The 141,751-nt window shown below is 53.0% G+C and overlaps 1 protein-coding gene and 3 gene segments (V, D, J or C); 1 reads left to right on the top strand and 3 right to left on the bottom strand.

The window, feature by feature from the left end:
* Nucleotides 1–30,033: 30,033 nt before the first annotated feature.
* LOC129514713 (immunoglobulin heavy constant gamma 2-like) lies at nucleotides 30,034–31,814 on the bottom strand. The segment is given in 5 exon segments: nucleotides 30,034–30,499; nucleotides 30,606–30,935; nucleotides 31,063–31,113; nucleotides 31,417–31,722; nucleotides 31,784–31,814. Coding segments are annotated over 5 exon segments (1,047 nt in total).
* A 17,604-nt stretch (nucleotides 31,815–49,418) lies between these two features.
* LOC129514724 (chromobox protein homolog 3-like) lies at nucleotides 49,419–50,099 on the top strand. The gene has a single exon (XM_055333455.1). The coding sequence runs from the start codon at nucleotides 49,497–49,499 to the stop codon at nucleotides 50,079–50,081; it is 585 nt and encodes a 194-aa protein (XP_055189430.1). The 5' UTR covers nucleotides 49,419–49,496; the 3' UTR covers nucleotides 50,082–50,099.
* A 15,289-nt stretch (nucleotides 50,100–65,388) lies between these two features.
* Nucleotides 65,389–99,637, bottom strand: LOC129514712 (immunoglobulin heavy constant gamma 1-like). The segment is given in 4 exon segments: nucleotides 65,389–65,717; nucleotides 65,824–66,153; nucleotides 66,639–66,889; nucleotides 99,615–99,637. Coding segments are annotated over 4 exon segments (933 nt in total).
* Nucleotides 99,638–123,057: 23,420 nt separating this feature from the next.
* Nucleotides 123,058–134,890, bottom strand: LOC129514722 (Ig mu chain C region-like). The segment is given in 7 exon segments: nucleotides 123,058–123,312; nucleotides 123,416–123,531; nucleotides 126,600–126,932; nucleotides 127,036–127,353; nucleotides 127,611–127,949; nucleotides 128,029–128,346; nucleotides 134,840–134,890. Coding segments are annotated over 7 exon segments (1,476 nt in total).
* Between the last annotated feature and the right edge of the window lie 6,861 nt (nucleotides 134,891–141,751).

The following is a 141,751-nucleotide window of genomic DNA, read 5'->3' as shown; positions in this document are numbered from 1 at the left end:
CCCTGTGTGCCGAGGGAGGGGGCAGCTGGAGAAGGCTCCGTGCTGTCCCATTCCAGCTCACGACTTCAGGAAGGCAGGGCGACTACGACAGTGGGAGGGTTGGTGGCCTGGGTGTTAGGGCCGAGCGAGGGAGGAGCAGGTGAGCAGAGGGGCTCTTGTGTGGAAGGAAGGAATTGTGCAGGGACTGCGGTGGGGGAGCCCGGGGACGGCAGCCGGCAGAGCAGGGCTGACCAGGGCAGCACCTTGGACAGGGCCTGCGTGGGGGACGCGGGGCCGGGCTGCCTGGGCCAGGGCTCCGGGACGGGCCTGCAGGGGCGGTGAGCACCACGTCCGCCCTGCCCTTGACCTCAGCGGGAAGTACTAGCACTGGCTCCTCGTGCCTACCCACCGGAGCACCCCGTGCTTGCTGTCAATCACAGCGAACCTGGGCACCTGGTCGGGCTCTGGGCCGTGTGGAAACTCCTTTCTGCTCTCTCACCTATGGCCCTGAACCTGTTCTGAAAGAGCACGGTCTTCTGGTTATAGGGTTACAGAAGCAGGCACGGGGAGGAGAAAGCAAGCTCGGCAGGGAAGTCGCTGGCGCTGGATGGCGTCGTGGGTGACACGGGCTGACGGCCCTCCATGTGGGCAGTGAGTGATGTGTAGACCTTCAAGTCCTGTCCTTTCTGACATTTCCCACATACCCACGATTTGCTTCGATGTGGATGGAACTGGAGGGTATTATGCTGAGTGAAGTAAGTCAATCGGAGAAGGACAAACATTATATGTTCTCATTCATTTGGGGAATATGAAAAATAGTGAAAGGGAATAGAAGGGAAGGGAGAGGAAATGAGTGGGAAATATCAGAAAGGGAGACAGAACATGAAGACTCCTAACTCTGGGAAACGAACTAGGGGTGGTGGAGGGGGAGGAGGGCGAGGCGTGGGGGTGAATGGGTGACGGGCACTGAGGGGGACACTTGACGGGATGAGCACTGGGTGTTATTCTGTATGTTGGTAAATTGAACACCAATAAAAAATAAATTTATCATTAAAAAAATCTGCTTTGAATCTCTCTAGTGAGTTTTTCATTTCAGCTATTGTATTTTTCATCTCCCAAATTTTTCTTAGATTTTCTTACTTTTTAAAAATGTTTTCTTAACCATGTACTTTTTAAAAAAAAATTTTTATTGGAGTTTAATTTGCCAACATATAGCATAATACCCAGTGCTCATCTCATCAAGTGCCTTCCTCAGTGCCCGTCACCCGGTCACCCCAACCCCCGCCCACCTCCCCTTCCACTACCCCTTGTTCATTTCCCAGAGTTAGGTGTCTCTCATGTTTTGTCACCCTCACTGATATTTTCACTCCTTTCCCTTTATTCCTTTTCACTAATTTTTATACTCCCCAAATGAATGAGACCATATAATGTTTGTTCTTCTCCGACTGACTTACTTCACTCAGCATAATACCCTCCAGGTCCCTCCACGTAGAAGCAAATGGTGGGGATTTGTCGTTTCTAATGGCTGAGGAATATTCCATTGTATACATAGACCACATCTTCTTTATCCATCATCTTTCGATGGGCACCGAGGCTCCTTCCACAGTTTGGCCATTGTGGACATGGCTGCTAGAAACATCGGGGGGCAGGTGTCCCGGCATTTCACTGCATCTTCTCTGATTTTCTATTTCTGTATTGTTATTTGCATTTTGTTCATACATCGTTTTCTCAAATTTCTCTGCATCTGCCTATAGTTCTCTGAGCATCTTTAAGGTGGTTGTTTTAAATCTTCAGTAGATTTGCCATCAGTTCTTTTTTGGGAACGGCCCTTCGTGTGGGCAGCATGAGTAATGTGTTGAGTTGTCAAATACCGGGAACACAGGAAACACTTCTGAAGTGCACTGGGCTAAGTTTGACCCAATTCTCTCCGGGGGTCAGAGGCTGTGCCAGTGTGACCCAGCACCTTCCAGAAGTCAGGGGTTATGCCCAGTGTGACTGACACCTCCAGGGGTCAGGGCCTGTGCTCAGCATGACACAATACCTCCAGGGGTCAGAGACTGTGCACTGTGTGACCAGCACCCTACAGGGTTAGGGGCTATACCTGATGTGACCCAACACCTCCAGGAGTCAGGGGTTTGCTCAACATGACACAATACCTCCAGGGATCAGGGACTGCCCAGCATGACCCAGCACCTTCCAGAATTCAGGGGCTATGCCCAGTGTGACCCAACACCTCCAGGAGTCAGGGCGTGTGCTCAGCACGACACAATACCCCAGAGGTCAGAGACTGTGCCCTGTGTGACCAGCACCCCACAGGGTCAGGGGCTCTCGACAGCATTGGGCCCATGTGGCTTGAAAAGACCCAGGAGTCTCCTGAACCTCCTCTTGGCCAAGCCCTTCTGGCTGCGTGTGCAAGCGTCCTGGGGCTGCTGTGACAAGGGCCACAGATGGACTTGAGCAGTGGAAATTTCCCTTCCCAGCTCTGGAGGCCAGATGTCTGAGGTCTGGGGCAGGGCAGGACCGCCCTCCCCCCACAGGCTCCCTGGAGGGTCCTTCCTGCCTCTTCCAGCCTCTGTGGGCCCCACATGCCTCCGGGTTGTGGCCCTGTCCCTCCGGTCTCTGCCTCTGTCTTCATGAGGCTTCTCTTCTGCATCTGTGTCTCTCCTTGTATGTCTCTTGTAGGACACCTACCAATGGGTGTAAGCCTGGAGCTTCTCATCTTAAGCTCGTTGACTTGAATCAGATGTGCAAGACCCTTTTTCCAAACAAGGTCACATCCACAGGTGCCACGGCATTGGGGGTGGACATAGCCTCTGGGCGCCAGCGTTCAGCCCACTCTGCTGGGTCCATAAGAGAAGGAGAGAGAGAGGGACAGAGGGACCTGACATGGTGGCCTCTTGGTGCCCGAGGGCATGTGAAGGTAGCATCCCTGGTACTGTCCCCCACGCCCTGCTCCCAGGCTGTGCTCCCCGCGTGACAGGCCGCTGCTGGCCCCGCCTGACCGGTGACCGGCACACCTCCTCCCAGGCTCGGGCCAGATGCCTTCTTCCCCTGTGCAGGGGTCTCTGGTGCTCAGGGTCCTGTGTGAGCCGAGCCCTGGTTGTCCTCGAGCTGGGGGCCACAAGGCAGGTCTCCTGAACTGGGGCACCAGTCAGACAAGGGAGACGCTCAGCGCTGCCCTGAGGGACCCCCAGTCCAGGGGATGGGAGGAAGGCCCCCAGGCCTGGGCCTCTGAGAACCTGCCAGGTGGGGGTGGGTCTTGTGGCAGGAAATGAGTCATGTCTCTTGTAACATTATCTATCATCTATCTATCTATCTATCACCTTTCTTTTCTATCTTTCTATCTTTCTTTCTTTCTTTCTTCTTTCTTTCTTTCTTTCTTTCTTTCTTTCTTTCTCTTTCTTTCTTTCTTTCTTTCTTTCTTTCTTTCTTTCTTTCTTTCTTTCTCTTTCTTTCTTCTTCTTTCCACACATCTATCATCTATCTATCTATCTATCTATCTATCTATCTATCTATCATCTAACTATTATCCCTTTCATATATCTTTCCATCTCATATCTACCAATCTATCCAACCATACGTCATCTGTTTGTCTTCTAGTTATCTATCTAATCTTTTATTTACACGTTGACTTATGTATCATGCATCCATTTATAAAACCCTCTAACATATATATTTCTTTTCCCCCTTTTAAAAATTTTTTAAATTTTTATTTTCACCACCACAATTTATTTATTTAATATATAACTATTACCAGTTTGTGTATTATATCAGAGGTAGTGTATACTAATGGGAATATTTGGCTGATTATGTGTTTATCTCTCTCTATGTATATTTAATCTGCTCCATGCCCACCACTGTGGGGCTTGAACTCATGATGCCAAGATAAAAAATTGTGTCCTTCTGACAAGACGGTCAGGGGGTCGTATTGCATATTTCTTATACCAGTGGCATGATGGTATACCCAGTATTTTATAGTTTACTTTTTTCACTTAACAATGTGTCGTGGAGATTTTTCATTTTTTGGTAAATATATAATTAATTAATGAATATTATGTTAATTAGTGAATTATTTAACAATTAATTAATTAATTATATATTATTTATTGGAATTTGGTTTACCAATATATAACACCCAGTGCTCAACCCGTCATGTGTCCCCCTCAGTGCCTGTCACCCATTTACCCTATTCTTTTTTCACCCATCTATTTTTCTTTTTTTATAATAAATTTATTTTTTATTGGTGTTCAATTTGCCAACATACAGAATAACACCCAGTGCTCATCCCGTCAAGTGCCCCCCTCAGTGCCCGTCACCCTGTCACCCCCAACCCCCGCCTGCCTCCCCTACCACCACCCCTAGTTCGTTTCCCAGAGTTAGGAGTCTTTATGTTCTGTCTCCCTTTCTGATATTTCCCACACATTTCTTCTCCCTTCCCTTCTATTCCCTTTCACTATTATTTATATTCCCCAAATGAATGGGACCATATAATGTTTGTCCTTCTCCGATTGACTTATTTCACTCAGCATAATACCCTCCAGTTCCATCCACATCGAAGCAAATGGTGGGTATTTGTCATTTCTAATGGATGAGGAATATTCCATTGTGTACACAGACCACAGCTTCTTTATCCATTCATCTTTCGATGGACACTGAGGCTCCTTCCACAGTTTGGCTATTGTGGACATTGCTGCTATTTTTCATTCTAGTATCTATCCATCCAACCATCTTTCTATCGTCTATCTTTCCATTCATCTCTTTCATTCTTTCTGCTGTCTCTCCTTCCATTCATCCCATCCTTTATTTATTTATTTATTTATTTATTTATTTATTTATTTATTTAGCCTACTGAGAGTTTAATATAAAAGACCAATAGGGGATTGCTGTAATGACATATTTCTCAGTAAAAGTCAAAAGAGCCCTGAGACATATTGAGGAGCACATATTATAAGCCCTTGGGCTGAGATTATGTGTCCAAGTAAGATATCCTCCTACCCCACCAAAGAGACTTTCAAAGATCTTGTTGGAAAGGGCAGATGGTGATTTTTGGAATGATAGAGTTGCTTTGATGCTTCACCAGCAGGACTCCTGGGAACTGTCTTCTAGAAGTTCATCCCATCCTTCTATCTATCATCTATCATCTATCTATCTATCTATCTATCTATCTATCTATCTATCATCTATCTATCTATCTATCTATCTATCTATCTATCTATCATCTATCATTTTGGATGATACTCAGGTCCCAGGGCTGCCATATACTCCGCCTCCTAGCTATGCCTCTACAGGGCCTAGGCCCATGTAGGGAGAATACAGTTCCACCCTGCACCCTCTGCAAAATTTTTTATTTATTTAAAGTTTACTCAGTTCACATGCAGTGCAATATTGTTTTCTGGAGTAGAATTCAGTGAATCATCACGTACATGTGACTCTCGGTGCTCATCACAAGAAGCCTGCACCCTTTGTGAAAATTGTAACAAAAAAGGAGAAGGCAGTGAGGACGGTGGCCGGGACCCTGCCTGCCCCGGGAGCGGTATTTCCTACAGGGTCTGTCTCCCATCAGGAGTTACAGATCATCGCGACCAAGGTCATTTCAGAAAGCGACAGATCACCTCCTGGTTTTGGTACATGCAAGGCTGCGTGATGCAACCCAGCGGGGACTTGGGGCGGCCTTCCTCTTATCTTGGCGTCTGCCCTGTTTCCCGCAGGTCACCCACAGCTGAAGCAGATGGACAGCATGTGCTGGGGGCGGCGATAGAGCCCCTGCTCTGAGGTGTGGTTGCATCCCTGTGACCTTGGTCACAGTCGAAGTAGAGCCTTCCTGGGAGCTCAGAAATAGCTTTAAAGCTGAAAATATCCTTTAATTTATCAGCGTGGGGCCCGGGTTCCTGAGAGCGTGTGTGCCTGTGTGTGAGCGCCGTGTGGGGCTGCAGCGTGGCCTCCTCCAGTTCTTATGACCCCGCCCCGGCTTCCTTCTGTTTAGGCCAAATCCTCCGAGGCTGGAAGGAGCCCCCGAGCCACCCGATCCTGGGTGTTCTCCCCGCCCCCCAGGGGAGGCCAGTAGCCCAGGTGTGACCCCCACAGGCTGCAGGCAAGCTGTCACTCACTTCGATTCAGATCTGTGTGACATGAGCCAGGGATGGGGCCTGTCTCAGAGGGCCATTGGCATGTGTGCCGTCTCCCGTGGAGAGCCTCCTGGGCATTTGTATGCTAGCTCGTGTCTTCAGAAGGTGGGCTGTGTCTGTGTGTGTGTGGCATGACTGGACTGGGGGGTCTAGGCTGGAAGAGACCTGTACGCAGCCTTGGTGCTTGGGTGGGGATGGGCTCAGACCCTGGCTCTCATGACCTCAGCTTTTCCCCTGGGATGGTACCAGGAACCTAATCTGTGGTGGGTATGCCTGGGGGAGGGGAGCTCTGCCTCAGTGCCCAGCTAAAAATGGGCTGGGAACCCCCAGGGCCTCAGCAGAGGAAATTCCCTTATTTATGTTCTTGGGAAGTCTGCAGCAATGGTGGGGTTGCATGTGAGGCTCCTGTGCCATGGGTGAAGTGGGCTCCTCTCTGAGGCCCCTGCTGCCCAGCTCATGTCCTCTCCCTCAATACCATGGCTGACTCTGTGCACTGCAACACTGTGGTGGCCACCGGGATGCCCCCAGAAGGGAGAGGCCCCGGGCACCACCACCACTGCCTTGAGGCAGCCCTGTGAGGAAGGGGGTGCTGTTGTGTGCATGAGAAGCCAAAGCCCGCATGGCCACGTGTCTGAGACATGGATGCAGGGCTTCCCGGTGGCATGCCACCCTTGTTCCTGTGTCCCACTGCCTAGAGGAGCAGGTTGGCGGCTGGCCCCATGGGAGGGGCTGTGCGTGTGAGTGTGCAGGGCCAGAGTCCCCAGTGGCCTTTGGGGACCAGGGACCTCACCCATTACCCACACACTTGTTCCCATACTAGCATCTCAGAGCTGGGCCTCTTACTGGGGCTGCAGCTGGGTGGTGTGGCCAGTGAGGGCTGGCAGGGACCTTGGGGGGTCTGGGCCTGGCTGTGAAGTTGGCCTGTGTGTCTGCAAGTCCTCTGTAGCTGCTGGAGGCTGGGGTGGACTGTGCCGTGGATCTGTTTTCTGGTTGCCCAGCACGGGGTGAAGACCGCGGAGTGGCTTTCTGGAGGTGCCCTGGCATCGGATTCTGGGCTGTCGGGGCAGCTGTCCAGTGATGACACGCCACCGATGTGTATGGAGCTGTGATGGGCTGGGTCTAGGCCTCACCTTCACCCAGTGCAGACCTGGGTGCCCCCCAGAAAGCCCCGTAGGCCTGAGAGCACATGCCACCCCAGCTCATCCATGTGAGTGCTGGGAGATGTTGTGCAGAGTTTTGGAGAGGGGGGCATCAGGATCCCATCATCTGGACCCAGGACACCAGGGCCAGCATTCCCATGCTGGGAGGTTGTGTGGAGGTGGTCTCTGGCAGGTCTGGTGCCCTTGGGGGGACATTTGGGCTCACCTAGGAGACCCAGAGAAGCTATTGCCCACTGGGCTGTGTGGCATGGGATGGAGCCAGGCCCTGAAAGGCCTGGATGTGATGCCTGGGGAAGGCAGTGCCCAGCCCAGCCCCTCTGCCCTTCAGAGCTGTCTGTCACAGTCTGTCCTGCTTGCCCTTGTCCCTGGGGACAGGTGCTGTGTGGGAGGCAGAGGGGGAGCACCCAGTTCCTTGGAAGGACGCGTGATTCTGAGAGAAACCGCAGGGCTGAGAGCCCCACCTGGGAGCCTGTTGCCCCTGAGGGCCCAGGTCAGGTGGTGCCAGGCCCGGCAGGTGCACATAGGTGAGCATGCTGGGCTAAGGCTCCCCTGGCAGCCCTGGCTCACCCTGGTGTCCCCCTACTCATTCTGCCCAGGCTGTGGGGCAGGGTCTTCAGCGCCCAGCTGGGCTCCGGGCTCTATGCTGACATCCCAGGATGTGCCGTGCTGCTGGTGGGCCCCGCCTCCAGCCTGGGCCGCCCGTGGGGAAGAGAATGGCTCTCCTCTCCTGTCCTCTTTTTCCTGTTCCCAGTAGGTGGCTGAGCTCTGAGCTACCAAGTCTGTGCTGTCCCGCTCCACTCCTCTCTGGGGCTGTTGGCCCTGCCTTGGTTCCAGGCACCACCCTTGCCCCTGCCCCCTCCTGTCCAGAGACAGTCCTGGCAGCTACAGGCAGCAGGCATGGGGCGCTCAGGTCCAGGCTGCTCTGCTCTGGCCTTCACAGCTGTCCTGCCTGCAGAGTCCCCTGCCTCCCCACAATGTTGCTCCTGGACAATAGTGACATGGGACAGACGACAGTAAACGGGCTGCTTCTCAGCTGTGCATGTGTGTGTGTGTGTGTGTGTGTGTGTGTGTGTGGCCAATGCCCCTGTGGGTGTGTATGGGTGTCTCCCTGTGCCTGTGTGTGGGTGGAAGCCCTTATCTTCATGTGTCTACGTGTGTGTGTGTGTGTGTGCGTGCGCGTATGGCCCTAATCTGGCTGTATGTGCATATGTGTCTCCCTGTACATGTGTGTTTGTGTGGGCCCGTGTCTGCATGTGTGTGCATGTGTATCTCCATGTGCATGTGTGTGCATGGGGCCCATGTTTGCATGCGTGTTTCCATGTTCTTGTATGTGGGCTCATGACTATGCGTGTGTATGTGTGTCTTCATGTGCATGTGTTTTGGGGGTGTGTGCCTCTGTGTGTGTCCTGGTGTGTCTCCATGTGTGTGTGCATGGAGGCCTGTGTGTGTGTGTATGTGTGCATATGGTTTCTATGTGTGTGTGTGTGCATGGGGGCCGGTTTCTGCATGTGTTTCATGTGTCTCTCCCTGTATAGGTGTTCCTGCGTGTTTGTGTGTGTGTTTGGGGGAGCAGGGAATGGTGATCCCTACCTAGTCCCAAAGGCCCTGCTGATGGTGGAGGGCTGGGGGAGGGTGGTGTAGGCAAGGACCTAGTGGCCAGACCCATTATGCTAGAGAATGTGGTGAAGCCTGGTGGTGGGCACTTGGACAGGGCAAGCTGAATCTTCCCCCGCCCCTCTTTGGTGACCTAGGTCAGGTGGGCCCCACCCAGTGTCTCATGGGTTCAGATATTCTCTAGGAGCTGGGGGGCCTAAGGCCCCCCTCTGAGGCTCAGCTCTGGAGTTAGGGCCTGTGGGACAATGGAGGACAAATGATGAGCTCTGGCTAAGGGGCTGCTTGGAGGGAGGGCTGGGCTGCAAGTGCTTCTCAGATGCTTCTAGAACTAGATGTCTACAAAGAGCAGCTGCAGATAGCCTTTAGATATGCCAGACTCAGCTGGGTCTCAGCTCCCGTGCTCCCCATGCCCTTGGTTGTGGCTCCAGATGCAGGCCTTTGGAACATCCCCCAAGGTTACTTCCCCCAGGGCACGCCTGGATGCACCTCTGCCTGTGCTTCATTGGGCTCCCTGCCCCATGAAGTGCCCCTCCTGGGGTCATCCCTGCTCCATCTTGGTGCCTGTCCACACAGTCAAGATGTTGTCACCATGTCTTGGAAAGTAGGCTCCCATTGTCAAGTGTATGGCGTCTCCTCCTTGTCATTTAAATGCCCCCATTATTAGCAAGCTGGAGCATCTTTTCAGAGACAGCAGCAATTTGGACATCTGTCTTTGCTCTTACCATGTTTTCTAAATGTTTCCTTGGCAAATTTGTGGAAATTTGTAAGGCAGTCATTTCTAGATGCCAGCCCCTTGCTGGCTTTAAACATGAGATGACCTTGTCTTATGTAGCTATTAATGCTGCTCATGGTGTCCTTCAATTAGCAGAAATTCCTGGTTTCCTTGTGGCTAAATTTATTGGTTATTGGCCCAAAGGCTTCACGTATGGAGGCTGCTGTATGAGCTTCCTGGGATCACAAGCTTAAAGCCACATAAAGGGACCCCCACATTCTGGAAGCCAGGAATCTGAAATCAAGGTTTTACCAGGGCTGAGCTGCCCTTTCAGGCCTGGGTGGCTGTGGACATCATGCACCTCTCTGCCTCAGTCTTCACATAGCCCTATGTATCATTTCTTCTCCTTACAAGGATGCCAGTCATTGGACTCAGGACCCACCTGAAATCTAGTACGACCTCATTGCAAAACCCTTAACTTAGTTACCTTGGCAAAGACCCTATAGCCAAACAAAGTCGTGTTCTGAAGTTATGAGTGGGCATACCTGCACCCAGGCAGATGCTAATCCCTGTGCTACACCAGCCTGGCCAGTCCTTTCCCTTTTTGCTTTGGAGCTGGCCCTTCAGATGTAATCATGCAACCCTAACAGGCTGCACCACTGCCCATCTTGCTTATGCTGTGAGGTAGAGACCCAGGTTGTCTACCAACCTCCCAGAGGTCCTGGGGCCTGGAGGGGACTCCCTTGCTGCACACCCAGTCCTCCGCATTGCTTGGAGCCTTGAGTTTATAGATTAGTGACATCCTTTTCCAATGAAAATTTCATGTTACCATTTGGGGGACAGTCTCACTGAAACCCCTCATCCTTTGCTGGTATTTCTCAACACTGTCGAAGCTGCAACTGGATCTCAAACATACATAAACTAACAAAACCAGCTCATCCAGAATTTTGATTGAGAAGACATTGTATCTCTCAGCTGGGGAGACAAGTGGCACTCACCTGACGAGCCGTCCCACCCAAAATCCCATCTCTCCAGACACTCAGAGTTCTTTCATGTACTTTACTGGAGTTTGCACCTCTCCACAAAAGCCTTGGACATCTTTTCTCAGGTGACTCCCTAGATCATTGTGACTCATGCCTCGTTTTTTTTTTTTCCTTAGGAGGCTTTTGCTGACACAGACGAGTGTGACTGCTACTGGTAAGCTGGTCTTGCATTTGGAAACTCTGCTGGTGTTCTTGCTAGTTCTAATAGATATCTGTGGATACGATTGGATTTTCATTGCACATGATCATGTCATCTGCAAATAATGATAATTTTGCATCTTTCCTTTCAGCCTTAATGGTTACTGTTTTCTTCTTTGTCACATAGACTGGCTGGGACCTTCAATGTGTTGCATGAGCATTTTTCAGACTGTTTTGACCACACCACTTACCCGAAAAGCATTTGTATTGTGATCTAATGTCTATATATGTATTATTTATATATAGTACATTCATTGCCCTTACAGAGATACTGTTTGTTTATGTAACTGACACAAAATTTTCACAAAAAACACCTACCCCTTGTTATGTACAATGCATTAACTCTTCTGTCTGTAACTGATTTCACACTGTAAGTAGGTCAGGTCACATACAGTAGGGCAGCAGTGATGTGGTGTCCTCACCTTGTCCCTGGTCAATGCTGAAACAACACTGAAGTCCATCTGCCAAGTGTGTTTACCATAGATTTATTCCTTCAAATGAACTATTGGGACTTCATCAAGATAAGAAGCTTTTGCACAGCAAAGGATACAGTCAACAAAACTCAAAGACAACCTACAGAATGGGAGAAGATATTTGCAAATAACATATCAGATAAAGGGCTAGTTTCCAAAATCTATAAAGAACTTATTAAACTCAACAGCAAAGAAACAAACAATCCAATCATGAAATGGGCAAAAGACATGAAGAGAAATCTCACAGAGGAAGACATAGACATGGCCAACATGCACATGAGAAAATGCTCTGCATCACTTGCCATCAGGGAAATACAAATCAAAACCACAATGAGATACCACCTCACACCAGTGAGAATGGGGAAAATTAACAAGGCAGGAAACCACAAATGTTGGAGAGGATGCGGAGAAAAGGGAACCCTCTTACACTGTTGGTGGGAATGTGAACTGGTGCAGCCACTCTGGAAAAATGTGTGGAGGTTCCTCAAAGAATTAAAAATAGACCTGCCCTACGACCCAGCAATTGCACTGTTAGGGATTTACCCCAAAGATTCAGATGCAATGAAACGCCGGGACACCTGCACCCCGATGTTTCTAGCAGCCATGTCCACAATAGCCAAACTGTGGAAGGAGCCTCGGTGCCCATCGAAAGATGATGGATAAAGAAGATGTGGTTTATGTATACAATGGAATATTACTCAGCCATTAGAAACGACAAATACCCACCATTTGCTTCAACGTGGATGGAACTGGAGGGTATTATGCTGAGTGAAGAAAGTCAATCGGAGAAGGACAAACAGTGTATGTTCTCATTCATTTGGGGAATATGAATAATAGTGAAAGGGAATATAAGGGAAGGGAGAAGAAATGTGTGGGAAATATCAGAAAGGGACACAGAACATAAAGACTCCTAACTCTGGGAAATGAACTAGGGGTGGTGGAGGGGGAGGAGGGCGGGGGGTGGGGGTGAATGGGTGACGGGCACTGAGGGGGACACTTGTCGGGATGAGCACTGGGTGTTATTCTGTATGTTGGTAAATTGAACACCAATAAAAATTAATTTATTAAAAAAAAGATTTATTCCTTCTTTCCCACATTCTCATCAGCTAATGAGACACATTTTAGTATTCTCTCCTAATGTCTCTATCATCTTGTTAGATAAACTTCCTTGCATCGTCCTTAGTGAATATTTTTTAAAGATTTCTTCTTCTTTCTTTCTTTCTTTCTTTCTTTCTTTCTTTCTTTCTTAGAGAGAGAGAGAGAGAGAGAGAGAGAGAGAGAGAGAGAGAGGCAGAGACAGAGGAAGAAGAGGCTCCATGCCGGGAGCCCGATGCACGACTTGATCCTGGGGCTTCAGGATCGTGCCCTGGGCCAAAGGCAGGCACTAAACTGCTGAGCCACCCAGGGATCCCTCATCCTTAGTGAATATTATGTGCACCCTGACTTTGCCACAAGGAACTTAGATATAATATTTTACTACTTTACCTAAATTATAAGAACCTTGAATCAGTGTGGACTCATGTGCCACCCCTCCTGTGTGCTGCTATCATGCACTTTGCATCTGTAGATAGAGAGCCAGAGTCACAGAGCCAGCAGGAGAATGATGAGAGGTAAGACTTAGAAACCCAGAGCCACAGGACCATAAGAAGAATGAGAGGTAAGAGATAGAGACCCAAGTCACAGACCCAGGAGATGAATGTGAGAGATAAGAGATAGAGACCCTAAGTTACACAGCAAGGTGCACATTGATGAGAGGTAAGATATAGACAGAGAGTCACAGACTCAGTAGGAGAATGATGAGAGAAAGAGATGAGAGGCCAGAGTCACAACCAAATAGAGATTGATGGAAGGTGAGAGATAGGGACCCAGAGTCACAAAATAAGAGGGGGAGATGGATGAGAGGTAAAAGAGTGAGACTAGGTGGCAGAATGAGGAGGTGAATGATGAGAGATTGGAGAAACAACCCAGAATCACTGAACCAGGAGATGAATTATGAGATGGAAGAGAGAGAGTTCCAGAGTCAAGAATCCGGAGATTAATGAGGGGTAACAGAATGAGACCCAGAGTCACACAAAAAGGAGGAGAATGATGACAGGTAAGGGATAGTGACCCAGAACAGGAGGAGACAAATGGGAAGTTAGAGATACAGACACAGAGTCACAGATAACAGAGTAGTAAGAGATAGAGACCCAGGGTACAGAACTAGATGGTGATTGATGAGAGATAAGAGAGAGAGACCCAGTGTACAGAACAAGGTGGAGAAATGTAAGTGGTAAGAGATAGAGACCCAGGATCACAGAAAGAGGAGGAGAATGATGAGAGCTAAGAAATAGAGACCCAGAGTCACAAAACCAGGAAGGGAAGGATGAGAGGTTAGAGATACAGACCTAGAGTTACAGAACGAGTAGGAGAAGTATGAGAGGTAAGAGTTAAAGAACCAGAGTCACAGAGCCAGGAAGAGAATTATCAGAGGTAAGAGATACCCAGTGTCACAGAACCAGGCAGAGATTGACGAGAGGTAAGAGATAGAGAGGCAGAGTCACAGACCCAAGAGGAGAATGATGAGAGGTAAGAGATAGAGACCCAGAGTCACATAACATAACCATGAGGGGAAGGATGAGAGAGAGGATATAGAGATCCAGGTCACAGAACCAGGAGGTGGATGATGAGGTAAGAGATAGAGACCCAGAGTCTCAAAAGCAGGAAGTGAATTATGAGAGGTAAGTGATAGAGTTCCAGAGTCAGAGTCAGGAGGAAATTATTTAGAGGTAACAGATAGAGACCCAGAGTCACACAAAAAGAGGAAAAACGATGAGAGGTAAGAGATAGAGACCCAGAGTCACAGAAGCAGGAGGGGATTGATGAGAGGTAAGAGATAGAGACCCAGGGTGACAGAACCAGGATGAGAAATGTAAGAGGTAAGAGATAGAGATCCACAGTCATAGAACCAGGAGGAGAATGGTGAGAGGAAAGGGATAGAGCCATAGAGTCACAAAATGAGCATGAGAAAGTAGAGAAGTAAGAGATAAAGACCCAGAGTCACAGAACCAAGAGGAGTTTGAGGAGAATTAAGAGATAGAGATCCAGAGTCACACAAAAAGGAGGGGAATTATGAGAGGTAAGACATAGAGACCCAGGATCACAGAACCAGTGGAGATGGATGAGAGTTAAGGGATAGAGAGGCAGAGTCACAGAACCTGGATCAGAATTATGAGAGGGAAGAGATAGAGTTCCAGGGTCACAGAGCCAGGAGGCAATTATGTGAGATAACACATAGAGCCCCAGAATCACATAAGAAATTGGACAACTATGAGAGGTAAGAGATAGAGACCCAGAGTCACAAAACCAGGAGGGGAAGGATGAGAGATAGGAGATATCACTCAGCGTCACAGAACTAGGAGGTGAATAGTGAGAAGTAAGAGATCGAGATGCAGAGGCACAGAACCAGGAGAAGCATTAGAGGTAAGAGATAGGGATCCCTGGGTGGCGCAGCGGTTTAGCGCCTGCCTTTGGCCCAGGGCACAATCCTGGAGACCTGGGATCGAATGCCACGTCGGGCTCCTGGTGCATGGAGTCTGCTTCTCCCTCTGCCTATGTCTCTCGCTCTCTCTCTCTCTCTCTCTCTCTCTCTCTCTCTCTGTGTGTGTGTGTGTGTGACTATCATAAAAAAATTAGAGGTAAGAGATAGAGACCCAGGACTAGAAGAACTAGGAGGTGAATAATGAGAAGTAAGAGATCGAGATGCAGAGGCACAGAACCAGGAGGAGAAGCATTAGAGGTAAGAGATAGAGACCCAGAGTCACAGAGCCAAGAGGAGACTGATGAGAGGTAAGAGATGGAGACCCAGAGTCACCAAGCAGGAAGTGAATGATGAGAGATAAGAGATAGGGATGGAGAGTCACAACCAGGAGGGGAAATATGAGAAGTAAGGAACAGAGACCCAGATTCACAAAACAAGTAAGACCTCCAGAATAATGAGAAGTAGGGTATATAAAAACCCCAAGTCACAGAACCAGGAAGTGAATGATAAGAGGTTGGAGTAGAGACTGAGAGTCACAGAACCAGGAGAGAGGAGAGTGATGAGAGGTAAAAGATACAGACCCAGAATCATACAAGCTACAGGTGAATGATGAGATGCAAGAGAGAGAGATGCAGAGTCGCAGAACCAGGAGGAGAATTGTGAGAAGAAAGGGATAGAGACCCATAGTCACTGAAATGGGAGATGAATGTCAAGAGATAAGAGATAGAGACCCAGAGTCACAGAGCCAGGAGGAGAATGATTAGAGGTAAGGGATAGAGATCCAGAGTAACAGAACCAGTAGGAGATTGATGAGGAAAAAGATAGAGACCTAGATCACAAAACCTGGACACAAAAGATGAGCATAAGAGATACTCAGAGTCACACAACCAGTAGGTAAATGATCAGAGGAAAGAGATAGAGACCTAGAGTCACAGAACCAGGACATAACTCTTCAATAAATGGTGCTGGGAAAATTGGACAGCCACATGCTGAAGAATGAAACTAGACCACTCTCTTGCACCATACACAAAGATCAACTCAAAATGGATGAAAGATCTAAATGTGATACAAAAATCCATCAGAATCCTAGAAGAGAACACAGGCAACACCTTTTTTGAACTTGGCCACAGCAACTTCTTGCAAGATACATGCATAAAGGCAAGGGAAACAAAAGCAAAAATGAATTATTGGGACTTAATCAAGATAAAAAGCTTCTGCACAGCAAAGAAACAGTCAACAAAACTACAAGACAACCTACAGAATGGGAGAAGATATTTGCAAAAGACCTATCGGATAAATAGCTAGTATCCAAGATCTATAAAGAACTTATTAAACTCAACAGCAAAGAAACAAACAATCCAATCATGAAATGGGCAAAAGACATGAACAGAAATCTCACAGAGGAAGACGTAGACATGGCCAACAAGCACATGAGAAAATGCTCCACATCACTGGCCATCAGGGAAATACAAATCAAAACATCAATGAGATCCCACCTCACACCAGTGAGATTGGGGAAAATTAACAAGACTGGAAACACCAAGTGTTGGAGAGGATGTGGAGAAAAGGGAACCCTCTTGCACTGTTGGTGGGAATGTGGACTGGTGCAGCCACTCTGGAAAACTGTGTGGAGGTTTCTCAAAGAGTTAAAAATAGATCCACCCTATGACCCAGCAATTGCACTGCTGGGAATTCACCCCAAATATACAGATACAGTGACACTTGCACCTGGGACACCTGCACCCCGATGTTTATAGCAGCAATGTCTACAATAGCCAAACTGTGGAAGGAGACTCGGTGTCCATCGAAAGATGAATGGATAAAGCTGTGGTCTATGTATACAATGGAATATTACTCAGCCATTAGAAATGATGAATACCCACCATTTGCTTCGATGTGGATGGAACTGGAGGGTATGATGCTGAATGAAATAAGTCAATCGGAGAAGGACAAACATTATATGTTCTCATTCATTTGGGGAATATAAATAGTTAAAGGGAATATAAAGGAAGGGAGAAGAAATGTGTGGGAAATATCAGAAAGGGAGGCGGAACATAAAGACTCCTAACTCTGGGAAACAAACGGGGTGGGGGGGAGGAAAGCGGGGCATGGGGGTGAATGGGTGACGGGCACTGAGGGGGGCACTTGACGGGATGAGCACTGGGTGTTATTCTGTAAGGTGGCAAATTGAACACCAATAAAATTAAATTTATTATAAAAAAATAAAAATAATAAAAGAAAATATTCAAACAAAAAAGAGAGAGAAGGACAAATATTATATGGTCTCATTTTGGGGGAATATAAAAATAGTGAAAGGGAATAAAGGGGAAAGGAGAGAAAATGAGTGGGAAATATCAGTGAGGGAGACAGAACATGAGACACTCCTAACTCTGGGAAACTAACAAGGGGTAGTGGAAAGGGAGGTGGGCGGGGGTTGGGGTGACTGGGTGATGGGCACTGAGGGGGGCACTTGATGGGATGAGCACAGGGTGTTATGCTATATGTTGGCAAACGAACTCCAATTTAAAAAATATTTTAAAAAAAGAACCAGGACATGAATGATGAGAGATAGGAGATAGAGACCCAGAGTCACAGAACCAGGAGGAAACTGATGAGAAGTAAGAGATAGAGACCCAGAGTCACACAAGCTATATGTGAAAGATGAGAAGTAATAGGGAGAGATGCAGAGTCACAGAACTAGGAGGAGAATGATGAGAAGTGAGAGATAGAGACCCAGAGTCACAAAACCATGCAGTGCATGATGAAAGGTAGGTAATAGAGACCCAGAGTCATAGAGCAGGGGGAGTTTGACGTCAGGTAGGAGATAGAGACCCAGTGTCACAGAACCAGGAAGTGAATTATGAGACGTAAGAGAGTTCCAGTGTCACAGAGCTAGGAGGAGATTAATGAGAGGTAACAGATAGAGACCCAGAGTCACAAAAAAAGGAGGAGAATGAGGAGAGGCAAGACATAGGGACCTAGAGTCACAGAAACAGGAAGATACAGATGAGAAGTAAGAGTTAGAGACCCAGAGTCACAGAACCAGCAGAGGGTAGTTCAGAGGTAAGAGATAGAGACCCAGAGTTCAGAACCAGGAGGATAAAGATGAGAGGGCAGTGGTGCTGGAAGGTCTCTGAAGATGCCATCCCTAGGTACAGGATAAGGAGTTCCCAGAGGGCCCCTTGCCATTAGCACCAGCAGCAAGGACCCTGTGCTCAATGAGATAGGTGTGGTCTCTGGTCACAAGGAAGTGACCGTCCAGGGCAAAGGAGGCCATGTCTTACATGATTCCACAAACATTAAGGACTGTTGTGACTAGTGCTGTGAATGAAATCATGGGGGGGGGTGCCTCAGGCCCTGGAACAGAAGAGCGCAATCTGTGGGGTCACGGACACTCTGCCGGGGGAGCACCCTGTAACAGAACCCCTGCATAAGGCGGTGTGGCTGCCCTGGTCCTGCTCCTCTGCACCTGGTCTCCTACCCGCCCAGGCCACAGGACCTCCTGGACCCAGGAGAAGTGGGGCCCTCAGGGAAAAGACACATGTGCCATGTGTCAAGCTAGTTCCCGTGTGGACATATAACGGACACCTTTCAAACATTCTGTATAACGCGTCAATTCAGTAGAAGTCAAAGCATCTCCCTTCCATAGTTGAATCAAGAATGTGAAAAAGCATGTATATGTACGTGCATCTTCGAAGGCATCCGACTTTTTCCATGGGAGGCAGGGAAGAATCAATCATCCTTCCTAAGAAGAGAATGTGCATTGCCATCAACAGCCTACAGCTCAGGGAATTCTGAATGAGCCCAAAGAGGGCAAAAAGCTCATAGCCCCCACTGGATCAGACCACCCGGAAGGGTGTACCAGGCAATGCCTTTATTTCCCCTGAAGACGTAAGAAGTCACTGTTGGTCCATTTCCGAGAGTTGCACAATATTTCCTATAAGCTTGTGGAACTGATAGAGTATCCTGCAAACCCACGGGAACAATCACATGGCTCAAGAGAGAAATGCACAAAAAATTGAACGCATGTGTCACAACAGGTATCTAAATAGCCAGATGGGAAGGACGCTGGGCCATGCTCATGACTCGGGAAATGATCGTCTGAGAAACCACAGGAGAGAAAGTGGTTCTTGTTGCACCAGTGGGAGCGTGGCTTGTAGCAGACTGAACTTCACAGACACCGAGGACTCCGCAAACACTGCTCAAGAGTCAGAGATCTGACACTGCCAGAGAGAAAGCCCAGAAGCAGGCAGACGTTGCACAAGATTGCTCCCTACAAGGATCTGCCTGAAGACAAAGCCCAGTTCCTCTGGCAGGTTCATCTAGGAAGCAGGTAGAAACACCAGCTGTCTCAGGTCTGGGGAGGTCATGGGGCTGGGGCCTGCACCTCAGGAGCAGTGGGGAATTAAGGGTGGGAGCCACCGAGGGATAACCCAAAATTCTACATGTAAACAGCTCCCAAGCTCTTGGCAGTTCCCTAAATGGGGCGGGTGCAAGAAAACTCCAAAGGCCTCGGAAGTAATGCCAGCCAGGAGCTCAAGAGAACAGAGGCTCCTGCCACTGCCAACCACAAGGCAGACAAATTTTGGAATTTGATTCCAGTCAAAGTCCTAATCCTTATATAACAATCAATACTTTTCCAAGGAAGAGTGAAAATCAAGTCCGTGCTAATAACATCCACAACACCCAGTATAGACACGAGTTACTAAATATGCAAAGGAATAAGAAAATGTGAGCCACAGTCAAAATAGAAATCAGTCCATGGAGATCAACCCACAAGATGATCAGACACAGACCCAATTGTCAGACAGGGACTCCGAGGCAAGTACTTTTCAAATGTTCAAAGACATCCAGGAAAGGGACATTCTAGAACTAGTACGTACAATTCTGCATTGTTTTGAATCACTCGGTGAGCTTAACAGCATATTGGAGAAGGTGTAAGAAAGATCGGAAAACTTTAATATGTGTCAGTATATAGATAGAGAGTATCTGTGTGTCACACATGTCACGTGTGTCCAGAGGCATGACAGGCGCACACACAGAGAAATAATGATACACACAAGGAACAAATTATCTGGGGCCTCCCTCTTGAAAAAGTACTGGCCAGAAAACCACAGGAGGGCATCTTTAGAGTATTGGGGGGTTCCATTTGGAGTTCCATATCCACGGAAAGCAGCATTCAGTAGATCCACAAAAACTGAGAGAGACCGATTCCAGGACACCTGCCATGGAAGACTCCCCAAGAGTCTCCACACTGTAGGCAAAGAACCCCAAGCACTAACTCAGGTCTGCAGGAGGGACAGGGAACACCAGTCATGGCAAGTGCACAGAAACAGAAGTATCTTTCTCCCTCTTAATTTCTTAAAAGTATAATTGATTGTTTAAAGCAAAAAAATTGTTAGCAGCATACCATGAGGTCAATAGCAGGTACAGATGCAAAGTGCACGATAGCAGCACACAGGAGGGGTGGCACATGAGTCGACACTTACTCAAGGTTCTTATAATTTAGGAAAAGTAGTAAAATATTACATCCAAGTTCCTTGTGGCAAATTCAGGGTGCACATAATATTCACTAAGGATGAGGGATCCCGGGGTGGCTCAGCAAGTTTAGCGCCTGCCTTTGGCCCAGGGCGCAATCCTGGAGCCCCAGGATCAAGTCCTGCATCGGGCCTCCAGCGTGGAGCCTGCTTCTCCCTCTGTCTCTGCCTCTCTCTCTCTCTCTCTCTCTCTCTCATAAATAAATAAATAAATAAATAAATAAATAAATAAATAAATAATCTTTTTTATAATAAATTTCTTTTTTATTGGTGTTCAATTTACCAACATACAGACTATTCCCTTTCACTATTATTTATATTCCCCAAATGAATGGGACCATACACTGTTTGTCCTTCTCCGATTGACTCATTTCACTCAGCCTAATCCCCTCCAGTTCCATCCACGTCGAAGCAAATGGTGGGTATTTGTCGTTTCTAATGGCTGAGGAATATTCCATTGTATACATAAACCACATCTTCTTTATCCATCATCTTCAGTGCAGGTGTCCCGGCGTTTCATTGCATCTGCATCATTGGGGTAAATCCCCAGCAGCCCAGCACCATTGATTGAAGAGTCATATCCTGTGACTATCTCTATTCTGTGGCTCTAGGTCTCTATCTCTTTCCTCTGATCATTTACCTACTGGTTGTGTGACTCTGAGTATCTCTTATGCTCATCTTTTGTGTCCAGGATTTGTGATCTAGGTCTCTATCTTTTTCCTCATCAATCTCCTACTGGTTCTGTTACTCTGGATCTCTAACCCTTACCTCTAATCATTCTCCTCCTGGCTCTGTGACTCTGGGTCTCTATCTCTTATCTCTTGACATTCATCTCCCATTTCAGTGACTATGGGTCTCTATCCCTTTCTTCTCATAATTCTCCTCCTGGTTCTGCGACTCTGCATCTCTCTCTCTCTCTTGCATCTCATCATTCACCTGTAGCTTGTTGATTCTGGGTCTGTATCTTTTACCTCTCATCATTCTCTTCCTGGTTCTGTGACTCTCAGTCTCTACTCCAACCTCTTATCATTCACTTCCTGGTTCTGTGACTTGGGGTTTTTATACCCTACTTCTCATCATTCTCCTACTTGTTCTGTGAATCTGGGTCTCTATCTCCTACCTCTCATCATTCATGTCCTGGTTCTGTGAATCTGGGTCTCTGTCCCTTACTTCTCATATTTCCCCTCCTGGTTGTGACTCTCCATCCCTATCTCTTATCTCTCATCATTCCCTTCCTGCTTGGTGACTCTGGGTCTCCATCTCTTACCTCTCATCAGTCTCCTCTTGGCTCTGTGACTCTGGGTCTCTATCTCTTACCTCTAATGCTTCTCCTCCTGGTTCTGTGCCTCTGCATCTCGATCTCTTACTTCTCACTATTCACCTCCTAGTTCTGTGACGCTGAGTGATATCTCCTATCTCTCATCCTTCCCCTCCTGGTTTTGTGACTCTGGGTCTCTATCTCTTACCTCTCATAGTTGTCCAATTTCTTATGTGATTCTGGGGCTCTATGTGTTATCTCACATAATTGCCTCCTGGCTCTGTGACCCTGGAACTCTATCTCTTCCCTCTCATAATTCTGATCCAGGTTCTGTGACTCTGCCTCTCTATCCCTTAACTCTCATCCATCTCCACTGGTTCTGTGATCCTGGGTCTCTATGTCTTACCTCTCATAATTCCCCTCCTTTTTGTGTGACTCTGGATCTCTATCTCTTAATTCTCCTCAAACTCCTCTTGGTTCTGTGACTCTGGGTCTTTATCTCTTACTTCTCTACTTTCTCATGCTCATTTTGTGACTCTATGGCTCTATCCCTTTCCTCTCACCATTCTCCTCCTGGTTCTATGACTGTGGATCTCTATCTCTTACCTCTTACATTTCTCATCCTGGTTCTGTCACCCTGGGTCTCTATCTCTTACCTCTCATCAATCCCCTCCTGCTTCTGTGACTCTGGGTCTCTATCTCTTACCTCTCATCGTTTTTCCTCTTTTTGTGTGACTCTGGGTCTCTATCTGTTACCTCTAAATAATTTCCTCCTGACTCTGACTCTGGAACTCTATCACTTACCTCTCATAATTCACTTCCTGCTTTTGAGACTCTGGGTCTCTATCTCTTACCTCATCATCCACCTCCTGGTTCTGTGACCTGGATCTCTATATCCTCTCTCTCATCCTTCCCCTCATGGTTATGTTATGTGACTCTGGGTCTCTATCTCTTACCTCTCATCATTCTCCTCTTGGGTCTGTGACTCTGCCTCTCTATCTCTTACCTCTCGTCAATCTCTGCCTGGTTCTGTGACACTGGGTATCTCTTACCTCTGATAATTCTCTTCCTGGCTCTGTGACTCTGGTTCTTTAACTCTTACCTCTCATACTTCTCCTACTCGTTCTGTAACTCTAGGTCTGTATCTCTAACCTCTCATCCTTCCCTTCCTGGTTTTGTGACTCTGGGTCTCTATTTCTTAGCTCTCATCATTCTCCTCCTCTTTCTGTGATCCTGGGTCTCTATCTCTTACCACTTACATTTCTCCACCTTGTTCTGTACACTGGGTCTCTCTCTCTTATCTCTCATCAATCACCATCTAGTTCTGTACCCTGGGTCTCTATCTCTTACTACTCTGTATCTGTGACTCTGTGTCTGTATCTCTAACTTCCCATTTGTCTCCTCCTGTTCTGGGTCACTATCCCTTACCTGTCATCATTCTCCTCCTTTTTGTGTGACTCTGGGTCTCATTCTGTTACCCCTCATTAATCTCCGGATTCTTGACTCTGGAACTCTCTCTCTTCCATCTCATAATTCATCTCCTGGTTCAGTGACTCTGGGTTGTTTCTCCAATCTCTCATCATTCACCTCCTGATTCTGTGCCTCTGGGTCTCTCTCTCTTACCTCTCATCTTTCACCTCCTCATTCTGCCACCTGGTCTCACTCTTTTACCTCTCATCCATCTCCCCCTCTTGTTTTGTGACTCTCGGTCCCTGTCTTTTACCTTCCATCAATCTCTATTTGGTTGTGACTCTGGTCTCTTATCTCTTTCTCTCATCATTCTCCTACTGAGTCTGTGACTCTCTGTCTATATCTTACCTCTCATCAATGTGCACCTTGCTGTGTAACTTAGGGTCTCTATCTCTTATCTCTCACATTCATCTCCTGGGTCTGTGACTTGGGTCTCTATCTCTTACCTCTCATTCTTGTTATGGTCCTGTGGCTCTGGGTTTCTAAGTCTTACCTCTCATCATTCTCCTGCTGGTTCTGTGACTCTGGGTATCTATCCCTTACTTCTCATCATTCTCCTGGTGATGCAACACTGCATCTCTATCTCTTATGTCTCATCATTGACCTCTTGCTTAAGTGACTCTGGGTTTCTATCTCTTACCTTATTTCATTCTTCTCCTTGGTCTGTGACCTGGATGTTTACTTCTTACTTCTCATCATTCACCTCCTAGTTTTGTGATTGTGGGTCTTTTTATCTTACTCTCATCATTCTCCACCTTGTTCTGTGACACTGGGTCTCTATCTCCTACCTGTCATACTTATGCTGTAGTTCTTTCAGTTTGGGACTCTCTCTCTTACTTCTCATAATTCCCCTCTTGATTCTGTAACTCTGCATCTATATCTCTTACCCCTGATCATTCTACCCCTCCTTATGTGACTCTGGTTCTCCATCTCTTACTTCTCATCCTTCCTTTTCTGTTTCTGTGACTCTGCATCTCTTTCTCTTACGTCTCATTATTTTCCTCCTGTTGTGTGACTCTGGGTCTCTATCTCTTGCATCTCATTTTTCTGTGTCCAGGTTCTGTGACCTTGAGTCTCTATCCCTCACTTCTCCTCATTCCCCTCCTGGTTCTGTGACTCCTCGTCTCTTATCTCTTAATTCTCATTATTCACTTCCTGCTGGTGTGACTATTTGTCTCTATCTCTTACATCTCATCCTTCTCCTCCTGGGCCTGTAGCTCTGCATCTTTATCTCTTACCTCCCATCATTCTCCTCCTACTTGTGTGACTGTGGATCTCTTTCTCTTAATTCTAATTCTTTTCCTCCTAGGTCTGTGACTCTGGGTCTCTATCTCCTACTTCTAATGAATTTCCTCTGAATCTTTTACTACTGAGTTTTCTGATACATAATCTCTGCTTATGTAAATGTCAAATACTGTGTGTGTCACAGGGTTTATATGGGAGGTGAGGTTCATCCATGTCCTAGAAAGGTCACAGGTGGGAGCCCCGTAGCCTGGTGGGTGATAGTACTCACCGAAGAGGTGTTATAGTCCAAGGGTGAGGGTATAGCTCTGTCTGCTTTTGGTATCTGCAGGGAGGACACAGTGTGGTCCTGGCTCTGCCTCTGAGTTGTGTGTGTCTCCTACAACCTAAGGGTGTCTCTTGAGGAACTGAGACCTCCCAGTCACCACGAGGACAGAATCTCGACTTCAACATTGCTGGCCCAGGTACTGAGGCCTAAGGAGACCAGCATGAGAACAACATTTCCCTAGTCTTTATTGATGCCCCACCTGACCTCACTCCTTATTTACCTGGAAAACACGGTCACTCTATCCCCAAGTGGAGTTCACACAAGATTCCCTGCAGCGTCCCTCCCTTCTTTTAAAATTAAAAAAAATTTGTATATTTTTTATTGGAGTTTGATTTGCCAACATATAGTATATCACCCAGTGCTCATCCCATCAAGTGCCCCCATCAGTGCCCGTCACTCAGTCACCCCATCCCCCATCTACCACCCCTTCCTCTACCCCTTGTTTGTTTCCCAGAGTTAGGAGTCTCTCATGTTCTGTCTCCCTCTCTGATTTTCCCACTCATTTCTCTCCTTTCCCCTATAATCCCTTTCACTATTTTTTATATTCCCTGAATGAGTGAAATCATATGATGATTGTCCATCTCTGACTGACTTACTTCACTTAGGATAACACCTTCCAGTTCCATCCACGTTGAAGGAAATGGTGGGTATTCATCGTTTCTGATGGGTGAGGAATATTCCATTGTATGTATAGGCCACATCTTCTTTATCCATCATCTTTTGATGGACACTGAGGCTCCTTCCACAGTTTGGCTATTGTGTTTATTGCTGCTATAAACATTGGGGTGGAGGTGTCCCGGCATTTCACTGCATCTGTATCTTTGGGGTAAATCCCAGCAGTGCAATTGCTGGGTCGTAGGGCAGTTCTATTTTTTTTTAAATTGTAGTTCAATTTGCCAACATATAGCATAACACCCAGTGCTCATCCCACCAAGTGCCCCCAGGGCAGTTCTATCTTTAACTCTATGAGGACCCTCCACACAGTTTTCCAGAGTGGCTGCACTAGTTCACATTCCCACCAACAGTGCAAGAAGGTCCCCCTTTTTCCACATCCTCTCCAACATTTGTTGTTTCCTGTTTTGTTAATTTTCCCCAATCTCACTGGTGTGAGGTGGGATCTCATTGATGTTTTGATTTGTATTTCCCTGATGGTCAATGATGTGGAGCATTTTCTCATGTGCTTGTTGCCCATGTCTATGTATTACTCTGTGAAATTTCTGTTCAGGTCTTTTGCCCATTTCATGATTGGATTGTTTGTTTCTTTGCTGTGGAGTTTAATAAGTTTGCAACATCCCTCCTGATCGGTGCCCTGATCACCTGACTGGCATCCTGCTTTGCTTACCTTTGCCAATGCTCTCCCCATTGCCTCTCCTGGCCTGGTCTTCACTAGTGATCCCATCTGGTCCTTGTGCGTGGAACCAACAGGCCTGTGCTGGCCCAAATGTGTCCCCCAAGTCTTGTGCCCTGACACAGGACTTCAGAATGTGGCTGATTTGAGATGGGTTCTTTGAGAGGTAGCAAGGTGAAAGGAGGTCATTAGCCCCATCAGCATTCCTGGTCTTCCACATGGACTCCTGTCCTTGTAAGAGCAGGTGTCAGGATATGGGCAGTATAGGAGGTCGGCTGGAGGAGGACATGGGGAGGGGCCCTGTGAGGCCTGCATCTCCCACTGCCGGCTACTAGGACTGTGAAAGCATAAATGCATGTGGTTTAAGATGCCAGAATGGGGGGGGTCTTTGTCTGGCAGCCTTCACTGACTAATACACATCGAGCACATGCCCGTTGCTCTGTCCACAGCCAGGGCAGCAGTCATTGTGCCTCCAGCCCCAGGCTGGGTCTGCTCCCCACCCAACTCCAACATCTGGAGAGAGCCAATGCATGGTGTGGCATGGCTGTGGATTTCACTCGCCCATCGACAGAGGAAGCCTTTCCCCAGTGATTTCTGGAATTTTTAAAGATTTTATTGTCTTTACAAAAAGAAAGAATCTGTAAGGAATTTAATAAGCTCCAGAAATGTAAAGAGATTAAAACAAGCTAGCCAAGCTACAAGAGTGGCTTTCATTTGCATGATCCCTGCACATTCTCTCCCAGGGAGCACAGGGGCTCTGCTTCTTCTCCCCGGCACGGCCGTCTCAGGCCATATAGGGGCTCCCACCTGGCACTAGTTCCAGGACAGTCAGAGATCCAGGCGTAGGGGCCTCCCGGCCCTTACCCATGGCTGCAGGCTCTCTCTCTGCCCCCTATTCTCCTCCCCCAGAACTGCATGCTAGAAGAAGTTCTTGCCCCATGGGACTCAGGTCCAGGCCACAGGACAGAGTGGGCTGGGTCTGCTGCCTTGGCCTCCCGGGACCCTCCAGCTCTGTCCATGGAGCCTGTGTCCGCCTGCCTGCCACCAGGTCAGCAGGCCCCTCTCCAGGAGGCCTGTCTGGGTGACAAAACTTCTTCCTCAAGTGTTGTCGTCCAGCAGCTATGGGGCTCCTGCAGCAGCCTCAGGCCAGGGCCCTCTCACTGTGGTCTCCTCTGGTGGAGAAGACCTGACTGACTATTAGCGACATGTCAGGGGTTTCCCCGTTGGGTGACAGGAGCCCAAGGCTTCCTCTTGATGCGCCAGAACGTGCCTGTCTGGGAACATCCTGCATTCTGGAGCCTGGTCTGGACAGGGTGTGCACAGAGGACATACCCTGACCAGATAGACCCTGAGCTCGCCAGCCCTCTGCCTCCTGTGGGAACAAATGAGCTGCTTTACCCAGGGGCCATCCCCTGAGGGCCATACTGCCCAATGCCTTAGTGTCCACATAGCCCCAGGCATATCTTGGTGGCTGCTAGGAGGGGCCAGCAGGTGTCTTTCAGCTCAGGTTGGGGGCATTCTTGGTGTTCCCTTGATTCTCCAGACAGTGGGTCAGGGGGCAAGGCAGCTCATGGTGGCCACGAGGCCAGATGGTGGAGGTGCAGGCCCAGGATGACCGTGAGGTCAGAGCTTGGTGAGGTCAGAGAGTAGAGGAGCAGGCCTGGAAGCAGGCAAGCGGCACAAACCGAGGCACCCATTTCCTACATGGGGTCTAGGGCAATGCTGGACATCCATCCCAGAGGGCTTGCCCTAGGCCCCTTGCCTGATCATGTTCCTGTAGTCGGGGACAATCGTGCGCTTCAGCTCCACCACTGACGAGAAGATCCACTTCACCTGCAGCAGGGAGGGGAGGGTGTGAGCTTGGCCTGGACCCCCACAGACCACCTCCCTCCATGACCAAGCTCCTGCCCCAAGGCTAGGTAGTGTGAGGGGATCCTGGAAGGGACAGTGTGGGGGAGAGGGAGCAGACAGTGAGAGGACAAGGGTGGGACAGAGAAGGGACAGTGTGGGGGTAGTGAGGAGACAGTGAGGGGACAGTGAGGAGAGAGTGAGGGGTCTGTGTGGGGACAGTGAGGCTTCAGTGAGAGTATAGTGAGAGGACAGTGAGCAGACCTTTTGGGGACGCTGAGGGCATAGAAAGCTGACATTTTCATGACAGTGTGGGGAGAGTGAGCAGACAGTATTTGGACATTATGTATATGGTGAGGGGATACCATATGTGGGGACAGTGTGGGGACATTGAGAGGACTCTGAGAGGACTTTGAGGAGACAGTGAGGGAACAGTGAGGGGATAATTGGGAACAGTGTGGGGACAGTAGGGGACAGAGAGGAGCCAGTGAGGAGCCAGCGGAGGCACAGTGTAGGGACATGAGGGGACTGTGAGGAGACTGCGAGAGGACAGTCTGTGGAATGTGTGGGGATTGTGAGAGGATGGTGAGGGGACAGTGAGGGGATACCGTGGGGACATTATACAGGTAAGTAGAGGACAGTGAAGGGACAGCGAAGAGACATCATGCAAAATTGTAGGATCACCACATGGGCATTGTGGGGTCTGTGTGGACACATGGTGAGGACAGCGACGGGACAGTGGGCCATAGTCCAGGGACAGTACGGGTGTGCCCACCTTGAAGAGGGTGACAGTGGCGCTGTAGCACACGCTGAGCAGGAAGAGGGTGATGAAGATGGAGATGGTGGTCCACAGCCCATCCAGCTCCCCGTCCTGGTCCTCAGCACAGCTGTCATCCAGGATCAGTTCTGGAAAGGAAGGGGGTGGTCAGTACTGGGCCGGCGGAGGGGCAGATTCCCTGAGGGACAGTCACAGCCCTCTGCAACCCTGGGTGCCAGCCTCAGCACCCCAGCCCTACCGCTTGGGCCAGGCCAGTGGGGACCCACACCCTCTGTGCTCTGCCCTGTGCTGGGACCCTGTGGGGAGAAGGGTGCCCACCTCCTCTTGCCCTGGGGGTACAGGCCCTTTTGGGAGGGTCAGCGGAGAATAAGGAAGGGCCCAGAGTGACAGGGAGTGTCCCTAGTGAACAAGTGGGTGGGAGCATCAGGATAAGCTGGTTTGTGGGGGTTTTGTGCACGTCAAGAGGGGGTGTAGGCTCCCTGGGGCAGAGGAGGGCGGGTCGGTGTGGTCAGTGTGTGGATGAGCTGCTGAGCAGATGACGGGCAGTGGAGGGGGTGGGGACCAGGGTGTTGTCCATGGTGAGGGTTCCCAAGACTGGCTCTGCTCTGGGCACTGCAGCTGGTCCTGTGTGAGGACCAGGGTATAAGGTCTGAGTGTGTGTGTGTGTGTGTGTGTGTGTGTGTGTGTGTGTGTGTGAGAAGGTGGCGGTGCTCAGCACGATGGGCTTGTTTTCAGTGGATCTGGACTCAGCGTCCATGTGGAGGTCTCCAGTGGTCCCTCCCCTGGGCACTCAGGGCCACCTGCCTCTGCCCCACTGGGGCACGGGGTGAGGTCCCCATGAGTGGACAGGCCTGGTCCCAGGGGGGATGAACTCAGGGGGGACCTCGTCACTGGAGGCAGGGTGGGGGACTGTACATGGATGGAGTGTCGTGTCTGAGGGCAAACAGGGCCTGTCCCCTCCTGACAGGACAAGCATGGCTACTGCGTTGACACAGAGCTACCAAGCAGAGCTCTCCGCAGGCCCAGGGGACAGGGAGCCCAGGGCATGAGGACAGGCCAGTGTCCCACAACTCGGTACAGAGGTGGGAAGGTCTGTGTGCTCATTTCCCTGAGGGGCCCTGGAGGGGACAACTCCTGCCGTCCCCGTCCACACACCCCAGCCCTGGCTAGCTTCTGGCTGGATTGAGGGCGCACAGGGGCTGCACCTCTGCCAAAGTGCGCTCCCCAGGCTCAGGCGGCTCCCGGCCCCACGTTGTGGCAGCCTGTGCCGCCCTCCCCACTCGAGGTGCAGAGCTCACCCACCAGTGGTGACACCTTAGACTCAGAGCTGGCCTGCCCGTACCACCCAGGGCCCGGGTGTCCCGAGCTCTACCTCGGAAAGAACCATGACAGCGTGCAGGGTCCCAGGGCAGTGCTGGGTGCTTTATTTCATGATGGGTGCCTACCCGGGGTTATGTACACAGGGGCGGGGGCTCAGGCGTCCTCAGGGGATCCTGAGAGCCAAGGTGGGGGGCTTGCTGGGTGCCGGGCGTGTTGCTCATTTACCCGGAGAATGGGAGAGGGATTTCTGTGTGTAGTGGTTGTGTAGAGCTTCGTGCATCACCGCACATACGAAGGCGTCTCCCCGCTGCCAGCGGCTCTTGTCCACAGAGAGCTTGCTGTACAGGAAGTAGGACCCGTCCTCGTCCAGCTGGGGCGGGGTCATGCGGTGCTTCCTCTCGGGCTCCTGCTGTCCATTGCTCTGCCACTCCACATCAATCTCAGGTGGGAAGAAGTCTTTGACCAGGCAGGTCAGGGTGACCGTGTTCTTGCTCATCTCGTCCCGCGATGGTGGCAGGACATATACATTAGGCTGATGGGCCTGCCCTGTGGGGTAAAGGGTCAGCACAGATGGTCAACACCAGGGTGGAGGACTGGTTTTAGTTTATAGGGCAACTCTCCCTCCTTGCAGCCCCTTTGCCCTGCTGCCTACCTGGGGTCTTGGAGATGAACTTCTCACTGGGGGACGGGAGGGCTTTGTTGTTGACTTTGCACTTGAACTGCTTCCCTGAAAGCCAGTCCTGGTGCACGATGGGGAGGACGCTGACCACACGGAAGGTGCCGTTGAACTGCTCCTCACGAGGCTGCGTGTTGGCTGTGTGCACCTGCTTACTATCCACGAACCAGCTGATCTGCACCTCAGGGTTTTCTGGGTCCAGATCCACCACCACACAAGTGACCGTGGGTGTTCGGGCAGTCACGAGGATGTCCTTGGGTTTCGGGGGAAAGATGAAGACCGAAGGCCCTCCCAGCAGGCCACAACCTGAAGGGGAAACAGCGTACAGAGGTCAGGTTTGGGCGACTTCCTCTTGAGCACCCATTAACCCATAAGGCTGTGCCTGGTTGTGCACCATCTGCTTGGGGTGCAGAGCGGGGCCCTGCTGACTCACCTGGGCATGGGCAGTTGTTACAGTTACACTTGCACTCGCATTGTTTGACCACTGCAGAGAGAGCAGACTGGGGGTTACTGGGGGCCTGGGGTGGGCACAGGTCATGGGGTGAACTTAGGTCAGGCCAGCTCATGAGGGGATCCCTGTCCAGTGGCACCCAATGGGCCCCGAGAATGCAGTGGGGAATGCAGCCTGTGGTCATCTGGACCAGGCAGCCACGCCCAGAGGACACCTTCCCAGAAAGGGGAGGCCTTGAGGGCGGGGACACTGAGGTGACTCCCCGGTGACGTGGGTCCAGGACAGCTGACCTGGCCTGTCCCCGAGTGGACCCCTCTCTGAGGTCCGACGTCTCACCTGGCTTGTCTACTTTAGTGTTGCTGGCCGGGTGGGCCACGTTGCAGGTGAAGGTCTCGCTGGGCCACCTGCTGGAGGGCACTGTCACCATGCTGCTGAGGGAGTAGAGCCCTGAGGACTGCAGGACGGACGGGAAGGTGTGCACACCGCTGGTCAAGGAGCCGGAATTCCAGGACACGGTTACAGGCTCGGGGAAGTAGCCTGACACCAGGCAGGCCAGGGCCACCGTGGAGCCGGATTGGGACCCGCAGCTGGGGGCCAGTGGGAAGACCGAGGGGGCCGTGGTGGAGGCTGCAAGAGAGGAGGCTGTGTGACCCCCAGGGTCTCAGGGGTCCAGGCCTGGGGTGGCTCTGAGCACCACGCCCACGTGCTTCAGGGAGTCTGCACACCAGGCGCATGGCCCGGCTCGCTGTGGCCACAGAACCTGGACTCCTCGGCCTGGTCAGTGCTGGGTGACCACCTGGATCACGTCCCCAGGGCCTCGGCCCCTGGGTCCCCGCTCAGGTTTTCCCTGGCTGCCCCACCTGACCACGGCCTCTGTGGCAGCCCCGACCTGGGAGCCCTGTGCCCAGTGGGCTCCTGCGGGCCCCTGAGCCCAGGCCTGCTGTCCCCGTCCGACCGCGTCTTGTCCCAGCAGGGATTTGCACCCATTGCCCAGGCCCCTCAGCACGGAGCTCTCGTCCTGGGCTGCCATGTGCCCTCCAGGTGCCACGACGTCAGGGTCAGCTCTGCAGCCAAGCACCCGGGGCCGGATCCCGTCCCTGCCCGAGCCGTCGGGACTGCCCCAGGCCTTCCAGGCATGGCTTCCTGACGTCCCTCAGGGCTGCTCCCGCCTTGGCCCCGGCCTTTGCCCCCCGTGCTCTGGGGCCCGGGCAGCTCCCACAGGCCTCCCGCACCCAGGGCTGCCCTGAGCCTGTGCGCCCCTCGGGGTGGGAGGGAGCGCGGCCCTGCCCTGGCTGTCCCGTCCTGCGTGGTGACAGCAAGTAGGCTGCAGCTCAGACGCCGCCACCCGCCGGCCTGTCCCCTTGGACCCTGGGCCCCGCTGCTCAGCTCAGGGCCCTGAAGCTGCCCCTCGCACGCCCACCACGGCTGGCAGCCCTGCCTGGGGCTCCCCACGGGCCCCTTGTTCTCCTGCCTCTGGCTCCTCGGCCCTGCACCCCGGGACCCGGCTGGCCATGACCCCCCTCCCGGGCGGGTCTCAGGGCCTGCAGGACCGCGCTGCTGCCCTGACTGGAAACCCGTGGCTCCCTCCTTCCTAGAGTGGCCCCCCTTCCCCTGGGCCCCAAGGCCTTCCCGGGGAGGCTCTGCTCCCCACCCGGCCTCACCGCCTCACACTCCCCGGGTCCAGGAGGCTCAGCTGCCCGGACCCTCAGCCCCTGAGCGGGTGGCGCCGGCTCAGCCGCTGCGCAGTGCAGCCCCGCTTGGCGCTCAGGCCTCGGCGCTGAGATTCTGGAACAAGGTGGCACCTCCTTGCCCCCCCTGGGCCTCCGAGACGGGGCATGTTCTGGGGCCTCGCTGAGCTGAGATCTGAGTGCACCTTTGCCCCTCCTGCTCTCCATCTGCCCTGCTCCCCTGCACCCGCTCCCTTCTCCCTGGGCTACTGGGGTGACCCCTGCCTCTCCTGCTCCCGCACCTGCCCCTGGTCCCCTGCACCTGCTCCCCTGCTCCCTGAGATCCTGGGGTGACCCCTGCACCTCCTGCTCCCCCACCTGCCCTGGGCACCTGCAACAACTCCCTGCTGCCTGAGCTCTTGCGGTGTCCCCCGCACCCCCTGCTCTACCATCTGCCCTGTGCTCCTTAACCAGCTCCCCTGCTCCCTGGGCTTCCGGGTGACTCCTGCCCCTCCTGCTCCTTCAGGGGCCCCTGCTCTCCTGCACCAGCTCCCCTGTTCCTGAGCTCCTGGCATAACCCTTGCTCCTCCTGCTCCCCACCTACCCTGCTCACTTACACCATCTCTCCTGCTCCTTGGGCTCCTGGGGTTACTACTGCCCCTCCTGCTCCCCACCTGCCCTTGCTCACCTGCACAAGCTCTCCTGACCCCTGGGGTCCGGGGGGAGACCCCTGCCCCTCCTGTCCCCATCTGACCCTGCTCACCTGCAGCAGCTCCTTGCTTCCTGTACTCCTGGGGTGACTCCTGCTCTTCCTGCTCCCCCACCTGCCCTGCTAACCTGCACCAGTCCCTTGCTCCCTGGGCTCGAGGTGACCTCTGCCCTTCTACTCACCCACCTGGCCCTGCTCCCCAGCATGAGCTCCCCTACTCCCTGTACTCCTGGATGATCCCTGCACCTCCAGCTCCCCACCTACCCTGCTCAATTACACTAGCACCCCTGCACCCTCTCCCTGCTCCCTGGGCTCCTCCCTGCCCCTCCTGCTCTCCCACCTGCCCTGCTCCATGGAACCCGCTCCCCAGCTCTCTGGGCTCCTGAGTTGACCCCTGCCCTCCTGCTCCCCTTCCTGTCCTGCTCACATGCACCCCGCCCTTACTCCCTGGGCTCCTGGGGTTACCCCTGCCCCTCCTGCTCTCCCACCTACCCTGCTCAACTGCACCAGCTCCCGGGCTCCTTGAGCTGTGGGGTGATTCCTGCCCCTCCTCCTCCCCCACTTGCCCTGTTCACCAGCTCCCCTGCTGGATATGACCTGGAGTGACTCCTGCCCCTCTTGCTCTCTGAGGTGCCCCTGCTACCCTGCACCCGCTCCTGGGGTGACCCCCGTCCCTGCTTTTTCCGCACCTGCCCTGCTCCCCTGCTCCAGCTCCCCTGCTCCCTGAGCTCCTGGGGTGACCCCTGCTGCTCTACTCCCCCCCTGCCTTTCTCACCTGCTCCAGCTCCTCTGCTCCCTGAGCTCCTGGGGTGACCCCTGCCCCTCTTGCTCTCCGAGGTGCCCCTGCTCCCCTGCACCCGCTCCCCTGTTCCCTAGGCTCTGGGGGTGACCCCTGTCCCTGCTTCTTCCCCACCTGCCCTGCTCACCTGCACCAGCTCCCCTGCATTCTGGTCTCCTGAGGTGACCCCTGTCCCTCTTTCCCCCCACCTGCCCTGCTCCCCTGCTCCAGCTCCCTGCTCCCTGAGCTCCTGGGGTGATCCCTGCTGCACTATTCCCCCCTGCCTTTCTCACCTGCTCCAGCTCCCCTGCTCCCTGAGCTCCTGGGGTGACCCCTGCCCCTCTTGCTCTCCGAGGTGCCCCTGCTCCCCTGCACCCGCTCCCCCTGTTCCCTAGGCTCCTGGGGTGACCCCTGTCCCTGCTTCTTCCCCACCTGCCCTGCTCACCTGCACCAGCTCCCCTGCTCCCTGAGCTCCTGGGGTGACCCCTGCCCATCCTGCTCTCCCGCTGGCCCCTGATCACCTGTACCTGCTCCCCCTGCCCTGTGAGGTCTTGTGGTGACTCCTGCCTGTCCTGCTCCCTCACTTCCTCTGCTCCCCTGCACTAGCTCCTGGGCTCCTTAAGCTTTCGGGTGACCCCTGCCCCTCCTGCTCCCCCACCTGCCCTGCTCCATGGCACCCGCTCCCCTGCTCTCTGGGCTCCTGAGTTGACCCCTGCCCCTCTTGCTCCCCCACTTGCCCTGCTCACCTGCACGTGCTCCCTGGACTCCTGGGGTGACCCCTGCCCTCTGTCTCCCACCTGCACTGCTCAGCTGCACCAGCTTCCCTGCTCCCTGGGTCCGTGGGCAACCCTCTGCTCGTGCTGCCCCCCTTGGCTCCTGCTCACCCGGGGCTTCTCTCTCCTGGTCCCAGGATCTCATGGACATGGCAGCCCCTGCCCTCCTGTCCTAGGATATGTCCCCAGGGCTCCCTGAGCCCCACCCCAGTCTGTGTGTTCCAGGTCTGCCCCTTCCCTGCAGCCCGCCTCACACCCAGTGTTCTAGGTTGGATTCTACCCTCATCCCTGGGCTCTGTCCATGTGGATCCGCCCCTCAGCCCCTCTGCTGACCTGGGCTCTGGGTCCCGGGAGCCTAAACCGGCCCCCCTGCTCGACTCCAACTCACCTGCTGCTCATCTGATGCAGCCCAGGGCCGCTCTCCCCTCACCGGTTACCCTCCCGGGGGCTTGAGCTGCTTCGTTAACCTGGACAGGCCCTGGGATCCCTGGGGTGTCTTCCCCTCCTCTGGTGAGTCAGCCCCCCCCACGTCCTCACCTGGGACCCACCTGTCCGTCTAGACATTGCTCCTGCAGTGGCTCATGCAGTCCAGCCCTGGGCCCCTGCAGGTGCGGCGAAGGGCAGCCCTCAGGCTCCTGCCCACTGGGCCCGTCATGTTCCTTGATGGTCCAGGTCCTTCCCCAGCCATCAGTGTGTCATGCATCCACCCATGCTGGCTGGGTGTGCTCGTCCCGTCGCACTCGACCGATGTGTTCCTGGGATGTCATGTAGGCCCACGGGCGGCCTGCCCTCCCCATTACTGGCTCAGCTGCTGCTGCCTCCATGGGTCCTGAGGGCCTGGTGTCTCCTCAGGTCCTGTGGCTGGTTCTACTGCCCCACCTCCCTCCCTCTGTCCTGGCTCCGAGCACACCCCACTCATCTGGGTCTGGGCTGTGGCCGGAGCTTCCCTGCAGCCTTGGTCCTCCTGCAACCTGCCCCATCCCTGCTCTGACAAACCCCTCCCTGGGGCTCCTTGTGGCTGAGCTCTGTGCCCACAGCCCTGCTTCCTAGGTCCCAGCAGCCCTGGGAAGATTAACATAGCATCGAAACCAAATGGCCTGGCCAGCATCCTGAAGTTCCCTTTTCTTGTTTGGTTTCTGTCTTACAGGGCCTTGGGGAGTCTGCAGTCGGCCTAGGCTCCCTTTGTGGGTAGTGTGGGTTGGGTGTGATGGGTACCCAGGGGCCCTGGTGGGAGACTGGAGCCCCGGGACGGCCCCATGTGCTGCTGTCTGCTCTCAAGCTCCTGTAGGGATATGCCTGAAGCTTGGTCCCTACTCCCCAGAGCCACCGGCCCTCCCTAGGCTCTCAGAGACCCCAACCCTGGTGGGCTCCTCTCTGTGCCCTGGCCAGCGTGCTGTGTGGCTGTAGCCCTGGGCCTTGTCCTGTCCTCCCAGGAGAATGCTATCTGCCCTGTTGCCATCCATGGTGGCAGCTCTTACAAATCACTGGAGCCTTGTCCTGTGTTCTCAAAAGGTATCATCTCAGCCCCACTTGTGATGTGGAAGACAAAGGAGTCTGATGTGTATGGACAGAGCTCAGGGTGGTGATGAGGCTGATGCTCTTGTTGGTGAGACTGTGCAGGCTCTGTCCTGCCCTGTGTGTCATGGCCCAGACACCTATGCCCAGGACAGGAACCCTCAATTTCTTGTGTCAGGGTGCCACAGTATGTAGCCGTGGGATGTGCCTTGTTTCCATGGTGGGCCTGGATCAGGACCCCTAGGAATACTGTAGGCAATCTCCCTAAAAGCTCCAGGGAGGCAATTAGGGTGGGGGGTGGGGGTGGCAGCTTCCCCAGCTGGTGGGTGGGTGCGTGCTCTGGCCTCTCACCACTCCCCAGATTTGGGTTTTTCCCCAGCAGCAGCATGTCTAAGGGCCAACATCTGGTCTGGTGGTTTGTGGGTATGCCCAGGGCTCTTGGCCTGTCATGCCAGGGTCTGTGGCCATGGGCCCTCCTCCCTGCCCTGCTCACACTCACCTTAGTTAGGCTGCAGGCTCCTCCTGCAGTCTGGCACCTGGACTGGGTGGCTCCCTTGGGCCCCTTGGTCCTTGGGACTCTCCATTCTGGCACCATTAGCTGGACTGTATTCACTGGACTGCTGCACAGTGCCCAGGGGCAGACCCCCAGGACAAGCCATGTCTGCTTAGGTCTTGAACTTAGAGACCAGGCATGGCTCTTTTACAGCCTGAACCCCATGGAGGCAGTCACACACCTCCTGAGCTTTTGGGAAGGGGAGTGGGCCACCTCTGCAAGGGGCAGGGTAAATGGTGGAGGAGCCCATGGTCCTAGGAATATCTCTGTGGCCACTTTGCAAAACATCATTGGCCACAGCCTGGTGAAGTGAGGGTCCTCTGGTCCCTGGCCATGGCACGCTCCTGATACAGCTCCCCACATTTCTGGCTCCCACAGCCCGGGCCCCTTGCTGCTGCCCTGACGATACAGGCAGGCCACGCTCATGGTCAAGGTTCAGCCATGGCCATGGTCACCTTCTCTGCAGGCCATGAGTGTCACTTTCAGTTGCTTAGGAAACGCATCAAGGTATATAACCTCTGGTTGGATCACCAACATTGATGAGTTTGGCAAAACCCCGGAGATGTCCAAGCTGCTGGGTGTGAGGCACGGAAAGCCTGCTCATTCCTCCAACCAAAGCGTTTGGCAGCACAAACTGGCAGACTGTGCATTTCACTTGGTGTGCCTGTGACCATGCCTGGTCCCCATGCGGGCCCATGGAAATGGTGGTGGGCTCAGCCATGCTCGGGGTCTCGTCACAGGGCTCTTACGCCCCAGATCTGCTGTCCCTGGTCAGTGTGAGGGGCAGGAGGCTTCGGCTGCCAAGGCTGTGGTCAGACGACGTGGATGGCCAAGGCCCCGGGCTTCACCAGACTACACACCTGTCCCCAGCCTAGTCCCCGAGGTCTGGGATTTCCAGAATCATTCTTTCACAAGACAGTTGGTGAGGCTATGACTTTAACTCGTGGTGACATATTTTTTTTAATAATAAATTTATTTTCTATTGGTGTTCAATTTGCCAACATACAGAACAACACCCAGTGCTCATCCCGTCAAGTGCCCCCCTCAGTGCCCGTCACCCATTCACCCCCACCCCCCACCCTCCTCCCCTTCCACAACCCCTAGTTCATTTCCCAGGGTTAGGAGTCTTCATGTTCTGTCTCCCTTTCTGATATTTCCTACCCATGGTGACTTCAATCTAGCACTTTCTACACTCGATAGGTCTTCTAAGCACAACAACTCCAAAGAAACGAGAGCTTCAAATGATACACAGGACCAGATGGATTTCACAGATATCTACAGAACTTTACATCCAAACTCAACTGAATACACATTCTTCTCAAGAGCACATGGAACTTTCTCCAGAATAGACCACATACTGGGTCACAAATCAGGTCTTAACCGATACCAAAAGATTGGGATTGTCCCCTGCATATTCTCAGACCATAATGCCTTGAAATTAGAACTAAATCACAACAAGAAGTTTGGAAGGACCTCAAACACATGGAGGCTAAGGACCATCCTGCTAAAAGATGAAAGGGTCAACCAGGAAATTAAGGAAGAATTAAAAAGATTCATGGAAACTAATGAGAATGAAGATACAAATGCTCAAAATCTTTGGGACACAGCTAGGCAGTACTGAGGGGGAAATACATCGCATTACAAGCATCCATCCAAAAACTGGAAAGAACTCAAGTACAAAAGCTAACCTTGCACCTAAAGGAGCTAGAGAAATAACAGCAAATAGATCCTACATGCAGCAGAAGAAGAGAGTTAATAAATATTTGAGCAGAACTCAACAAAATTGAGACCAGAAGAACTGTGGAACAGAACAACAGAACCAGGAGTTGGTTCTTTGAAAGAATTAATAAGATAGATAAACCATTAGCCAACCTTATTAAAAAGAAGAGCGAGAAGACTCAAATTAAGAAAATCATGAATGAGAAAGGAGAGATCCCTACCAACACCAAGGAAATACAAACGATTTTAAAAACATATTATGTTATACAGCTCTACGCCAATAAATTAGGCAATCTAGAAGAAATGGACGCATTCCTGGAAAGCCACAAACTACCAAAACTGGAACAGGAAGAAATAGAAAACCTGAACAGGCCAATAACCAGGGAGGAAATTGAAGCAGTCATCAAAAACCTCCCAAGACACAAGAGTCCAGGGCCAGATGGCTTCCCAGGGGAATTCTATCAAACGTTTAAAGAAGAAACCATACCTATTCTACTAAAGCTGTTTGGAAAGATAGAAAGAGATGGAGTACTTCCAAACTCATTCTATGAGGCCAGCATCACCTTAATTCCAAAACCAAAGACCCCACCAAAAAGGAGAATTACAGACCAATATCCCTGATGAACATGGATGCAAAAATTCTCAACAAGATACTAGCCAATAGGATCCAACAACACATTAAGAAAATTATTCACCATGACCAAGTAGGATGTATCCTCGGGACACAAGGCTGGTTCAACACTCGTAAAACAATCAATGTGATTCATCATATCAGCAAGAGAAAAACCAAGAACCATATGATCCTCTCATTAGATGCAGAGAAAGCATTTGACAAAATACAGCATCCATTCCTGATCAAAACTCTTCAGAGTGTAGGGATAGAGGGAACTTTCCTCGACATCTTAAAAGCCATCTACGAAAAGCCCACAGCAAATATCATTCTCAATGGGGAAGCACTGGGGGCCTTTCCCTAAGATCAGGAACAAGACAGGGATGTCCACTCTCACCACTGCTATTCAACATAGTACTGGAAGTCCTGGCCTCAGCAATCAGACAACAAAAAGACATTAAAGGCATTCAAATTGGCAAAGAAGAAGTCAAACTCTCCCTCTTCGCCGATGACATGATACTCTACATAGAAAACCCAAAAGCCTCCACCCCAAGATTGCTAGAACTCATACAGCAATTTGGTAGCGTGGCAGGATACAAAATCAATGCCCAGAAATCAGTGGCATTCCTATACACTAACAATGAGACTGAAGAAAGAGAAATTAAGGAGTCAATCCCATTTACAATTGCACCAAAAAGCATAAGATACCTAGGAATAAACCTAACCAAATAGGTAAAGGGTCTATACCCTAAAAACTATAGAACACTTCTGAAAGAAATTGAGGAAGACACAAAGAGATGGAAAAATATTCCATGCTCATGGATTGGCAGAATTAATATTGTGAAAATGTCAATGTTACCCAGGGCAATTTACACGTTTAATGCAATCCCTATCAAAATACCATGGACTTTCTTCAGAGAGTTAGAACAAATTATTTTAAGATTTGTGTGGAATCAGAAAAGACCCCAAATAGCCAGGGGAAATTTAAAAAAGAAAACCATATCTGGGGGCATCACAATGCCAGATTTCAGGTTGTCCTACAAAGCTGTGGTCATCAAGACAGTGTGGTACTGGCACAAAAACAGGCACATAGATCAATGGAACAGAATAGAGAACCCAGAAGTGGACCCTGAACTTTATGGTCAACTAATATTCGACAAAGGAGGAAAGACGATCCACTGGAAGAAAGACAGTCTCTTCAATAAATGGTGCTGGGAAAATTGGACATCCACATGCAGAAGAATGAAACTAGACCACTCTCTTGCACCAGACACAAAGATAAACTCAAAATGGATGAAAGATCTAAATGTGAGACAAGATTCCATCAAAATCCTAGAGGAGAACACAGGCAACACCCTTTTTGAACTTGGCCATAGTAACTTCTTGCAAGATACATCCACGAAAGCAAAAGAAACAAAAGCAAAAATGAACTATTGGGACTTCATCAAGATAAGAAGCTTTTGCACAGCAAAGGATACAGTCAACAGAACTGAAAGACAACCTACAGAATGGGAGAAGATATTTGCAAATAACATATCAGATAAAGGGCTAGTTTCCAAGATCTATAAAGAACTTATTAAACTCAACAGCAAAGAAACAAACAATCCAATCATGAAATGGGCAAAAGACATGAAGAGAAATCTCACAGAGGAAGACATAGACATGGCCAACATGCACATGAGAAAATGCTCTGCATCACTTGCCATCAGGGAAATACAAATCAAAACCACAATGAGATACCACCTCACACCAGTGAGAATGGGGAAAATTAACAAGGCAGGAAACCACAAATGTTGGAGAGGATGTGGAGAAAGGGGAACCCTCTTACACTGTTGGTGGGAATGTGAACTGGTGCAGCCACTCTGGAAAACTGTGTGGAGGTTCCTCAAAGAATTAAAAATAGACCTGCCCTACGACCCAGCAATTGCACTGTTGGGGATTTACCCAAAGATTCAGATGCAATGAAACGCCGGGACACCTGCACTCCGATGTTTCTAGCAGCCATGTCCACAATAGCCAAACTGTGGAAGGAGCCTCGGTGCCCATCGAAAGATGATGGATAAAGAAGATGTGGTCTATGTATACAATGGAATATTCCTCAGCCATTAGAAACGACAAATACCCACCATTTGCTTCAACGTGGATGGAACTGGAGGGTATTATGCTGAGTGAAGTAAGTCAATCGGACAAGGACAAACATTATATGGTCTCATTCATTTGGGGAATATAAAAAATAGTGAAAGTGAATAAAGGGGAAAGGAGAAAAAATGAGTGGGAAATATCAGAAAGGGAGACAGAACATGAAGACTTCTAACTCTGGGAAATGAACTAGGGGTGGTGGAGGGGGAGGAGGGCAGGGGGTGGGGGTGAATGGGTGACGGGCACTGGGGGGCACTTGGCGGGATGAGCACTGGGTGTTATTCTGTATGTTGGTACATTGAACACCAATTAAAAATTAATTTATTAAAAAAATAGAAATAATTCTTACGGATTGCTCCGCAAGTCCAGGTCGAATCCAGAGAACATCGAGTCCTCCACGCATTCTAGGTGCAAACGTTGGCACCCAGGAAATCAAAACGCATGCAAATTCTAACGAGCGTCGACAGAAAGCGATGCTGGCTCCTGGGGGTGCTGGGGCTTGCGGTCCTGGAGGGCACATATCGTTCGGCAGATCAAGGACCCATTGGCAGGCCACTCGCTCAGTATCTCTGGGGAGTGCCCTGTGAACCTGTCTTGGCGGCGCAGGTCTTGCATGTGGGCTCAGCTGTGTGACTGTCCCAGGAGGACGAGGGGGTGTGGGTGGAGCCCACCACCCCCTCCTCGTGGCCAAAGCACAGCGGTCACTGGGAGCACTCCCTGCCCACCCTGCTGCTCTGCCCGGGGCCTGGGGGCCCTGGGCCAACCTCCTCCCCTCCGAGTCTAGCTGCTTTTCTGGGGGTGACTCCCGTCCATCAGCCCCGGCCTGCGCCCCACCTGACCTCACGCGGTTGCTCTTCAGCTGCACTTCTGTAACCCTGTTTTTGTCCAAGCACACCTGCTTGTCACTGCCAGTGGGAGTTATTATCCTACAGCTTCTAAAACTGTGGAAATACGGAACGAGCAAAGGCTGTTTATTCTGAGCTGCCTCTGTCCTGGATCGGGTCACCACCACTTGTCTTTGGCAGAGACTGCAGGCTGCGGGAGGGGGCGCCGGCTGGCTTCTTATCCGAGTGCACGGGGATTGTTCCTGTGGACACACGGTGTCGTACGCGGGCATGCGGTGTGCACACGTGGTGCCTCTGTGCATCCTGTGATGCACGTGTAACGCCATGTGCGGGTGTGTGAGGTGGTCACGTTCTTGTGTACGTGTTACATGATGTGTGTTCACACGCACGTGCATGGTTATGTGCATGTGTGCAATGTGTAAAAGGAGTATACATACACGTCATACATATATGTGTCCGTGATCACTACGGAGTACCTAGCATACGTGTGTGCGTATAACATATGTGTGTTGTACATGCACAGGCATCATGAAGCACATATTTTTTTTTACAAGATTTTATTTATTTATCCATGAAACACACACACACACACACACACACACAGAGGCAGAGACACAGGCAGAGGGAGAAGCTCCCTGCAGGGAGCCTGGCATGGGACTCGATCCCAGGACCCTGGGGTCACGCCCTGAGCTGAAGGCAGATGCTCAACCTCTGAGCCATCCAGGGGTCCCAAGCACATATGTTTTTTTTGTATATTTTTAAATTGAAGTTTGATTTGCCAACATATAGCATATCACCTGGTGCTCATCCCACCAAGTGCCCCCCTCAGTGCCCATCACCCAGTCACCCCCACCCCCCACCCACCTCCTTTTCTACCACCCCTTGTTCGTTTCCCAGAGTTAGGAGTCTCTCACGTTCTGTCTCCCTCTCTGATATTTCCCACACATTTTCTCTCCTTCGTCCCTTCATCTTTCGATGGACACCGAGGCTCCTTCCACAGTCTGGCTATTGTGGACATTGCTGCTGTGAACACTGGGGCACAGGTGTTTTGGTCTTTCTCTGCATCTGTATCTCTGTGGTAAATCCCCAGAAGCCAAGCATATATGTTAATAAATTAAAATATTTTCCATGTGTGGAAAGCTTCATTACAGGAACAAGAGGGGCCCAGTGGTAGCCAGGGGAGCCTGGGGCCTGGGCAGGTGCGGCGGCCCACACGATTGCTTGGGGAGTTCACTTGGCTTTCTCCAGTTGGTCCTCAGTTGAAAGTGGCACCAAAATTATGGAAGCCGTTGCAAGCCCCGGAAGTTGGACGGTGTTCCAGGGCGGTGGTTAGGCTTCCTGGGTGCTGGGTGCTGGCTGCAGATGGAGGTCTGCCTTCCTGCATGTCTGCCCCAGAGCCCGCATGCTGCTTCATGGGCCTCTGGCCTCTGTCTACAGGTCAGAGTTCTGTCTTTAGCTGTGGCCTGGCTGTCATTGGATTGAATCCTCAGGACCTGACCATAAACCCTCACCCAGCGTTTCTGAGTGTGAGTATGTGAGGGTGGCCTGGGCATGGCAAGTAAGGGCCTCCAGTGTGCATGTCCTGGCGCTGACCCTCTGGCACATGGGTCCTGGGACCACTGTGCATGTGAGCGGGCATGGGGGGGGCAGCGGTGTCCTCCTGTCATGCCTGGGTGAAGCTGCCGGCTGGGGGCCACTGGAGTCACCCCCGCAGAGGGCCATCGTCTTCATGAGCACCCAGAAGAAGAACATGTTGGGCCATACGGGGAGCTTAGATTTTGAGTCAGAATGGAAACCTATTTCAAAGGTTTATCTTGTGCTAATAAAAATAAGTATATAAATCAAAGGCTCCTTTCTTCAGAGAGAGGTTAACCTGACCCCTTGCTCCCCCACGGTTTTCTGCTATAACCCTCGGGCTGTGCTGGACATGCATCTCCCAATTCTGGATGCCCGATTTCCCATTTGGCACCATGTAAAAGCCCTGTGTGCTGCTCTGACCCGGCGTGCAGACCCCACTGTCCTCTGACCTCAGAACGGCCTCAGCGAGGACCTGGCCTTTGTGGCTGGGCAGCTGTTGTCAAGCCTGCATGATGGGCCCCTGGCTCCCCAGTTCCATATGGCCCCTTGTGGGGATGTGCTCAGGGGGGCTTCACCGGAAGAGTCATGGCCGGGGCACCTTCCAGCACCTTCTGTGTCCACCCGAGGTGCCCCAGAGCTCTGGGGGTGAATGGGCACCTGGGGGGTCCTGCTGCACGGCACCCCCCTCATCTTCTTGGAAGCCTCCCAGGGATTCCTCTGTGTCTGACTCTGTGCCTTCTTCAGCGCATGATGCTGCAGAGGCAGCAAAGGAGCTTAGGTGAGGGGTGTCCAGCCCCTGTCGCTGGGGTGGGTTGTCCTCTAGAATGGAAGTGTGTCAGATGATCCTGATGGCTCTGCAACCTGTGATTCCCTCTGAAATCAGTTCCCCCAGGCCTGGCACCCAGCCTCTCTCCAGATAGGGTCCTCAAGACTCAGCACGTGTCTCTCAGGCTGTGCCTGCCGGGTGCCTGGCTCTGCCAATGTCCCCCACCGGCCCCACCACCTCGCCTCAGGTGGACTCTGACCTGGCTGTGGATGGGTCAACTTGTCAGGGAACAGGGACATGACCTGAGGCCAGGAACCCCTGGCTCTGTCCCTGTGGGGCTGCCCCCAGCAGGCTCCTCTCAAAGGGGCCTCGGCCTGCACTCCCCTTAAATCTCAGATGACCCCTACCCTACTCCTTCAGGGTTGAGGGAGGGGCTTGCCATCATTGGGAAAGACCCTCCCCCCCAACCTTAGGTCCGATGGCTGGGCCCTGAGAAGTAGACTAAGAGGAGGGAGGCTGAATGGAGACAAGTACTCAAAAGCCCTGACACGCTCGGACTGAGGTGGTGTCCTAAGGAGAGGAGAGAGCATTTGGAGCTAGAGGAGGAAAGAGGAACAGGACCTCAGAGAGCAAGGTGTGTATGGAAGGCTTGTGGGGCACCGGTGGTGCCGAGGGTCTGGGCTCAGTGGTGTTCAGGAGCACACTGCCCTTCTTGATTGGAAGCAAGGAGGCAGGGTTTTCTGAGTCTGCTTCTTTCTGGCTGCCAGCACCTTGAAATAATCTACCCTAACATGGGGCATTTGGAGGCCGACCTATCTGGGGCCCACAGCCAGCCCAGGCCATGTCGCAGCCTCAGCTGGTCTCCCTGTGGCCTCTGAAGCTGAGCTGGGAGCCTTGTGGGCTGGCCTGACCTACCCCCCGCACATCCCTGCCCTGGGAGCCTGTGTGGTTGCCATCAGGCCCCCCCCTGCACATCTGAAGAGCGGGGGCCATGGCTCCCCACCCGTAGCCTGTGCTGCGGCCCCGTCCAGGGTGTCCACACAAACTGCACAAGCCTTTTAGCATCTCTACAAGAAAGGGGGAAGGTTTACTTGGGTCCTCTTCAGGATGGATCCCGGGTCACTCGCCTGCCCCCAGAGAGAGCTCTCCAGAGAAGGAGCACCAGGCTCAGGGTCTTCTTGAGGAAGGAAGCTCTCAGGAAGGTAGATTAGCACCCAGGCAGGAATCGTGTGTCTTCCCGCGGAGAAATGCAGGCAGTAGGAGCACTGACAGGAACGTTAAGGACGAGATGGTCTTCCTTAGGCTACTCATCCCCACACGGGTGCCCAGTGCAAATGGGGGCGCCATCAGGCAGGCTCGGGGTGGATGGAGCATGGGTCCCATTGTGCTGACAGAGACTCTACAGTGGCTTCCCCTCTGTGTCAGGTCGCTAGGGTTTTCTCTGTGTCATCAGAACCAGGGTCAGTCCCCCAACAGCAGCGCCTCTTTCCAGGAGAGCAGTGACAGCTCGGCTCACCGGATGTTGTTTCCTACTCAAAGCACCTCTCCTGTGTGTGAAGCGCAGCTGGGGTCCCACTGTCAAGCCCCCAACACACCTGCACCCCTTGAGTCCCACCCTGGAGTCGGCCCTGTGGGCACCTGTGGGTCCCATACCAGTCTTGTGTGCCGAGGGAGGGGGCAGCTGGAGAAGGCTCCGTGCTGTCCCATTCCAGCTCACGACTTCAGGAAGGCAGGGCGACTACGACAGTGGGAGGGTTGGTGGCCTGGGTGTTAGGGCCGAGCGAGGGAGGAGCAGGTGAGCAGAGGGGCTCTTGTGTGGAAGGAAGGAATTGTGCAGGGACTGTGGTGGGGGAGCCCGGGGACAGCAGCCGGCAGAGCAGGGCTGACCAGGGCAGCACCTTGGACAGGGCCTGCGTGGGGGACGCGGGGCCGGGCTGCCTGGGCCAGGGCTCCAGGACAGGCCTGCAGGGGCGGTGAGCACCACGTCCGCCCTGCCCTTGACCTCAGCGGGATGTACTAGCACTGGCTCCTCGTGCCTACCCACCGGAGCACCCCGTGCTAGCTGTCAATCACAGCGAACCTGGGCACCTGGTCGGGCTCTGGGCCGTGTGGAAACTCCTTTCTGCTCTCTCACCTATGGCCCTGAACCTGTTCTGAAAGAGCACGGTCTTCTGGTTATAGGGTTACAGAAGCAGGGACGGGGAGGAGAAAGCAGCTCGGCAGGGAAGTCGCTGGCGCTGGATGGCGTCGTGGGTGACACAGGCTGATGGCCCTCCATGTGGGCAGTGAGTGACTTGTAGACCTTCAAGTCCTGTCCATCATCCTATGGTCTCATGTATCTTAAAGTCATGGACTACATGTACCTTTCTATCCTGAGTACCTGGCACTAAGGCTCTTAGTTCATTTTGCTTCCAGTTAATTGAGCTTTTGGATGTTTGTATTCATGTCTTTCATCAAATGTCAGAATTTGTCAGTCCTTATTTCTTCAAATAGTCTCTCTGCTTTTTTCTGCCTTTTTTTTTCTGGAACTCTCACAAATAGTATGCAGATCCACTTGATGGCATCACACAGGCTTATTCACTTTTTTAAAAAGATTTTATTTATTTATTCATGAGAGAGATAGATAGATAGAGAGAGAGGGAGGCACAGAAACAGGCAGAGGGAGAAACAGGCTCCACACAGGGAGCCCGACATGGGACTCGATCCCGGGTCTCCAGGATCAGGCCCTGGGCTGAAGGCGGCTCTAAACTGCTGATCCACTCAGGCTGCCTGACTTATTCACTTTTATTCAATCTTTTTTCTTTCTGTTCCTCAGATTTGGACATTTCAATTTTCCCGTTTTCTAGTTCATTGACTCTTCTCAAGGAATCATTGCTAAAATCTCCTTTGAATCTCTCTAGTGGAATTTTATTTCAGCTAGTATAGTTTCATCTCCCAAATTTCTTCTTAGTTTCTTTTTAGATTTTCTATTTCTGTATTGATATTTGTATTTTGTTCATACATCATTTTCTTGAATTTCTGCCTATGGTTCTTTTTTTTCAGGGAAATACAAATAAAAACCACCATGAGATACCACCTCACACCAGTGAGAATGGGGAAAATCAATAAGGCAGGAAACCACAAATGTTGGAGAGGATGCGGAGAAAAGGGAACCCTCTTGCACTGTTGGTGGGAATGTGAACTGGTGCAGCCACTCTGGAAAACTGTGTGGAGGTTCCTCAAAGAGTTAAAAATAGACCTGCCCTACGACCCAGCAATTGCACTGCTGGGGATTTACCCCAAAGATACAGATGCAATGAAATGGGGGGACACCGCAATCCCAATGTTTATAGCAGCAGTGTCCACAATAGCCAAACTGTGGAAGGAGCCTCGGTGTCCATAGAAAGATGAATGGATAAAGAAGATGTGGTCTAAATAATACTTGTATCCATGAAAGGTCCCCTTTTCCCACCTTACACTAAAGAAAGAGCCTATAGTTATAATTTATGGACAGATTGATTGTTATCTTTTCTTGACTTAGTGAGATCTGGGGTTACCACAGAAATGGTTCAGTATATCACAGCTCCCATGGAGTTAGTCAGTCACAGATATGCATGAGATTCTATTCATTGGATCAGAATCAAAATGATACTTTGATCCACTTGAGCCATTAAGTGCTCCCTATTATATAATATGCCCAGGCCTGCAGAATGAAGCAGACCCTTTTTATTGTGAATAATGAGGACATATTTTTCTTTCTATTGTTTTATTTCTTTGTATTCAGTGTGAGGAAGATAAAAGGCTTAGTAAAAGTAATAAAATCAGTACAATCACTAACTTTTCTATGTATATACTATTTTGCAATATAGGTGAATATTACTAATTGATTTGATTCTTCTCAGAGGGTGCTGCTCTTTAATGAAAATGATAGCTAATGGTTTTTTTCTCCACTCTGCTTTCTATAACCAGTGTTTTAATATTTGTGTGTTCTTTATAAAATTTGGAAGTAATTCATTATTGAATTCTGTTTCCAGAATTGGTATGTATGTAAACATGGTAGTACAGCCATTTTTTTCATACGTGAGTATAAATAAAATAGTATTTTTTAAAGTATATATAAAAAAAGAAGATGTGGTCTATGTATACAATGGAATGTTCCTCAGCCATTAGAAATGACAAATACCCACCATTTGCTTCGACGTGGATGGACCTGGAGGGTATGATGCTGAGTGAAATAAGTCAATCGGAGAAGGACAAGCATTATATGGTCTCATTCATTCGGGGAATAAAAAAATAGTGAAAGGGAATAAAGGGGAAAGGAGAGAAAATGAGTGGGAAATTCAGAAAGGGAGACAGAACATGAGAGACTCTTAACTCTGGGGAACGATCAAGCGGTGGTGGAAAGGGAGGAGGGCAGGGGGTGGGGGTGAATGGGAGATGGGCACTGAGGGGGGTACTTGATGGGATGAGCACTGGGTGTTATTCTGTATGTTGGCAAATTGAACACCAATAAAAAATAAATTAATTATTAAAAAAAAGGAAAGGGAGGTGGGTGGGGGGTGGGGGTGACTGGATGACGGGCACTGAGGGGGGCACTTGACGGGATGAGCACTGGGTGTTATTCTGTATGTTGGAGAATTGAACTCCATTAAAAAATAAATTAAAAAAAGATTATTTCTGGGAGACGTCGCAGACCCGGGACCCAGAGCAGCTCGGAGGCGGTGAATAATAGCTCTTCAACTCTGCAATAAAAAATGGCCTCCAATAAAACTACATTGCAAAAAAATGGGAAAGAAACAGAATGGAAAGAGCAAAAAAGTAGAAGAGGTGGAGCCTGAAGAATTTGTGGTGGAAAAAGTACTGGACCGCCGTGTAGTGAATGGGAAGGTGGAGTATTTCCTGAAGTGGAAGGGATTTACAGATGCTGACAATACTTGGGAACCTGAAGAAAATTTAGATTGTCCAGAGTTAATTGAAGCATTTCTTAATTCTCAAAAAGCTGGTAAAGAAAAAGATGGTACAAAAAGAAAATCTTTATCTGACAGCGAATCTGATGATAGCAAATCAAAGAAGAAAAGAGATGCTATGAGAAGCAGAGAGGTTGACTACAAATTTGGTTCTGGATGCTTTAGCAGCCAAAGCGAAAAGGCTGACAAACCAAGAGGCTTTGCCAGAGGTCTTGATCCTGAACGAATAATTGGTGCCACAGACAGCAGTGGAGAATTAATGTTTCTCATGAAATGGAAAGATTCAGATGAGGCAGACTTGGTGCTGGCAAAAGAGGCAAATAGGAAGTGTCCTCAGATCGTAATTGCATTTTATGAAGAGAGACTAACTTGGCATTCTTGTCCAGAAGATGAAGCTCAATAATTGTTTGCGTTGCTTTTTATATAAAATCTGGGTCTTTGTTTTTTGGTTTATTAGTGTGAAGAAATAACATTCTAATGAAAATCAAGTTTGATATGTTTGTTTTGAAGTAGTATTGGGGGAGTTGTTGGGGTTTTTTGCATCTATAGCACTGGTTACTTTGAACAAATAAAAGCTTTCTGTAGTTGTTTCCTTTATCAGAAAAGAATATTTGAGACCATGGCATATTATCCCCCTGCATCAGAGAACACCTTTTCTAAATGTTGGGGGAAATCTTCATAGTTGTTACTCAGTCAGAATTTGTGTTTAACTCCTATATGCCTAAGGACCATTCTGGGTTTTTTGTTTATTTAGGGCTTTTTGTGTGTATACTTAAAAGCACATACATAAGTGGTTTCTTTTCCTTTTGTTATCTTTGAAACATTCACCAAAACAAAAACAGCATTTTATAACCATGGACAAGGCCATGTTTCTGGGATGCTATCATTTTCAGCAACTTAAGAAATAAATCACTTAAAGTTACATTGAAATTTTTCCTGAAGCCTTAACCTTTCAAATTTTGTAATTAATTGGACAATTTAAATATAATATAGAGAATTCAAATTGGACAATTTAAAAGCAGCCATATCAGAATCCATATCCCTAGTTACAGTCACATAAATGCAAGTTTATTTGCAAGATCCTTGAAAGGAAAATTTTAATCACCACCAACAACCTCCCCACCCAGAGGGCAAAACTAGACAAGTTGTGGTGTACTTTAATTAGGTAAGCAAAACTTAGTTAAATGGATATTTAAAGGTTCCTTCCAGTGAACCATTCCTTTTCAAGAAGTTGAAAACCCTTGTGCTGTATTGACTAAAAGGTCATGATTCATGGAGCGTCTAAGACTTCGTTCATGGGAACCTGATCATAACCAGGTGGTTAGAAATGTTTGCAATTTAGCACCTGCTGGAATAAATGGGTGGACAGACTTCTATAATCTGAATTTTTGACCTGCATGTTTTTTCTTCACCCCAACTCATTCCTAACATGTAGGCTCAATCTTCTCAGTATTTGAACTACTGGTTCAGCAGAAACCAGGAAAAACGATAACTTTGTAGTCAGAATGTTATCCAACTGTATATTGTTTACTTTATTGTAAATACTGGTAAACAGTGGTCAATAAATAGTTTTATATTCCTTAAAAAATAAAAAAGATTATTTCTGTATTGATATTTGTGTTTTGTTCATGCATCATTTTCTTGAATTTCTGCCTATAGTTCTTTGAACATCTTTAAGGTGATTGTTTTAAATCTTTGGTAGATTTGCCATCATTTCTTTTTTGGGAATGGTTCTCCGTGTGGGCAGCTTGAGTATTGTGTTGAGTTGTCAAATACCGGGAACACAGGAAACAATTCTGAAGTGCACTCGGCCAAGTTTGACCCAGTTCTCTCCAAGGGTCAGGGGCTGTACCAGCATGACCCAGTACCTTCCAGGATTCAGGGGCTGTGCCCAGTATGACACAATACCTCCAGGGATCAGGGACTGCCCAGCATGGCCCAGTACCTTCTGGAATTCAGGGGCTATGCCCAGTGTGACCCAACACCTCCAGGAGTCAGGGCATGTGCTCTGCAAGACACAATACCTCCAGAGGTCAGAGACTGTGCCCTGTGTGACCAGCACCCTGCAGGGTCAGGGGCTCTGGACAGCACTGGGCCCATGTGGCTTGAAAAGACCCAGGAGTTCCCTGAACCTCCTCTTGGCCAAGCCCTTCTGGCTGCGTGTGCAAGCGTCCTGGGGCTGCTGTGACAAGAGCCACAGATGGACTTGAGCAGTAGAAATTTCCCTTCCCAGCTCTGGAGGCCAAATGTCTCAGGTCCAGGGTGGGGAGGCAGGACAGCCCTCCCCCCACAGGCTTCATGGAGGGTCCTTCCTGCCTCTTCCAGCCTCTGTGGGCCCCACACGCTCCCGGGTTGTGGCCATGTCCCTCCGGCCTCTGCCTCTGTCTTCATGAGGCTTCTCCTCTGCATTTGTGTCTCTCCTTGTGTGCATCTTGTAGGACACCTACCAATGGGTGTAAGCCTGGAGCTTCTCATCTTAAGCTCGTTGACTTGAATCAGATCTGCAAAGACCCCTTTTCCAAACAAGGTCACATCCACAGGTGCATTGGGGGTGGACATAGCCCCCAGGCGCCAGCATTCAGCCCACTGTGCTGGGTTCATAAGAGAAGGAGAGAGAGAGGGACAGAGGGACCTGACATGCTGGCCTCTCATTGGGGGTGGACATAGCCTCCAGGCACCAGCATTCAGCCCGCTGTGCTGGGTTCCTAAGAGAGGGAGAGAGAGAGGGACAGAGTGACCTGACATGGTGGCCTCTTGGTGCCTGAGGGCATGTGAATTTAGCATCCCTGGTACTGTCCCCCACGCCCTGCTCTCAGGCTGTGCTCCCTGCGTGACAGGCCTCTGCTGGCCCTGCCCAACGGCGACCGGCACACCTCCTCCCAGGCTCGGGCCAGATGCATTCTTCCCCTGTGCAGGGGTCTCTGGTGCTCGGGGCCTGAGTGAGCCAAGCCCTGGTTGTCCTCGAGCTGGGGTCCACAAGGCAGGTCTCCTGAACTGGGGCACCAGTCAGACAAGGAAGATGCTCAGTGCTGCCCTGAGGTATCCCCAGTCCAGGGGATGGGAGGAAGGCCCCCAGGCCTGGACCTCTGAGAACCTGGCAGGTGGGGGTGGTTGTGGTACAAAATGAATAAAGTCTTTTGTGATATTATTTTATTATCTATCATCTATCTATCTATCCACCCATCTATCATCAATGTATCTCTGCAAGACCTCTATAGCTGTTGGAGCCTGGTGTGGATTGTGCCATGGATCTATGTTTCGTGGTTGCCCAGAACAGGGGTGGGGACCATGGAGTGGCTTTCTGGAGGTGCCCATGCATCCGATTCTGGGCTGTTGGAGCAGATGCAGGTAGCAGGCACAGGACACTGAGGTCCAGACTGCTCTGCTCTGGCCTTCACAGCTGTCCTGCCTGCAGAGTCCCACCCAGTGCTGCTTCTGGACAACAGTGACCTGGGACAGACAGCAAATGGGCAGCTTCTCAGCTGTGCATGTGTGTGTCTGTGGCGGGGGGCAGTGCCTCTGTGTGCACGTGTGTCTCCATGTGCATGTGAGTACTTGGGAGCCAGAGTATGCCTGTGTGTGCATGCATGGGCAGGTGCATGTGTGTGCATGGTGGTCTGTGTCTGCATGTGTGTATACTCTCTCCCTTACCTCTTATCATTTCCTCCTGTTTCCTGGACTCTGGGTCACAATTTCTTACCTCTCCTCAATCTCCTCCTAGTTCTGAACTCAGGGTATCTATCTCTTATCTCATATGTGTCTCTTGCTGGTTCAGTGACCCTAGGTTCCTATCTCTTACCTTACATCAGTGTCCTCCTGCTTTGTAATTCTCATGTCTCTTCTTGGTTTGGTGACTCTGGGTCTATCACTTACCTCTAAATTGTCCTCCTGGTCATTTGACTCTGGGTCTCTTTCTCTTACCTTCATCAATCTCCTCCTGCCTCTGTGACTCTGGGTCTCTAACTCTTACCGCTCATGTACTTCTTGCCTTTTTGTGGCCCTGGGTCTCTATCTCTTACTTCTGGTCTATCTCCCGCTGGTTGTTTTACCCGAGTCTCTATCTCTTACCTCTCATCAAACTCTTCCTGGTTCTGTGACCCTTGGTCTCTATCTCTTATTTCTCTTATGTCTCTTCCTCGTTCTGTGACTCCAGGCCTGTATCTCTTACCTCTCATCATTTCATCATGGCTCTGTAACATTGGGTCTGTCTCCTACCTCCATGAATCTTTTCCTGGTTCTGAACACTGGGTATCTATCTCTTACCTCTGATCTGTCTCTTGTTTGTTTTGTGACCCTGGATCTCTATCTCTTACCTCCATAATTTTCCTCCTGCTTATGTGACCCTGGGTCTCTTATCTCTTACCTCTCATCATTCTCTTCCTGGTTCTGTGACTCAGGATCTCTATTTCTTATGTCCCATCATTCTCCTCATGGTTCTGTGACTTGGGTCTTTATCTCTTATCTCCCAAAGTTCTCTCTTGGTTTTGTGACTTATGGTCTTTATGTCTTAACTGTCGTCATTCACTTCCTGGTTTTATTTTTTAAAAAAATTTTAATATTTTGTTTACTTTTTAAAGATTTATATTTATTTATTCATGAGAGACACAGCAAGAGAGAAAGAGAGGGAGACAGAGACAGAAACAGAGACATAGGCTGAGGGAGAAGTAGGCTCCCTGCAAGGAGCCCAGTGTGGGACTCGATCCCGGTTTCCGGGATCTCACCCTGGGACAAAGGCAGATGCTCATTGCTGAGCCACCCAGGCATCCCTTTTTTAATGTTTTGATTTAAATTCAGTTTAATTAACATATAGTGTTTTATTAGTTTCAGGGGTAGAATTTAACGATTCATCAATTGCATATAACACTCATTGCTCATTCCATCAAGTGCCTCCCCTTAATACCCATCACTCAGTTACCCTGTCCCCCAACCCACCTCCCCTCCAGCAACCCTCAGTTTATTTCCTATAGTTAAGTGCCTCTTATGGTTTTGATTAGGACTAAGTTAAGCCTTTATGTGAATTTGGTAAGAAATGCAATCTCTAAAACATTTTATTTTCTCATTCAGCAGTATGGTATGTAGCTCCTTGTATTCAAATATTCTCTCTAAATAAGTGGAAAATATCAGTGAGGGAGACAGAACATGAGAGACTCCTAACTCTGGGAAACAAACAAGGGGTGATGGAAGGGGAGGTGGGCGGGGGGTGGGGGTGACTGTGTGACGGTTCTGAGGGGGGAGCCTGATGGACGAGCACTGGGTGGTATGCTGTATGTTGGCATATTGAACTCCAAAAAAAAATATACAACCCCCCCCAAATATTCTCTCTTGTTCAGTCTTATTCATAGAAATTATGCATTTTCACTTTAGAACTATGCTTTTTTGGGTTTTATGATATTTGATACTATTATTGATTTGATTCTGGGTCTCTCTCTTACCTCTATTAATTCATCTCCTGGTTCTGTAACCCTCAGTCTCTATCTCTTACCTCTGATCGTCTCCTGCTGGTTCTTTGACCCTGGGTCTCTATCTCTTACCTCTCATCAATCTCCTCCTGGTTCTGTTACCCTGGGTCTCTCTCTTAATTTTCATCTGTCTCTTTCTGGTTCTGTGACTCTGAAGTCTATCTCTTACCGCTCATCATTTGCCTCCTGCTTGTGTGACTCAAATCTCTCTTACCCTTATTTGTCTCTCTCGGTTCTGGGACACTGGGTTTCTATCTCTATTATTTCACAAAATTCTCCTCCTTTTTGTGTGACTCTATGTCTCTATCTCTTACCTCTCATCATCTTCTCCTGGTTTGCGACTCCTGGTCTCTATTGCTTACCAGTCATCTACTCCTCCCAGTTCTATGGCTCTGGGTCACTATCTCTTACCTCTTATCATTCTTCTGCTTGTGTGACTCTGTGTCTCTATCTCTTACCTCTCAATAGTTTCTTCTGGTTCTGTGACACTGGGTCCATATCTTACTTCTCAAAATTCTCCTCCTTTTTTTGTATATTTTTCATTGGAGTTCTATTTGCCAACATATAGCACATCACTCAGTGCTCATCCCATCAAGTGCTCCACTCAGTGCCCATCACCTAGGCACCCCATCCCCCTGACCACCTCCCCTTCCACTACCCCTTGTCCCATTTCCCAGAGTTAGGAGTCTCTCATGTTCTGTCTCCCTCACTGATATTTCCCACTCATTTTCTCAATTCTCCTCCTATTTTGTGACTCTAGGTCTCATCATTCAACTCTTGTTTTGTGACTCTGGATCTCTATTTCTACCTCTCATTATTCATCTGTGGTTCTGTGACTCTGGGTCTCTCTCTCTTACCTCTCATCAGTCTCCTCCTGTCCTGTGACTCTGGGTCTCTAACTCTTACTTCTCAAATTCTCCTTTTTGTGTGACTCTAGGTCTCTATCTAATAACTTTCACCAATCTGCTCCTGCTTCTGTGACCATGGGTCTCCATGTCGTACCTCTCATCATCACCTCCTGGGTCTGTGACCCTTGGTATATATCTCTTATTTCTGATCTATCTCCTGCTGGTTCTTTTACCCTGGCTCTCTATCTCTTACCTCTCATCAAACTCCTCCTGGTCTGTGACTCTGAATCTCCATCTCTTACCTGTCATCTCTCTCCTCCTGGTTCTGTGATCCTGAGTCTCTATCTCTTACTTCTCATCTGTCTCTTCCTGTTTACGTGACTGTGAGTCTGTAATTCTTACCTCTAACCATTTCTTTCAGGCTCTTTGCTACTAGGTCTCTTACTGCTCATCAATCTCCTCCTGTTTCTGAACACTGTGAATCTCTTACCTCTGATCTGTCTCTTGCTTGTTTTGTGTCCCTGGATCTCTATCTCTTACCTCTCATTATTCTCTTCCTTGTTCTGTGACTCTGGGTCTTTATTTCTTACCTCACATCATTCTACTCCAGGTTCTTGACTCTGGGTCCCTATATATTACATGCCTTCATTCTCCTCATGGTTCTGTGACCTTGGGTCTCTACCTCTTACCTCTCACCTCTCATCATTCTCTTTTGGATTTGTGACTCAAAGTCTCTATCTCTTAAATCTCATCATTTACCTCCTGGTTTGACTCTGTGTCTCTCTCCCTTACCTCTCACATTCAACTCCTGGTTTTTGACTCTGGGTTTCTCTTACATCTCATCATTCTCCACCTTTTTGTGTGACTCTGGATCTCTATCTCATACTTCTCATCATTCATCTCCTCCTTCTTAACTCTGGGTCTATCTTGTACCTCTCATCTGTTCTGTGAATCTGGGTCTCTATCTCTTACCTGCCATCTCCCTTCTCATGGTTCTGTGACCCTGGGTCTCTATCTCTTTCCTCTCATCTGTCTCTTCCTGGCTCTGTGACTCAGGTCTTTACCTCTTACTTCTCATCATTTCCTCCTGGTTCTTAGTCTCTGGGTCTCATCTCTTACCTCTCATCAATATCCTCTGGTTCTGTGAACCCGCTATCTCTTACCTTTCCTCATTCTCCTCCTGGTTCTAAACTCTGGGCATCTATCTCTTACCTCTGATATGTCTCTTGCTGGTTCTGTGACCCTGGGTCTCTATGTCTTACTTCTCATGCCTCTACATGGTTTGGTGATGCTGGGTCTCTATCTCTTACCTCTCAATTCTACTCCTGGTTATTTGAATCTGGGTCTCTTTCTCTTTCTCTCATCAATTTCCTCCTGGCACTCGGACTCAGGGTCTCTATCTCTTACCTCTCATCATTTGCCTCCTGGTTGTCTGACTCTGGGCCTCTATCTCTTACCTCTCATAAATCTCCTCATTGCTCTGTGACTTTGGGCCCTATCTCTTACCTCTCATCATTTACCTCCTGGTTATTCAACTCTGGGTCTCCATTTCTTACCCCTCATTATTCACCTCATGGTTCTGTGACTTTGGGTCTCTATATCTTACCTCTCATCCCTCACCCAAAGGTTCTGTGACCTTGGGTGTCTCTTACCTCTCATAAGTTTCTCCTTGTTTTGTGACTCTAAGTCTCTATATCTTAACTCTCATCATTCACTTCATGGCTCTCAAACATGGGACTACTCCTCTTACTACTCATCATTTCCCCCCATGATTCTGTGATTTTGGATCTCTATCTCCTGCTTCTCATTATTCCCTCTTGGTTTTGTGACTCAAGGTCTCTATCTCTTACATCTCGTCATTCACCTCCTAGTTCTTGACTCTAGGTTTCTATTTTACCTCTTATCATTCTCCTCCTGTTTTTGTGACTCTAGGTCTCTATCTCATACTTCTCATCATTTACCTCCTGGTTCTTGACTCTTGTGTCTCTTTATCTTACTTCTCATCTGCCTTTTCCTGGTTCTGTGACTCCGGGTCTATAAATCTTACCTGTCATCATTTCCTCCTGCTTCTATGTGTCTGGGTCACAATCTCTACCTCTCATCGATCTCCACCTGCTCTGTGGTCCTGGATATCTATCTCTTAGCTCTCGTCAGTCTCCTTCTGATTCTGTGACCCTGGGTCTTTCTTACTTCTCATCTCTACTAGTTTTAGTGACTCTGGGACTCAATCTCTTACCTCTCAGTTCTACTTCTGGTTATTTGAGTCTGGGTCTCTATCTCTTACCTCTAAAAAATCCCCTCCTTGCTCTGTGACTTTGGGACTTTGGGACCCTATCTCTTACCTCTCATCATTCACCTCCTGGTTATGCGATTTTAGGTCTCTATTTCTTACTCCTCATTATTCATCTCATGGTTCTGTGACTTTGGGTCTCTATTTCTTACCTCTCATCCGTCACCTCCTGGTTCTATGACTCTGGGTCTGTATCTGCAACCTCTCATCCTTCTCTTGGTTCTATAACTGTGGATCTTTATCTCTTTTTTCTCATCACTCTCCTCCTGCTTCTGTGATCCATGGTCTCTATCTCTTACTTCTCATTTCTCTAAATGGTTTCCGCAACTCTGGGTCTCTTTCTCTTACTCTCTTCCATGTCCTCCTGACTCTGTGATTCTGGTTCTCTATCTCTACCTCTCACCATTTGCCTCCTGCTTGTGTGACTCTGGGTCTCTAACTCTTACCTCTCAACAATCTCCTCCTGTTCTGTGACTCTGGGTCTCTATCTCTCACGGCTCATCTACTCCTCCCACTTCTGTGACTCATGCCTCTATCTCTTAGCTCTCATTTCTCCTCCTGGTTATTTGACCTGTGTCTCTTTCTCATACAGTCATCAAACTCCTCTTGGCTCTGTGTCTCTGGGTCTTATCTCTTACCTCTCATCAATCTCGTCCTGGCTGTGTGACATGGGGTCTCTATCTCTTACTGCTCATCTAACTTCTGGATCAGTGACTCTGGGTCTCTGTCTCTCCTCATCATTTACCTCCAGGTTCTTGACTCTTGGTCTCTATCTCTTACCACTCATCAATCTCCTGGTTCTGGGTCTCTGGGTCTCTATCTCTTACTGCTCATCATTCACCTCCTGGTTCTGTGACTCTGGGTCTGTATCTGCAACTACTCACTCTTCTCTTGGTCCTTTAACTCTGGGTCTCTATCTCTTAGTTCCCATCTTTCTCTTCGTGGTTCTTTGACTCTGGGCCTCTACCACCTACTTCTCTTCATTTTCCTCCTGTTTGTGTGACTCTGTGACTCTTTCCTTTGTCTCTCATCCTTCTTTTCCTGGGTCTGTTATGCTGGGTCTCTATCTCCTACTTCTCATCTATTTCCTCTGGTCTGTTACTCCTGTGCTGTTTGATGTATAGTCTCTGAAGCTTGTGTAAGTCTCACATACTGTGTGTGGGTGATCGGATGCATGTGGAGATGTGAAGGGTGTCTGTGTGCTCGGACAATATTTGAGGGTCACATTTGGAAGCCCTAGAGACTGTGAGCAGTAGTAGTCACAGGGTAGGCATCATAGCCCTCAGGGTGAGAGTGTAGCTCTGTCTGGGCTTGGTGTTGGCAAGGAGGACATGGGCTCCTCCTGTTGTGGGAGATCCTGCCATACCCCTGGGAGTGGTGGGTGGGATGTGGGCTGATCATTGTTCCAGGGAATAGGAATGGGGCAGGTGCTGGCACGCAGAGTAGGAGGGGGCTGGGCAGGCTGTGTGGCCACTGGCAAATTGGCTTCTCAGGTAGATGTGTAGTATGAAGGGGCTGGGGGGTAGGTGCGAGCCTCAGGATGGTAACCTGGAGCCTCCAGGGTCCCTGAGGGCTGGGTCATTCCCCTGGATGTGCTCTCTGTGGCACGTAAATCATGGGTCCCAGGCCAGGAGTCTGTGGCTGCCCCTCCTGCCGCCCTGACCACTGGTGAAACAGCCCCTGTTCTGCAGACAATTCCCTGTCACCCACAGGGATCTGGAAGGGTGTTTCCTGACCAGCCCAGGGGCTGTGTCCATGCTGATCAAGATCTGTGTTCGTCCTGGGCCTCAGGCTGCACTATCGGACTGCAGACTCAGAGCCCACTCCCCACTCCCACTGGCGGGCAGAATGGACGGATCCAGACCATGGATCCCTCTTGGCCTCATGCTGGCCTGGGGAGGCCCAATGCTGCCAACAGACCCACATCCCTTCCCTGGATACTTTACTGGAAAGAGCTGGGAAGTATGGTCCTGCCTCTGCCTCTGAATAGTGTGTGTCCGCTATGTCCAGGGGCATCTTTCTTGGACCTGAGACCACAAGGACAGAATCTCGACTCTGTAATTGCTGGCCCTGGATCTGCAGCCTGAGTAGATCTGCGTGTGAACAACCCTTCTTGAGTATTCATTGGCGCCCTGCCTGCCCTCACTCCTTGTTTACCTGGAAAACATGGTCACTCTGTCCCCAGGTGGAGTTCACACAACACCCCTTAGGGTCTCTCCTGACCCAGTGCCCTGATCACTTGACTGGTGTCCTGCTTTTCTTACCTTTGCCAATGCTCTCCCCATGGCCTCGCCTGGCCTGGCCTTCACCAGTGATCCCATCTGGTACTTGTGCCTGGACCCAACCAGCCTGCGTTGGCCTAAATATGTCCCCCAAATTCCAGTCTTGTGTCCTGACCCAGAACCTCAGACTGTGGCTGCATTTGAGATGGGTTCTTTGAGAGGTAGCAAGGTGAAAGGAGGTCATTAGCCCCATCAGGATTGCTGGTCCTCCACATGGACTCCTGTCCTTGTAAGAGCAGGTGTCAGGATATGGGCAGTATAAGAGGTCGGCCAGGGAGGACACGGAGAGGGGCCCTGCATCTCCCACTGCCGGCTACTAGGGCTGTGAAAGCATAAATGCATGTGGTTTAAGATGCCAGAATGAGGGTCTTTGTCTGGCAGCCTGCACTGACTAATACACACCCAACACATGTCCGTTGCTCTGTCCACGGCCAAGGGGGGCAGCCATTGTGCCTCCAGCCCCAGGCTGGGTCTGCTCTCCACCCAATTCCTACGGCTGGAGGGAGCCAATGCATGGTGTGGCATGGCTGTGGATTTCACTCGCCCATCAACAGAGGAAGCCTTTCCCCAGTGATTTCTGGAATTTTTAAAGATTTTATTGTCTTTAAGAAAAGAAAGAAATTGTAAGGAATTTAATAAGCTCCAGAAATGTAAAGAGATTAAAACAAGCTAGCCAAGCTACAAGAGTGGCTTTCATTTGCATGATCCCTGCACATTCTCTCCCAGGGGGCATGGGGGCTCTGCTTCTCCTCTGGGCACGGCTGTCTCAGGCCATGTAGGGGCTCCCACCTGGCACTAGCTCCAGGACAGGCAGAGATCCAGGCTTTGGGGTTCCCCGGCCATTACCCATGGCCACGGGCACTCTCTCTGACCCCTGCTACTTCCCCGGAACTGCAAGCTAGAAGGAGTTCCTGCCCCATGGGACTCAGGTCCAGGCCACAGGACAGAGTGGGCTGGGTCTTCTGCCTTGGCCCTCCAGGACCCTCCAGCTCTGTCCATGAAGCCTGCGTCCTCCTGCCTGGGACCAGGTCAGCAGGCCTCTCTCCAGGAGGACTGTCTGGGTGACATCACTGCTTCCCCAAGTGTTGTCATCCAGCAGCTGTGGGGCTCCTGCAGCAGCCTCAGGCGCGGGCCCTCTCACTATGATCTCCTCTGGTGGAGAAGACGTGACTGACCATTAGCAACGCATCAGGAGTTTCCCTTTGGGTGACAGCGACCCATGGCTTCCTCTCAATGTGCCGGAACGTGCCTGTCTAGGGACATCCTGCATTCTGGAGCCTGGTCTGGATGGGGTGTGCACAGAGGACATACCCTGCCCAGATAGACACTGGACTCACTGCCGTCTGCCTCTTGGGGCATCAACATGCTGGTCTACCCAGGGGCCATCCCCTGAGAGCCATACTGCCCTATGCCTCAGTGTCCACATGGTCCCAGGTGTATCTTGGTGGCTGCTAGGAGGGGCCAGCAGGTGTCCTTCAGCTCAGGTTGGAGGCATTCTTTTTGTTCCCTTGATTCTCCAAACAGTGGACCAGGGGGCAAGATGCAGCCCATAGTGGCCATGAGGCCAGATGGTGGAGGTGAAGGCCCAGGGTGGCTGTGAGGTCAGAGGGTGGCAAGGTCAGATGGCAGAGGAGCAGCCCTGGCAGCAGGCCAAGCGGTACACACCTAGGCACCCATTTTGTACATGGGGTCTAGGGCAGTTCTGGACATCCTTCCCAGAGGGCTGGCCCTAGGCCCCCTGCCCAATCATATTCCTGTAGTCGGGGACAATCGTGCGCTTCAGCTCCACCACTGACGAGAAGATCCACTTCACCTGCAGCAGGGAGGGGAGGGTGTGAGCTTGGCCTGGACCCCCACGGACACCTCCCTCCATGACCAAGCTCCTGCCCCCAAGGCTAGGTAGTGTGAGGGGATCCTGGAGGGGACGGTGTGGGGACAGTGAAGCATGAGTGAGAGGACATTTTGGGGTCATTGTGGGGACAGTGAGGGATTGTTTGGGGACAGTGAGGGGACTGTGAGGGGATTTTGTGGTGACAGTGAGGGGATAGTGAGGAGGCAGTGAGGACAATATGAGGGAACAGTGTGGGGACAGTGAGGCATAAGTGAGCACAGCGTTTGGGACACTGTGGTGAGAGTGAGGGAACAGTGAGGAACAGTGAGAAGACAGTGAGAGGACAGTGTGGGGACAGTGAAGGGACAGTGTGGGGACAGTGAGGAGAAGATGATAAGACTTTAGGGACAGTGAGGGACAGTATGGAGATAGTGAGGAGACAGTGAGGGGATCTTGTGGGGATTGTGAGGGACAGTGAGAGGACTGTGAGGGGACTTTGTGGGAACAGCGAGGGGAGAGTGAGGGGACAGTGAGGACAGAGTGTGGGGATGGTGTGGGGACTATGAGGTGTCAGTGAGAGGATAGTGACGGGCCAATAAGCGGACAGTTAGGGGACATTGTGGGAATGGTGACGGGGTAGTTTGGGAAAGTGGTGACAGAAGGGAATGGTGAGGGGATAGTGAGGAGACAGTGAAGAGACAGTGACAGGAGAGGGTGGGGACAGTGAAGGGACATTGTGGGGATAGTGAGGAGACAGTGCAGAGACAGGGAGGGGACTTTGTGGGGGATTTTGAGGGACAGTACGGGGACAGGGAGGTGACAGTGAGGGTACTTTGTGGCGACAGTGGAGAGACAGTGGGGGGACTTTGTGGGGACATTGAGGAGAAAGAAGGGACAGTGGGGGGAAATGAGGAGAGAGGGTGGGGACTGTGTGGGGACAGTGAGGGGAAAGTGAGGGGAGTGTGGGAACTGTGAGGAGACAGGGAGGAGAAAGGGGACAGAGTGGGGAGAGTGGGACACAATGAGAGGACAGTGAGGGATAATGATGGGACATCAGGGGACAGTGAGTGATAGAGAGGGGGCAGTTTGAGTATAGTATGTAGACCGTGAGGAGTCAGCGTTGGGACCATGAAGAGGCAGTGTGGGGACGGTGTGGGGACAGAAATGGGACAATGGATACAGTGATGAGTGAGTGAGGGGACAGTGAGGAGTCAGTGTGGGGACAGAGTGGGGACAGTGAGGAGACAATGAGGGGACAGTGTGGGGACATTGTGTGGATAGGGAGGGGAAGTGGGTGCACAGCGAAGAGTCATCATGCCAACAGAGTGGAGTCAGCATGTCATTGCGGGGTCCGTGCAGGCACATGGTGAGGACAGCGACGGGACAGTGGGCCATAGTCCAGGGACAGTACGGGTGTGCCCACCTTGAAGAGGGTGACAGTGGCGCTGTAGCACACGCTGAGCAGGAAGAGGGTGATGAAGATGGAGATGGTGGTCCACAGCCCGTCCAGCTCCCCGTCCTGGTCCTCAGCACAGCTGTCATCCAGGATCAGCTCTGGACAGGAAGGGGGTGGTCAGTACTGGGCCGGCGGAGGGGCAGATTCCCTGAGGGACAGTCACAGCCCTCTGCAACCCTGGGTGCCAGCCTCAGCACCCCAGCCCTACCGCTTGGGCCAGGCCAGTGGGGGACCCGCACCCTCTCTGCTCTGCCCTGTGCAGGGACCCTGTGGGGAGAAGGTGCCTTGACTGTCACATCTCTTCTTGCCCTGGGGGTTCAGGCCCTTGTGGAGGGTCAGCAGAGCCCAGGGCCCAGGGAAGGGCCCAGAGTGACAGGGAGTGTCCCTAGTGAACAAGTGGGTGGGAGCATCAGGATAAGCTGGTTTGTGGGGGTTTTGTGCACGTCAAGAGGGGGTGTAGGCTCCCTGGGGCAGAGGAGGGCGGGTCGGTGTGGTCAGTGTGTGGATGAGCTGCTGAGCAGATGACGGGCAGTGGAGGGGGTGGGGACCAGGGTGTTGTCCATGGTGAGGGTTCCCAAGACTGGCTCTGCTCTGGGCACTGCAGCTGGTCCTGTGTGAGGACCAGGGTATAAGGTCTGTGTGTGTGTGTGTGTGTGTGTGTGTGAGAGAGAGAGAGAGAGAGAGAGAGAGAGAGAGAGAGAGAGAGAAGGTGGCGGTGCTCAGCACGATGGGCTTGTTTTCAGTGGATCTGGACTCAGCGTCCATGTGGAGGTCTCCAGTGGTCCCTCCCCTGGGCACTCAGGGCCACCTGCCTCTGCCCCACTGGGGCACGGGGTGAGGTCCCCATGAGTGGACAGGCCTGGTCCCAGGGGGATGAACTCAGGGGGGACCTCGTCACTGGAGGCAGGGTGGGGGACTGTACATGGATGGAGTGTCGTGTCTGAGGGCAAACAGGGCCTGTCCCCTCCTGACAGGACAAGCATGGCTACTGGGTTGACACAGAGCTTCCAAGCAGAGCTCTCCGCAGGCCCAGGGGACAGGGAGCCCAGGGCATGAGGACAGGCCAGTGTCCCACAACTCGGTACAGAGGTGGGAAGGTCTGTGTGCTCATTTCCCTGAGGGGCCCTGGAGGGGACAACTCCTGCCGTCCCCGTCCACACACCCCAGCCCTGGCTAGCTTCTGGCTGGATTGAGGGCGCACAGGGGCTGCACCTCTGCCAAAGTGCGCTCCCCAGGCTCAGGCGGCTCCCGGCCCCACGTTGTGGCAGCCTGTGCCGCCCTCCCCACTCGAGGTGCAGAGCTCACCCACCAGTGGTGACACCTTAGACTCAGAGCTGGCCTGCCCGTACCACCCAGGGCCCGGGTGTCCCGAGCTCTACCTCGGAAAGAACCATGACAGCGTGCAGGGTCCCAGGGCAGTGCTGGGTGCTTTATTTCATGATGGGTGCCTACCCGGGGTTATGTACACAGGGGCGGGGGCTCAGGCGTCCTCAGGGGATCCTGAGAGCCAAGGTGGGGGGCTTGCTGGGTGCCGGGCGTGTTGCTCATTTACCCGGAGAATGGGAGAGGGATTTCTGTGTGTAGTGGTTGTGTAGAGCTTCATGCATCACCGCACATACGAAGGCGTCTCCCCGCTGCCAGCGGCTCTTGTCCACAGAGAGCTTGCTGTACAGGAAGTAGGACCCGTCCTCGTCCAGCTGGGGTGGGGTCGTGCGGTGCTTCCTCTCGGGCTCCTGCTGTCCATTGCTCTGCCACTCCACATCAATGTCAGGTGGGTAGAAGTCTTTGATCAGGCAGGTCAGGGTGACCGTGTTCTTGCTCAACTCGTCCCGCGATGGCGGCAGGACATACACACTGGGCTGATGGGCCTGCCCTGTGGGGTAAGGGATCAGCACAGATGGTCACTGTCAGGGTGGAGGACTGGTATCAATTTACAGGGCAACTCTCCCTCCCTGCAGCCCCTATGCCCTGCTGCCCACCTCTGGCCTTGGAGATGGTCCTCTCGATGGGGGACGGGAGGGCTTTGTTGTTGACTTTGCACGTGAACTGCTTCCCCTTGAGCCAGTCCTGGTGCCCAATGGGGAGGACGCTGACCACACGGTAGGTGCCGTTGAACTGCTCGTCACGAGGCTGAGTCTTGGCTGTTTGCACCTGCTTACCATCCACGAACCAGCTGATCTGCACCTCAGAATCTTCTGGGTCCAGATCCACCACAACACATGTGACCTCGGGTGTTCGGGCAATCAAGAGGGTGTCCTTGGGTTTCGGGGGAAAGATGAAGACCGAAGGCCCTCCCAGCATTTCAGGGACTAAAATGGAAGACACAAGGATGAGGTAGCACTTCGGTGGATTCCTCCAACACCCATTAGCCCATCAGGCTGTGCCTGGGTGTGCACCATCGGCTTGGGAAGCAGAGCGGGGCCCTGCTGACTCACCTGGGCATTTGGGACAACCAGGTGGGCAAGGAACTTCTCCATTTTCTCTTTTGAGCACTGCAGAGAGAGCAGACTGGGGGTTACTGGGGGCCTGGGGTGGGCACAGGTCATGGGGTGAACTTAGGTCAGGCCAGCTCATGAGGGGATCCCTGACCAGTGGCACCCAATGGGCCCCGGGAATGCAGTGGGGAATGCAGCCTGTGGTCATCTGGACCAGGCAGCCACGCCCAGAGGACACCTTCCCAGAAAGGGGAGGCCTTGAGGGCGGGGACACTGAGGTGACTCCCCGGTGACGTGGGTCCGGGACAGCTGACCTGGCCTGTCCCGAGTGGACCCCTCTCTGAGGTCCGACGTCTCACCTGGCTTGTCTACTTTAGTGTTGCTGGCCGGGTGGGCCACGTTGCAGGTGAAGGTCTCGCTGGGCCACCTGCTGGAGGGCACTGTCACCATGCTGCTGAGGGAGTAGAGCCCTGAGGACTGCAGGACGGACGGGAAGGTGTGCACACCGCTGGTCAAGGAGCCGTAATTCCAGGACACGGTTACAGGCTCGGGGAAGTAGCCTGACACCAGGCAGGCCAGGGCCACCGTGGAGCCGGAAGTGGACCCGCAGCTGGGGGCCAGTGGGAAGACCGAGGGGGCCGTGGTGGAGGCTGCAAGAGAGGAGGCTGTGTGACCCCCAGGGTCTCAGGGGTCCAGGCCTGGGGTGGCTCTGAGCACCACGCCCACGTGCTTCAGGGAGTCTGCACACCAGGCGCATGGCCCAGCTCGCTGTGGCCACAGAACCTGGACTCCTCGGCCTGGTCAGTGCTGGGTGACCACCTGGATCACGTCCCCAGGGCCTCGGCCCCTGGGTCCCCGCTCAGGTTTTCCCTGGCTGCCCCACCTGACCACGGCCTCTGTGGCAGCCCCGACCTGGGAGCCCTGTGCCCAGTGGGCTCCTGCGGGCCCCTGAGCCCAGGCCTGCTGTCCCCGTCCGACCGCGTCTTGCCCCAGCAGGGATTTGCACCCACTGCCCAGGCCCCTCAGCACGGAGCTCTCGTCCTGGGCTGCCATGTGCCCTCCAGGTGCCACGACGTCAGGGTCAGCTCTGCAGCCAAGCACCCGGGGCCGGATCCCGTCCCTGCCCGAGCCGTCGGGACTGCCCCAGGCCTTCCAGGCATGGCTTCCTGACGTCCCTCAGGGCTGCTCCCGCCTTGGGCCCGGCCTTTGCCCCCCGTGCTCTGGGGCCCGGGCAGCTCCCACAGGCCTCCCGCACCCAGGGCTGCCCTGAGCCTGTGCGCCCCTCGGGGTGGGAGGGAGCGCGGCCCTGCCCTGGCTGTCCCGTCCTGCGTGGTGACAGCAAGTAGGCTGCAGCTCAGACGCCGCCACCCGCCGGCCTGTCCCCTTGGACCCTGGGCCCCGCTGCTCAGCTCAGGGCCCTGAAGCTGCCCCTCGCACGCCCACCACGGCTGGCAGCCCTGCCTGGGGCTCCCCACGGGCCCCTTGTTCTCCTGCCTCTGGCTCCTCGGCCCTGCACCCCGGGACCCGGCTGGCCATGACCCCCCTCCCGGGCGGGTCTCAGGGGCCTGCAGAACCGCGCTGCTGCCCTGACTGGAAACCCGTGGCTCCCTCCTTCCTAGAGTGGCCCCCCTTCCCCTGGGCCCCAAGGCCTTCCCGGGGAGGCTCTGCTCCCCACCCGGCCTCACCGCCTCACACTCCCCGGGTCCAGGAGGCTCAGCTGCCCGGACCCTCAGCCCCTGAGCGGGTGGCGCCGGCTCAGCCGCTGCGCAGTGCAGCCCCGCTTGGCGCTCAGGCCTCGGCGCTGAGATTCTGGAACAAGGCGGCACCTCCCTGGCCCCTGGGCCTCCCAGATGGGGCACGTTACGGGGCCTCGCTGAGCTGAGATCTGAGTGCACCCCTGCCCCTCCTGCTCCCCACCTGCCCTGCTCCCCTGCACCTGCTCCCCTGCTTCTGGGCTCCTGGGGTGACCCCTGCCCCTCCTGCTCCCCACCTGCCCTGCTCCCATGCACCTGCTCCCCTGCTTTCTGAGATCCTGGGGTGACCCATGAACCACCTGCTTCCCCGCTTACCCCTGCTCCCCTGCACCTGCTCCCCTGCTTCTGGGCTCCTGGGGTGACCCCTGCACCTCCTGTCCCCATCTCCCCCTGCTTCTTGCACCAGATCCCCTGATCCCTGAGCTCCTGGGTGACCCCTGCCCCTCTGCTCTCCCACCTGCCCTGTGCACCTTAACCAGCTCCCCTGCTCACTGAGCTTTGGGGATACCCCTGCCCTGCCTGCTCCTTCACCGGCCCCTGCTCTCCTGCACCAGCTCCCCTGCTCCCTGGGCCCTTGGGGTGACCCCAGTCCCTCATGCTCCCCCACTTGCCAGTTCATCTCCTCTACTCCCCTGCTCCTTGGGCTCCTGGGGTGACTGACCCCTGCCCCTCCTGCTCCCCCACCTGTCCCTGCTTCCCTGCATCAGCTCCCCTGCACCATGAGCTCCTGGGGTGACTCCTGCACCTCCTGCTCTCCCACCTGCCCTGCTCACCTGCACTATCTCCCCTGCTCCATGATCTCCTGGCATGATCCTTGCCCCTACTGCTCCCCATCCTGCCCCTGCTCCCCAGCAGCAGCTCCCCTGAGCACTGAGATCCTGGGTGACCCCTGCCCCTCCTGTTCCCCATCTGACCCTGCTCACCTGCAGCATCTCCTTGCTTCCTGGGATCCTGGAGTGACTCCTGCCCCTCCTCTCCCCTACCTGCCCTGCTAACCTGCACCTGCTCCCCTGCTCTCTTTGCTCCTGGGGTGACCTCTGCCCTTTCTGCTCACCCACCTGCCCCTGCTCCCCAGCATGAGCTACCCACTCCCTGTACTCCTGGATGAACCCTGCACCTCCGGCTCCCCACTTGCCCTGCTCACTTACACCAGCACCCCTACACCAGCTCCCCTGCTCCCTGGGATCCTGGGGTAACCCCTGGCTCTCCTGCTCCTCCACCTGCCCCTCTCCCCTACACCAGCTCCCCTGCACACTGACCTCCTGGGGTGACCCCTGCCCCTCCTGCTCTCCCACCTGCTCTGTTCCCCTGCACCAGCTCCTCTGCTGTCTGGGCTCTTGGGATGATGCCTGCCCCCGTTGTTCCCCCACGTGCCCTGCTCACCTGCAGCAGCTCCTTGCTTCCTGGGCTCCTAGGGGTTGGCCCCTGCCTCTCCTGCTCTCCCACCTGCCCCTGCTCCCCTGTTCCAGCTCCCCTGCTCCCTCAGCTCCTGGCGTGACCCCTGCCCCTCCTGTTCCCCACCTCCCCTGCTCACTTGCACCACCTCCGCTGCACTGGCTCCACTGCTCCCTGAGCTCCTGGGGTGACCCCTGCCCCTCCTGCTCCCCCACCTGCCCCTGTTCACCTGCACCAGCTCCCCTGCCCCCTGGGCTCCTGGGGTGACCCCTGCCCCTCCTGCTCCCCCACATGCCCCTGCTCACCTGCACCAGCTCCCCTGCCCACTGGGCTCCTGGGGTGACCTCTGCACCTCCTGCTCCCCCACCAGCCCCTGCTCACCTGCACCAGCTCCCCTGCCCCTGGGCTCCTGGGGTGACCCCTGCCCCTCCTGCTCCCCCACCTGCCCCTGCTCACCTGCACCAGCTCCCCTGCCCACTGGGCTCCTGGGGTGACCTCTGCACCTCCTGCTCCCCCACCTGCCCCTGCTCACCTGCACCAGCTCCCCTGCCCCCTGGGCTCCTGGGGTGACCCCTGCCCCTCCTGCTCCCCCACCTGCCCCTGCTCACCTGCACCAGCTCCCCTGCCCCCCTGGGCTCCTGGGGTGACCTCTGCACCTCCTGCTCCCCCACCTGCCCCTGCTCACTTGCACCAGCTCCCCTGCCCCCTGGGCTCCTGGGGTGACCCCTGCCGCTCCTGCTCCCCCATCTGCCCCTGCTCACCTGCACCAGCTCCCCTGCCCACTGGGCTCCTGGGGTGACCTCTGCACCTCCTGCTCCCCCACCAGCCCCTGCTCACCTGCACCAGCTCCCCTGCCCCCTGGGCTCCTGGGGTGACCCCTGCCCCTCCTGTCCCCCACCTGCCCCTGCTCACCTGCACCAGCTCCCCTGCCCACTGGGCTCCTGGGGTGACCTCTGCACCTCCTGCTCCCCCACCTGCCCCTGCTCACCTGCACCAGCTCCCCTGCCCCCTGGGCTCCTGGGGTGACCCCTGCCCCTCCTGCTCCCCCACCTGCCCCTGCTCACCTGCACCAGCTCCCCTGCCCCCCTGGGCTCCTGGGGTGACCTCTGCACCTCCTGCTCCCCCACCTGCCCCTGCTCACCTGCACCAGCTCCCCTGCCCCCTGGGCTCCTGGGGTGACCCCTGCCCCTCCTGCTCCCCCACCTGCCCCTGCTCACCTGCACCAGCTCCCCTGCCCCTGGGCTCCTGGGGTGACCTCTGCACCTCCTGCTCCCCCACCTGCCCCTGCTCACCTGCACCAGCTCCCCTGCCCCCCTGGGCTCCTGGGGTGACCTCTGCACCTCCTGCTTCCCCACCTGCCCCTGCTCCCCTACAGCAGCTCCCCTGCCCCCTGAGCTCCTGGGGTGACCTCTGCACCTCCTGCTTCCCCGCCTGCCCCTGCTCCCCTACAGCAGCTCCCCTGCACCCTGAACTCCTAGGGTGACCTCTGCCCCTCTTGATCTCCCACCTGCTCTGCTCCCCTGCACCAGCTACCCTGCCCCCTGGGCTCCTGGGGTGACCCCTGCCCCTCCTGCTCCCCCATCTGCCCCTGCTCACCTGCACCAGCTCCCCTGCCCCTGGGCTCCTGGGGTGACCTCTGCACCCCCTGCTCCCCCACCAGCCCCTGCTCACCTGCACCAGCTCCCCTGCCCCCTGGGCTCCTGGGGTGACCCCTGCCCCTCCTGCTCCCCCACCTGCCCCTGCTCACCTGCACCAGCTCCCCTGCCCACTGGGCTCCTGGGGTGACCTCTGCACCTCCTGTTTCCCCGCCTGCCCCTGCTCCCCTACAGCAGCTCCCCTGCCCCCTGAGCTCCTGGGGTGACCTCTGCACCTCCTGTTTCCCCGCCTGCCCCTGCTCCCCTACAGCAGCTCCCCTGCATCCTGAACTCCTAGGGTGACCTCTGCCCTCTTGATCTCTGGGGTAAATCCCCACGTGTCCCACCTGCTCTGCTCCCCTGCACCAGCTCCCCTGAACCCTGAGCTCCTGGGGTGCCCCCTGTCCCTCCTACTCCTCCACCTGCGCCTGCTCCCCTACACCAACCTCCCTGCCCCCTGAGCTCCTGGGGTGACCTCTGCACCTCCTGCTCCCCAACCTGCCCCTGCGCCCTACACCAGCCCTCCTAATCCCTGAGCTCCTGGGCTGACCCTGCACCTCCTGCTCCCCCACCTGCCCTTGCTCCCCTACTCCAGCCCCCTGCTCCCTGAGCTCCTGCTGTGACCCCTGCACCCCTGCTCCCCAACCTGCCCCTGTGCCCTACACCAGCCCCCCTGCTCCCTGAGCTCCTGGGCTGACCCCTGCCCCTCCTCCTCTCCCACCTGTTCTTCTCCCCTGCACCAGCTCCCCTGCTCCCTGAGCTCCTGGGGTGATGCCTGCACCTCCTGCTCCCCAACCTGCCCCTGTGCCCTACACCAGCCTCCCTGCTCCCTGAGCTCCCGGCGTGACCCCTGCAACCCTGCTCCCCAACCTGCTCCTGCGCCCTACACCAGCCCTCCTAATCCCTGAGCTCCTGGGCTGACCCTGCCCCTCCTACTCCCCCACCTGCCCTTGCTCCCCTACACCAGCCTCCCTGCTCCCTGAGCTCCTGGGGTGACCCCTGCATCTCCTGCTCCCCCACCTGCCCCTGCCCCCTTCCACCAGCCCCCTGTGCTCTGAGCTCCTGGGGTGACCCCTGCCCCTCCTGCTCTCTTCCCTACTCTGCTCACCTGCACCTGTTCCCCTACCCCCTGTCCTCCTGGGGTGACCCCTGCCCCTCCTACTCCCCCACCTGCCCCTGCTCCCCTATACCAGCTCCCCTGCACCCTGAGCTCCTGGGGTGACCCCTACCCATCCTGCTTCCCCACCTGCCCTGCTCACCTGCACCAGCTCCTCTGCACCGTGTCCTCATGGGGTGCCCCCTGCCCCTTCTACTCCCCCACCTGCCCCTGTTCTCCTACACCAGCTTCCCTGCTCCCTGGGGTCCATGGGCAACCCTCTGCTCGTGCTGCCCCCCATGGCTCCTGCTCACCCAGGGATGCTCTCTCCTGGTCCCAGGATCTCCTGGACACCACATCCCCCACCCTCCTGTCCTGGGATCTGTCCCCAGAGCTCTGTCAGCTGCACCCCAGTCTCTGTGTGCTCCAGGTCTGCCCCTGCCCTGCGTCCCACCCCCGACCCTGTGTCCCGGATTGGATCCTGCCCTCACCCCTGAGCTCCCATCCATGTGGATCCGCCCCTCAGCCCCTCTGCTGACCTGGGCTCTGGGTCCCGCGAGCCTATGCTGGTCCCCCTGCTCCACCCCAACTCACCTCTGCTCATCTGATGCAGCTCAGGGCTGCTCGGCCCTCACCTGTGACCCTCCCGGGGGCATGAGCTGCTTCCTTAAGTTGGACAGGCCCCGGGCTCCCTGGGGTGTCTTCCCCTCCTCTGGTGAGTCAGCCCCCCCCACGTCCTCACCTGGGACCCACCTGTCCGTCTAGACATTGCTCTTGCAGTGGCTCATGCAGTCTAGGCCTGGGCCCCTGCAGGTGTGATGAAGGGCAGCCCTCAGGCTCCTGCCCACCGGGCCCGTCATGTTCCTTGATGGTCCAGGTCCTTCCCCAGCCATCAGCGTGTCGTGCATCCACCCTTGTTGGCTGGGTGTGTTCGTCCCGTTGCACTCGACCGATGTGTTCCTGGGATGTCACGTAGGCCCGCGGGCGGCCTGCCCTCCCCGTTGCCGGCTCAGCTGCTGCTGCCTCCATGGGTCCTGAGGGCCTGGTGTCTCCTCAGGTCCTGTGGCTGGTTCTGCTGCCCCACCTCCCTCCCTCTGTCCTGGCTCCAGGCACACTCTACTCATCTTGATCTGGGCTGTGGCCATGGCTTTCCTGCAGCCTCGGTCCCCCTGAAGCCTGCCCCATCCCTGCTCTGACAACCACCCCCCCCGGAGCTCCTTGTGGCTGAGCTCTGTGCCCACAGCCCTCCTTCCTAGGTCCCAGCAGCCCTGGGAAGATTAACATAGCATCGAAACCAAATGGTCTGGCCTGCATCCCAAAGTTCCCTTTTCTTCTGGGTGGTTTCTGTCTTACAGGGTCTGGGGGAAGTCCACACAGGGCCAAGGACTGCTCATGTTGGTGTGTGTGGGTGGAGTATGTTAGGTACCCAGGGTCCCTAGGGGTTAGCCCAGGAGGCCCAGGTCAGCCCCATGTGCTGCTGTTTGTTCAGGAAATGCCTGCAGCCTGGTTCCTCCAGCCCAGAGACACCAGCCCTCCCTGGGTCCTCAGGGACCCCAACCCTGGTGGGCTCCTCTCTGTGCCCTGACCAGCGAGCAGTGTGGCTGTAGCCCTGGGATTTGTCCTGTCCTCCCAGGAGAATGCCGTCTGCCCTGTCGCCATCCATGGTGGCAGGTTGAAATAATTTAACCTAACATGGGGCATTTGGAGGACGACCTATCTGGGCCTCCACAGCCAGCCCAGGTCATGTTGCAGCCTCATCTGGTCTCCCTTTGGCATCTGAAGCTGAGCTGGGAGCCTCGTGGGCTGGCCTGACCTACCCCCATATGTCCCTGCTCTGGGTGCCTGTGTGGTTGCCATCAGGGGGCCCCCACATGTCTGAAGACTGGGGGCCTTTGCTGCCCACCCTGAGCCTGTGCTGCAGCCCCATCCAGGGTGTCCACACAAACTGCACAAGCCTTTTAGGCAGGAATCATGTGTGAAGTGCATCAGGGCTCTCATGGTCAAGCCCCCAACACACCTGCACCCCTCGAGTCCCACCCTGGAGTCGGCCCGTGCACACGTGTGGGCCCCACGCTGGCCCTGTGTGCCGAGGGAGGGGGCAGCTGGAGAAGGCTCCGTGCTGTCCCATTCCAGCTCACGACTTCAGGAAGGCAGGGCGACTACGACAGTGGGAGGGTTGGTGGCCTGGGTGTTAGGGCCGAGCGAGGGAGGAGCAGGTGAGCAGAGGGGCTCTTGTGTGGAAGGAAGGAATTGTGCAGGGACTGTGGTGGGGGGCCCGGGGACAGCAGCCGGCAGAGCAGGGCTGACCAGGGCAGCACCTTGGACAGGGCCTGCGTGGGGGACGCGGGGCCGGGCTGCCTGGGCCAGGGCTCCGGGTCGGGCCTGCAGGGGCGGTGAGCACCACGTCCGCCCTGCCCTTGACCTCAGTGGGATGTACTAGCACTGGCTCCTCGTGCCTACCCACCGGAGCACCCCGTGCTTGCTGTCAATCACAGCGAACCTGGGCACCTGGTCGGGCTCTGGGCCGTGTGGAAACTCCTTTCTGCTCTCTCACCTATGGCCCTGAACCTGTTCTGAAAGAGCACGGTCTTCTGGTTATAGGGTTACAGAAGCAGGCACGGGGAGGAGAAAGCAGCTCGGCAGGGAAGTCGCTGGCGCTGGATGGCGTCGAGGGTGACACGGGCTGACGGCTCTCCATGTGGGCAGTGAGTGACTTGTAGACCTTTAAGTCCTGTCCATCATCCTATGGTCTTATGTATCTTAAAGTCATGGACTATGTGTACCTTTCTACCCCGAGTACTTGGCACTAAGGCTCTTAGTTCATCTTGATTCGAGTTAATTGAGCTTTTGGATGTTTATATTCATGTCTTTCATCAAATATCAGAATTTGTCAGTCCTTATTTCTTCAAATAGTCTCTCTGCTTTTTTCTGCCTTTTTTTTTTTCTGGGATTCCCACAAACAGTATACGGATCCACTTGATGGCATCTCATAGGCTTATTCACTTTTATTCAATCTTTTTTCATTCTGTTTCTCAGATTTGTTCATTCAATTGTCCCATTTTCTGGTTCATTGACTCTTCTCAAGGAATCATTGCTAAAATCTGCTTTTTTAAAAATATATATTTTTATATTTTATTTTATTTTATTTTTATTTATTTATTTTTTAAATATTTTTATTTTTTAACTGAACAAAAGGCATTTATATATGGTCTCATTCATTTGACGAATATAAAATGGGATGAGCACTGGGTGTTATTCTATATGTTGGCAAATTGAACACCAATAAAAAATAAATTTATAAAAAAATAAAGAAATATGTACAAAAAAAAAAGAAGTAAAATCTGCTTTGAATCTATCTAGTGAATTTTTCATTTCAGCTACTGTACTTTTCACCTCCCAAATTTATTCTTGGTTTCTTTTTAGATTTTTTTTAGTGGAGTTCAATTTGCCAACATATAGCATAACACCCAGTGCTTATCCTATAAGTGCCCCCCTCAGTGCCCGTCATCCATTCACCCCCACCCCCCGCCCACCTCCCTTTTCACCACCCCTTGTTCATTTCCCAGAGTTAGAAGTCTCTCATGTTCTGTCTCCCTTTCTGATATTTCCCACTCATTTTTTCTCCTTCCCCCTTTATTCCCTTTTTAGATTTTCTATTTCTTTATTGATATTTGCATTTTGTTCATACATCATTTTCTTGAATTTCTCCACATTCGCCTATAGTTCTTTGAGTATCTTTAAGGTGGTTGTTTTAAATCTTTAGTAGGTTCACCATCAGTGTTTTCTGGGGACAGTTTCTGTTGATTTTGTTTTCTTTCAAGTCAGCCATACTTTCCTGTTTATTTCTATGCCTTGTGATCTTGTTGTTGTTGAATATTGGACATTTGGATTTATTGTGTTAACCCCGAAAGTCAGATTCTTCTTCCTTGAGGTTATTTTTGTGTTGTTATTGTTTATTTTTTCCTCTTTGTTTTAGACTCTCTCTGTGTTAAGTGTCACTGTGAGGTGTAAACCTAATGTCTTCTGAAGTCTCTTCTGAATCTGAGGCTTTGCTTGGCATATACAGTCACTTTCTTAATATACTGGTATATGTGCTTGTTTTTGAATATCTTATTCTTTGATATCTGCTTCCCAAAAAGTGAAAAAGAGAGAAGTAAAGTGAGCAGGCAAAGTGCTTACCCTTGTTCCCTGGATATCATTTCAGCCAGAAGAGGAAGGGACGTGCAACATTGGCTTCCCTCTTCTTGTCTACAGTCTGACCAGAGAATTGATCCCTTCTTTTTGGAGGAGAGAGTCCTTTTTGCATACTCTGACTCTTGTAAGCTCTGTGCAGGCCACTCCAGGCACATGTGCACAGCTGCCTGACATGGGGCTGGGGGCTGGGGGATGGGATCTGGGATCTGGGTAGCTGCTACTGTGCTAAGTAAGAGCTAAAACTGACCAAACTTAGGCACATTTACTATCCAGGACTTCTCTTAGAAGTTGCAAGCTTTCAGCAGACTCCACAGTTCCAAAATCCTTACATCATACAGATTCTGTGGGAATGGTTGTTGTCTATGTGGAGACATAGATTTCTGGTGCTTCCTACTCTGCCATCTTCCCAGAAATTTCTTCTCTCCCTGTTCTTTATGTAGCTCTTCTTCCATTACCCAAACTGACTGCCCTGATGAACAACAGTACCTTTAAACCCTCTGCCAGTCATAGTGGCAGGAACCTTCTATAACCCTCGTCGGTGGATCCACTTCAGGGTCTCTGGTTGGGGAGTTTCCTCTGAGTGCACAGTGAACCCTCCAAAACTGGACTTTCCCAGCTTTCCCCACACTTCTGCAGAGTTCAATGCCTGACATCCTGCATTCCCTATCACACATAGTGATCCTGCATTCATCATGGAACCCATCCTGAATGGGTTCCCATAAAACTGGTTTATTATAGGTGTTTTCTGGGCTCTCCAGTATGTATCTAGGGTTGACACTGCTTGATGATGGAGTATGGACTCTGGATATTTGGAGGCAATGATAAACTGGTTCCCAAAGTGACTTTTTCAGTTTGATTTTCCAACAGAAACTCATGGATGAAAGCTGCTGTAGATCCACATCCTAACACTTGGTTTGGTCAGACTTCTTCATGTTTGCTGACATCACTTTGCTAAGGTGATATCTCATTCTTTTTTATTTTTTTATTTTCATTATTATTTTTTTTATTTACGATAGTCATACAGAGAGAGAGAGAGGCAGAGACAGAGGCAGAGGGAGAAGCAGGCTCCATGCACCGGGAGCCCGACGTGGGATTCGATCCCGGGTCTCCAGGATCCCGCCCTGAGCCAAAGGCAGGTGCCAAACCGCTGCGCCACCCAGGGATCCCTCATTCTTTTTTTTTTAAATAATAAATTTATTTATTTATTTATTTTAACCTTTTATTTTTTTAATAATAAATTTATTTTTTATTGGTGTTCAATTTACCAACATACAGAATGACACCCAGTGCTCATCCCGTCAAGTGTCCCCCTCCGTGCCCGTCACCCATTCATTCCCATCCCCCGCCCTCCTCCCCTCCCACCACCCCTAGTTCTTTTCCCAGAGTTAGAAGTCTTTATGTTCTGTCTCCCTTTCTGATATTTCCCACACATTTCTTCTCCCTTCCCTTATATTCCCTTTCACTATTATTTATATTCCTCAAATGAGTGAGAACCTATATTGTTTGTCCTTCTCCGATTGACTTACTTCACTCAGCATAATACCCTCCACTTCCATCCACGTTGAAGCAAATGGTGGGTATTTGTCGTTTCTAATGGCTGAGGAATATTCCATTGTATACATAGACCACAGCTTTATCCATTCATCTTTCGATGGGCACCGAGGCTCCTTCCACAGTTTGGCTATTGTGGACATTGCTGCTAGAAACATCGGGGTGCAGGTGTCCCAGTGTTTCATTGCATCTGAATCTTTGGGGTAAATCCCTAACAGTGCAATTGCTGGGTCGTAGGGCAGGTCTATTTTTAACTCTTTGAGGAACCTCCACACAGTTTTCCAGAGTGGCTGCACCAGTTCACATTCCCACCAACAGTGTAAGAGGGTTCCCTTTTCTCCGCATCCTCTCCAGCATTTGTGGTTTCCTGCCTTGTTACTCTTCCCCATTCTCACTGGTGTGAGGTGGGATCTCATTGTGGTTTTTTTTTTTTTTTTATAAATTAATTTTTATTGGTGTTCAATTTACCAACATACAGAATAACACCCAGTGCTCATCCCGTCAAGTGTCCCCCTCCGTGCCTGTCACCCATTCACCCCCACCCCCCGCCCTCCTCCCCTTCCACCACCCCTAGTTCATTTCCCAGAGTTAGGAGTCTTTATGTTCTGTGTCCCTTTCTGATATCTCCCACACATTTCTTCTCCCTTCCCTTATATTCCCCTTCACTATTATTCATATTCCCCAAATAAGTGAGAACATACACTGTTTGTCCTTCTCCGATTGACTTACTTCACTCAGCATTGTGGTTTTGATTTGTATTTCCCCGATGGCAAGTGATGCAGAGCATTTTCTCATGTGCATGTTGGCCATGTCTGTGTCTTCCTCTGTGAGATTTCTCTTCATGTCTTTTGCCCATTTCATGATTGGATTGTGTTTCTTTGCTGTTGAATTTAATAAGTTCTTTATAGATTTTGGAAACTAGCCCTTTATCTGATATGTTATTTGCAAATATCTTCTCCCATTCTGTAGGTTGTCTTTCAGTTCTGTTGACTGTATCCTTTGCTGTGCAAAAGGTTCTTATCTTGATGAAGTCCCAATAGTTCATTTTTGCTTTTGTTTCTTTTGCTTTCGTGGATGTATCTTGCAAGAAGTTACTGCGGCCGAGTTCAAAAAGGGTGTTGCCTGTGTTCTCCTCTAGGATTTTGATGGAATCTTGTCTCACATTTAGATCTTTCATCCATTTTGAGTTTATCTTTGTGTATGGTGCAAGAGAGTGGTCTAGTTTCATTCTTCTGCATGTGCATGTCCAATTTTCCCAGCACCATTTACTGAAGAGACTGTCTTTCTTCCAGTGGATCGTCTTTCCTCCTTTATCGAATATTAGCTGACCATAAAGTTCAGGGTCCACTTCTGGGTTCTCTACTCTGTTCCATTGATCTATGTGTCTGTTTTTGTGCCAGTACCACACTGTCTTGATGACCACAGCTTTGAGTACAACCTGAAATCTGGCATTGTGATGCCCCCAGCTATGGTTTTCCTTTTAAAAGTCCCCTGGCTATTCGGGGTCTTTTCTGATTCCACACATCTTAAGATGATTTGTTCTAAGTCTCTGAAGAAACTCCATGGTATTTTGATAGGGATTGCATTAAACGTGTAAATTGCCGTGGGTAACATTGACATTTTCACAATATTAATTCTGCCAATCCATGAGCGTGGAATATTTTTCCATCTCTTTGTGTCTTCCTCAGTTTCTTTCAGAAGTGTCCTATAGTTTTTAGGGTATAGATCCTTTACCTCTTTGGTTAGGTTTATTCCTAGGTATCTTATGCTTTTGGTGCAATTGTAAATGGGATTGACTCCTTAATTTCTCTTTCTTCAGTCTCATTGTTAGTGTATAGGAATGCCAATGATTTCTGGGCATTGATTTTGTATCTTGCTCTGCTACCAAATTGCTGTATGAGTTCTAGCAATCTTGGGGTGGAGGCTTTTGGGTTTTCTATGTAGAGTATCATGTCATTGGTGAAGAGGGAGAGTTTGACTTCTTCTTTGCCAATTTGAATGCCTTTAATGTCTTTTTGTTTTCTGATTGCTGAGGCTAGGACTTCCAGTACTATGTTGAATAGCAGTGGTGAGAGTGGACATCCCTGTCTTGTTCCTGATCTTAGGGGAAAGGCTCCCAGTGCTTCCCCAGTGAGAATGATATTTGCTGTGGGCTTTTCGTAGATGGCTTTTAAGATGTTGAGGAAAGTTCCCTCTATCCCTACACTATGAAGAGTTTTGATCAGGAATGGATGCTGTATTTTGTCAAATGCTTTCTCTGCATCTAATGAGAGGATCATATGGTTCTTGGTTTTTCTCTTGCTGATATGATGAATCACACTGATTGTTTCACAAGTGCTGAACCAGCCTTGTGTCCCGGGGATAAATCCTACTTGGTCATGGTGAATAATTTTCTTAATGTAATGTTGGATCCGATTGGCTAGTATCTTGTTGAGAATGTTTTCATCCATGTTCATCTGGGATATTGGTCTGTAATTCTCCTTTTTGGTGGGGTCTTTGTCTGGTTTTGGAATTAAGGTGATGACGCTGGCCTCATAGAATGAATTTGGAAGTACTCCATCTCTTTCTATCTTTCCAAACAGCTTTAGTAGAATAGGTATGGTTTCTTCTTTAAACGTTGGATAGAATTCCCCTGGGAAGCCATCTGGCCCTGGACTTTTGTGTCTTGGGAGGTTTTTGATGACTGCTTCAATTTCCTCCCTGGTTATAGGCCTGTTTGGGTTTTCTATTTCTTCCTGCTCCAGTTTTGGTAGTTTGTGGCTTTCCAGGAATGCGTCCATTTCTTCCAGATTGCTTAATTTATTGGCATATAGCTGTTCATAATATGTTTTTAAAATCGTTTGTATTTCCTTGGTGTTGGTAGTGATCTCTCCTTTCTCATTCATGATTTTATTAATTTGAGTCTTCTCTCTCTTCTTTTTAATAAGGCTGGATAATGGTTTATCTATCTTATTAATTCTTTCAAAGAACCAACTCCTGATTCTGTTGATCTGTTCCATAGTTCTTCTGGTCTCGATTTTGTTGAGTTCTGCTCGAATATTTATTAACTCTCTTCTTCTGCTGCATGTAGGATCTATTTGCTGTTTTTTCTCTAGCTCCTTTAGGTGCAAGGTTAGCTTTTGTATTTGAGTTCTTTCCAGTTTTTGAATGGATGCTTGTAATGCGATGTATTTCCCCCTTAGGACTTGTTTTGCTGCATCCCAAAGATTTTGAATGGTTGTATCTTCATTCTCATTAGTTTCCATGAATCTTTTTAATTCTTCCTTAATTTCCTGGTTGACCCTTTCATCTTTTAGCAGAATGGTCCTTAGCCTCCACGTGTTTGAGGTCATTCCAAGCTTCTTGTTGTGATTTAGTTCTAATTTCAAGGCATTTTGGTCTGAGAATATGCAGGGGACAATCCCAATCTTTTGGTATCGGTTCAGACCCAATTTGTGACCCAGTATGTGGTCTATTCTGGAGAAAGTTCCATGTGTACTTGAGAAGAATGTGTATCCAGCTGAGTTTGGATGTAAAGTTCTGTAGATATCTGTGAAATCCATCTGGTCCAGTGTATCATTTAAAGCTCTCGTTTCTTTGGAGATGTTGTGCTTAGAAGACCTATCGAGAATAGAAAGAGCTAGATTGAAGTCACCAAGCATAAGTGTATTATTATCTAAGTATTTCTTCCCTTTGGTTATTAATTGATTGATATATTTGGCAGCTCCCACATTCGGGGCATATATATTGAGGATTGTTAAGTCCTGTTGTTGGATAGATCCTTTAAGTATGATATAGTGTCCCTCTTCATCTCTCACTGCAGTCTTCGGGGTAAATTTTAGTTTATCTGATATAAGGATGGCTACCCCTGCTTTCTTTTGAGGACCATTTGAATGGTAAATGATTCTCCAACCTTTTATTTTCAGGGTGTAGGTGTCCTTCTGTCTAAAATGAGTCTCTTGTAGACAGCAAATAGATGGGTCCTGCTTTTTTATCCAGTCTGAAACCCTGCGCCTTTTGATGGGGTCATTAAGCCCATTCACGTTCAGAGTTACTATTGACAGATATGAGTTTAGTGTCATCATGATATCTATTTAGTCCTTGTTTTTGTGGATTGTTCCACTGAACTTCTTCTTAAAGGGGAGTTTTAAGAGTCCCCCTTAAAATTTCTTGCAGAGCTGGTTTGGAGGTCACATATTCTTTCAGTTCCTGCCTGTCTTGGAAGCTCTTTATCTCTCCTTCCATTTTGAATGCGAGCCTTGCTGGATAAAGTATTCTTGGTTGCATGTTCTTCTCATTTAGGACCCTGAATATATCCTGCCAGCCCTTTCTGGCCTGCCACGTCTCTGTGGAGAGGTCTGCTATTACCCTAATACTCCTCCCCATAAAAGTCAGGGATTTCTTTTCTCTTGCTGCTTTAAGGATCTTCTCTTTATCTTTGGAATTTGCAAGCTTCACTATTAGATGTCGAGGTGTTGAAGGGTTTTTATTGATTTTAGGGGGGGAATCTCTCTATTTCCTGGATCTGAATGCCTGTTTCCCTTCCCAGATTAGGAAAGTTTTAGCTCTGATTTGTTGAAATACATATTCTGGCCCTCTGGCCCTTTCAGCGCCCTCGGGAACCCCAATTAAATGTAGGTTTTTCTTCCTTAGACTGTCATTTATTTGCCTTAATCTATCTTCATGTTCTTTAATCATTTGTCTCTTTTTTCCTCAGTTTCCCTCTTTGCCATCAACTTGTCTTCTATGTCACTCACTTGTTCTTCCACCTCGTTAACCCTTGTTGTTAGGAGTTCTAGTTTGGATTGCATCTCATTCAATTGATTTTTAATTTCTGCCTGACTGGATCTAAATTCTGCAGTCATGAAGTCTCTTGAGTCCTTTATGCTTTGTTCTAGAGCCACTAGTAGCTGTACAATAGTGCTTCTGAATTGGCTTTGTGACGTTGAATTGTAATCCAGATTTTGTAACTCTGTGGGATAGAGAACTGTTTCTGATTCTTCATTTTGAGGTGAGGTTTTCCTTCTAGTCATTTTGTTCCATGCAGAGTGGCCAAAAACGAGTTGTATTGGGAAAAGGAGAAAAAGAGTGGAGAGAAAGAAGGAAAGAAAAGAGAAAAAGAAAAAAAGAAAAAAGGAAGAAAAATAGAGAAGAAAAAGAGAAAGAAAAAGAAAGAAAGTAAAAAAAGGGTGGGGGAAGCAAACAGAAATCAAAAGCAAAAACAACAACAACAACAACAAAACAAAACAAAACAAAACAAAACAAAATAAAAAACCCGGGGGAGTATCTTCTGATTCTCTATACCTTAAGTCCCTTGACTTCCCCTGGAACTGGTCCGTCCAGCTGGTCTTCTGGGGGAGGGGCCTGCTGTGCTGATTTTCAGGTGTTAGCACTTGGGGGAGCTGCTCTGCCCCTGCCTGCTGCAGGGCTCAGCGGGGGTTGTTTACCCCGTCAGGCCCCAGGAGGAACAGCAGCAGTTGCTATGGCAACTCTGGAAGCCTGGATTCAGCCTCCGCAGGAACTACGGGGCTCGGGGCTCTCGGCTCTCCATCCGCAGGGCCTGGAGGCTCCGGGGCGGGGCCGCTGATCTGCTCAGCTCGGGGCAGGAGCGTCCTCGCTGTCCTGGGCCCTCCCGGCCTCTGCCTGTCCCGGGGGAGGCCGGATCCTGGGCTGTGTCCCGGCGCCCTGTGCTCCGGGGCCTGCGCTGGTGGATTCGCGCTCCCGCCCCACAGCTCCCTCCCTGGAGCCGCCCCCGAGCCCCTCCGAGCTGCTCCGGCCCCGCCGTGCGCGCTGCAGCCCTTAGGGAGCTCGGGGCACTCCCCCGGGGCGCAGGTGTCTGTTAGTGTCCCCGGGAGCCCGAGGGCATCCCCGCCCTCCTGGGTCCTGCTCCAACTCCCTGCGAGCCCCTTTCCGCCCGCCCGGGAAGGTTGGTGCAGCTCCTGCTCCTCCGGGACGGGGCTCTCCTGTCCTGGGGTCACTCGCCCCGGCCTCAGCCCGGCTCCTCGCGGGGCCCCTCCCCCTCGGAGGCCTTTTGTTTCTTTATTTCTTTTTCCCCGTCTTCCTACCTTGATAGAAGCGCGAACTCTTCTCACTGTAGCCTTCCAGCTGGTCTCTCTTTACATCTCAGGCCGAATTCGTAGATTTTCAGGATGATTTGAAGGTTATCTAGGTAATTTGGTGGGGACAGGTGACTTGGGGACCCTACTCTTCTGCCATCTTGCCCCTCCTCCTCCTGTCGTTATCTGATTGACTTAGTTCACTCAGCATAATCCCCTCCAGTTCCATCCACATTGAAGCAAATGGTGGGTATTTGTCGTTTCTAATGGCTGAGGAATATTCCATTGTATACATAGACCACATCTTTATCCATTCATCTTTCGATGGACACCGAGGGTCCTTCCACAGTTTGGCTATTGTGGACATGGCTACTAGAAACATCGGGGTGCAGGTGTCCCGGCGTTTCATTGCATCTGAATCTCTGGGGTAAATCCCCAGCAGTGCAATTGCTGGGTCGTAGGGCAGGTCTATTTTTAACTCTTTGAGGAACCTCCACACAGTTTTCCAGAGTGGCTGCACCAGTTCACATTCCCACCAACAGTGCAAGAGGGTTCCCCTTTCTCCACATCCTCTCCAACACTTGGTGTTTCCGGTCTTGTTAATTTTCACCATGCACCCAAAGCATAAGATTTCTAGGAATAAACCTAACCAAAGAGTCATAGGATCTATACCCTAAAAACTACACAACATTTCTGAAAGAAATTGAGGAAGACACAAAAAGATGGAAAAAATATTTCATGCTCATGGATTGGAAGAATTAATATTATGAAAATGTTAATGCTACTCAGGCCAATTTATACATTTAATGCAATCCCTATCAAAACACCATGGTCTTTCTTCGCAGAGTTGGAACAAATCAATTTAAGATTTGTATGGAATCATAAAAGACCCTGAAAATTATAAAACATAGTAAAAAGGAATAAAGGGGAAAGGAGAGAAAATGAATGGGAAATATCAGAAAGGGAGACAGAACATGAGAGACTCCTAACTCTGGGAAATGAACTAGGGGTGTTGGAAGGGGAGGAGGGTGGGGGGTGGGGGTGACTGGGTGACGGGCACTGAGGAGGGCACTTGACGGGATGAGCACTGGGTGTTATGCTATATGTTGAAAAATTGAAACTCTAATAAAAAAATCCAGAGTCATCAGAAAATATGGTGTTGGCATGCTTCTAGACATATGAAGTAGAATGGCTCAGAATGTCTAGAAACAGGTATGAGCAATATTTGAAAATAAATTATATGGCAAAGTGTTAAAAAAATAAAATGAAATCATTTGTATTTCCTTGGTGTTGGTGGTGATCTCTCATTTTTCATTCACGAGTTTATTAGTTTGAGTATTTTCTCTTTTGTTTTTCATAAGGCTGGCTAACGCTTTATCTATCTTATTAATTCTTTCAAAGAACCAACTCCTGGTTTTGTTGATCTCTTCTACAGCTCTTCTGGTCTCTATTTCATTGTGCTCTGCTTGAATCTTTATTAACTCTCTTCTTCTCCTAGGTGTAGGCTTCACTTGCTCTTCTTTCTCCGTTCCTTTAGGTGCAAGGTTAGCTTTTGCATTTGAGTTCTTTCCAGTTTTTTGAGGGATGCTAGTATTGTGTTGTGTTTCCCCCTTGGTACTGCTTTTGCTGTATCCCAAAGAATTTGAACGGTCATATCTTTATTCTCATTAGTTTCTATGAAACTTTTTAATTCTTCCCTAATTTCTTGGTCGACCCTTTCATCTTTTAGCACGACGGTCCTTAACCTCCATGTGTTTTAAATCCTTCCAAACTTCTTCTTGTGATTTAGTTCTAGTTTCAAAGCATTATTGTCAGAAAATATGCAGGGGACAATCCCAATCCTTTGGTATCACTTAAGACCTGATTTGTGACCCAGTATGTGGTCTATTCTGGAGAAAGTTCCATGTGCACTTGAGAAGAATGTGTATTCAGTTGCGTTTGGATGTAAAGTTCTGTAAATATCTGTGAAATCCATCTGGTCCCGTGTATCATTTAAAACTCTTGTTTCTTTGGAGATGTTGTGCTTAGAAGATCTATTATTTGGAGAAAGCGCCGTGTTGAAGTTTCCCAGTATAAGTGTATTATTATCTAAATATGTCTTATCTTTGGTTAATTGGTTGATATACTTGGCAGCTCCCACATTTGGGGCCTAAATATTCATGGTTGTTAGGTCCTCTTGTTGGATAGAACCTTTAAGTATGACATAATGTCCCTCTTCATCTCTTACTACAGTGTTTGGGATAAACTTTAATTTATCTGATATGAGGATGGCTACCCCTGCTTTCTTTTGAGGACCATTTGAATGGTAAATGGTTCTCCAACCTTTCATTTTAAAGCTGTCAGTGTCCTTACATCCAAAACGAGTCTCTTGTAGACAGTAAATAAATGGGTCTTGCTTTTTTTTATCCAGTCTGAAACCTGCGCCTTTTGATGGGATCGTTAAGCCCATTCACGTTCAGAGTTACTATTGAAAGATATGAATTTAGTGTCATTATAATACGTATTCAGTCCCTGTTTTTGTGGAGTGTTTCCTTGGATTCCCTGTTTCTTTTACAGGGTCCCCCTTAATATTTCTTGAAGACCTGGTTTGGTGGTCACATATTCTTTCAGTTTCTGCCTATCTTGGAAACTCTTTAACTCTCTTTCTATTCTGAATGAGAGCCTTGCTGGATAGAGTGTTCTTGGTTGCATGTTCTTCTCATTTAGGACCCTGAATATATCCTGCCAGCCCTTTCTGGCCTGCCAGGTCTCTGTGGAGAGGTCTGCTGTTAACCTAATACTTCTCCCCATAAAGTTTAGGGATCTCTTGTCTCTTGCTTCTTTAAGGGTTTTCTCTTTATCTGGAATTTGCAAGTTTCAGTATTAAATATTGGGGTGTTGAACAGTTTTATTGATTTTAGGGGGGATCTCTCTATCTCCTGGACCCGAATGCCTGTTTACCTTCCCATGTTAGGGAAGTTCTCAGCTATGATTTGTTCAAATACACTTTCTGGTCCTCTGTCCCTTTTGGCGCCCTTGGGAACCCCAACTAAACGTAGACTTTTCCCTCTGAGGCTGTCGTTTATTTCCCTTAAGCTTTCCTCATGATCTTTTAATTGTTTTCCTCTTTTTCCTTAACTTCCTTCCTTGCCATCAATGTGTCTTCTATGTCACTCACTCTTTCTTCTACCTCATTAACTCTTGTCATTAGGACCTCTAGTTTGGATTGCATCTCATTTCATTGATTTTTAATTTCGGCCTGATTAGATCTGAATTCTGCAGTCATGAAGTCTCTTGAAACCTTTATGCTTTTTTCTAGAGCCACCAGTAGCTTTCTAATTGTGCTTCTGAATTGGCTTTCTGACATTGAATTGTATTCCAAATTTTGTAACTCTGTGGGAGAGAGGACTATTTCTGATTCTTTCTTTTGTGGTGAGGTTTTCCTTCTTGACATTTTGCTCAGTGTAGAGTGGCCAAAAACAAGTTGTACTTGATAGAAGTGCGAACTCTTCTCACTGTAGCATTCCAGGTGTTCTCTCTTTAAATCTCAGGCTGAATTCATAGGTTTTCAGGGTGATTTGAAAGTTATCTAGGCAAGTTGGTGGGGAAGGTGACTTGGGGATCCTACTCTCCCGCCATCTTGCCCTGCCCCTGGTTCTTTCTTTTGTTGTGAATTTCTCCTTCTAGTCATTTTTTTCCAGAGAAGAATGGAGTAACAAGTGAACAGAATCAAAAATATCAACCATGACACTTAGGGGGGCACTTGATGGGATGAGCACTGGGTGTTATTCTATATGTTGGCAAATTGAACACCAATAAAAAATAAATTTATATAAAAAGGATAGGCATATACATCAGTGGAATGGAGAGAACAATTGACCAGATACGGTCAATTAATTTTTTTCATTTCTTATATATTTAAAATGAAGATTGCATATAATTTAAGGTGTGCAACATGATTATTCAATACATATGTAATTGGTGAAATGAGTACTAGAGGCAACCTAATTAACATGTCACCACCTCTTCACATAGTTACCATTCTTTGTGTGTGATGAGTATCCCTGAAATGTACTCTCTCAGCATATTTTTAGTAATCAGTGTATTAATAGTAAGTATAGTCATCACTCCTGTAAATTAGATCTCGATTATTCATCCTGTGTAACTGCAACTTTGCACCCTTTTAGCAATGTCTCCCCATTTCTTCAGCCTCTGATACCACTGATCTACTCTCTGCTTCTCTAAGTTATACTTTGTTTTTTAGATACTGTATATGTTATATAAAATATATTTTTAGACTATGTGTGTATATATATTATAATACATATGTAATCGTAAGTGAAAAAAAATATCAACCATGACCCAAGCAAAAGATGCCCAAGACAAATCCAAAGAAGTCAGAAAGCAAAACAGAAAAGCAAAATAAAAAAAAGAAATTAATGGAGGGGAGAAAAGAGAATATGGTCTCACAAGTTTGACCAAATTGTGTAATCTATTTGTTCCTAAGTGTATTTTGGTTTCTGTGTTAGAAGACACTAAATCCTTAAATTGTAAAGAAAGCAAAACTTGAGGGAGGAGCAAGATGGCGGAAGAGCAGGGTCCCCAAATCACCTGTCCCCACCAAATTACCTAGATAACCTTCAAACCATCCTGAAAATCTACGAATTCGGCCTGAGATGTAAAGAGAGACCAGCTGGAATGCTACAGTGAGAAGAGTCCGCGCTTCTATCGAGGTAGGAAGACGGGGAAAAAGAAATAAAGAAACAAAAGGCCTCCGAGGGGGAGGGGCCCCGCGAGGAGCCGGGCTGAGGCCGGGGCGAGTGTCCCCAGGACAGGAGAGCCCCGTCCCGTCCCGGAGGAGCAGGAGCTGCACCAACCTTCCCGGGCGGGCGGAAAGGGGCTCGCAGGGAGTTGGAGCAGGACCCAGGAGGGCGGGGATGCCCTCGGGCTCCCGGGGACACTAACAGACACCTGCGCCCGCGGGAGAGTGCGCCGAGCTCCCTAAGGGCTGCAGCGCGCACGGCGGGGACCGACCGGAGCAGCTCGGAGGGGCTCGGGCGGCGGCTCCGCGGAGGGGGCTGCGGGGCGGGAGCGCGAATCCACAGCGCAGGCCCCGGAGCACAGGGCGCCGGGACACAGCCCAGGATCCGGCCTCCCCCGGGACAGGCAGAGGCCGGGAGGGCCCAGGACAGCGAGGACGCTCCTGCCCCGAGCTGAGCAGATCAGCGGCCCCGCCCCGGAGCCTCCAGGCCCTGCGGACGGAGAGCCGAGAGCCCCGAGCCCCGTAGTTCCTGCGGAGGCTGAATCCAGGCTTCCAGAGTTGCCATAGCAACTGCTGCTGTTCCTCCTGGGGCCTCACGGGGTAAACAACCCCCGCTGAGCCCTGCAGCAGGCAGGGGCAGAGCAGCTCCCCCAAGTGCTAACACCTGAAAATCAGCACAGCAGGCCCCTCCCCCAGAAGACCAGCTAGAGGGACCAGTGATACTCCCCCGTGTTCCAATACAACTTGTTTCTGGCCACTCTGCACTGAGCAAAATGACTAGAAGGAAAACCTCACCTCAAAAGAAAGAATCAGAAACAGCCCTCTCTCCCGCAGAGTTACAAAATCTGGATTACACTTCAATGTCAGAAAGCCAATTCAGAAGCACTATTATACAGCTACTGGTGGCTCTAGAAAAAAGCATTAAGGCCTCACGAGGCTTCATGACTGCAGAATTTAGATCCAATCAGGCAGAAATTAAAAATCAATTGAATGAGATGCAATCCAAACTAGAAGTCCTAACGACGAGGGTTAACGAGGTGGAAGAACGAGTGAGTGACATAGAAGACAAGTTAATGGCAAAGAGGGAAACTGAGGAAAAAAGAGATAAACAATTAAGGGACCATGAAGACAGATTAAGGCAAATAAATGACAGTCTAAGGAAGAAAAACCTACGTTTAATTGGGGTTCCCGAGGGCGCCGAAAGGGACAGAGGGCCAGAATATGTATTTGAACAAATCCTAGCTGAAAACTTTCCCAATCTGGGAAGGGAAACAGGCATTCAGATCCAGGAAATAGAGAGATCCCCCCCTAAAATCAATAAAAACCGTTCAACACCTCGACATCTAATAGTGAAGCTTGCAAATTCCAAAGATAAAGAGAAGATCCTTAAAGCAGCAAGAGACAAGAAGTCCCTGATTTCATGGGGAGGAATATTAGGGTAACAGCAGACCTCTCCACAGAGACCTGGCAGGCCAGAAAGGGCTGGCAGGATATATTCAGGGTCCTAAATGAGAAGAACATGCAACCAAGAATACTTTATCCAGCAAGGCTCTCATTCAAAATGGAAGGAGAGATAAAGAGCTTCCAAGACAGGCAGGAACTGAAAGAATATGTGACCTCCAAACCAGCTCTGCAAGAAATTTTAAGGGGGACTCTTAAAACTCCCCTTTAAGAAGAAGTTCAGTGGAACAATCCACAAAAACAAGGACTAAATAGATATCATGATGACACTAAACTCATATCTGTCAATAGTAACTCTGAACGTGAATGGGCTTAATGACCCCATCAAAAGGCGCAGGGTTTCAGACTGGATAAAAAAACAGGACCCATCTATTTGCTGTCTACAAGAGACTCATTTTAGACAGAAGGACACCTACAACCTGAAAATAAAAGGTTGGAGAACCATTTACCATTCAAATGGTTCTCAAAATATACCCTAAAAACTACAGAACACTTCTGAAAGAAATTGAGGAAGACACAAAGAGATGGAAAAATATTCCACGCTCATGGATTGGCAGAATTAATATTGTGAAAATGTCAATGTTACCCAGGGCAATTTACACGTATAATGCAATCCCTATCAAAATACCATGGACTTTCTTCAGAGACTTAGAACAAATTATTTTAAGATTTGTGTGGAATCAGAAAAGACCCCAAACAGCCAGGGGAATTTTAAAAAAAGAAAACCATATCTGGGGGCATCACAATGCCAGATTTCAGGTTGTACTACAAAGCTGTGGTCATCAAGACAGTGTGGTACTGGCACAAAAACAGACACATAGATCAGTGGAACAGAATAGAGAACCCAGAAGTGGACCCTGAACTTTATGCTCAACTAATATACGATAAAGGAGGAAAGACGATCCACTGGAAGAAAGACAGTCTCTTCAATAAATGGTGCTGGGAAAATTGGACATCCACATGCAGAAGAATGAAACTGGACCACTCTCTTGCACCATACACAAAGATAAACTCAAAATAGATGAAAGATCTAAATGTGAGACAAGATTCCATCAAAATCCCAGAGGAGAACTCAGGCAACACCCTTTTTGAACTTGGCCACAGTAACCGGAGAAGGACAAACAGTGTATGTTCTCATTCATTTGGGGAATATGAATAATAGTGAAAGGGAATATAAGGGAAGGGAGAAGAAATGTGTGAGAAATATCAGAAAGGGAGACAGAACATAAAGACTTCTAACTCTGGGAAATCAACTAGGGGTGGTGGAGGGGGAGGAGGGCGGGGGGTGGGGGTGAATGGGTGACGGGCACTGAGGGGGACACTTGACGGGATGAGCACTGGGTGTTATTCTGTATGTTGGTAAATTGAACACCAATAAAAATTAATTTATAAAAAAAAAGAAAGCAAAACTTATATATACCCTAGTAAAACGAATAGAGTAAAAGGAAGCCAAAATGAAGAGTATATCCATAAAATATATATGTAAAAAATGAAAGTTAAAAGGATTAAGAACAAAGAGTTGATAAAATAAGAAAATAGTTGAAAGAGAAAGAAATAAAATAGAAATGGAAGAGTTTAAATGTGATAATGAATCACGAGAAAAAAAATCTCGAGTTCTATATACTATTTTCTCCTAGCAAAGGAGTATTGCAATCCTGCAATCAATAAACTTGCTGTTCACCTGTTCTTTTTTTAAATTTTTATTTATTTATGATAGTCAGAGAGAGAGAGAGAGAGAGGCAGAGACACAGGCAGAGGGAGAAGCAGGCTCCATGCACCGGCAGCCCGACGTGGGACTCGATCCCGGGTCTCCAGGATCGTGCCCTGGGCCAAAGGCAGGCGCTAAACCGCTGCGCCACCCAGGGATCCCTGTTCACCTGTTCTTGTAGCTCATCTTTTGGTGGAGGAGCTGCTGTGCTGAATCTCAGGTGTCTGTGTCTGGTTGGAGATGCTTTGACCCTTCCCAGGGGTTGGGCTCAGTGGACGCTGGTCCTCAGTGTGGTTTTAGTTCCCTAAAGGCATTCCTCTCCTCTTCAGAGGATCCAAACAAAAAAGGCTGCACCCTGATCTCCAGCCCCAGAGCTAAAGGATCACAGCCCCCCCCCCTTCAGCAAAGCCTCAGGGACAAGCAGTCATCAATTTTGTGTGTGCCACAGCCTCCACACCCCCCGGGTAACATGCCCACACAAATCTTCTTGGGGGAAAACAGTGTCCTGTTCCACTGCACTGTGCAAGGCACCGACACTGATAACAGCCCCTGGATGGTGCGTGCACCCTCTCTGCCCCTCCCCTGAGGGAAGGTGGAAGTCCACCTGATACTGCCTTTTAGTGGGACCCCACCCTGAGAGCTGTTGTCTGGTGACAGGTGCACCTGCTTCACTCCTCCTGCGGATGACAGAGGGCCCCCATGCTCCAGTCCTCTGCACAGTCCCCAGGCAGGGTGTGGTAAGTTGGGCCCTGGCTCATGGTCTATGGAGAACCAAGTTGAGAGCCTCTCCTGGGCTCACTGACCACAACCATTCTCCCTGCTCCACTGCTTGGGAACTCCACCGGCTCAGGCACCACCCTTAACTCTGTGACTCCTGGAATCCTGAGACCACACTGCCTCACCTACATTTCTGCCCATTTCACCCCCTGAGCACCTTTCATGCAGGGACATCTCTAATTGGAGCAGATTTCTAAGGGTTCACATGGTGCCCTCCTGGGCTGTATCACTTTCCAGTAGCTGGCTTCTGGAGGCTCCATCCCCACAACGTTTATCTTCTGATACCTCCCCTCACAGTCACTTCTCCGCATCTCTGACTTTGAAAAAGTGGTCACTTTTCTCCTTATAGAGTTCCAGATATTCTTTTCTTACATTCATGGGTGATCAGAGTCCTTTGATGGTTATCTAGTTAGATTCAAAGGAACAGATGAAATGAAGTTTCCCACTCTTCCGCCATCTTGTCTCCCTCAATAGTGTCTTTTATAGTTTATGTCTTGTCCAAAACAAGTTGATATTTGGACCTTGGGATGGAAACAGCTCTACTGTCACACTGGCCATACTGCACTGCTCCCATGGTTCTGTCATATTCTACCTATAAGTAGTTCCTTTAAAGAAACCCTCTTGAATGCTCATAATGGAACATGGGCAGGAAGGGGGTACACCATGTGCAACATCTGTAGCCTTTATTTATTTGTTTTTCATCTGTAGCCTTTAAGAGTCATGGGTCAGTGGGCATCAGATGGCCAGTGGACACAGTGGTGTAGCTCAGTGGTGTTCACTGAGACTAAAGAAGGAAGATGGCTCAGTGAGTCAGCCCCCTTTTCTGTCAACTCAGGGAACTGGGTGAACACCAGGAATCCCCTATGACAGCATGTAAAGGGCCCCCTATCCTGTGGCCTGAGGACAAATAGTACTAAAAATTGGGTCCAGCATCTGGTCTCAGAGTGGTGAGGGTTACAAAGCAGACTGAATTCAAAAGCCAAGAGGTCTCTCCCACAAAAGGAAGGGTCTAGCAGTGGAGGAGTGGGACCCCAAGACCTGGGATAAGCACACCTTGATTGGGGTCTGAGGTCATGCAGAAGAGGAGGTGTAGGGCTCTCTACCAGAGACAGAGTCCGACCCACAGAAGTGCTGGCCCAGCCTGAAGGAGATACAAAGGGGAGACGACAGTCCCTCAAGGTGTAATCATGCTGCTGTCACTCTGTAACTAAATGCCCTTCGTCCTTGGCAACATGGTGGGTCTTTTTTTATGGCCACATTATGGAACAGTGAGTGAATGTTCTGCAAGGCTTGGAATGTGTGAGACTGCTGCAGTGGCTCTTCCAGTCCTGCATAAGCCCAGCAGGTCCAGTTATTGATATAGTGATAACAGCAAGTGCATTTTTACCAATATTCATCCGCTGGTTTTTTTGTCTTCTTTATGTATATTTTTTCATTGGAGTTTGATTTCCCAATATATAGTATAACATCCGGTGCTCATCCCATCAAGTGCCCCCCTCCGTGCCCATCACCCAGTCACTCCAATGCCCGACCCACCTCCCTTTCCACCACCCCTTGTTTCCCAGAGTTAGGAGTCTCTCATGTTCTGTCTCCCTCACTGATATTCTCACTCATTTTCTCTCCTTTCCCCTTCACTCCCTTTCACTATTTTTTATATCCCCTAAATGAATGCGACCATATAATGTTTGTCCTTCTCCCATTGACTTACTTCACTCAGCACAATACCTTCCAGTTCCAACCACGTCGAAGTAAATGGTGGGTATTTGTCATTTCTAATGGCTGAGTAATATTCCATTGTACACATAGACCACATCTTCTTTATCCATTCACCTTTCAATGGACACCGAGGCTCCTTCCACAGTTTGGCTATTGTGGACATGGCTGCTAGAAACATTGGGGTGCAGGTGTCTCGGCATTTCACTGCATCTGTATCTTTGGGGTAAATACCAAAGGGCAATTGCTGAGTCATAGGGCAGGTCTATTTTTAACTCTTTGAGGAACCTCCACGCAGTTTTCCAGAGTGGCTGCACCAGTTCACATTCCCACCCACAGTGCAAGAGGGTTCCCCTTTCTCCACATCCTCTCCAACATTTTTGGTTTCCTGCCTTGTTAATTTTCCCCATTCTCACTGGTGTGAGGTGGGATCTCATTGTGGTTTTGATCTGTATTTCCCTGATGGCAAGTGATGTGGAGCATTTTCTCATGTGCATGTTGGCCATGTCTAGGTCTTCCTCTGTGAGATTTCTCTTCGTGTCTTTTGCCCATTTCATGATTGGATTGTTTCTTTCTTTGGTGTTGAGTTTCATAAGTTCTTTATAGATCTTGGATACTAGCCCTTTATCTGATAGGTCACTTGCAAATATCTTCTCCCATTCTATAGGTTGTCTTTTAGTTTTGTTGACTGTATCCTTTGCTGTGGAAAAGCTTTTTATCTTGATGAAGTCCCAATAGTTCATTTTTGTGTTTGTTTTTCTTGCCTTCATAGATGTATCTTGCAAGAAGTCACTGTGGCCAAGTTCAAAAAGGGTGTTGCCTGTGTTCTCCTCTTGCTCTGTGCATGATGGAGACATAAATGTTAACATCTTCCATGATAACTGTGAATCTGTGATTCTTCCTGCAGGTCTTTCCATTTCCTGTTTAGTATTTTAGAGCTGTAGTCCAGGTGTGTGCACATTGAGAACTGTGTTATCACTCTTCATCCCCAGGAAGGGGGATGAAACTTTTGTCTTTCAGTTTGTTTTATTTGAGATCAATATGGCTACAACTGCTTTCCTTGGGTAAATATCACTGAGCTTAACTAGCTTAGTATTTTATATTAAAACACAGAACGTAAAAAGGAGGAAAAAAAAGAGAGGAAAAAAGGAAAAAACAAAAGAAAAAAGAGAAAAAGAGAAAAAAAGGAAAAAAGGAAAAAAGAGAAAATAAAAAAAGGAAAAAAGAGAAAAAAGAAAGAAAAAAAAGAAAAAGAAAAAAGAAAAAAAAAGGAAAAATAATAAAACACAGAACGTATGGGGCACCTGGGTGGTTCAGTAGGTGAAGTGTTTGCGTTCAGCTCAGGTCATGATCCCGGGGTCCTGGAGTTGAGTCTTGCATCAGGCTTCCTGCTCAATGGGGTGTCTGCTTCTCCCTATGCGTCTGCTCCTCCTCCCCTACTCATTCTCCCTCTCTGTGTCTCTCAAATAAAGAAAAATTTTAAAAACATAAAGTATAAAAAACACATTACATATATAGAAATATTCCCCCTACACCTTTGGCATTTAAGTACAGCATCTAGCTCACTTACATTAAAGTTATCTTTGAGCTTATCCTATTGGAGTTCATGAGCTTCCTGTGTATGCAGACTCATGGCCCTCATCAAATTTGGATAGCTTTAGCCTTTATTTATTTATTTATTTATATTTTATTTTTTATTTTTATTTTTTTATTTTTTTTTATTTTTTATTTTTTTTATTTTTTATAAATTAATTTTTATTGGTGTTCAATTTACCAACATACAGAATAACACCCAGTGCTCATCCCGTCAAGTGCCCCCTCAGTGCCCGTCACCCATTAACCCCCCCCGCCCTCCTCCCCCTCCACCACCCCTAGTTCATTTCCCAGAGTTAGGAGTCTTTATGTTCTGTCTCCCTTTCTGATATTTCCCACACATTTCTTCTCCCTTCCCTTATATTCCCTTTCACTATTATTCATATTCCCCAAATGAATGAGAACATACACTGTTTGTCCTTCTCCGATTGACTTACTTCACTCAGCATAATACCCTCCAGTTCCATCCACGTTGAAGCAAATGGTGGGTATTTGTCGTTTCTAATGGCTGAGTAATATTCCATTGTATACATAAACCACATCTTCTTTATCCATTCATCTTTCGATGGACACCGAGGCTCCTTCCACAGTTTGGCTATTGTGGACATGGCTGCTAGAAACATCGGGGTGCAGGTGTCCAGGCGTTTCACTGCATCTGAATCTTTGGGGGTAAATCCCCAACAGTGCAATTGCTGGGTCGTAGGGCAGGTCTATTTTTAACTCTTTGAGGAACCTCCACACAGTTTTCCAGAGCGGCTGCACCAGTTCACATTCCCACCAACAGTGTAAGAGGGTTCCCTTTTCTCCACATCCTCTCCAACATTTGTGGTTTCCTGCCTTGTTAATTTTCCCCATTCTCACTGGTGTGAGGTGGGATCTCATGTGGTTTTGATTTGTATTTCCCTGATGGCAAGTGATGCAGAGCATTTTCTCATGTGCGTGTTGGCCATGTCTATGTCTTCCTCTGTGAGATTTCTCTTCATGTCTTTTGCCCATTTCATGATTGAATTGTTTCTTTGGTGTTGAGTTTAAGAAGTTCTTTATAGATCTTGGAAACTAGTACTGGCAGAAAAACAGACACAGATCAATGGAACAGAATAGAGAACCCAGAAGTGGACCCTGAACTTTATGGTCAACTAATATTCGATAAAGGAGGAAAGACGATCCACTGGAAGAAAGACAGTCTCTTCAATAAATGGTGCTGGGAAAATTGGTCATCCACATGCAGAAGAATGAGACTAGACCACTCTCTTGCACCATACACAAAGATAAACTCAAAATGGATGAAAGATCTAAATGTGAGACAAGAGTCCATCACAATCCTAGAGGAGAACACAGGCAACACCCTTTTTAAACTTGGCCACAGTAACTTCTTGCAAGATACATCCACGAAGGCAAAAGAAACAAAAGCAAAAATGAACTATTGGGACTTCATCAGGATAAGAAGCTTTTGCACAGCAAAGGATACAGTCAACAAAACTCAAAGACAACCTACAGAATGGGAGAAGATATTTGCAAATGACGTATCAGATAAAGGACTAGTTGCCATTATTTCATCTATTCTATTTTTATATATATTCTCAATATGCTGCAAACCATGAATTCAAACTGATGCACCCAACCCACCCCCTAGTACAGGCCCTGTCTAGTTTTCTCAATCCTGGTGGCTGTGGGTCTCTCCTCTCCTCTCCTCTCCTCTCCTCTCCTCTCCTCTCCTCTCCTCTCCTCTCCTCTCCTCTCCTCTCCTCTCCTCTCTCTCCTCTATGCATTCACTTACTGGGTCTACAACCTGGGTGCAACATTCTCCTGTCTCTGCCACCGTTCTTTGCTCACATGGACACCTTTCTGTCATCTGGGGTTTGGAGGTCCAGGGTGCCCCCAGCGGAACCTCTGGACCCTGCTTCAGACCTCAATTCCCAGGAGGGCTGCTCCACCCTGGGTGTGGCTCTGAGCTCTGACTTTGCTCTGGGGTTTGGTGTCCCCATCTTGATCTGCCCACATAACAGCTTTGGTGGTAAATTGATCAGGAAATGAAAGGGTCCTGGGTTGGATCATGATCCCACCCCTCATTCCCCAGATTCATGCCCACCCAGACCCTATGACCATGACCACATTTGGAAATGGGCTCCTTCTCGGTGTCCATCGAAAGATGAATGGATAAAGAAAATGTGGTTTTTGTATACAATGGCATATTACTCAGCCATTAGAAATGACAAATACCCACCATTTTCTTCGATGTGGATGGAACCGGAGGGTATTATGTTGAGTGAAATAAGTCAGTCGGAGAAGGACAAACATTATATGGTCTCATTCATTTGGTGAATATAAATAATAGTGAAAGGGAATAGAGGGGAAGGGCGAAGAAATGGGTGGGAAATATCAGAAAGCGAGACAGAACATGAGAGGCTCCTATCTCTGGGAAACGAACTAGGGGTGGTGGAAGAGGAGGAGGGCGGGCAGTGGGGGTGACTGGGTGGCGGGCACTGAGGGGGGCACTTGAGGGGATGAGCCCTGGGTGTTATTCTCTATATTGGCAAATTGAAAACCCATAACAAATAAATTTATTATAAAAAAAGAAAAAAAGGAAATGGGCTCCTTGCAGACATAATCAAATTAGGATGAAGCCATCTGGAAGTGGGAGGTCCCACCATCCAATGTGATTACTGTCCTTAGAAGGATATTCACACAGAGACACAAGCTGAACACCACAGGACAATGGAGGCAGAGATTGGCGCAACTGGCCAAGGCTAAGGTTTGCTGTGTGGTCGGTGGCTCCCTGAAGCTGAAAGAGGCAGAGAGGGTCCTCCCATAGATGCGCTGGCAAGAGGGTGGCCCTTCCACACCATGATGTCAGGCTTCGAGCTTCCAGAACTGCTACAGAGTGGCTGTAGTTTTGGAGGATAGTCGCTCTGGCAGCTCTGTTCTTTCCCTCAGCTCCGCCTTCTCTTCTGTTGCTTCTGCTGCTGCAGCGACCGTCTGAGTCACAGCTAATCCTTGAAGCCAGCGCGCCTGCCCTGTTCTGTGGCTGCGTGCACGGTGCTGGCTTTCTTCAAGCCCTCTGGGTCTGTAAGGCTTCAGCTGATTCAACAAATACAGTGTACTTGACTCCTATTTGATAAGATACGTCTCTAGGGCTTTCTATCTCATCTAAATGTTAGTGGATGATATTGTGTCCCTTCATCAAGTAGTAATTCTCTTTCTTGTTCTTTATGTATATTTTGTCCTCTTGCTCTTTCTCCTGACCAGTCCCCTCAGAGGTCTGTCCTTTTTAAGAAACAGTTCTGGGGGGATCCCTGGGTGGCGCAGCGGTTTAGCGCCTGCCTTTGACCCAGGGCGCGATCCTGGAGACCCGGGCTCGAGTCCCATGTCGGGCTCCCGGTGCATGGAGCCTGCTTCTCCCTCTGCCTGTGTCTCTGCCTCTCTCTCTCTCTCACTGTGTGCCTATCATAAAAAAAAAGAAACAATTCTGGACTTTCGGTGCCTCTCAGTTGCTTCTTTTCTACGTTTTATTGATGTTTTTTGTTCATACAACAATTATGTCCTTTCTTGCTCTGTGTTTTTTGTTGTTGTTGTTGATCCGTTTCCAACTTGTGAACTTGGACTCTTCATTAACTCACGTTTTCTTTCTCTCAGGCTTTGGATTCTTCCTCGGACATGGCATGAGACATGGGCAGGTCACTCACCTTTTGCCAAACACGCTCGTCATGTTCGTCGTGTTGTCAGGGAGTGTGCTGCATTGGGCCCAAACATTTCAACATTTACTGAGTTGTGAACCAGGACCCAGCTGAGGGTGAGTTTCTACAATCCGCGGTGTGTCCAAGGAGAAGCGCTCCTTGATTTCTGGGTCAGAATCCCACAAAGTCTGACAGATAGTGTTTGTGGCTCTGCTTTCAAATGTCTGCACGGCGATTCCCACCTCTCGAGTCCCTTCTGCTCAGGGCTTGACCTCATCTTGCCACTGACACTGCTCTTGAGAGGGCAGCATGACCTCTGCTGTGCCTGACCCAGGGGTCATCCTCCAGCCCCCTGACAAGACCTGTCAGAGACGCTGGGTGTAGCTGGAGCACCTCCTTCTCTACTCAGTGCCTCTCTGCCTCCTGCTCTCCAGCCTTGGTCATGGAGGCCCCCAGTCCTGGCGTCTGGCACTCCCTGCCTCCTGGCTTGGACTTCTGTGCACACTTTGTCCTTGGTCGTCCCGACCAGTCCTGTAAAGATCAATGCCAGCCACGTGCAGACGGTTCCAAATTCAAGTCCCCATCTCTGGCCTCTTTGAGTCCCCATCTCTGGCCTCTTTGTGAACACTGCAGTTGTGGGTCTCGCGGTGGGACCCCACCCCAGCATCCCTTCACAGCCATCTAATTGGCAACTCCAATGCCATCCTAGAAAGGAAGCTCTTGATCTCTCAATCTCGGTAAGTGGCAATTCCATCCAAGCTGTGGGTCAGGAGACCTCCCTGCAAACCTGTCAGGTCTTCCACCCCAGGATGTGCATGACCTGAACCCTGTTCTCTACTACCACTGCCCCCACCCCACTGCCTCTGTGTCCTGTTCAGACTCCTGCACTGTCACCACTTGAACCCCTCTGGGGGCTTCCTGTCACCTAGAGTGAAGCCCATGGTACATTATGCCAATGGATCCTTTTACCTGCTGCCCTGTTTGCTTGCAATGTGCCCCCCCCAGCCCCACACTGACCTTGCAGGTCAAAGCCACCACCTCCAGGTAGTGTCCTGGTCATCTGCCCGATAACACCCGGTGCTGCTGTTTGGCCTGGCCCCATTGTTTACAGGGACATTTACCTGTTTTTCTGCTCATCCTACATCTGGACACTGCCGCAGCGCAGACACCCTGTGTGTGCCTCCACCTTGACACCTTCTTGATGCACAGTGGGCTGTCAATGAACAGCAGCTAGCTGAACAACTGCTCAGTTGTTTGGAGCTGCTTTCTTTGATTATTTGTGACAGTAATGTCATGTGTTTTCTTGGTTGTTTGCATTTACAGCCCCCTGGGAGCGATCTTCCCTTCTCCACCTTCCACTGAGAACTTGTCTGAAGCTCACATCTCTCCCACTGTCTGCGTGGTTCCATCGCTCCTTATGGAGATGCTGTGATGCTTAGTTTCTTCTGTTAACGTGACCAGGCTATGGTACTCCAGTATTTGGTCAAACACTCATCCAGAGACTGAAAGTATTTTAAAAGCGTGATTAACATTTAAATCAGTAGACAGGGATCCCTGGGTGGCGCAGCAGTTTGGCACCTGCCTTTGGCCCAGGGCGCGATCCTGGAGACCCGGGATCGAATCCCACATCGGGCTCCCGGTGCATGGAGCCTGCTTCTCCCTCTGCCTGTGTCTCTGCCTCTCTCTCTCTCTCTCTCTCTCTCTCTGTGACTATCATACATAAATAAAATTTTTAAAAAAATCAGTAGACAGTGAGTAAAGCAGATTGCCTCCATGTGATGGTGGGCCTTGTCGAATCAGTTGAAAGCCTTGAGTGAAAAAAGGCTGAGGTCCCACAAGAAAGACGGAGCTCTGCCTCCAGACACTTCCTGACCTGACTTGCAGCATCCACTCTGCTCTCCCAGATGCAGGCCTGTTTTATAGATTTTGGGCTAACCGAGTCTTCATAATCATGTGCTCTGGTTCCTTAAAATAACCCCCCTATAAATATAAATAAAATATAAATACAAATATATATATATATATTTATATAAAGGATAGATGAGATTTTGAAATAATATTGACAGATTTTCCTGTCACACACACATCTATCAATCATTTATCTATGTATAATCTATCAATCTGGTCTATCACTGTTTATTCTCTGAAGAACTCTAATCAATAGACTATTTGATGTCAAGTGCTTTGGTTGCTGTCTCCCATCCCTTTCACTTTGTGTATTCTGTCTTCCAGAATAAGCTCAGGAAACATGGGCAGGCCTGACCACAGTCGGGAATGGACAACAGGACCTTGCCTGCAGGACAGAACTCTGGTTTCTGCCTACATGCCAGGAAGCCTTGGGCCACAGGCCCTGGTGGCAGAGCAGTTCAAATCCTCCCCTTAAACACCAAGAGAGGGGGAAATCAGTTGGGCCCCATGCAGGTGGCTGGGCGGTGAATTCCACCGTTTGGGACCAGACTTGTCAAGCCTTGATTTAGGTGTGGGAGGGCACATATGTCCTGTTTATCACACAGCTGGAAACAGATGTTTCTGCCCAGGGTGGATGGCTTCCCGGCAGGCGGGACTGCGGTGGCCCCGGGTGAGCTGTGGAGCATGCAGGGAAACCGCCCTTGGCCTGCTGTCATAGGGTTGAGTTACAGCTTGTGGCCGCAGGACTGGGGAAGATCACACAAACACTCCCTACACCAAGGTAAACAGCCCAAACTGGGGCCCCACAGGGACTGTCACATGCCTCTGGCACATAGATTTCTGAAGTTGGGCAGAGGTCAGTTGATGCTTATTAAAGACAAAAGGGGAAGTCCCAGTAAAAGGCAGACCACTGGATTCTTCCATTGAAGGAAATAGCCTGACCATTTGGCCCATTGGGAGGGGCCAACCAGGAGGGACCAGCCAGGAGGGACCAGCCAGGAGGGATCAACCAGGAAGGATCATCCAGGAAGGACCAGCCAGGAGGGACAAACCAGGAGGGACCAGCCGGGAGGGATCATCCAGGAGGGACCAGTCAGGAGGGATCATCCAGGAGGGATCAACCAGGGGAGACCTGTCAGGAGGGATCATCCAGGAGGGACTAGTAAGGAGGGATCAGCCAGGAGGGACCAGCTAGAAGGGACCAGACAGGAGGGATCAACCAGGAGGGACCAGTCAGGACGGACCATCCAGGAGGGACCAGCCAGGAAGGATCACTCAGGAAGGATCACTCAGGAGGGAGCAGCTGGGAGGGACCTGTTAAGAGGGGCAAGTCAGGAGGGATCAGCCTCCTGATCATCCAGGAGGAATGGGAGGGATCATCCAGGAGGGACCAGGTAGGAGAGTCCAGCCAGGAGGGACCAGACAGGAAGGATCAGTGAAAGAGATTGGTCAGGAGTGATCAGTGAGGAGGGAGCAGCCAGGAAGTATCAGTCAGGTGGGATCAGACAAAGGAATCACCCAGGGGGAATCAGTCAAGAGGGGCCAGCTAGGAGGGACCAACCAGGAGGGATCAGTCAGGAGGGATCAGCCAGGAGGAGCCATCAGGTGGGGCCAACCAAGATGGATCAGTCAGAAGGGACTAGGCAAGAGGGAATAGCCAGGAGAAGCCAGGCAGGAGGGACCAACCAGGGGGGGGATCAGCTAGGAGGCATCAGCCAGGAGGGACCAGCCAGGGGGGATCAGACAGGAGGAATCAGTAAAGAGGGGCTATCCAGGAAGCCAGGAAGGATCAGGGAGGAGGGATCAGTCAGGAGAGGCCAACCAGGCAGGTCAGTGAGAAGGGATCACCCAGGAGGGATCATCAAGGAGGGATCAGCCAGTGGGACAAGCCAGGAGGGACCAGTCAGGAGGTACCAGCCAGCAGGGATCAGTCAGAAGGGAATGCCGAGGGAGGATTAGCCAAATGGATCAGACAGGAGGGATGAGACAAAGGGATCACCCAGGAGGGATCATCAAGGAGGGATCAGCCAGGAGCAAATAGCCTGGAGGGATCATCCAGCAGGGATTATCCAGGAAGGATCAGCTAGGAGGAATCAACCAGGTCGGGTCAACCAGGAGGGACCAGCAAGGAGAGGCCAGACAGGAGGGACCAGCAAGGAGGGATCAGCAAAAGGGATCAGTCGGGTTGGATCAGTAAGTAAAGATCACCCAAGAGGGATCAGCTTGGAGGGACCATCCAGGAAGGATCAGTCAGGAGGCTTCAGCCAGGAGGGGCCCACCAGGCAGGGCCAGCCAGGAGGGATAAGAAAGAGACACCAGTCAGGAGGGACCACCTGGAGGGATCAACCAGGAGAGGCCAACCAGAAGTCGCCAAGTAGGAGATAACAGCCAGGAGGGATCAGCCAGGAGGGATCCACCAGGAGGGATCATCCAGGAGGGATCAGCCAGGCTAGTCCAGCCAGGAGGAATCAACCAGGAGGGGCAAGCAAGGAGAGGCTAACAAGGAGGGATCAGCCAGGAGGAATCAACCAGGAGGGGCAAGCAAGGAGAGGCTAACAAGGAGGGATCAGCCAGTAGGGATCAGCCAGGAAGGATCATCAAAGAGGGATCAGCCAGGAAGAAATAGCCAGAAAGGATCAGCCAGTAAGGATAAGTCATAGGAAGCATCCAGGAGGGATCAGCCAGGGGGGACCAGGCAGGAGGGGCCAGCCAAGAGGGATCAACCCAGATGGATCACCCAGGAGCAATCAGCCAGGAGGGACTAGTGAGGTAGGTCTGGAGAGATCATCAAGGAGGGATCAGCCAGGAGGAAACAGACAGGAGGGATCTGCCAGCAGGGATTAGCCAGGAAGAATCAGCCAGGAGGGATCAACCAGGAAGCTTCAGCCAGATGGGATCAGCCAGGAAGTGCCAGCCAGAAGCAATAAGGCAGGAGGAATCAGCCAGGAAGTAATAGCTGGGAAGGTCCAGTCAGGAGCGATCAGCCCACAGAGGCCAGCCAGTAGGGACCAGCCAGTAGGGACCAGCCAGTAGGGATCAGCCAGGAGGGATCAGCCAGGAGAGACCAGACAGGAGGGATCAGCCAGGAGGGGTTAGCCAGGATAGGGCAGACAGGAGGGACCAACCAGGAGGGATCAGCCAGGAGAGATCAGCCAAGAGGGACCAGCCAGGAGGGATCAGCCAGGAAGGGTCATCCAGAAGGGAGCAGCCAGGAAGGATCAGCCAGGAGGGTTTAGCCAGGAGGATTCAGGCAGAATGAACCAACCAGGAGGATAGGTCAGGAGGGATCAGCCAGGAAGGACCAGCCAGGAGGACCCAGCTGGGAGAGGCTATCCCGGAGGGATCAGCCAGGAGGAAACAGCCACGAAGGAGCATCCCAAAGGGCTCAGCCAGGACAACCAGCCAGGATGGGGCAGCCAGGAGGGACCAGCCAAGAGGGTCCTGTACGGAGGGGCTCGGGGACTGAGAGTTTAGGCAAATGTCCTGGCTTTGGCCAAGGGAGCTTTGGCCTTAGAATTGCCTGGAGGCATATGTGTGTTCATGATCCCTCACATCTTATATTTTAGGGTTTTTTCCTAGTGTGTTTCTTGTACAGAAAGCAGGTCAAATACAGATACCCGGGCCCAGCCAGGTGTTCAGCATGCTCAGCCGAGGACACGGGTCAGGGGCTTGGTGCCATACTGCTACCTTCCCTTGGGAGTGAGGGTGGGACACCATGGGCACTTTTCCTGGTGAGGATGGGCTGGAGGATGTGGCTTAGGTCTGAGGGCCCCAGTGCATGACCTCCTTTGAGGCCGGCCAGATCATTCATCCATTCGCTTGTTCATTTATTCATTCCTTCTGCTATTGTAAATGCTGGGTGTGTGCAGTCCCTGCTCCCATGGGGCCTGGAGGCCGGGCTGGGAGGTGGGAGGAACCAGGGGGCAGGTGGATGGTGCCCTGTGGAATGTCTGGGGAGCAGGCCCAGAGGGCTACAAGGAGGTGGGGGCTGGGGAGGCCCAGGGCCCTGGCCAGGCCTAAAGGAGTCCTGACCTCATTCCTGGCATAAAGGGAGCCCCATGATATTCCTCAGCTGAGGCTGCTGGGACACAGGTCAAAAGACCGCACTGGCCATGGGTTGGGGAGGGGAGCCTGGAGGCTGGCTGGATGACTGGGGCTCTGGGAGGGGTGACGTGGCTGGCTGTGTGTGGGAGGACGGCTGTGATGGCTTTGGGTGTCTTTGGGGGTCCACTCGGCCGGAGGTCATTGACGGAGATGGCAGGGTGGGGGAGGGTGGACTTCAGAAGGAATTAACTTTGGGAATTCAGGATTTGTGCTGCATTCGTAAATCTGTGCCGTGTGCAGGCAGATGTTCATTCACTCAGCAACTGTTTGCTGAGCACCTAATGTGTACTGGGCTCTGCTCTGCATGTTGGGGGTCATCAAGGAGCAACAGGAAACACTGCGCTCTGGCAAGGAGAAAGGAATAACCGACCAATTTAATGAGAAAGGAAGCCAGAGAATGTGCCAGAGGGGAGAGAAGAGAACTCAGCGGGGGAGGAGCAGAGGGCAGGGGGCAGAGCCACCACAGGCCCCATGTGCAGTCTTCTGGTGAACCGTGGGGAGACCGAGGCCTCATCTGGTTCTGGACACAGGGCTGCCCACGCTGCTGAGAGGCTGCCAAGGGCGCAGTGGGCAGGGTGGCTGCACAGGACGCCGCCAAGGGAAGGGTGGGTGGTGCGCACACCGAAGCGACGGGTCAGCTAGCGCAGGAGATGCGGCCTTCTGGGAGCAGCATGGGTGCAGGGAAAGGTGGGAATCCATTCTGAGAGCTTGGCTTGAATGCCTGGGAGGGTGGGGCTGCCTTGGCTGGCAGAGGTCGGAAGTCTGACACCAGCCCCCAAGGAAGGCCAGGCAGGGCCAGGCTCAGTCCCCTGGGTGCTCCAGGACACAGCCTGTCCCTGGACTTCCCACTGGGCTGAGCACGGCGGCTGAGCTGGGGTCACGGCCCTTCCTCTACTGCGCAGCTGCAGCGGGGTGTCTTGCTCTGCTGCCACTGCCTTCCCGTGTGGCTCTGTGACAACATGGCCCCCTTTGGCCAGGACCACCTCTCTTCTTGAATCCTGAGCTGGAGGTCTCTGCAAAGTGTCTTTGCCCTGGACATCCCGTGCAGAGTCTGAGGGGTCCTGCGTGCACATTTTCAGGGCTATGAGTCAGCTGACCACAGCGTGATGTCCAGCTGTGGCATGTGGAGTGTCGGTGATGTGGAGCTCCAGTGGCGACATGTGGAGTCAAAGTCTGCATGTAGCAATGAGACGTGGGCTGAAGCCGTGAGGCTTGATTGGGTGGGTGAGGATGGAGGCACCTGGAGGCACAAGCAGTGACAGGGGGGCACTGACACTGTGGTGTCAGGAGCCAGGAGGGGTGTCACCGTGGATTGGCTCGGGGGATTGGGCTTGGCAGCGGCTCCCCCTCACTCTTCTCCCTGGCCAGTGGGCGGGGCAGGCAGGGAGCGTGGAAGGTGTCCACCACAGTCGCCTGGCCCCTGTGACCACTTCCGCTCCTGCAGCTGAGGACCCTGGGTGATGGCAGGACTGCAAGTGGTGACTGTGTGCTGAGCCATGCCAGGGTCACCTCTGGGCCCCTTCAGGCACTCCTGCATTTACCACTCACCCCATTCCAGGTGACAGGTGTGCTCCCACCCACTTCCCTGGAAGGACATGATTCACGAGGGTCGGAGGTCATGCCTGAGGCTGTGAGACCAGGCACACACACAAAGAGCTCCGTCTACGGGGCTGTCCTAACTCCCACCATGTAGAGCCATGTTCCAATGTTGTGTGTGAGCCCGTGCGGGTGCATGGGCTCATGTCTGTGCATTTACGTGACCACACACAGCAGACCAGCATGTGTACATGCACATGTGTGCACATGCCTGGGTATTTGCACATTTGTATGCATGTGTGTGTGCTCCATGTTTATAGGGGTACAATGCACATGTATATTGTTTGTGTCTGTGCATGTGTGCTTATGTGTGAACCATGCTCGTGCACATGTATGTACACACATGCCTGCATGCATGTGCCCGTGGGTGTGGGGAGCAGCAGCCCCCTGTGACCTGTGCTCCTGTGCACATCTGGATGCACACATGCGTGCATGCATGTACCCATGGGTGTGGGGAGCAGTAGGTCCCATCCCAGGGCAGAGAGGCCCCCACCCACCTTTTCCCATGCCTCCCCACCACGTGCCTGACCACTGCTCTACCCCTGCCCTGGGTGTGAATCTCCTGGATGTTTGTCTGCAGCCCCTGGATCCTCTGAGCAGAGGTAGGTCTTTAAGACTGAGGTGGGGAAGCAGGAGGCAGGTGGAATGAGCAAGGTTGTTTTTTTAAAAAATTATTTATTATTATTATTATTTATTTTATTGGAGTTCAGTTTGCCAATATATAGCATAACACCCAGCAGCAAGGTTGTTTATGGAGCAAAAAGGCAAGGGGCTGCCGTCAGGACGGCTGGCTCGGGGACGTGCAGGGTGGGATGCCCTCCTCTCTGCATCTGGTGGCTGAACTCTGGACAGAGGTAGACAGAGGTAGGCAGGGGGTGAGCAGAGGTGGGCCCGGAGTCCAGGCCGGGCCTCTCTGTCCTCGGCGACAGCATGCAGGCTGGGCCTCCCTTCTCTGGGGGTGCCAGGTGTCTACTCTCCTGGGGTTACTTCACCTGCAGGAGGAGTCCAGTGAGGAAGGGGGCTGGTGGCCAGAGCGGAGCAGGGGGAGAGTGTGAGGGGCAGGGTCCCCAGAGGACGCAGCCCATCCTCATGTCCTGCCTGGCTGAGTCAGGGCCAGATGTTTCACTATGGGGTGCTGTGGTGGAGGGGAGGGGCCCCTGGTGTCTCCCCGCCCTCCCGGGCCCCACCAAGGCCGCACATGACCCCGCTCCCTGCAGACTCCCTGAGCCTGCTCCAGCGTGTGCCCCGGCCCTGTTCACAGGTGTGCCGGCTGCCTTACTTTGAGGAAGGTGACGAAGCCGCTGTAGAGCAGAGTGAGGACGAAGAGGGCCGCGAATGTGGGCCACAGTCCGCTGGCATCTTCCAGATCCATGGAGTCCCCGCTGCTCTCGTCATGGCTCTGGGGGGCTGGGGGGGTCATGGCCAGACCTGGGAGCAAGGGCACCAGTGGGGAGGTTCAGTCCTGTGCCTGGCCCACGTGAGGGGGGGTGCCGAGCTACAGACGACTCTGAGGCTTCCTGATCCTGACGGAGTGCCCACCTGATGCACCTCTGTAAAGCTTCTCCCTGGCCCCCTCCCTCCAGCACCAGGGGCTCCGCAGAGACAGGGAGGCCCAGCACCAAGTGGGGCAGACGGACTGGAACCACACACTCTGGCACAGAAGCCAACATGTCAGCATGGCAAGTGCACACGGGCAGTGGGTGGCACTCGGCAGGTGCAGACACAGGCAGCCTGGCCCAGCCATGGTGAAAGCGCCTTTCAGGAGGGGCTGCTGTCATGATAGGGACCAGACGGCCTGACCATGCAACCAGAGGTGGGGACCACACTCTAAGCAGAAGGAACGCCGTGCTCTGGGATGGAGCCTGAACCAGGGGGGTAGAGGGGCCCAGTGTGGCCAGAGCGGAGAGCTTGGGCAGGGGTGGCAGAGGGGCTGGGGCTGGGTGGGGCCCTTCAGAGCAACAGGGAGCCCCTAGGGCCTGGAAGTGGGTGACTGACTTGGCCAGATCTGCCTGTCAAAGCCGCCACTGCCCCGGGAACCGTCACTGGGTGCAGGCGCATCAGGCCCTTGGCCCGACAAGCAGTTGGTGAGGCTCAGTGCAGTGGGCCTGGGGCGGCGTGGGTCATGGGCAGAGGAAGCAAGCATGGACACTGCGCGGGCCTTGCAGACTGTAGCAGTCGTCACATCTGGTAACGAAACTTAGGCACATTTTTGTTCTGTTTATTTCATTTTTCGAGTAACTAAACTCTAGTGCGTTCCACTAGGCTACTGGTCCATGTCACAGAGGGAATTTCAAGAAAGGCAGTGATTCCGACTCCAGATAATATAGGAAAACCTGTTCTAGGCACGTGGGATGTTGCGCTGAATGGCTGGGGGGCTCAACCAGACAGGCGGACGTTGCGGCAGTCGCCCCGGACAGAGCTCTGTCCAGGTAATGACCCCCAGCCAGGGCAGTGGACCCAGCCCCAGGGTGGCGAGGCGGGGAGCGCTTGTCAGAAGGCAGGGGTGGGGCGGGCAGGACATGCTTCCTGTGCGGCCTTCACTGCAGCGCAGCAGGGCAGGGCAGAAGGCAGTCTGTGGAGCACAGCCTGGAGAAGCCTGACATGGGATCTGGACACAAGTGGAACTGTTTTTAATTACAGGGCCTGGATCTCCTTGGGGTCAAATTCTGTTTGCTATTTTTCATCAGATTGTGGGTGAAACTCTTCTGCTTCTTTGCATGTCTTTTAATTTTCGGTTGCGTGCTGGACATTGTGAACAAGCCAACAGCTGGCAGAGGGTAAGTGCACTCTCCCTGGGCGGGGGGTGGGGGAGTCTAGCAGGACAGGGATGGGGTCAGGACCCTCTGCCCACAGAGGCTGTAGGCCTGGACACCTGACCCAGTTCTTCCCATGGTGGCCACTGAGCAGGCTCCTGTATGGAGCAATCAGTGGTGGAGAGGATGCGGAGAGAATGCTTTTGTGCTCATACCAGGTGTCATCCCATGAGGACTTTAGAGTCTTAGGGATTCCCTCATTCCCTCCTCCTCCCTGGATGATCACACCTCGGTTCCCCTGTTCCCTGGGTGGGGCTGAACTTCCCTTATCTCCCCCTGTGCCCTGGGTGGGGCTGACCCTCTCCTCTGTCGCCCTGTGCCCTGGGTGGGGCTGACCCTCCCCTCTGTCCCTCTGTGCCCTGGGCCTGGCTGACCCTCCTCTGTCCACCTGTGCCCTGGGTGGGGTTGACCGTCCCCTCTGTCCCCCTGTGCCCTGGGCGGGGCTGACCCTCCTCTGTCCCCCTGTGCCCTGGGCCGGGCTGACCTTCCTCTGTCCACCTGTGCCCTCGGTGGGCTGACCCTCCCCTCTGTCCCCTGTTCCCTAGGTGGGGCTGACCTTCCCCTCCATCCCCCTGTACCTGGGGCCGGGATGACCCCCCCCACTGCATCCTGTGTCCAGAGTGTGTGACTTTGGCAGGTGGATTTACCCCTGCCCCATGCAAGAAGTGTGACCACCACACAGCTATCGGCAGGGTGGTGGTTGGAGCTGGGCCCGAGGAGGTTTGGCCACTCCCTGCTCACTCACATCCCTCCATGTTCCCCTGCCCTACTCTACACATGCCCACCCCTGTGGGTCCAAGGGGAGGCCTAGTGAGCACCCACAGCAACTATGGGCATAGATGCCACAGGCCCATGGAGGGGATCATGAGGACCTCATTGGAGCTGAGCCCTGTCCACTGAGCTGTCCAGGCCTCCCCACATGCTGGCACGTCTATGGACTCAGGTGAGCTAGGAGAGCATGTGCACACCTGCAGCCTGCAGCCTGGGGCTTGGTGCTTGATGGCAGATCAGTCTCCAGCCTTGACAGAGTTTGTCTGGGGGGCTAGTCTAGCCTCACCATGACGTCATGCCATGGAAGGCTGGGTCTGTGCCTGGGAGCAGCCTGTATGCAGGGTGTAGGAGGGTGGAGCCAGGAAGACTGCCAGTGTGGACCTGGCCCAGGGGAGGGAGGAGAAGTAGGGCCTGGAGGCTGCTCTGGGGGCTGGAGTACACAGTTCTAGGGGGACATGAGCCATGACAGGTGGCCCGGGGCAGGTGGCACCCAGAGGGGCAGGACACAGCGTCGAGAAGACAGGCTTAGGACAAGGGGTAGACGAGGGTTGACACTGGGACTTCAGGGGAAAGTCTGCTGGGCAGAGGTAGGCAGGCTGGGGGCTGAGGATCAGCCACATCCCTGGGGGCCCTCCAGGCTGCCCCCCACCAGGATGCCACCCTGACAAGCCTGGCTGTATCAGGCAGTGGGGCCAGTGCTGTTGTCTGGATATCTCCTCACTTGGAGGCATGCCCATGGTCTGGGCCATTGGCGGGGTGTCTGAACGGGTGGTGCCTGGCACAGCCTCCCACATTGCTGCTCTGGGCCTGTACCAGGAATCTTCCCCCACCTTGCTCCTAGGGCAGCCTGGGGGCCTCTCCACACCTGAGCAGGAGGACGATGGCATCCTGCTCCCTACCTGGCCTGAGGTGTCCAGCACTGTCCCACCAGGGCCTTGCTGGGCACGGAGGGGGCACTTCTCTGGGTGCTTCACCCTGCTGGGGTGGCAAGGGGGTCTGACAAGGGGCCTCAGAGGGGTGAGTAAACCCTAAGCCTGTACTATGAGTGCCCACCCTGGTAGGTGTCATTCCCTCCGGCCCTGTAGGGCCTGCAATCAGAGCCTGTTGTGGGCATGCGTTGGTCAGATTTCTTGGGCAGACCAGCTCCCACTTCTGGGTGTATCTGGCCCCTGAGATGCAGACTGTTCTCCCAGACCAGGGGGCTCCTGGGGCTTGGGGAGGCTCCAATGTCCCTGAGAGTAGTGTCGGGAATGACCACCCTCTCCAGGGTAGGGCCCTGTTCTGCATCCACCAGTGGGGCATGTCTTGGTGGGAAGTGGCTGCTGTTTGGGGCCTGGCAGCGGTGACACCCACCTCCCCACCCCTCCTAGCCCAGCGTGTGGTGTGTGGACCTGAGGACACAGGTGTCAGTGCATCCAAAGCCCTCAGTGTGGAGACAGCATGTGCACAGTCCAGACGCCAAGCTGGCTGGGTGGGGCCATCCTGGCTGGGTGGCACGGACTTGGCTGCTGCCCAGACCTGGCCACTCAGCAACTCTGAGGGCTGCCCCTCCACCCCGACCCTGTGCTCGGGAGAGGCCGGCACTGAAGGCCGCATACCCACGTGCGACTCACCACTGTCCAGGCTCCAGCTGGTGTTGAGCAGCTTCCGGGAGGCCTCGTGCCTGACCACACACGTGTAGGTGGGCGGGTGAAGGCCCTGGGGAGTGAGGACACGCAGGAGACTCCAGGTCTGGAACGTGGCACTGCCCGGCTGGGCCATGGGGGGTGCAGTGGCGAACCAAGAAGGGTCCACCTCAATCTGGTCCTTGATCCAGGTGAGAAGGATGTCAGGGGGTGAGAAGCCAGACACCTCGCACAGGAACCAGGAGGCTGCTCTGGGCATGGTCAGGGCACGGACGTTGAGGCTGCTGGGCGCTCTGGCAGCTGCGGGGAGAAGCCTGGTCATGCTTGAGCCCCTTGGGGCATTGGGAGAAGCTGGGTGGCTTGGGGGATGGTGGGTCCCCCCACTTGGTGTCTCCTTATGGGAGGAGGTGGCCAGCAGAGCCCACAGGAGTCATGTGTGTGCATGGTGGGGGGGTGCTCAGCCAGCCTGTCTCCTGGGCCTGGGGGCAGGCCTCACCATGCTCTCTGGCTGCTGCGGACACCACCTGGGAAGGCATGCTGGGGAGGCTCAGCGTGCAGGTGATGTTGGCCCCTGAGGCCCACAGGGATATGGGCAAGACCAGGCGGCTGCTCCAGCTCTGGGAGCCATTCTCATGCTCCTGCAGCGGCCCCTCCTCCACAGCCTTGCTGGGGGGCGCCCCGGCCACCTCCCAGGACAGGTGGGCCTTCTGCAGGTCATCCCCCACCACCAGGCAGGTGAAAGCAGCTTCTCCCTGGAGCCATGGTCCCCGCAGGGGAGGGCGCAGCATGTAGAGGCTGGGAGGGTGGGTGTGGTTCCAACACTCTGTGGGGAGAGCAACCTTGGTCAGCAGGGGTGAGTGGGGGATACAGACCCTGCCTGGGGGTGGTGCTGGGGGTGGGGGGATAGAGACCCTGCCTGGGGGCAGTGCTGGGGGTGGGGGGGTACAGACCCTGCCTGGGGGCGGTGCTAGGGGTGGGGGGATACAGACCCTGCCTGGGGGCAGTGCTGGGGGTGGGGGGATACAGACCCTGCCTGGGGGTGGGGAGATACAGACCCTGCCTGGGGGCAGTGCTGGGGGTGGGGGGGATACAGACCCTGCCTGGGGGTGGGGAGATACAGACCCTGCCTGGGGGCAGTGCTGGGGGTGGGGGGATACAGACCCTGCCTGGGGGGCTTGCTGACCCCAGGAGGGCCACTCTCCCTAGTGCAGACTCCGCCCCCTTTGCTTCCTGGCCTCCCACTGCGGGGCCGGGGCTGGGGGTTGGCTTGGGGCCTGGCTTTCCCTGTGTTCCCCAGGTGGTTTCTCTCCTCCCCCACTCTGCACCCCAGGAACTGGCCTCTGAGGATGGTGTCCGCTGGGCATCCTGGCTCCTGGGCTTGTGTCTGGGTGTGGCTGGTGGGAGGCACTAGGGAGGAAAGGGAGATGAGACGGCAGCACACTTAGGGGGGCCCCTGGGCCTTCCTGCTCCCTGGGGCCCCAGGGCCTTCCCACACCCGCCGCTGCCCCTTCCTCCAGGCTCCCGAGCGGTCGCCCCACCAGGGTCACCCCTACAGTTAGGGTGAGGACGGCCAGTAGGGCTCCGGGCCACAGGCATGGGATAGACCAGGGCCCCACAGGTCTGTTCTATCAAGGGTCACATTGTAAACATTTAGGCTTTGCAGTCAGTGGGGATCCTGCGTCCCCCATCCCCAGCCCTCTAAAGCTGTAGGACACAGGGTCTGGGCTGCATCTGGCCGGCAGGCTGGGCGGTGTGGGGCGTAGATGTGGCTGGCCTGTTCTCAGGGCCGGGCTCCTGGGACAGCACACCTCAGGCTGCCCCACCAAGGTCACCTTCCCCCAGAGGCCCACCCAGCCACAGAGGGTGAGGGCCCAGCCTGTGTGCGGCGTCCAGCCCAGGCTCCTCGTCAGCGGGCGTGTACCCTGGCCACAGGTCATGGTGGCATTCCGCATCCTTGCCTGGAGGGCTGACCGCTCTCGATGACCCTGTCCCCTCCGTGTCTGAGCAGGCTGTGCTGAGCCTGGGTTGGGGATGGCACTGGGGCAGGTTGTGGAGAGCCCACAGAGGGGCCACAGCAGCCCACAGCCTCTGCCCTGTGTGAGCTTCACCGACGCCCCAGAGGGCTGGCACCGGGGCTGCCATCCTCTGCTCATGAGGCCTGCTGCCTGGCTCAGAGGACTGAGCCTTGTCCCGAGGGCGCAAGCAGGGTGGCTGTGACGCCGTGTGGCCTGCAGAGAGGCAACCGGAGGAGGGTAGGCAGCTCAGTGAGAGGCCCTGTGTGGCAAGGAGGTCCTGGGTCCCCAGGGCTCCTGAGCCTTCAGGTGGCCAGCTACCATTCTGTAAGGGTCATGGGGCCACATTCCTCACTCCACACTTTGGCCATGTGTCCTCCGTGGGGCTCTGTGTCAAGCTCACATCCAAGCTCTGTCCTCTGGGTCCCACCCCGTCCCCGTGCTGTCTGTGGGGTGTCTTGTGGGGGTGTCTCCTGTTCACAAGGGGCCTGGTGTGGTGTCTGCTGCTGCCCAGCACAGGGCCTGCTGTGGGTAGACGCCACTGCAGCGCTTGCTCTTCCTGACCCAGACGGAACCGAGAGGCTCATGGGAGATGTCAAGGAGGGCTGCTGGAAGGAGTCAGCGGAAGGGATGGGAAGGCAGGAGGGGGCTCCTCACCTGAGACCCTGGTCACGCTGGGGGCTGCGATGTGGTCCTGGGGTCGGGATGGCGCATGAGTCAACAGGGAGGCGGCAGTTTCCCAGGATGCTGAAATCAGAGGAACAGTGGCAGGTGAGGGCCAGAGAGTGCATGCTGGGGATGGCAGGAAGGAGGGGTGAGCAGTTGCACCATGCAGAGGTGAGCACTGGGCCTCAGGAGGCCTCACGCCCAGCGCAGCCTTTCTCTCACACCCTGGGGCATGGTCTGTGGGGAGAGGACTCGAGGGTTGGGTGGTGGAGGGGGGTTTCTGTGCCCTGCGTGGCCTGGCTGTGGTGTCAGTGCTCAGGGACCAGCCCTGTGGTGAAGGTGTGTGGGGGGCCTGGAGGGCCCTCCTTGGTGGTCGGGGGCCACCAACCTGGCCAGTGGATGGCTTTCTGCAGTTTCTGATTGTTGTCTTTCCTGATGGCTTCGCAGTAGTGCAGGCCTGGCTTCCAGGGGGTGGACAGGAAAGACACCTGAGAGTGGTCCAGCATCTTTAGCGTCTTCGGTGTGGTCTTTTCCATCTGGGCCTGTGCCTCTGGGCCTGTCGTGACCCGCACAGAATCTAGGAAGGGTCCTTTTGCCAAGCAGGCCAGGGCTATGTCCTCACCATTTTTTGGGACCTTACATCCTGAGACCAAGGGGAGCAGAAGTGACGATTCTCTGGAGGCTGGAAGACAGACACAGGTTGTGAGTGTGCAGGGTGGCTGGGGAGGGGGCTCAGGGGGTGCGGCTGGGAGGGCAGAGCTAGCCAGTGGCTGACGGCCCCACCTGTCGCCTGAATCAGATAACTGGTGCTCCCTCGCTGCAGAGCCCATGGCTCGGTCAATGCTCGGGCTGGTGTCGCCCAGACCCCTGCTCAGGGCCCCTTGACCTCTCCCTGGGACCTGGCTGGCAAAGGGTGGCCAAACAGGGTCCCTGCCTGTGTCCCTGATGGCACAGCTGCCTGTTAGGCTGTGGCCCCTGCCTTGTGCTGAGGTAGGAACAGATGGGCCTAGGCAGGGCAAGGTAAGGGAAAGGCCCGGAGCCAGGCTCCCATAGATCCCAAGAAAACAGATAAGGCAGTGGAAACAGAGAAAACAAAAAACAACCCAAAAATCTGGCTCCCTAGCTGTGAAATGTTAGGGAGTATCTCCCTTTGATGGTTACCAAGCAATCACAGAACCTCACCAGACCACAAGGAATGAAGCCATTGAGGGTGTTTTCAATAGTCCTGCTCAAACCAAGACAGCACGAAAATCTTAAGGCCACCAGCTTCCTGGTCAGTTCTCGATAGAAGACTCCTCCTAAAAGCCCTGAGAGGCAACCCTGACGGGACCCCTCTCACTTCTGAGAGCTTCCTCTAGACCTTTGTTTATTAAACTTCTATCGCTTTGCTCACTCTCCGTTGTCCCCAAGATTCGTTCTTCGACTGCATGAGCTAAGAACCTCACGCTCCCACTCCTTTGTTGGCAAATCAAACTCCAATAAAAAATACATACAAAAAAGAACCGTGCCTTCCCATACCAGTGCCACGCCTCCCAGGCACCACTGCTGTTGCTCAGACGTGCCCATTCGTCAGCCTGCCGCCTGGGCTGTCTGCTTGGGTGGTGGTGCCAGTGCCCACTCCACGGGTCCCATGAGCAGGACAGCTCTCTGCTCCCCTAAGCAGCTGGCCAAGCTGCCTTTGGGGCCCCTGCTTCCCAGACAGCTCCCTGGCATTCTCTCAGGCAAGGACTCCTATAACACATGGTCGGGGGGATGCCAGGCATGCGTGGGCCTGTGGGCAGAGCTGTGTCCTGACCCCCAGTGCCCCAGGATGTGACCTTGTATGGAGATAAGGTCATAGCAGAAGAATAAATAATTTATTGAGGTTATACTGTCAGAGCGCGGGTGCCAAGCCCAATATGACTGTCCTTATGAGAGGCAGTGGGATGCACAGAGGACAAGTACCCTGTGAGGAAGAGCTGGTGGCTGGAGCACGTGCTAAAGCCTGGAACACCAAGGGTCATCCATGACCAGCAGCAGCGGTGGTGTGGGACACAGGACCCCTCCAGGCCCCAGAGGGAGCCAACCCGCCATACCCTGATCTGGGCCTCCCTGCCCCCAAGACTGGCACAATATGTCTGTTGTTCAGCCACCCACAGGAAACAAATGCCAGTTTTGGTACCAGAAACGGAGCATGATGTAGGAAACACCTAGAAATAAGGACGTGGCTTTGGAACCTGCTGACGGGCAGAGGCTAGAGTTTTGATGCTTGTGTCAGAAAAAGCCAAATTGCCCTGGAGACAGATGGTAGAAATTTGGACGTTAAAGGGGACTCTGGGTGAGGGCTCAAAATGGAGGGGACAGCTGGGGGGACTACAACTTTGTCACCAAGAGAGTGTTGCTGTGCTTTGTTCGAAGCAGGCCTTGCAGGTACGGGGCATGGACTTTTCTAAAGTAAGTGCAGGGAAAGGGGCCAGCCTCCCTCCACTCCCTGCTCCCAGGGAATGTGGGGGCATAGAGGCTCTCAGGAGCCAGAACTAGAAGCTTTGGGGGGGGCACTGCCTATCTGGCCTTGGGGCAGAGGGTCCGAACAGGCACCCTTCTACAATCTGATCCCTCATCTGAGAAGAGCCAGGAGTAGTTGGGGGGTTATCCGGGAAGGTAGGTGGACAGCCTTGTGGTGTCATGGTCTGTATCCCCTTGAGGTGCACGCGGTGCCCACACGGTGTTTAAGATTTTACATGACTATAACAGAACTGGCTGCACAAAGCAGAGGAAAGCTGGCTTTTAGGACAGACCATGGCCCCAAGGACAGAGCGTGACCCCAAACACAGAGCGTGGGCAAGAGTACAGAATGTGGAGCTGAGAAGACAGAGTACAGAGCTGAGGACCGAGTGTGGAGCTGAGGAGACTGAGGAGCTTAGGAGAGAGTGAGGAGCTGTGGAGAGAGCGTGGAGCTGAGGGGACAGAATGTGGAGCTGAGAGAGTGTGGAACGAAGGAGAGACCATGGAGCTGAGGAGAGAGAATCAAGATGAGGACAGAGTGTGGAGCTGAGGAGAGGACCCGGAGGTGAGGACAGAGGGTGGGTATAAGGATTGAGTGTATAGCTGAGGACTGAGCCGGACTTGAGGACAGAGTTAGGACCTGAGGAAAGAATGTGGATCTGAGATTAGAGTGTGTAGTTGAGGACAGAGGGTGGAGCTGAGAAGAAAGCAAGGCGCTGAGGAGATAGCAAGGAGCTGAGGACACAAGGACACAGGAAGGAGGTGAGGAGAGAGAGTGTAGCTAAGTAGAGAGCGAGGAGCTGAGAAGAGAGCGTGGAGGTGAGGACAGAGTGTGGAGCTGATGAATGAGTGAGTGTGAGCTGCAGAGAGAGCGCTGGGGTGAGGACAGAGTGAGGAGCTGAGGAAAGAGTGTGGAGTGGAGGACAGGGTGTGGAGGTGAGGACAGAGGGTGAAGCTGACGACTGAGTGTGGAGCTGAGGAGAGAGCGATGAGCTGAGGAGAGAGTGAGGAGCTGAGGAGAGAGCGATGAGCTGAGGAGAGAGCGAGGAGCTGAGGAGGGAGCGATGAGCTGAGGAAGAGCATTGAGGTGAGGACAGAGTGAGGAGCTGAGGACAGAGTGTGGAGCTGAGGAGAGAGCAAGGAATTGAGGAGAGAGCAGGGAGCTGAAAAGAGGCAAGGATGTAGGACAGAGAGTGGAGCTGAGGAGAGAGTGTGGAGCTGAGGAGAAAGCAAGGCACTGAGAAGAGAGCTAAGAGCTGAGGAGAGAAGAAGGAGGTGAGAACCGAGTGTGGAGCCGAGGAGAGAGCACGGAGCTGAGGAGAGACTGTTGAGGTGAAGACAGAGTGATGAGTTGAGAACCTAGTGTGGAGCTGAGGATAAAGTGAGCTTCTGAGGAGAGACTGTGGAGGTGAGGAGAGAAAGTGGAGCTGAGGACAGAGTGTGGAGCTGAGGAGAAAGCTCAGAGGTAAGGAGAGAGCCCAGAGGTGAGGACAGAGTGTGGATGAGAATCCAGTGTGGAGCTGAGGACGGAGGTAGTCTTGAGGGCAGAATTAGAAGCTGAGGAAAGAATGTGGATCTGAGGACAGGACGTGGAGCTGAGGTGGGAGTAGGAAGCTGAGGACAGAGTGAGGAGCTGAGGAGAGAGGGATGATCTGAGGAGAGTGCATTGAGGTGAGTGTAGACTATAGAGTCGGAGTTGAGGATGGAGTGTGGAGCTGAGGAAAGAACCTGGAGGTGAGACAGAGTGAGGAGCTGAGGACACAGTGTGGAGCTCAGGAAAGAGTATGGCACTGAGGAGAGAGAGTGGAGGTGAGGAGGGAAAGTTGAGCTGAAGACAGAGGCAGGGCTGAGGAGAGCCCAGAGGTGAGGACAGAGTGTGGATATGAGGGTTGAGTGTGGAGCTGAGGACTGAGGTGGTATTGGTGACAGGGTTAGAAGCTGAGGAAACAATGTGGATCTGAGGAAAGAGCGAGGAGCTGAGGTGGGAACAAGTTGCTGAGAAGAGAGCAAGGGGCTGAGGGGAAAGCAAGGAGCTGAGGAGAGAGCGAGGAGCTGAGGACAGAGTGTGGGGGTGAGGGGTGAGCAGAGCATGGGGTTGAGTACAAAGTGTGGAGCTGAAGAGAGAGAGTGGAGGTGAGGACAGAGTGTGGAGCTGTGAACCCAGTGAGGAGTTGGTGAGAGGGTGTGGAGTGACCTGGCGCAGCCGCTCTGGACAACGGAGTGGAGGCTCCTCAAAGAGTTAAGAATAGACCTGCCCTACGACCCGGCAATTGCCCTGCTGGGGATTCACCCCAAAGATTCAGATGCAATGAAACACCGGGACACCTGCACCCCGATGTGTCTAGCAGCCATGTCCACAGTAGCCAAACTGTGGAAGGAGCCTCGGTGCCCATCGACAGATGATGGATAAAGAAGATGTGGTTATGTATACAATGGGATATTACTCAGCCATTAGAAACGACAAATCCCCACCATTTGCTTCAACGTGGATGGAACTGGAGGGTATTATGCTGAGTGAAATGAGTCAATCGGAGAAGGACAGTGTATGTTCTCATTCATTTGGGGAATATAAAAAATAGCGAAAGGGAATAAAGGGGAAAGGAGAGAAAATGAGTGGGAAATATCAGGAAGGGAGACAGAACATAAAGACTCCTAACTCTGGGAAACGAACTAGGGGTGGTGGAAGGGGGAGGAGGGCGGGGGGTGGGGGTGAATGGGTGATGGGCACTGAGGGGGCACTTGACGGGATGAGCACTGGGGGTTATTCTGTATGTTGGCAAATTGAACAGCAATAAAAAATAAATTTATAAAAAAAGGAGTGTGGAGTGGAGGAGACACTGCGGATCTGAGGAGAGAGAGTGGAGCTGAGGAGACTGAATGTGGAGCTGAGGAGAGAGCATGGAGCTGAGGACAGAGTGTGGATGTGAGGAGAGTGACGTGTCGAGGAGATGGCAAGGATGTAAGGACATAGTGAGGGACTGAGGACAGAGTGTGGAGCTGAGGACTGAGCATTAAGTTGAGGACAGAGGGTGGAGATGAAGAAAGGATGTGGAGCTGAGGAGAGAGCGTGGAGCTGAGGAGAGAGCGTGGAGCTGAGGAGAGAGCGTGGAGCTGAGGAGAAAGCGTGGAGCTGAGGAGACAGTGTGGAGCTGAGGAGAGAGCGTGGAGCTGAGGAGACAGTGTGGAGCTGAGGAGAGAGCGTGGAGCTGAGGAGACAGTGTGGAGCTGAGGAGAGAGCGTGGAGCTGAGGAGACAGTGTGGAGCTGAGGAGAGAGCGTGGAGCTGAGGACAGAGTGTGGATGTGAGGAGAGTGACGTGTCGAGGAGATGGCAAGGATGTAAGGACATAGTGAGGGACTGAGGACAGAGTGTGGAGCTGAGGACTGAGCATTAAGTTGAGGACAGAGGGTGGAGATGAAGAAAGGATGTGGAGCTGAGGAGAGAGCGTGGAGCTGAGGAGAGAGCATGGAGCTGAGGAGAGAGCGTGGAGCTGAGGAGACAGTGTGGAGCTGAGGAGAGAGCGTGGAGCTGAGGAGAGAGCGTGGAGCTGAGGAGAGAGCGTGGAGCTGAGGAGAGAGCGTGGAGCTGAGGAGAGAGCGTGGAGCTGAGGAGAGAGCGTGGAGCTGAGGAGAGAGCGTGGAGCTGAGGAGAGAGTGAGGAGCTGAGGATGGAGGGTGGAAGTAAGGACAGTGTGTAGCCGAGGAGAGAGGGATGATGATCTGAGGAGAGAGCACCGAGATGAGCACAGAGTGAGGGGTTGAGCACCGAGCGTGGAGCTGAGGAGAGAGCTCGGAGGTGAGGACAGAGTGAGGAGCTCGGGACAGACTGTGGAGCTGAGGAAAGGGTGTGGAGCTGGGGATAGAGCATTGAGCTGAGGAGGGAACGTGGAGCTGAGAGACACCTCCGGCTCCTGCTCGTCTAAAGGGGAAGCCCTCCTGGACTGTCCCTTCTTCCCACCATCTCTCCGTCCTTGACGGGAATGTGCACTCCGCGCAGTCCCATCGCCACTGTTTGCACGTGGTCAATCTGTGTGCTGTCCCCCTGCTGCAGGCTCACCAGTGTCTCCCCTGGCCCTGACTCAGGTGATAAACGAGACGCTGACCTCACGGTTGATGCTGAGCAGGGTGACCTCTGGAGTTGTTCCCGAAGAGCTGTGCACAGGACAGGGACATGAAGTCGGGGCCACGGGGTGGGCGGCTGGAATCGCGTGTGCCAGGTTATACCTTGACATCCTGTCACCCTTGTGCCCCGATGGGGAGCTCGTGGGGGGCTGGATCCCTGGGGACGTACTTGTCCCACTGGATTGGGCCAAGGCCCTAATCCCGCGCCAGGAGCATCCTCACACAGGGCACATGCACACAGCGGCGGCGCCTGGGGAGCGACATGGCAGGGAGAGGTGCCTCGTGTCCAAGCCAAGGCAGCCCTGGAAGCCAAGACGCAGCCTGGAGCCGACTCCCGCCCCCGGCGTCCATGGCTCCTGCCGCTCCCGCAGGTGCTGTCCTGAGCCGACGGCCGCCCCCAGCACCAGAGCCCCCAGGCCCACGTGCCCCTCGTCGGGCCGAGGTGCAGTCCATTTAACCAAAGCAAAGCCAGAGCCGGAAGTGTCCACCTGGAGCCCAGGCTGGGGGACAGATGTCCCGGGACCACGCCCCTCTCCTGCCTCCACGGCAGCCACCCCTCTGGGGCTGGCCCTGCGAGCCCTCGGCTGCTCCCCACACCTCCTGCAGCCTGGCTCAGCCGTCCTCGCCAGGTGCCACCCCACATCCCTCGTGGAGGTCTGCGCCTTCCCTCTCAGCCCCCTGCCCCATGCGCCTGCACCCAGACGCCTGCTGCCATCTCCATGGCCCGCGGTCCACACTGGCTGCTCGCACTGTGGCCGGACAAGCCCCCCCCCCCCGCGCGGCTCCGACTCAGCCGTGGCCCCGGGCCCGGCACCGCCTGCCCTGCTCTGCAGTGATGTGGACACGCGCAGCCTTTGCCCTCTGCCTCTCCCCGGCTGCTCGCCAGAAACTCCTGCCTTCCCCACACCAGCCACTGTGCGGCCCAGCTGTGGGGTGAGCTCCCGTGCTCCTGCCAGCCCCCCGACGCCACAGCGGGTGGGACAGGCCCTTAGGGTGGCCAGGCTTGCTGGGCACAGAGATCGGGCAGTGCACCGTGCGGGGACCCCGAGGCGGAGGCCCCCGCTGGCCGCACACGAAACCCCGAGGCCCACGCCCGGTTCCTGGCACCCGCCGTGTCCAGGAGGTCAGGCTTGGGACTCTCTGGAGCAGGCTGGACGTGCGCGACTCCCGGGGTGCCGCCGGGGTCCCCTTTCCTGGCATGTCCCCTGGCAGGCCTGCATGCAGACAGACCCCCCTTCTCACGTGCCCTTCCCTGCGAGGGCTGCCCGTTGAGACGCACATGCAGCACCCAGGGAGTGCCGTTCGGGACAAAAACACCAGCACAAGGCAGCAGTTTCCCAAAATGTACACGTTTATTTCAAGGCGACACGCGTATACATTGCAAAGCAACGCTCGCAGCGGAGCCGCGGCTGCAGGCTCCCACGCGTCCCGGCATTGGCCAAGTCTCGAGAAGCCTTGTCTTCGAGCTGGAAGCGGGAGGGGCGACGTGGGAAAGATTTAGGCACAAGTTGACGGGCCCCACAGGCTGGGGACCCCAGACCCCTAGGCGGTGGTCCCTGGGCTCCATCTCCCGGGGCTCTGACGCTCCTAGCTGGCTGGTCATTTCACCTGCAGATGACAGACAGTGTGAGTTGTTTCCCCGTGGTGCAGGGGCAGGGGAGGCAGGCCTGTGGCTGTGTGCACCCTCCTCCCGCTGCCACCCTGCCGCTACCTTGAACAGAGTGACTGTGGTGCTGTAGAAGACACTGAGGAGGAAGAGGACGATGAAGGTGGATGCCATGGTATTCAGGTTCTCAAAGCCTTCCTCCTCGGCACTCACCTCCCCCCCTGCAGGGGACACAGCACACAGGGGTCAGGCCATGGCCGGCAGGGCCCAGCCCCAGAGCCGCCCCAGGCCCCGGCTGTGCTGCCCCCAGGAGGGCCGGTGAGGGCGCATGGCTTCCCAGCCCCCCCGACGCCTCAGCACCCACCCTGTGGGGCCGAGGGCTCCTGGGTTCTGTGGAGAAGGGTCTGAGTCAGGCGTTAGCGAGGCCTTGGCCACTTGATGCAGGGCTCAGGCCAAGGAAGAACGTGGCCAAAGCAGAGCGGGGTGGTGACCCTGCGCACCTACCCCGTTAGCCCTGAGGAGGCAGAGAGCTCGGCAGAGCAACACAGACACAGCGGTATGGCTTGGGCTTGGGCGAGACGTGGGGCCCGGGACGGGTGGCTCAGTGTCCTGGCGGGGGGGGGGGGCGCTGGTGGCTCAGCCAGGACCACCTGGGACTCAGGCAGGGAGCAGGCCCCTCCACCAATGGTGGCTTGGGGTGCGTGTGCCCCTGGCTGCGGAAGCCGCTGAGGCCCGGCTTCCCAGGGAGATCCCCGCTGGCTCGCCCTCCCTGCTCTGAGTGGGTGGCACATGTGAGAGGCCAGGTGGGGCCCTGGCTGGCTGTCCACCCCACCAGTGCTCGGGTACCCAGGGGCCAGACAGAACCCTGAAGCTCCAGGAGGGTGACATTGGGGTGCACAGGCTGAGGGCACTCAGGGGGCTCCAGCCTCAGCCCAAGTGGGCCCTTGAGGGCATCTGGAGCTCAGGCGCCCAAGGGCCTGGTGTGCAGACAGGGTCTCAGAGGCAGCCCAAAGGAGGCTCTGCTGCCTGTGGCTGCTGGCAGAGGAGATGCCACTGCGGCCCCCACCCTTCTCTGCCCGGAGGGCTCTGTGCTCCCTCAGTCCTGCCCCCGGGAGCCTTGCTTCCCACCATTTCCAGGGCCTGGTGTTCACAGGGGCCCCCCACTCAGATCAGACTCTCTGCAGCCTCCCCCTGCCTGCTTTGTCAGGACAGGCCCAGCCCCGTTCATCCCCGGGTGCTGGGGTTCTGCTTCCTTCGAGCGCCTGGGCGTGGGCAGGGGCTTCCCTTGGACCCAGGCCTGGGAATGGCAGCCATGGTCAGAGACAGAAGGACAAGCAGAGCTGGGCCACGAAGGCCTGCAGGAAGTGATGCGGCTGGAGAGGGCGGGAGGCCCTGGGTTAGAGGGTGTGCAAGGGCTGGCATCCATGTGTGTGCACATGTGTCAGCGTGGCTGTATACATGTGTGAATAAGTGTGCATGTGTCATGTGCGTGCACAGGTATCTGTGTCCATGTGTACCTGTGTCCACACCCACGTGTGTGTGTCTGTGTCCGTGTGTCTGCCTGTGTGTCTGTGTGTGTGCACCTGTGTCCACACTCACACGTGTGCATGTGTCCACGTGTCTGCCTGTATGTCTGTGCGTGTGTATGTGGCGCTGCACCTGCGTCCACACTCACGTGTGCGCATCTGTGTCTGAGTGTCTGCCTATATGTCTGTGTGTATGTGGAGCTGCATCTGCGTCCACACTCATGTGTGCACATGGCTGTGTCCGTGTGTCTGCCTGTATATCTGTGCATGTGTATGTGGAGCTGCATCTGCGTCCACACTCACGTGTGCACATGGCTGTGTCCGTGTGTCTGCCTGTATATCTGTGCATGTGTATGTGGAGGTGCATCTGTGTCCACACCCACGTGTGTGCATCTGTGTCTGAGTGTCTGCCTGTATGCCTGTGTGTAGGCAGGCACATCTGTGTCCACACCCATGTGTGCAAATGCCTGAGTCCACATGTCTGCCTGTATGTCTGTGCATGTATGTGGAGGTGCGCTTGTGTCCACACTCACGTGTGTGTGTGCCTATGTCTGTGTGTCTGCCTGTATGTCTATCTGTGTGTAGGCAGGCACATCTGTGTCCACACCCACGTGTGCACATGCCTGTGTCTGCATGTCTGCGTGTGTGTGTGTGTGGAGGTGCATCTGTGTCCACACCCATGTATGTGCATGCCTGTGTCTGCGTGTCTGCCTGTATGTCTGTGCGTGTGTATGTGGGGACATCTGTGTCCACACCCACATGTGCACATGCCTGTGTCTGCATGTCTGTGTGTGTGTGTGTGTGTGTGTGTGTGGAGGTGCATCTGTGTCCACACCCATGTATGTGCATTCCTGTGTCTGCGTGTCTGCCTGTATGTCTGTGCATGTGTATGTGGGGACATCTGTGTCCACACCCACATGTGCACATGCCTGTGTCTGCATGTCTGCGTGTGTGTGTGTGTGGAGGTGCATCTGTGTCCACACCCATGTATGTGCATGCCTGTGTCTGCGTGTCTGCCTGTATGTCTGTGCGTGTGTATGTGGGGACATCTGTGTCCACACCCACATGTGCACATGCCTGTGTCTGCATGTCTGCGTGTGTGTGTGTGTGGAGGTGCATCTGTGTCCACACCCATGTATGTGCATGCCTGTGTCTGCGTGTCTGCCTGTATGTCTGTGCGTGTGTATGTGGGGACATCTGTGTCCACACCCACATGTGCACATGCCTGTGTCTGCATGTCTGTGTGTGTGTGTGTGTGTGTGTGGAGGTGCATCTGTGTCCACACCCATGTGTGTGCATGCCTGGGTATGTGTGCCCATGTGCACTGTATACATGTCTGTGTCCATATGCATGCATGTTGCTGTGTGTCCACGTGTCTGCGTCTGTGTGCATGTGTGCATGTATGTGGCTGTGGGAGCAGCTAGAGGAGCGATGAGCGTGGGCTTGGTCTGCGAGGAGCACAGTGACCTCCGGAGGCTGGGTGGGGGCAGGGATGGTGGTGGAGGGTGGTCTGGGGATGGCGGCAGCACAGCCAGGGCCCTTGCAGGCAAGAGCATCGCTTACTCAGGACGAGCATCTTTTGAATGGATGTTTTTATTTCTAATTTTGATAAAATGCCATATCTCAGCCCATTGACATGGTTAGTTTGCACATGTGCACACACAGCGACGGGTCACCCGCCTGGAGTGGGCGGCCCAGCGGTCAGTAGCAGGTGCTGGCTGTGTCAGATAAGACCAGGGACACGTTGTACAGGGTGGGTTTACCGGTGGACTTGTCCACGCTCCTCTCGGTCACCACATGGGGCAGGGCCTCATGGCCTACAACACAGGTGTAGGTCTCCCCGGCATTCCAGTCCTCCTCACTCACGGTCAGGATGCTGTGGACAAAGTAGAGGCCGGGGGCTTGGGGCTCGGGCATCGGGGCGCTGGTCACGTAGCTGTCAGGGGGCACGGGCTGGCCCTTCTGCAGCCACTGCACGAACACATCCGGGGGTGAGAAGCCTTTCACCAGGCAGGTGAGTGAGGCCGATTCCCGCAGGCTCAGCTGCTCCCGGCTCGGGGGCAGGACGTAGACAGAAGGCATGTGCTTGTTGACATCTGTGGGAGGAAAGACAGTGGTGAGCTCAGGTGAGGGGCCGGTGGGGAGAGGCGCCCAGGGGCTGTGGGAGAGCCCCAGGGCAGAGGAGCAGTGGGCCCCTACCCTTGGGCCTGGAGATGGTCTTCTTCAGCGGTGAGGGCAGATCTGTGTGGGTCACCGTGCAGGTGAACTGCTCGCCTGACTCCCATTCCTCCACGCAGACAGTGGCCTCCCCCATGGCACTGAAGGTGTTGTTGGGGTGGCTCTCAGAGATGTTGGTGTGGGTTTTCAGAGCCTCGCCATTCTGACGGGTCCAGGAGATGGTCAGGCTGTCATAAGTGGCCAGGTCAGTGACCAGGCAGGACAGCTTGGCCGACTTGGTGTTGAAGATGCTGGCAAAGGAGGGGGGGATGGTGAAGATGCTGATGCCAACGGCTGTATCTAGATCAGGAGAGAGTTTGCGTCAGTGGCTGGACATGAAATCAGGCAAAGTGGAGATTTTACCCAAAGAATGGAGGCCCAGTCCATGGGCCTTCCTCAGCTGCAAGGACCCGCTGGAGGGGAATGCTAGGCCCCCACCACCCCGCCCTTGGCCGCTGCAGGAAGCCAAGGCTCGGGGAGCAGCTGGCCCGAGTGGACCCCTGTGTAGGTGAGGGACTCCAAGCCCAAGGGGCTGCAGTAGTGGCGGGGTCACTCACTGGGGGTGCACATGGAGGACACGTTCTTCTGGAAGACGATCCCGTTGTGCTCCACGTGGCAGGTGAACACGCTCTGGCTGAGCCAGGCACTCTCGGTGATGGTCAGCATGCTGAGGATGCTGTAGGTCACAGGTCCGTGCTCCTTCTCCTCGGCCTCTGCCTTCCCTGTGTTGAAGCCAGACTCGATCTGCTTTCCATCACGGAACCAAGACACGGAAATCTGCTTGGGGCTGAAACCTGCGGCCTGGCAGACGAGCTGGGACTTGCGCTGGCCATTGCCAGAGAAGGCATCGCGGGGCGGGATGAAGACGGTCACGTTGGGAGACATCGGTACAGGCCCTGGAATGAGGGGACAGTGCGTCAGCCTGGCTGGCCCACCCTACCCATCCGGCCACGGGGAGGAGGGCCCTGCTCTCACCTGTGATGGGCACGTTCACAGATTTGTCACCATTGGAGTGCTTGACGTTGCATGTGATGTACTCGTCTGAGCCCTGGATGATGTCCACGGAGGGCAGGAACACCTGAGAGGTCGCCACATACTTGCCCTCTCTCAGAACCGAAGGGAAGGTCTTAATGTCCTGGTTGTTGATTGCACTGAGGTTCTCGTACTTCCAGGAGAAGGTGATGGAGCCAGGCAGGAAGTCCCGGGCCAGGCAGCCCATGGCCACCAGGGTCTCATCGGACAGGGAGTTCTCACAGGTGATGAGGGGGAAGAGGTTTGGAGGGGATGGACTCTCTGAGGACCAGAGAGGGACAAGAGATGGGTGAGAAGCTGTGTTCTTTTCACACTCTGCCAGGCGGGCTGTGGCCAGCCCTGCAGCTCCCTCACATCACTGCCACAAAGGCTGGCCTCGCAGCGTCCCCAGCCCGGGGAGGAGCCCAGCAGTGCGGTGGATGGCAGTGCTGACGTCGAGTCCTGCCGGGAAGAGGAGGCGCAGCTGCCCCCACCCTGCCGCAGAAGCCCAGCTCTGGACTTGTGGGATGGCTTGGCCTTGGCCAGTGTGGCCTTCCCCCTGAGACACAGGAGCCAGGCTGCCACACTCAGCCCCAAGCCTGAGAGCCATCTGTGAGGCAGATTGATGGCATAGAGAGGAGCGCCCCAACGAGCCGACCAGCCCTGGCTGGTGTGTCTAGGGTCAGCGAACGGTGTGCATATGAGGAGTCGGGTGATGCAGACTCCCCTTGGCCCATCCTTAGCACAACCAGGTTATTGAGGTCACATCAAGGTTAGTCAGGACAGTCCGGCAAGGCCAGCTCACCCCCCGACTAGAACTAAATGCCCCAATGCAGATGAATCTAGCCCAAACTAGGACTTCAAACTCCTGGGTCAAAGCAACCCAGTCAGTCCATTTCTGCTAGACTAGCTCAGCGACCATGGCTAACCAGCTCAGTGCACCCAGCCTAGTCCAGCTCAGCCCAGTTCATTCAGCCCAATTCAGCCCAGCTCTGCCCAGCTAGGACAGTTCAGCCCAGCTCACCTCAATTCAACTCAGGCCACTTCAACTCAGTTCAGCCCAGCCCAGCCCAGCCCAGCTCAGCCAAGCTCAGCTCACCCAGCTAGGCCAGCCTGATTCAGTGCAGCTCAGCCCGGCTCAGCCCAGCTCAGCCCAGCCCAGCCCAGCTCAGCTCACCCAGCTCACTCCTGCTCAGCTCAGCCCAGCTCAGCTCACCTGGCTAGGCCAGCTTGATTCAGTGCAGCTCAGCCCGGTTCAGCCCAGCTCAGCCCAGCCCGGGTCAGCTCAGCTCAGCACATTTCATCTCACCCAGCCCAGCGCAGCTCAGCCCAGCTCACTCAGCTCAGACCAGCTCAGCTTAGCCCAGCTCAGCTCAGCTCAGCCTGGTTCAGCTCAGTCCAGCTCAGCTCGGCCCAGCTCAGCACAGCTCAGCCAAGCTTAACCAAGCTCAGCCTGGTTTAGCTCACCCAGCTCAGCTCGATTCAGCTCACCCAGCTCAGACCAGCTCAGCTCAGCCCAGTCCAGCCCAGCTCAGCTCAGCCCAACTCAGCTCAGCCCAACTCAGCTCAGCCCGGCTCTCAGCTCAGCCTGGCTCAGCTCAACCAGCTCGGCCCAGCTCAGCTCAGCCCAGATCACCCAGCTCAGCCCGGTTTAGCTCACCCAGATCAGCCCCGCTCAGCTCAGCCCAGATCAGCTCAGCCCAGATCAGCTCAGCCCAGATCAGCTTACCAGCTCAGTGCAGCCCAGTTCAGCCCAGCCTGGTTCAGCTCAGCTCAGCCTGATTCAGCTCACCCAGTTCAGCCCAGCTCAGCACAGCTCAGCCAAGCTCGTCCCAGTTTAGCTCACCCAGCTCAGCCCCACTCAGCCCCACTCAGCCCTGCTCAGCCCCGCTCAGTCCCGCTCAGCTCAGCCCAGCTCAGCTCAGCTCAGCCCAGCTCACCCAGCTCACCCAGCTCAGCCCTGCTCAGCCCAGCTCAGCTCAGATCAGCCAGCTCAGTCCAGTTCGGCCCAGCTCAGCTCAGCTCAGCGCAGCTCAGGGCAGCTAAGGGCAGCTCAGGGCAGCTCAGCCTGGTTTAGCTCACCCAGCTCAGCCCAGCTCAGCCCAGCTCGGCCCAGCTCAGCCCAGCTCAGCCCAGCTCGGCTCAGCTCAGCCCAGCTCAGCCTGGTTTAGCTCACCCAGATCAGCCCGCTCAGCTCAGCCCAGCTCAGCCCAGCCCAGCTTACCCAGCTCAGCTCAGCCCAGATCAGCTCAGCCCAGATCAGCTTACCAGCTCAGTGCAGCCCAGTTCAGCCCAGCCTGGTTCAGCTCAGCTCAGCCTGATTCAGCTCACCCAGTTCAGCCCAGCTCAGCACAGCTCAGCCAAGCTCGTCCCAGTTTAGCTCACCCAGCTCAGCCCGCTCAGCCCCGCTCAGCCCCGCTCAGCTCAGCTCAGCCCAGCTCACCCAGCTCAGCTCAGATCAGCCAGCTCAGTCCAGTTCGGCCCAGCTCAGCGCAGCTCAGCGCAGCTCAGGGCAGCTCAGGGCAGCTCAGGGCAGCTCAGCGCAGCTCAGGGCAACTAAGGGCAGCTCAGGGCAGCTCAGGGCAGCTCAGCCCGTTTTAGCTCACCCAGCTCAGCCCAGCTCAGCCCAGCTCGGCCCAGCTCAGCCCAGCTCAGATCAGCTCAGCCCAGCTCAGCCCAGCTCAGCCCAGCTCACCCAGCTCACCCAGCTCACCCAGCTCAGCCCGGCTCAGCTCAGCCCAGCTCAGCCTGGTTCAGCTCAGCTCACCTCAGCTCAGCCCAGCTCGCCCAGCTCAGCCCAGCTCAGCCGGGTTTAGCTCACCCAGCTCAGCCTTGCTCAGCTCAACCCTGCCCAACTCACCCAGCTCAGCCCAGCTCAGCCCGGTTCAGCCAGGTTTAGCTCACCCAGCTCAGCCCAGCTCAGCTCAGCCCAGCCCAGCTCACCCAGCTCAGCCCAGATCAGCTTACCAGCTCAGTGAAGCCCAGTTCAGTCCAGCCAGCCCGGCTCGGCTTAGCCCAGCTCAGCCTGGTTCAGCTCAGCTCACCTCAGCTCAGCCCAGCTCAGCACAGCTCAGCCCAGTTCAGCTCACCCAGCTCAGCCTGGCTCAGCCCAGCTCAGCCCGGTTCAGCTCAGCTCAGCCCAGCTCAGCCTAGCCCAGCTCCACTCACCAGCTCAGTGCAGCCCAGTTCAGCCCAGCCAGCCTCTGGCTCAGCTCGGTTCAGCTCACCCAGCTCAGCTCACCTCAGCTCAGCACAGCTCAGCCCAGTTTAGCTCACCCAGCTCAGCCCGGTTCAGCTCAGCACAGCCCAGCTCACCCAGCTCAGCCCAGCTCAGCTCAGCTCAGCCTGGCTCAGCTCACCCAGCTCAGCCCAGCTCAGCTCACCCAGCTCAGCCCAGCTCAGCCCAGCCCAGCTCAGCCCAGCCCAGCTCACCCAGCTCAGCCCAGATCAGCTCACCAGCTCAGTGCAGCCCAGTGCAGCCCAGTGCAGCCAGCCAGCCCGGTTCAGCTCAGCTCAGCCCAGCTCACCCAGCTCAGCCTGGCTCAGCCCAGTTCAGCTCAGCCCAGCTCAGCCTGGTTCAGCTCAGCTCAGCCCAGCTCAGCCTAGCCCAGCTCCACTCACCAGCTCAGTGCAGCCCAGTTCAGCCCAGCCAGCCTCTGGCTCAGCTCGGTTCAGCTCACCCAGCTCAGCTCACCTCAGCTCAGCCCAGCTCAGCCCAGCTCACCCAGCTCAGCCCGGTTCAGCTCAGCACAGCTCCGCTCACCAGCTCAGTGCAGCCCGGTTCAGCCCGTCCAGCCTGGCTCAGACCAGCTCAGCCCGGTTCAGCTCACCTCAGTTCAGCTCACCCAGCTCAGCCCAGCTCAGCTCACCTCAGCCCAGTCCAGCCCAGCTCAGCCCGGTTCAGCTCAGCCCAGCTCACCCAACCCACCTAGTTCAGCTCACCCAGCTCAACCCAGCTCAGCTCAGCCCGGCTCACCAGCTCAGTGCAGCCCAGTTCAGCCCAGCCAGCCTGGCTCAGCTCAGCTCAGCCCGGTTCAGCTCAGAAGTTCCAGTTCAATGTGGTTTAGTTCAGCTGCGCTGAGAACTGCTCTGGGCAGCCCAGTCGTCCTGTCCAGCGCAGCCCTGAAAGCTGGGTCCTGGACTCGCTAGAAAGTTTCAGGCCAGCAGACCTGCTTGCCTTTTGAGCTAAAGCTGTCTTACCCTGGAAAGCTGTAGACCGCAGCCAGGCTCGGGGTCAGTCCCTCCTGTGCCTACCCCTGCCCTTTTTGTCCTTGTGGATTTCTGCACTTGGGTCCCCTTTGTGTCCAGGCCCTGCCCCGGCCTCAGCCTGCCGGTGGTGCCCAAGCATTATCAATCAATCACTCCCATCTCAGTATCCCGGGGAAAATGCTTCCTGACAAGTCTGAATCCATTAAGAAATTTTACAAGGATTGGGGAATGTTTCCTGTCACCGGGAAAAGCTCATCTTTGCTTTAGAATAGGCAGTGCTGCTTCTGGGCTAAGTGTGCTTGGATCCTCCCCTCGGGACTTGGCCCTTGGCCGAACTCCTGCTCTCTGAGTCTAAGGTAGGACCCCTGACTTAGGTAGATTTCCTCTAAATAAAAATCATCATTAAATATGACCAAAAACGCATCTTATCTGAACTTGCACTTCTAAGTCTGCTCTGTATCGGAAAGCTCTCCACCAGGCGGTGGGCTACTTTCAAATGCGCAGTAATGACCTCACATCCAAAGCCACGTTCACAACAGACAGTGCCTAAGTGGCCCTCTAAGTTAGGATCCTAGGATCCGTAGGTAAGTAGCCCCGGGGCACCACTTTGCACCGTTTCCTAGACACGATCTTTAGAGAAAGTTGAATGTGAGGGACCAAGGCAATGGTCACTCAGGGATTCATACAAATAAATATTGTCTCACTGAGCAGTCATTAAAGAGTGATTCCTCATCAACAGAAAACCCAAACAGCAAATAGCAACTTCCCAGAGGAGTAGATTTGGCAGCCGGGGCTGCCTCTCTTACCAGTTCGGCTCCCTGGTCACCGTGCGGGCTTTGAAGACTTCCTCCAAGTCCATTAAAATCGGTTGGTCGACGGGTAGCCGGTGGGCCTAGTGGCAGAAGCCACGCTGGCCTGCCCCCAGCCGCGGCGGGCCTGGGGGACCCCAGCCACGGCGGGCCTGGGGGGCTCCTGCGGCCTGAGAGCCAGCACAGCTCCCTTCTGACTCGAGACCTGACTAGGCTTCCTCTCCCTCCGACAAGAAACGCGCTTTGCTGAGATCACTTGGGACAATCAGGCACATTTCACCTAAGATTTGTCCCAGCAGGAAGGCTTGCAAAGCTGAGCCCAAGGCCGCTTTATCAGCCTATCCAAGTGCCTCTTAATCACAAACAGAAAATCTAGCTTAAAAATCCGCGAACACGGTGATTGTGGAAACGGTGCTTCTGGGCTCTAGAGAATGGGCTCGGGTTACCGACCGCCAGCAGGAAAAACCAATTAAAACCTGTTACAGACTTGATGGGATGAGCGCTGGGTGATATGCTATATGTTGGCAAATTGAACTCCAATAAAAAAAAAATTCTAAAAAATAATAAAAAATAAATAAATAAACGAAAAACCCCGTTACACAAACATGTTGGATCAACTGCCCTGAAGACAGTTTAATTTCTTAGACGTCTTTCTTTGGAAATGGGCATAATGAGCTAAGACTGAAAAATTAGATTCAAGTAGTTAAAAAAAAGGAAAGCTTCCCAGCTTCTGCCAGCGTCGGTCGCGGTCTTATTTTAGAAATGCAAATTGCGCAGGTGTTGTTTTGCGCTGTGGCCGCGTTCAGCTTCGCTGGGCTGGGCAAAACAACCCGAAAACCACGGCTGCATAACCACAAACTATAAATTTGCCAAGTGTGTTTTCTTGCTTCCTAAAATAGACAGTCCATGTGACCTGCTTCCTGCCACCTGCAGGTGCCTGGCCCCACACCGCGGCTCAGCAAAACCCAGCACCACCGCTTCCAGAATCTCCAAATTAATCTTAAAAAATTAATAAACTTAATTTATGGTGGTCAAAACTCAAGTCTCACAGCAGGACAGGACAGCACCGGGTCACTATTTCTTGTATCAACTCCAGAAACATAAGATTCAACTGGTACAATTAAAAAGTCTCATAGACTTGAAAATCTCTCACATTTTAAATTCACAGATTTCTTATATTTTTTTCCCCCTCAGGAGCCACTTCAAAGATGTCCTGTCCTTCACTAGTTAGTAGGCGTAGCACTTAGGAGGGGCAGACCCCTTGGTCTTAGACTCTGCCCGGGGGGAGCCGAGCCCCGCAGCCCCCCAGTCCCACCCTGGGGCCCGCACCAGGCGGACCAAGCATCCCTCCTCACCCCGACGAGTCTCATAGACACAGCCTAGCACAAAACATCGCCCGTGATTCTGCGGGAAGTCTCTCACCGCGCGCTCTACAAGTGGCATTCTCGTGGCTCTGCACACACACGAGCCCTGCACACTCCTTAGCCCAAACCAACAGCCCCACAGTCCTGCGGCCACGGGGGTCCAGCCCCCAGCCCCTCTCAAGGGTCAGCGATTCCCCTGGGCGTGCCGGCATTACTCCGGTTTCAGAAAGGCATCAGGCAATCAAGAGGCTCTGACTTCCCTCAGCCCCCCGGTCCTCGTCCCCTCCCAGCCAGCCCGACCCTGGGGGTCACGTCCTGAGGACCCGCCATCAATGCTCAGAAAACCCCAGAGAAAGGAGCAGAAAATAAAGGCCCCAGGAGGGCCGCTCTTACCTGAGGACACGAAGACTGAGGTGCCATGGCCCCAGTAGTCCATACCATAGTAATCACAGTGGTGAAATCACCACCCACACCCGACCGAAACCCTAGGGGCTCGGGCCGGCATTGCCCCGACTCCGAGGCTTGCACTATGTCCGGCCCGTGGAAGCTCATCCTCTGAGTCACGGTCACCTGGAGGCTCTTAGACCCTCCACTGCCCCTGAGACCCTACATCCCGGCCACTGCCTGCCTGGGCCGCCCATCTGCCGGCCAACAGCCCCCAACCACTGGGGACACAGAGTCCAATCTACCCCAAGGGCCGCCACCCCAGAGAGCGGGTGTGTCAAAGCCACAGATCCCTATTCCACTGACTATGCCGCAGCCACGGCGGCCCCCAGGAAGGCTCGGATTAGGTGGCCAGAGCAGGCAAAGAAGCCGCCCCGTCCCTCTCTGCGGCCGTCCTCGGGGCAGTGGAAGGGCCATCTCCGGCCCTCCGTCTCTGCCTCCACTTCCTGAGCCCCAGAACGCCCAACACCGCGACCCCCCCGATTGCAGCCCGACTAGGGAGGGTGCGGACCCACCTGAGGAGACGGTGACCAGGGTCCCTTGGCCCCAGTAGTAGAACCAGTTGTCACAGTATGACAACCATGCTGGGACCCCAGACAAGAAGTGGGACCCAGAAAGGCCTTGGACCTCAAATCACAGCCGTTGGGGCTGAGAGAACCAGGCGGCCCCAGGAGGAGCCAAGGCTGCCGGAGGGCCAGGTGGCAAGGGACCGCTGACCCATTGGCTCCTTCCCGAGTCCCTCTGGACCCCAGACCCAGACACCCTAATTTTCCCCCAAATGCAGCAAAAAGCCCCGGAGAGAAAGAGGAGAGAAGGGTTGTGAGGACTCACCTGAGGAGACGGTGACCAGGGTTCCCTGGCCCCAGTACTCAAAGTTGTCACATTGCCAAGGGCCCCATTAGGCGGTGTACAAAAACCTCACTCCCACCCGCTGCCCGGCCGCCCGGCCGCCACAGACGCCCCAAGTCCTCCGGTCTGCACTCCCCAGACACAGCCCGTTGTGCCGGCCTGACTGCGGCAGGCAAACCCCCATGGCCCCCAGGAAGGCCGTCCACAGAGCGAGGACCTCACAGCCTCCAAAGCAGCTCCTGGGCTCCCCACAGGGTCCCTCAGAGACCCAGGAGTCTCTGGAAATTGCTTCCCTGCGCCAGGACAGAGGGGCGAACAGAAAACTGTCTTACCTGAGGAGACGGTGACCAGGGTCCCCTGGCCCCAGTAACCAAAAGCATTGCACAGGGACACAGTCCCTGCTTCTCCCCTGACATAAACCCTCCCCGGCCCCCTTCACGGGCCGTGTCTCGATGCTGGAGGGTGCCGCACGTGGCTGGCTTCCCTGCCGCCGGCCACACGACCCCACGGGAAGACAGACACAGGTAGGGGTGCATTTACCTGAGGAGACGGTGACCAGGGTGCCCTGGCCCCAGAGGTCTGAGTAATCATGTTCACACTGATGCACCTGCCTAGTCCCCAGCACACAAAAAGCCGGGCCCTGGTACAACTTCTCCTTCCCAGCCGTCAGCTGTCCCCAGGCTCTCTTGCCTGGCTCTTGGCTTGCTTACCCCTCAGGGCCCAAGGGGGCTGCACCGCAGTCCTGCGGGGCCCCAGGCTGGATCTCAGGCTAACGGACAGCAGGGCTCTGGGGCTCCAGCACTCTGGCCGTGGTGGAGCTGCGAGCAGCTCCGGGGACCTGGGCCGGGGCCCACAGAGCAGCTGCAGGGGAGACTCACCTGAGAGATGGTGGCCAGGGTGCCCGGGCCCCAGATGTCAAAGTAAGTGTCACCCAGTGAGCTGTCCCTGAGCTGCAGCCTGCAGCAGACCCCACAGCCAGGGTCCCCAGGGAGATGCAGGAGCCGGAAAGTCTTTCCTCTGCTCGAATAAACGTCCCGCCCCGTGCCCTGCGTGATCCCTCCTGCCTCAGGCCCCTGGGCTGCCATGTGGGTGTCCTTCCTGACAGCTGACCGGCTGTGCTCCTGAGGGCACATTCTCCATACCCGGCCCTCACCACCAGGGCCCCATCCGGCCCTCTGGCCATGTCACGTCCACTTGCCACGTCCCTTCTGAGCAGGCTAAGCACCCTCTCAGCCTCCTGGGGCTGCCCGCCGACCCATGCTGGGTCTGCAGTGAGCCTGCCCCATGAGCCCCGGGCACCCTCGGACCGCTGGCCCACCGGGTTTTTGTAGAGCTGTCAATCACTGTGGCCCCAGTTAGCACTGTGGTTCCTGCCTGGGCCAAAACCCCCAGGGCCAGAGGGGGTGCTGGGTGGGGCCTCAGAGCTGGCATGGGAGACGGGGCCGCATCCTCCCAGCCATTCCCACATTAGCTGCAAACTGGTGGCCACTACGAACAACGATCCCAGCATCGAAGGCTCTCCTGCATCAGTTTTCCTTTGCTCTTCCTGAAATAAGAGACGGTCCAAGGCTGCGCCCGTGGGCCACCTGCATTCGGGCCACGTGGGCCTTGGGTGGTGGCACAGGTGGAGGGGCAGGCAGCACCAGTGCTTGCTGGGCCCCTGGCCCCCGCCCAGGCCCCTGGGTCCCCGGGGGGTGGACAACCGCCAGCCCGCCCCAGGGGCCTGCCAGAGTCTCGGCCTGCAAGGCTGCTTTCCCCCTGGCCACGTCTGTGCACACAGAGCAGCACATCAGTGTCCTCGTGAACAGGCCCCTGGGGGCCAAGGCAGTGCCCACTGTGGCCGCCGCGTGCCTGTCTGCCCCAACTGCTGGTCATGGAGAAGGCTCTCAGCTCTGCGTGCCCCTGGCTGTGGGGTGGGTGCAGGGGGAGGGGCATGAGGGTCCAGGGCCCAGGGCCGCCCCACCCCCACCCCACACAGGCTGCTGTCCCCAGACACCACCCATCAGGCGGGGGGCTGGGCGCCAGGACCCACAGGCTCCCCGGGCCCATGCGGGTGAGGCAGGTGTGCTCATGTGTGGGCCAGGGACTGGGAGGGGGCGATGACAGGCTTGCTGCAGAGGGGTCAGTGAAGAGTAAGTCGCCAAAACCCCAGGTTGGCCGTGCACCTGCGGAGGAGTGCACGTGGCTCCATGTAGTTGAGTGGCCTGTGTGCCCCTCGAAGAGGCTGATGGGTGTGTGGGCCCTGTTTAGAGTCTCTTTCTGGAAAGTTCTGTCCAGTACGGTGTGAAGGATGGATCCAGGAGGCCTGGAGGCAGCAGGAGAGGGAAGCCTGGATGCTGGGAGATTGTTAGGGAGCTCCTGGGGTGGCAGGTAGGTCACAGGGTCTCCTGTGGGAGGTGGTGGGATGAGGGTGGGGGGAGCAGGGAGGGCAGGGCAGTGCGCCCTGCAGGGCTGTGCGCCCAGGATTCAGGGCTGAGGCTGGGGCTCTAGGCTTCTGGCCTGGTCTTGGGAAAATGAGGAGAAGCAGACCCAGCGAGGGGTGTAGCTGGCGATGTCACCTCGGGGAGGCTGACGACAGGTGTGTGGGGGGACCTGCTGCCATGCTGGGGTGCAGAGCCTCTCTGGACATGGCTGGACACCAGCACATGGACAGTGTCCAGTCTGGGGTGATGACGGCCCAGCCAGGGGAGCACCGTAGGGAGGCCCTGTGTAGGGGCAGAGCAGCCTAAGGGCCCCGAGGCACCTGTGAAGGAAGCCAGTGGGGGAGGGGAGGCAGGGATGAAGCAGGGACAGTGGAGAAAGAGCAGTGGTCTGTCATGGGAGGGGGTGGCTGCAGCCTCCATGAGAACGGCTGGCCCTGGGGACCCGGGCTGGGGGGCAGGGCAGGTTGAGTGCTGGGTCGTGGCCTCTGGTCCCTTCCCAACCCCATGCGTGGGCCTCCTGGGGGTAGCTCCTGGCTCACAGGCAGGGCTTGTTGAGCCCCAGCCCCTTTCTGGGATCACAGTGCTAAGGTCTCAGCCTTGGGACCTCTTCTCTCCTTTTAGGGAACAAGGGTAAGCTCTACTCTGGCCCTTCAGGAAGCACCTGCTCTGGCTTTCTAGAACCTTCAGCCCCTGGCTGGGGGAAGGGCAGGTGGCCTCTGTGCCCTGCAGGCCCATCTCTGCCAGCTCCCAGCTCCCAGCCCTAGGCCCTAGCCCTGCCTCTCCACCATGGCAGAGACAGAAAACCAGGCAGGCTGCAGGTGCCGTCTGGCCTACAGAGGACCCATCACAGCTCTGGGGGACCTGCGCGTCCTGTCAGGCCCTTGGGGAGGATAGCACCTAACCTTGGCATAGCTCTCGAGCCTTCCACAGAGAACTGCACACTGTGTGCAGTTTGGATCGGGGCAGCTGAGCTGGGTCCGTGTGGCTGGCCGCGCTCATGCTCAGTGCTGGGAGCCTGGCCCTATCGTCCAGGGAGAGGACATGGGCGTTTCAGGTGTGCACCTTGGCGAGGGCTGGCTGTGGTGTCTGGACCAGCATAATGGGGTGGCCAGGATTGGGCTAACTGGTGGGTCTTCCAGCCTCTGCTCACAGCTGCAGGCTCCTGGCTCCCCTACGCCTTCCAGAACAGTGACTGGGAAGGTGTCTCCTGGCTGACTCAGCTGCCCTGAGCAAGATTCAGAGTTGAGTCAGAGGCCGAACCCCGAGGCAGGTGGGGAGACCACCCTGTTCAGTCAGGACATGTCCACGCAATTGCTTCTGAAAAAGGCGGTGAGCTAGGAGCGGCTGGCCTGGGGCCTGTGGTGCTGCCATGCCTCGGTGAGCTAATCTTGCTGCAGGGTCTTGTTCCCCCCCGGAATCGAGCACAGTGGTAGACCAGATGGCCAGAATGCAGGTGTGCTCTGAGCACCGACCGCTGGTCCTCACACTCACAGGGAGAAGCTTTGTCTCTGAGACTTGACCTTTGGTGGCCTCTGCCAGCAGGGAGCTGCTTCCTGAGCCCGAGCTCCAGGAGGAAGGTCCATACAGGCGAGAACACAAGAAGAAAGTCCTCTTGCTACATTTCTCAGGCCAGAAGCTGCAAAGAGCAAATGGCTGCTGTTGCCAACAAACCGAAGGTTGTGAAAAGCCACCAAAGGGAACAGAGAGGAGTAAGAAACAGAATTTCCCTCCTCTGAGACCCTGTGACATAAGCAAAAAGGAGTAAAAACCAGAAAAAAGGGCAAGAGCTTACAAACAAATATGAAACGACAAGGGGAGGGGCTCCAAGTCCTGCTATGGGAAGAACAGAAGACCCCAGTGGCTCCTGGCAGCACCACCCCTGTCCCTGCAGCTCAGAGAGGCGCCAGGTGGTTAATAAAGCCCAGAGAGAAGGGGCCAGCAGGCCGGGGCAGTCATCACCCTCTAGGGCCTGGAGCACCTTCAGACATGAGACCAAAGGTGGACCAGTGGGTAACCAGGGCTGATGTCACTGAGGGTGTAGGGTGTTGGGTGGGTGTCTCTGTGAAGGGCGTTCCTTCGTGGCAGGAGAGTGGCTGCTGCAGCCACCAGTGCCCGAAGCCAAGGGCCCGGCAGGAGCTGACGCACTCTCATTGCCATCCTGGCTTTTTGTGCAAGAAGGGAAGCCTCGGCATCTTCTGCATCTCCTTGTCCAGAGTGAATCCCATGTCCATCTCAGGTCTCCCTGAGGGTCTCATCCCCTGGACCCGGCAGGACTCTTTCACCAGGCTGGACAGACAGCTCACGTCAACCTGCTTTCTTGGTGGCACAGAAGGGCTGCTTCTGAGAACGGCTGCAGGGAATGGGTGAGTGGCCACGATGGGTGGCTCAGGTCCTGGGGCCACCACCCTCCATGCCCCCCCCCCCCACCAAGAGTGGGACGTGCCCTTCCCTTCAGCTCAGTCCCTGCAATGACCTGGACATTCACTAAGTCTCAGAGATCATGACATGTCCCCTCACCCCTTCTTTACCTTAAGGCTGCAGTAAATCAGGTTAGGCTCAATGCTCAGCCAACAGTACCCAGAGGGATGTCCACAGCCAAAGGCCCTGACCCCTTGTCACTGTCGTCATGCTCTTGTGAGCATTGCCAGCCGTATGCACTTTTGAGGCAGCATTCAAGATTTTGTCTTGAGGACTGTCCCTACTTAGACTGGGAGGCCCTTACCCCTTCCTCATTGTTCCCACAGACTCCTGTCTTCATAGGTTCCCACCTAGTAGTGAGCGGCAAGGGAAGAGCAAAGTGCCTTTGGAATTCTTGGGGGCCTCCCAAGGCCATTGGTCAAGGCTGGGCACCCCAGTTGTGTTAGAGAGAGTGGATGTTCTGTGGATAAAGTGTCTGGGTGGACAGAATGGGGAAACATGACTCTCAGCTTTTGGAACATGAAGATGGCCAGCTCCCTGGGGCCCCTGCCATGGGTAGACCAGCTGCTCTTCTTGAGGTAAGGAAGGGGCAGGGGCTTTGGTGTGTGCAGAGGTGCAGCTTAATCCTTCTCCACATTTACCATGATCTTCCTTGGAAGAGTCTCTTGAATGCTCTGAGCTTCAATATCCCTTATCTGCAGGACCATGGGAAGCAGCATCTTGCTCACGAGTCTTGCAGGATTAAGAGGTAGTGATGCAAAAGAGGAGCTCAATGACAGGGAGTACGTGCAGAGAAGAGGCAAGGAGTCCTCTGCCATGACACGGAGGCTGAAATCTTTAAATTTGTTTTTTAAATAATCATTTTATTTTATTTTGCTTCATCAAGACAAGTGCAGTCCTTAATCCCCATCCCCCATCTCCCACCCATCGCTCCTGTGGTCACCATCAGGGTGTTCTCTATAGTTGAGATTCTGTTTCTCGGTTTGTCTTTCTTTCTCTTTCCTTTTTGCTCATTTGTTTTGTTTCTTAAATTCCACAGATGAGTGAAATCAAGTGGTATTTGTCTTTCTCTATTTCACTCAGCATAATACTCTCTAGCTCCATCCGTGTTATTGCAAATGGCAAGATTTAATTCTTTTTTTGACTGAATAATATTCCATTGCATGTATAT

The sequence above is a fragment of the Nyctereutes procyonoides genome, unplaced genomic scaffold (genome assembly GCF_905146905.1).
Source record: "Nyctereutes procyonoides isolate TBG_1078 unplaced genomic scaffold, NYPRO_anot_genome, whole genome shotgun sequence".
NCBI lineage: Eukaryota > Metazoa > Chordata > Mammalia > Carnivora > Canidae > Nyctereutes > Nyctereutes procyonoides.
The sequence above is the reverse complement of the archived record's forward strand: the minus strand, read 5'-3'. Positions and strand labels throughout refer to the sequence as shown.

Coding starts and splice junctions, on each gene's coding strand:
- LOC129514724 (XM_055333455.1), top strand. CDS start 49,497: ATGGGAAAGAAACAGAATGGAAAGAGCAAAAAAGTAGAAGAGGTGGAG.